The 144,179-nt window shown below is 38.0% G+C and overlaps 1 protein-coding gene across 1 annotated transcript; it reads left to right on the plus strand.

The window, feature by feature from the left end:
- Positions 1–8,467: 8,467 nt before the first annotated feature.
- Positions 8,468–108,121, plus strand: MDFIC (MyoD family inhibitor domain containing). Its single transcript, XM_060019953.1, has 5 exons — positions 8,468–8,594; positions 8,860–9,048; positions 30,967–31,089; positions 71,201–71,473; positions 107,619–108,121. The coding sequence occupies exons 2-5, from the start codon at positions 8,964–8,966 to the stop codon at positions 107,864–107,866; spliced, it is 729 nt and encodes a 242-aa protein (XP_059875936.1). The 5' UTR covers positions 8,468–8,594; positions 8,860–8,963; the 3' UTR covers positions 107,867–108,121.
- The last annotated feature ends 36,058 nt before the right edge of the window (positions 108,122–144,179 follow it).

Genomic DNA, 144,179 nt, shown 5'->3' on the forward strand with positions numbered 1-144,179 from the left:
TTTACAGGGCTGTATTTCTTCTGGAGGCTCAGGGCGAGGATCTGAGCCATGACTCTTGTAGTATCTGATAATTACCACCTTCCTTAGCTTGTGGCCGCCTAACTCCAATCCCTGCATCCATCTTCATAGTGCCTTCTCTTGTCTGTGTGTCTGTTATAAGGGCACTTGCTATATTAGGATTCTCCAGAAAAACAGAACCAATAGGAGATATATATGACTTATAGTAAAATATCAAATAGAGGCTGAGAAGTCCCGGGACCTGCCATCTGCATGCTGGAGACCCAGGAAAGCATGTGGAGTAGTTTGAAGGTTGAGAGCCAGAGAGCCACGAGCACAGATTCTAGTTTGAGACTGAAATCTTGAGAACTAAGAGTGCCAAAGGTGACAGAAGATTGATATTTGAGCTCAAACAGTCAGGCAGAGCGTGAATCCCATCTTCCTCTACCTTTTTGTCCTTTTCAGGCCTTGAAAGTTTTGGATCATGTCCATCCACATTGGGGAGGCTCATCTGCTTGAATCAGTCCACTAATTCAAATGCTTATCTCTTCCAGAAACACCCTCATAGACACACCCAGAAGTAATATTTAACCATCTATGTGGGCATGCCCTGACTTAGTCAAGTTGACACCTAAAATTAACCATCACACCTGCTGTTGACGTGAGGGCCTACCTGGATGATCCAGAATGATCTCTTCATTTCAAAATAATTATGTCTGCAAAGGTCCTTTAACCAAGTTAACCAAGTAATGTAACATTCACAGGTTCTGGGGATTAGGATGTGGGCATATCTTTTTAGGGGCCAATACCAGCAGACTACAACAGTCTATATGAGAGTGAGTAAGAAAATATGGCTTTGTATAGATGGGCTGTTGTAACCAAAGTGTTCTGGTGTTGCTGTGTTATCTTTAACACAGATAAATTAGGTAATCACCTCTGTAGTGATTTTAGAGATATATGTAAGATACGCCCTTTCAATACATATCCTATAACATCTTCATTTCTTGTCATTTTATTGCATTGCCTGGTAATAAGACTTGCTTGAATTTTTGTTTGGTAGATTATTATTACTTTATTATTTATTTATTTATTTATTATTGGCAGTAATGGGTGTCATGGTTTTGGACCTCTAGAGCAAAGAATTGAGTTTATCAGCCCCTTGGTACAGGCACATTATCATGGTCTGTCCAAGTCCCTTTTCTTGTATGTATGCTTATCTGCCTCTATATGTTCTCTCTGATTCCTATTCTTTTTTTTTTAAACATATTTATTGGAGTATAATTGCTTTACATGGTGTTATTTCCTGCTGTACAACAAAGTGAATCAGCTATACGTATACTTATATCCCCATATCCCCTGATTCCTATTCGTCGCTCTTTTCCTTCCTCCCATTACCATTCTAAGATGTGTATGTAAGTCCTTTTTCTTGTGTGTGTTCTTATAAACTGTGCTCTGTTGTTTTGTGTGTATATAATTTTAATTATTAATTGGTGCTGCGCTAAAATCACATTGTTCCTTACTCCTTTCACTAAGTACGATGTTTAAAGATCCGTTCTGTGGCTGACATGGGCGTATAATCTGTTTCTTCTAGTAGCTACACAATGCACATGCTCTGCAACCACGCCATCAACTGCTTGCTCCCCCAGGGATGGCCGCCCAGGTTGACTCCAGCTCCCTGCCACCAAAACAACGTGGCAGCAAATAACCTAGGTCCCTTTATGGGCCTGGATACATTTTAGGGGGACTATGAACATGGGAACAGGTTTGTTGCTTCTAGAATTAGGAGGAATATGAGTTACCAATATCTTTGTGTTTAAGGTCGGAAACCTGGGTCAGCAAGAGAATAGAATGGGGATCCAAGTGCCTGGGGAGGAGGGACTGTTCAAAGTAGGAGAGAGGAGAATAATGGGAGGTGGGAGAATATTCGAGAAAGCTTTGCCTTTTTCCCAGAGTAGATTATAGGTCTCAGGATTGAAAGAACAATATAATCAATCTGTAATCCTGCATTTTTTCTTTAGCACCTATCTCTTAACAGAAAATTTGGAGAAATAGAGGCCTTGGTTTAAATCTCAGAGTTGAAAGTTCCTCTCGTTACCTGAGGCTATAAACGAGTTTAGGGACCATGGTGACAAAAGAATCCTCGTCTTCTACATTATTTCAAATATCTTTGTCTGGATCATCATGCTAAAAGTATTTCCAATTGTGAGTTTAGCACATCAGTCATCATTTTCAAAGCCCTCTTGTACTTACTACTTTTCCACAATACCTTATATATCCAGGTTCACTATCTACGTACCTTCTTGTTGGCCACATATGATAGAAGCACATTTCCATTTCTACCTTCACTCCACTTGTTCTCTGACATGTGCCACTGTCTGCCTTAACCTCTCCCTCCATTCCTTCAAAACACAAGCAGGAAAGTACAGTGACAGCAAGGAAATACCTGAAGGCCAGTGCCCCAGGCCAGAGGAGTCAGACAACCGAAAGGGACACTAACTGAGAGCTTGGTAGGAAGGACAAGTCAAGCTAATTCAGCAACAGCAGATTCTATGCTGCATTCTTTGGTCACACATTTACAACAGAAAATCGTTGGAACTCCTGAATGGAAGATCAGATATGCCCTAGCTTCACCATCACTTAGAAGTGATGGACTCATTTACGTGGCTTATCCAGATAATCCATCAGAGCAAGAAGCCTGGATGTTTAGAAACTTAACTCTATAGCAAACCTACACAAGGACCTTTGCCGAGTCATTTAACTTCTCTGGGGCTTTCACACTTCTGTGCTTTGTAGGCAGTATCTCTTCAGTCTGGAATTCCCTAAGCATTTTGACGGGCAAACTTTTACTCATCAGCAGTACTCAGCTTGGTATCTTCTTCTTTCTGAAACATCCCCTGGCTCTCCCCGCCCACGTTCGAGCAGTTAGGTGCTGCTGCCTTCAAGTTCCTGCTGTACAGTCATTATTGACGTGAATGGCCCTCTCCCACTCTGCTCTCTGCCCATCTCTTCCCTCACACACTCTGAGCTGCCAGTTTTCCTCTATCTTTGAACTTCTGATGCCCAGCATATGGTTTGGCATACAGTAGATTCTAAGTGTATGTTTGTTGAACCTAATGAATGAACTTTATGTCTTTATATTTCTTTATATGTTGAATGAAGGAGTTGGGCCTTTCGGCAGTTTTCAAATGTTCAAAAAGTGGAAGAACCAGTTTTCTCAGTTAAATTTAAGGGAAGGACCTATGCATTATGGAGAAAAAGAACAAAGTGCTCTATTTGAAGTAAGGATGGAATTCCAGAAATCTGTCCACTTGACCTCTCCTCTTCACACAGGGCACCAGGAGGTGGAGAAATACAGTCACAGCAAGTTGGCCTAGAATCATGATTGCCCATTTCCCTGGCAGCTATAAAAATGTAATCCTGTGAAAGTTATTCTTTCAAGTAGCAACATTTTCTTATGTGAACTTTTTTTTTTTGGTGGCATTTTTCCTTAAATGTAAAAATACTCACCTGCCTCCTTAAAAAACAGAATGCAGCACTAACATAACTGAGTCCTTCCTTAATGACTCAGGCCCTCATTAGGAACAGTCCGTTTCACTGAGTTGAATTCACAAAGGCATTGTTATGACGTGTTTATTTCCCTGTATCTTCCCTGTCTGTCAGCTGTCATTTCTTCTGCTGTCACTTTTTTCTGACCTAATAGCTCCCTGAGCTAATCTCTTTTCCTCAAAGCCCCTGTGCCCTAAATCTTCTGTGAGGTAGAACAATAGAAAATAAAGTTTGTTGAAAAGTATATGTGCACCAAAAAAAATGAGTAGAATTTGAGAAAGTCGATGGCAGTTGTGTTGGCATTATGTGAAGGTTATGGAGGTTACCTGAGGGTACTAAGAGACTCAGTTTGTATGTTTATATGTCCTTGGGTTTGGGGATTGCTAAAGTCATGCTTCTACCTAAATGAGGTAGGTATATATGTTTTGTAGAAAAACTAACCTTGGTACAATCGGGGTGAATGTATTGACTGAATGTACCTTAAATGATATAAAGCATTTAAATCATTTTTTAACCAAGTAAGCAGTAAAATACTTTTAAGCGTGAACCCCTAATTTATATTTATTTATAAATTATACATACTTTTGTACTAATACTTTGTATAAGTTTTAAAACATACTTGAGAATTGAAATGACAAATGATGACAACAAAACAAATATAAATACTCATTCTACTGTTTCCTCCTCACATTCCAGAGAATTGTCTTGTCTACCCCCTGGGAAGTATGCACAATAGCACACCCCAGTTGTAGACCTCTGGCTTAGATAACTATGCAAAGATAGTAACTTCGACGTTTGCTAGGCAGATAGGCCTCTACCCAACTGAAAAGTAATTTAGCTGCTTTTCAAGACATTAAATCAAACTAAAAAAAAAAAATCTCAGAAACTAACACGTGGCCTAGAATATAATAGGTGAACAATAAATGTTTGAATGTTGACTGAGTGATGAAGATGTGGTAGTCCACAAGGATGCTTTATAAATCCTTTTAATTAGTTCATTTCATTTGCTTAGCTCATGTCAGATCTCTTTCACAACGTGTTTACGTATTATTACATCATCATCAGTGTGTATATCACTAGGCAGGAATGGTTGTAAGGCACATTGGGATTTCAGTGGCAGAGGGCTTTGAGCCAGGGCTAGGGTATTTAATTCTAAAGGAAGGCTGGTCCCCAGGGAAGGTTTCCATCTATCAAGATGACTAGAGTTTGGGACATGACCAAATCCGGTTTAATCAGGACCATCAGGTGATACCTGGGGCATCTGGGCTGGTGGAGGGGCACAGGCAGTAGTAGTACTAAATAATGGTGACTCTCGAAGCTAGTCAGGTAAAAGTATTATCGCATTGAGAACGGTGTGGAGAAACGGAGAGGGGCCAGTAAGCACACATTTGGGTTGAGTTTCAGGGCATAGCTGTGTTTTAGGCCTTCTGTTCTTAACACAGCATGCCCACCTTGGGTACTCATGACCTCCTTGCCAGTAAATACCATCTATGCGCTTGTATTCCAGACACCTCTCCAGCAGCCTACTGCATGGTTCCAATGAGCCATTTCACAGGTTTCTCAGACACTACATCATCCACATGACTAACTCAGCAGCTTTTCCCCAAACCTGCTTCTCCTGAATGTTTCCATCTCTGTAGGTAGTATTACCCCCATTCATCAAGATGCAGAAAACTGGAAGTCATCCTTGATTCCTCTAGCTTCCTTATCCTTTATCTCAGCCTATTTGGCTCCATTCCCACTTCTATCATCATCCCTTGCCTCCTAATTGGACTTCCGAGCTCCAATCTCAGTGCCTCCAAATCATTTTACATATTATACCAGAGTTCCTTTTATAAATAGAAATTTGGAAAATATATCCTCCTTGTTCAAAGTTGCTAAGACCTCTACTCTTCTCTCCGGCTTCCATCTCTCTCCCCCTCACATTGGGTTCTCCTCTGATACTGGACTTCTTTCAGTTCTTCATTGATGCTAGGCTGCCCTCAAACCTCTGCACTTCCACCCACACTGCCTAGACCGGTCTTTTCTCTTATCAATTTCTTCTTTTGCTTCCAGGAGAGACATAACTTTTTCCAGAAACTTTTCCCTGATTCCTAGACCAGACTGTATCTCCCTGCAAAAAAGAATTACCATGGCATTCCAGAACTTCCCCTGCCATCCCATTCAGCCACTGTTGTTAAGTGGTTGTGTGTCCATATCTCCTTCTAGACTGAGTTCCATGAAGGCAGTGGCCATGTTGATCATCTTCACTGCTGCATCCCCAGCCCCCATGACAGTGCCTCCCAATTCCATACATATTTGTTGAATAAAAGAATGAGAGGATGAGGTCACTGGAGTGCTCTTCAGGAACCAGGCTAAGTGATGAGTCAGAAAGACAAATACAGCAAAGGATGGGGTAAATGGACAGCCTGGGGAACACTTAGGAGCCCACACTTAATTGCTGGTTTATCAAATACTAAGCTTATGGACTTCTAGGTGCTCCTAGAAGGAAGACCTGAGTTTACCTAAAGACACAAGATAGGCTTTCGGTCAGACAGACTTGAGCTATAAATCCTAGCAGTGTAATCCTGGCAAGGTACTGGGAGGGCTGATGTCAGAAGTCTTTGAGATAATTTGTGTAAAGCATAGATTGCACATGTATACCAGGCATGGTTACCTGGTATTTTGATGTGGCCCTTGTGATATAGTCATTATGCCATGTTCAACACTACCCATCAAAATGCTTCTGCTGAATAATAATAATAGTTAATAGTTTTGAGTACCTTTCCTCATAGCTGATGTCCTTCTGAAAATTATCTTATTTAGTCCTTATGGGACCCTGTGAAGAGTTTCTTTTATCATTCTCACTTATGAAGCAACCAAGGCATAGAGAGATTGACTAACTTGCTCAAAGTTTTGCTGAGCAAGATATAGCATTTGACTGTCTTGGTGATTCTACCACACAGCCTCTCATTTGTTCCTAATATTTTTTTTTTAACATCTTTATTGGGGTATAATTGCTTTACAATGGGTGTTAGTTTCTGCTTTATAACAAAGTGAATCAGTTATACATATACATATGTTCCCATATCTCTTCCCTCTTGCGTCTCCCTCCCTCCCACCCTCCCTATCCCACCCCTGTTCCTAATATTTTTATTTGAATCTTATTTCTTCACTGTTAAAGAGTAAGATATTTAAATTTAATTCAAGGAGTATTTATTGAATCACCTACCATGTGTGCAACATTAAGTACTGTGTGAAATTTAATTAACAAATATTTACCGCTGACTATGACTTTCTAGAAGAGTGCTGTAATTTCTTAAATATTCGTGGAGTTTAACATCTTAGTGAGGGTACATTTTTTAAAAAGGCAAGGCAATATATAAAATAGGGATAAAATAGTATCTAGGCGTGAAGCTTCCTCAAATGTTTGCTCTCTAATGTAATGCAGATCAGAATTGATCTGTTTTCATCAAGCAGATTCCAAATAGTCCAGGCCCCCAGACAAGTTTTCAGAGAGTTAAGGCACTTTTATACATACCATTCCTGAAATCTCTAAATTAAAAAAAAAAAAAAAAGGCATTTGTTAGTCACAGGTCATTGGGCAAAATGTCATTTGTCTTTTGGGGCAGAATATGGTCTGAATGACTGTCAGCAGAAACTTCAAAGGCTGTGTTTTTCAGGTTTAATTGAAAGTAAATTTGGTTGCACCAATTCTTTAAGGGTAAGAAATAGGACTTCTCAGTCAATTGGAATCAATTCCAGTTGGTTTTTTGAAGATATGAAATTCCTGGGATATTATTGATACCCCTAGAAGGAAGATGTATCCAATGTACATTTTCTCCAATTTTGAGAACATTATTGTCATTACTCTTGTCCTAGAAAGTCAGAGAATGAGTTTGTTCTAGCTTTCTACAAATTTTGCATTTCATTCACAATGAAATAAAGAGCAAAAGTTATCAGAAATACTTTACATCTGCAAATTATTTTATACTTGTTATTCTTGGCTCATCAGATTAAATTGCAACTGGAACATCTCCTTTATAAATGGAGAGTTGATCAACTTTTTACTTCCGACCACAAGTTTATCTCACCACAGAAGTCATCTGTGGGGGAGGCATTCCTCCTGTAATAGACTGGGCCTGAGGCCCTGGGCCAGTGCATCCTCAAGGGTGTCACCCTTGCCTGCCCGGACGCCTCCAGGGTCTTCATGCAACTGCAAAAGGTTTTTCCTTATCCAGGATGGTGTTTGACCAATACAAAGAAAGAAAGAACTGAAAAACAGCATAAAGGTTACTTTAGGGTCAGAGATTAAACACTCAGCTAGGGGTCAAGGTTTCAAAACCACCCTTACTGTATTCCACCGGGAAAGTCTGATACTTTCTTCGTTTTGCATTGTTCATCCTAAAGGCTTCTACTTTCCTCAGGGCATCCCCTGAATGTCAGTGGGTCTGAGGCAGGGCTGGGAAGAGGAGTAGGGAGAGGGAATGCGGTGACTCTCTGGGTGGGGGGCACTCTGGAGCAGCCAGGGAAGAGCCTGCTCCCTCCTTTCCCCCCCCACCCCCACCGGCGTCCCCCCTGCCCCCCATCTTCCCCAGCGCCAGCCCTGTAGGGCTTTGGCCTCCTGACCCAGACAGAGCTGGGCGCTAGGGAGCCTGCGGCCGAGCCCGGGTCGCGCCGCCCCCAGCCTCGGGGCCGAGAGCCAAGAGTTCGAGGCCTCCCCGACCCGGATATGCTGAAAAGGAGCCACAGAGGGAGAAGTGTTTCTGGAGTACAGGCGCGCTGTAAGGGGGAAAGAGAGGCAGAGGGGAGAGAGCCCCGCTCGGAGGGGAGCCAGCGGGGCTGAGCTAGCTGGAAAGAGGAGGCGGAGAGCGCCGAGCAGAGGAGCGGCTGCTGCCGCCGTTGCCGCCACTGCGGTGTGCGCTGAGCGGGAGGGAGGAGGGGAGGGACACCCAGGGGTGGCCGCCGTCGGGCCAGCGCGACCCACGGCCCCTGCCGGAGCCTCGCTAACTTTCCGAGGCGGAAGAGGAGGAGGAGGAAGGGGCTTTGAGTGAGTTGGGGGGGATGCCGAGGTAGGTGGCGGTCCCCCGGGCGGGAGGAGGATGGGTTCTGATCCCAAATCCGATCTCCCAGCCTCTCCCCCTTGGGTACCCCAGCCCCCCTTCGACCCCCTAGGACTCACTGCTGTCAACTTGCTGGGTAACAGTTTTCCTCCCGGGTTTCAAGTCAAAACTTCCCCGGGGTGGGGTTTGGGGAAGGGAAGCAGAGGGGGAGGGAATGTCCTGCAGGGGTGGTGTGCTCTTCTCTCAAAACACTTTTTTTTTTAATCCCCGCCAGAAGCGGTCAGTTGCCTGCACCCAACATCTCCGAGCCCTTAGTGTGTCCGCCCCGCAGGGCGGCGAGCTAGGCGGAGGCGCGGCGAGGGTTCCGTGAAGCGGCCCATGTCCGGGGCGGGTGAAGACCCCGCTCCCGGGCCCCAGCTCGGGGCCGAGGCGGGTGGTGGCCGGCTGGGCGACGCGGCCCAGGGTGAGTGTCGCTTGCAAGTTGCAAGCTCCTTTGTCATTGTTGCATTTTAAAATGTGTTCGCACATTTACTGCTTGGGGTCTGTGTGGGGGGAATTGGTGCGAGGACCGAGCCAACCTCGTCCTTGTGAACTTTTGCATAGTTAGCATTACTCAAGCAAGTTCTCCAGCACTGCAGCGCTAGATCAACAACCGGATAAGAGGGCGGGATCCGTTGGTCCCTCCGCTCCCCCCTTCCTTTGGCTGCGGAGAAACAGGATCGCTTCTTTCTTAAGCATATGCATTTCAGGGCCTAAGACCCGTCAGTGTGGGCTCTGAAGCGCTTCCCCACTACTTCTCTTCAGTTCTGTGCGTTCATCAGATCAAGGACTGACACTGCGTTCTGAACAAGCCTGCACTCTCCCTTCATCTTCCTGTTTCTTGTGGGCTCGTCTGCAACTCTGATAATCCAGGTTTCTGTGACCAATTGCTTTGGGATGGCTCATGCATACGTTTTCAATAACTATTTTTGTTTTGAAATACACAGGCTTCAAAAGAAATGCTTTTCAAGAATGAATTAGCTCTTTGTGTTCCTCCAAAGCGTAAACACATTCAGCCTGTAAAGAAAATACTTCTGTTTCTGGGAAAATTCCACAATAAGCTTATTAACAAGTCAAACAGTATCTTTTTTCTCTTGAAGGTAACATACTTCAGGTTTTCATTGGTGACAGAGAACAAGGATCTTAATCTCCTGACGTATTTTCCTCTTAGGGTGGTTCTGATTTAAAGAGTTCTGACACTGATACAAATTAAATAATTTTCCAGGGCTCCAAAACCTATTTTACTTTTTCTCTTGATTTTAAGCCTATCTGATCCATGCCCCCCGCCCCCACCCCCTTTAGCAATAACGTAATGAGCTTTTTGGGATTCTTTTTGTTAAGGCAGTAAAAAGTGGAAAAGAAGAAGTGAGTGTCGAACCCACAATAGGTAAGAGCAGAAAACATGCATGGCTAAATTAAAATGTGGAATTCAAGGGCTGTGAAATTGAATTATGTTTATCATTGTTTTTTTTTTGCTCCTAAACAGTGAGTCATTTTTTCTAAACAGAGAAAATCAGCAAATCAGAACTAGAACGATAAACACGTTTTCCCAGAAGCAGCCCATGTTCCTCACACTGTATTGCCAAGGCAATCATTTTCTTGTCATTAGGCATGCCCTCAGTAGTCATATCAACTCCTTGATGGGATGTTTAGGTTCACACTTGAGGTGTTCATCACTATTGTTAACAAATGCTTATGTCAAAATCAACCTCAAACACACTAGAAAAACAATTGATTTAGAACTAGTGATATCTACAATGTCCAGCTTTAATAATACACATTTTTTAAGTCAGTAGAAGTTGCAGTGATAATGCAGTGTACAGATGTAATGCTGTAAGGTATCACATGATCTGACTTTAAGAAGCCAGCATCTAGAATGGTCTGAAGGAGAATGTGGACTGCATACAACACATTATCAGTGTGGAAACTCTCGGGTTATGTTTTACCTGAAAATTGACTTAACCTCAGCAACATTTTTTTTTTTTTAGTAGTTTAACTTTGACTCACCACATCCTCTAAGTAGGCATCAATTTAATTGTAAATGTAATATAAAGTTGAGTTTTTAAAAAAGAAAATCCTCAGAATCTTGTTAAAAGATTGTGTCTCAAACAAGCAGATTTCATAAGCTGAAAGAAAAAAACATTTTGGAGCAAGTGGGTAGGGAGAAAGCTTCAAGACGTAGCCGCCATGGTTAGGGTGGTTTTATTGGTAAAGACGTTAGTGAAGAACCTTTGCCCGCGAGCCACTCTTCTCTTAAGCTCCTGCTCAGAGTTCTTTCATCCTCATCCTTCTGTCCTTGGGTTATTGATCATCTTTTCAGAATAATAGTTGAATAGTACTCTGGTAAGATAAGGCTGCTTAGTTAATAGAAACCTAATTTTACAATTTTATATATTAAAATCAGTGAGAAAAATGGAATGTTCTATGAAAGTTAACAGAAAATGTCTTTTCATGAAGGGGGAGGATAAGATCAAGTCTTCGCCTGCGAACAAAGTACAATATATATGTGTATTAATATGTATGTGCATATATATACATATTATATCACATAAAGACACACGATATAATCTATACAGATATTACTGTGTTGTGATGCACTATCTGTACTACTAACCAAAGGCATAGAAAATTCAAGATGAAAGTAATTTTAGGGGGTCTCTAGTCTGAACTCCCCATCAAATCTAGAATTTCTTTCTACATTCTTGCAGATGGTTAGTTAGACACCTACAGTGTAGTGCCTTCTCCTCATCAGCATTCATAGTTGTGGAAGTTTTTCGTATTGAGAGCATAGCTCTCTCTCTTTAGAGCTTCTCCCCTTTGGCTGTGATTCTGCAAGCACAATTCTATTGCTCTGAAAGCATGAAAAATCTTATTTGTGCATTCTGAAAATTGTTACAGATCAAGGACTTAAGCTCATATGCCCCAGGCTGTCAGAGGGAACCAGAATGGGTGTGGGAAGGTAAGGAGCAGTGGGGACTGGGGACTACTGTAGAGCGCAGGCCCAGGAGACGGTACTTCTCAGGTCCAGCTCATTGTTGCCATTTGGGTTAATATCTTCCGGTATTTCAAGAGATACTGGAAATAGGGAGTTTTATGTATCATTGCGCCCTTTTTAAAAGTTGGCAACTAATGAAATTCAATTTTTATCCAGGCCAAACAAAACAACCACACCTGCAGGCTGGAAATGGCCTGTATACAGCTGATTTGTGATCTCTATTATAGAAAATAGGAAGTAAACCTGTGATTTAAAACCATTTCCCTGTTTATGACGAACTTCTGAAAGATTGACTTGATTTGCCTTCTCAAGCAAAGTACGTGTATAAGTGTCTCGATAAGTGAAGGACAGTTTGGGCCAAACTTATTTTTGTTTTAAGAGAGAACGGCTCTTGTATAGGGGGTTCACCTAATTCTCATTTTTTTTCTTTTTTGGATCAAGCATCTTAAAATTCATTGTGTTATCAATCCTGATAGGTATTTGCTTTTTTGTGCAAAAGTTATTAGAATCCATGTGGTTGAAAGAGCCTTTTGATTAAGTGCTTCCATATTTGTGACTTGTAACTAGAAGGATCTTTAGAAATAACTTAGTCTAACTGGCTCACTTTTCTAGAAGAGATGTCCAGAGACTTTAAGTGACTTGCCCAAGGTCTCATACACAGTAGAAATCAGGGTGTTTTGTGGTAAATGTGGTTGAAGTAGAGAATGAATGCAGCTTTTTTTCCTGTGGATGGATGAATTGAAGATAATCAGCTTTGGATACTGCGAATTGCTTGAGCCTGTTCCGGCCCCTGCAGCCCCGCTCCCTCCCCCATTGCATTTGCCAAGATGTAGACTGTTGGACTGTGTGCTGGAATATTCTTTAATGTGATAATGTGTGATTTAATGCACTCTTCTCTCTTGGGAGAGTCCTCTGAGACTATTAGGCGGACTTTTCATAGCAGGATGCAAAATGCCAGTAAAGTTAATTAAAAATAATTTAAAATAGAAGCTAGGGAGAAGATGTTCAAGTTGAAATTACACAAGAAGAGCTTTGACTTAGAAGCTTAGCTGATTTGTCAGGAATTTATAGTGGCTAATCAGGTTTCCTGTATGGGAAGCCTGTTTATTTCAATTATACCACGTATGCTCGTAATATCCATATTCTTCAACTTTTATCATACCGTTTTATCCTTTTGATTAAGAGTGGCATTTCTCAAAGTGTGTCATCTTTGGGCAGCTTCTATCTCTGGTCCTCAATCGGGGACGATAGTGCCTTTCAGGAGACATTTGGCAACCTCTCAAGACATGTTTGGTGGTCGTAACAGGGGTGGGGGTGACTGCTCCGGGGATGTAGTGGGTGGAGGCCAGGGATAACGCTAAACAACTGGCAATGCACAGGACAGGGCAGCGCCTCGCAACAAAGAATTATCTGGCCCAGAATGTCGATGGTGTTGACTTGCTATCCTAGTCTTTCAAGGCTACTGACATCTTTGGCTCCACTCCAGAGTTACAGAATCAGCATCTTGAGAGTAAGACTCAAGAATCTGCATTTTTAACAAGCTCCAGGTGCTCTTTATCTCTAGTTGAGAATCATTGTTTTTAGAGGCTTTTATCTGTAGAAAGACATGCCATATATATATATATATATATATATATATATATATATATATATATTTGGTAGAAAGCCTTAATAAAATCTTGAGAAAAGTCCCTTTTTCAAATTCCAGACTTTAAATCATATCACTCCACATGTACCGTCTCTTAGAGCTCGCCAGCATTTTTATCCCATATCCCAATTAATAAAACTAGGCCTGAGTATTCATCCTCAAAAAAGTTTCCTGTCAAGATCATATGTACTATAGTACAAATATATTGTGAATATTAGAAAAGAAATATATGAATAAAAATTTAAAAGGATGAGATAAAAATAAGTAAATAAATAGATCTTTTAATACTTTCTTCTGCCCACCTCAGTAGATATTTTTGTCCCACCACCCTACACTTCTCTCTGAGGATCCCAGCATTATGCAATAATAAGGAAAGAAGTCCCTAATTTGCATGTGAGCTGTATTCACCTGTAAATTGGACTTTTGGAATCTGGATTATCTTTTCTCATAGAAACAGAATGATAACTTATGTTTACCTCCATAATCTCAAAAGATTGTTGAAAATTTTGTATATTTACAATGATAAATTATAGAGAACATACTCTTATGTTTCTGGCAACCGCATACAAATAACCACGAACAAAACTGAGTGAAACATTTTGAATACAGATGCTTGAGAAAGAACAGGCTTAACTGGAAAACGATAAGGAAACTTGTCTAGATTTGGAAGAGGATTTGGGGGCATTTTCAAGCACCTTGGACTTTATATTCCCAATTCTCTGTATGCCTAAAGGAACTAACGTTCATTTTACACGTTTAGTTAGAGAAGTGCAAGCCTTATCAGCTAGGCATAGTCATTTTCCTTCTGCTAAGTAAAAGAATCAAATGCGTAAGAGGAGGATGTAACTGGGAAAAAACTAAGAGGGGAGGGGGGAAGGAAGCGGTTAAAAAAGGTACGACTAAAAAGTGTTTGGAGAGGTTGAAGTGTTTGAGTTGAGAACTGCGAATAAAGTTCTAAGGGATAGCATGGTATGAACTGAGCTGGAGGGGACCATGTTAAGAAACAAGATGATGACACAAAATCTTGAGAGAGGGAGGAGCACAGCTTACCTTGAAGTAGGCCCTAGTATATATTTGTGGAATAAATGATTGGGTAAACGGAGGGCTTGATTGCTGTCCAGAGCAAGTGTGAGTCATGGCAGCAAAAGGCGATGAACAGCATCGGTTTGGGGGTCAGGGTGGAGGATGGGACTAGGGAAAGCATTTATATGTTTGTGTTTATAATTCAGGATACTTGTACAGAGGATAAATTTTTAATACCGATTTTCATCTCTACTATAGCCTTTTTGTTTGTCTTCACATCGTTTATTTCTGCCTTACTCAGGTGCTCTGTGAATGTTCCATCATATCTATCTATAGATAGATAGATATGATGCTGTATGACAGATATAGAGAGAAATAGATTGATGAATGAAATCTGGGACTTGCAGAGTGATGGGAGAAATAAATAAGTTTACACATACCTATAATATAAGGTAGATGGAAAGGTTATAACAGAGGCACAAAGAAAATGATGGCAGAACATGGGAGGGAGAAAGCATCTCTAGCTGGGGCATTCGGAAAGACCTCAGAGAAAACTTTTGATTTGAGTTGGACTAAGAAGCATAGTCAAACTCTCCTCTGTGGACATGGATGTGGAAAGCAAGACTTGGAAGGGACTGTTACAGAGTGTGGAGGACTTCACTAAGACCATTGTGTGAGCTGCATTAAAGGAGCTGAGAAAAAGGTAAAGTTGTAAAGATAAGCTAAAGTAATTGTGAGGAGGGCCCTGATTTTCCTGCTGAGGAATTTGTATGTCCTTTCTGTAGGCAATAGAGCCATTGAAAGTTCTTGATAGGGTAAGGATAGGACCAAATTGGTGTTTTTAGGAAAACAAATCTGGTGACAGTTCAAAGGATGATTTTGGAGGGAGAGGCAAGAGTGAAGGCAGTGATTTTCCAGGAGGCTATTATAATAGCCTGGCAAAAGATAAGAGGACCTAGGGCAGTACCAGTGGGAGTAGAATTGAGAATATGGATTTAAGAATGATAGCAAAAGTAGGATAGAGCTCTATCTTGCTGTGAGAAATTGTTCAGGGCATTGATTTTTACTTATTCATTTTTGAATCTCCTACAGCCAGGCACAGTGTCTAAATTTTGTTCAATGGAATTGATGTGGTTGGGCAAAATATTTAATATGGGAGAAGGTGGAAAGGTAGAAATGTAAGGTAATCCACAGGTTTGCTTTTTAGCCTGAGTGGAAACATGGGAGGAGCCGTTGAGTCTTCTTTTGATCATGTTGGTTCCATGGAACTTATCCTTAAGCCAGGATAGCCAGTAGGCCACTGAAAAAGAGAATTTGTTACTAGGAGAGTGGTGAGGGTCAGGCGCACAGACTACGAGTTCACCACCAAGTAGCTGATGGATGGGCACAAGAGTGAGAGAGAGAGGACTGAAGACAGACTTGGGAGAATGGCTGCCCTTTTGGGAGGAGAAGGAAAAGAATACAGAGTCCGTAAGGATTGGTCACAGAAGTGTTAGGTGTTAGAGGTCATGGAAGATGAGAGAGTTCTGGTTTGTTAAGGGAGAAGCAGGGGGTATAGAAGGCTCCTTTTGGATGGGCGGATTTTGAGCATGTCCACCACACACTAATGGAAAGAAAGCCAGGGGATAGAGAGAGAAAAGATGAAAGAGCATGGGGGTGGACCGTGCTGCAGTGGGTGTTTGTAATTGAAAGAGTAAAATTGTAGGAAGGAAGGAGATGATGAGATCAGTCTTAGGAAAGTGGGGAATGTTCCCCTTTGAGATGGGGGTGGGAGAAAAGGATGAGTGATCATCTAGAGAAAATTTCATGTGAGAAAGAGATTATTGAAGGCCTAGATGTTCTCAGCAAAATAGATGTAACATTTGCTGAGAGCAAGGGGGCGTGTTAGGATGAGTCAAGAAATTTGAGATGTGTAGAAAAGATTGGGAAGAATGAAGAATTCAAGAGGGAGTCAATCCGGGGCAAACAAAAGCACTGCTCAGTAACACTGAGGGCTTAACAAAGAATGAACAGCATGAATTTTTAGTGGACACGGTCAGCATGGTTGATTGCCTTTCTCAGCAAGAAGCGTTCGGGACCTTGGGAATAGAAGCAGATAGAATGGAGTTTTTGTATTAGCACAGGGTTGGAAGTTGGCAGAATGGAAGCAGTGGAGGGGCTGGGGCAAGGGAGGAGGATTAAGCATGTGTGGGAAGAGTGTCTTTGTACCAACTGATCTCGTGTTCCAGGCTGTATGGGGAGCTGGAGAGACCAGCAGTGCAGTTAGAAGGCTATGATTTCTGGCCAGCAAGAATCATGCCTGTTGGCCTTGTTTGGTCAGTTCACATACAAGGATTTAATATACATAACTGAGTGATCTTTACAGGGCTACTGGGGGAGCTGTGGAATTTTTGGGTGTGTAAGAGCCTTTCCTGTTTCTTTGAACCTCATTTCCTGGATCTTGGTGAGGTGATTTCATGGAAAGTTCTAATAAAAGTATGCAATTATTTTACTAGCATTATATTTTTATAATAAAAGATTTTGGGGAAAAGGAAACACATAAATTGTCACAGTCTAAAGTTAGGCCATTTGCAAATGGAAAATTAGTTAGAACAACAACAAACAGAGGAGGGAAACAATTCAACCAAATTGTTTTTCTGAGTCAATGTAATTATTCTACTGTATAAAGGCATGGGATGTGATTTTTATGTTTCTATTCCGAAAAATCTTTACTCAATTTTTATTAAGGGGGGATTGATTCTGCACTGGCTAGAGTCTGGATGTTTGGATAGTTGAACTCTGGTGATTCATTGGAGCAGATAAAAGATGCTGCAGCCCTCCCTGCTATCTTAATCAGTCCTGGGTTTTAGATGATTTTCTCTCTCTGTCTTTACCTTTTATGCTCTGCGTCTCTCTTTTTCCCCCTCCTCTCCCTCTTGCCATTAACACTTTACTGAAGTTACTTAAACTTTTCATATTTTCTTTTGACATTAGCATACACATCCTGAAGGAGGTGAGCTTTTTTACTGTAAGCTTTTGAAACTGAGTTGTATTTTACAGGTTCTGGTCGCTTCGAGTTCACTAAGTAGGAACTGTGGAGAGTTATTTTAACATTAATTTCGTTTGTGGTTTCGACTTGCAGTCCACTTCTGTTTTCAGATTCACACCCACATGATCTGAAGTAAGATGATTCATATGCATGTGCTTTTATGCCCGATTTTTTTTGCGGGGGGCGGGGAGTACGCGGGCCTCTCACTGTTGTGGCCTCTCCCGTTGCGGAGCACAGGCGCCGGATGCGCAGGCTCAGTGGCCATCGTTCACGGGCCCAGCCGCTCCGCGGCATGTGGGATCTTCCCCGACCGGAGCATGAACCCGTGTCCCCTGCATCGGCAGGCAGGCTGTCAACCACTGCGCCACCAGGAAGCCCTATGCCCGATTTTTAAGTAGTTTCAGGAATAAAGTCTGAAATACATTTTCATGCTAGCACATATATTTTATCAAATATATCGACATATTTGAACAGGAAACCCTGGCAACAAATATTTCTTGTGCTCCTGCTATGTAGAAAATCCCGTGATGGTTGAAAATGTATAACACATAGTTCTGCCCAGAAGGAATTTGTAAACTAGGTGAGAGAGAGGATGATGTTTACGTGTGTGCCAAATTAAATTGTAATCCCTTGTCTAAATAGCAATTCAAGATTACGACAAGTACCATGTGACAGATGAGTTTACGGGCAGTTGCCAGCTTACTGGCACAGTTCTGGCTTCTGGAGGTTGAGAGCGAATCTCAGAATAACGAGTCAGTTCTGTCTGGGTTGGGCTGTGAGTGACCCCAGCTGAAGAAGGCACAGTTTGTAGGTCTTCTTGGTTTGGATTATGCAGTGTTGAGCACCAAAAATAAGGCACCTTGTGGTTGAGCAGGTGACAGGCCCTCTGAAGGCAGGTGGCAGAGGGCAGGGGAACAAGCTTCCTCTCCTCACTTTCTGTACTCCAAGAAATAGTTCTCCTACTCTTTTTCATAGGGGATCAGTCTTTAATCTTCTGGGTCTCTATGAATATAGACCTGTCCTGTTCTTATTTTTTCCATCACATCATCCAAGCAACATGCAGGATTTTAGGAAAATCTTCTGAGGGGTTTTACTCTTTATTTCTTACTGAGATACAAGGTGAAATTATGGAGCATGGGAAAGGTGTAGGAGTTTACAACCTTAAAATATGTACAATGTTAAAATAACAGTTTTTCACCCATATGCAAAATGAATTTAATTCTTACTGAGCCAAGGAGTAGCACGTTCAATCTTTGTGTTAGAAAAATATTTCCAGTTGGAGCAGAAAAAGGTGGGAGGCCCTGGTAGTGGGTATGGGCGAGAAAGTATAGATTTAAGAGAAATTGGGGTGCTGTAAGTAGCAGGGTCTGGTAACTGATTGTTGGGGCCGGGGAAATAAGGGGAAAATAGAGAGCTAAAAGTGATTCCGTGGATACCATCGACCAATATACAGACTACAGATGGAGAAATAGGCGGGGACTGAAGAGAAGTGGTGATGAATTTGGGGAAATATTAAGTTAATTGCTAAAGATATAGTCGTGTAGAGTTGAAACTCCAAATCTACAGGTCAGGGCAGGAATCAGGGTGAAGGTAATGGATCTACAAGTTATCCTCCTGGAGGTGACTGGAACTGCGATAGTTAATGAGATTGCAGAGGTTGTAAAGCCAAAATGGGTTGGTGGTCTTAAAGGAGAATTTAAAGTAGGCAGTGCCCCAAAGAGATGGTCCAGAAGGTCAGAGGCTGTGTTGGTGAATTAAATGAGAGGCTCCAGGTTTTGTCCTGTAGGAGAATCACCAGAGAGGAAGCATCCCCTGACTTCTACTTCATATCCGTCATTCTGAAGTCCAAGAAATCAATTTCAATATACTGCAAATTCTCTTATTATTTGTGGCTTCACCACTATTTGAAATGCTCTTCTCCATCCTCTCTCATTTATTTCAAGATCAGGCTCAAATCATAGCTTTCAAATGCCTTGACAAATTAAACAACTTCCTTTGGTTCACTTTTGACTTCCATTGGCCTTCCTTCTTGTAACAGTGCCAAATAAGGGTTTATTCCTTAACCAGAGAGATTGGGGCAGAAAGTGTTCTTGATAAAATCACTCAGTTTAACTGAGAGGTAACAGAAAAGTTTTGAAAATTGTGGCACTTAGAATAATGATGATGCTAAAAAAAACTAAAGATGGGTGTGTACCCTTGTTTTAAAAAAGGGGAAGAAGGTAATATCCTCAATTCCTTTTTATATTGTAGCAGGGTTAATTGACTGCTGAGTAGGGGAACTGCTATAGATATGGTATCTCTGGATTTCAACAGTCAGTAAGGCAAATTCTTTCATGATAGCTTTTTAGATAAGAGTAAGAAGACTATCGTGCTTATAAAATTGGATAGAATATGGAAGAGGGAAGATTAGGTTTTGATTGCAAAGAGCAAAATATGATGAATCAGTGAAAACTGTAAGTAGATTTTAGACAATTGTGGACAAGTCTTTGAATAATTAAGGCATCCTAAGTTGAAGTAGGCTGTCTCCTGAGGCTGTTTCCCTATCCCTGGAAGTATTCATGCCTACTCTCCTCGGCTTATTCCTGGCAATGCTGAATGTTGATTGTTTTTAACTGAGTTCATGTTTTCAGGTTGGGCTAAGAGAGCTTTATGAGCCCATGTCACTCCAAATTCCATGAGCCTATGAGAGTTTGGCTTTAATATGAGTATATTTGCTGGTAGAAAGAACACAATTGAACTTGTATCTGAGGAGGCAGGAGTCAGGGTTCAGTTATCCTGAAAATACATTTTTAGGATGAGGAACTTTAGATTTAGATGTAAGAGTTGCAGGAGATTAAGATGACTGAGATAATGTGTCCTGGTCCCCTGCACCACCCTGCCTTTATCTAACCTCCCCACTACTTTTTTTATAATGGAAAGTGTCTACTTCTTTCTCCCCCCATTTATTTAGAGCCCAGATTATTGAGATTATTTGCAATACTGCTGCATTTTGCACCTATTCATTTGCGTGTCTGTATTCAATTGCATATTCATGTAATTTTTTGGTAATTGTTTTCCCCTTTGCTGTGTATAAAACCTGCTGTTCTCTACCCACCCCCAACCTGTAAACTAGTTGAGTCAATGTCATTTTTCTCATTCTTTTGAATCGAAACACACCATAAGCTGCTAAATGCATAAGAAGCCCTTTGAAGGAGTGAATTTAGATTTTGCTCAGAATCTTATTATTTTTCAAAGTAATGGTAATAACGATTAGTTGATTAAATTGATTTAAGCATTTAATTCATTCAACAAACATAGTATATCTGATTATACAATAACTTATAAAATTACAAAATTTTCTGCATATGCTCATTCATCTGTTAAAAATGCTTTGGTTATCTTAAAATGTTGATTTGGACAATGAGATTTTAATCTGTGTTAGAACATTAGGCTAAGCAGGTAGGCTTTGCAGTGTTTCTTAAAGGTCATTAAGCTTTTTTTTTTTTTTTTTTTTTGAAGAAGTAGAATTCCAGAGCCTCAGGTCTTCCTGAAAGCTGCCTTATCTTTGGTTTTTAAAGGTTACATTTGGGAAACATTTGTGGATTTCCACATTGTTCTTAGCCTCTGGGAAATAGAGACCCAGATTTTTTTTTTTTTTTTTTTTTTTTACTTTTCCCAGACATTTTAGTCTCAGATTCCTTGAGATTTCATAATCTGGAATACACATAGATGATCTGAAATAATGCTGGTATTTGAATGGAAGAGTAAAAATGAAATGGTTTAACGTTTACAGATAAAGCAGGTATGAATATAGATTGCATAGCAGTAAGAATATACATATTATGTAGATTATAAATGATTTATCATAGATTAAAATCAAATATTTAATTGAAGTAGATCTAACATGCAACAGTCCCAAATTTTAAGCATGAAGAAAGCTGCTAATGCTCCTTTCTATAAGAACTAAGTGAATTATGTACTGATTAAGTTTTATGAGGTTTTATAAGGATATCTGCCAAGGACCAGCATTTATATTAGTTCTTCGCAAAGTAAGCATATAAAGTACGGATAACAAGTAGACCGAAGTACTTGATGATTGGCTCGTGCATTTACACCTACCTCTGCCTAGTTCAAAAGAACATTTGAGGTAACTTATAAGAGTACATTTTTTTTTTTTTTTTTTTGCGGTACGCGGGCCTCTCACTGCTGTGGCCTCTCCCATTGCGGGGCACAGGCTCCGGACGCGCAGGCCCAGCGGCCATGGCCCACGGGCCCACGGGCCCAGCCGCTCCGCAGCATGCGGGATCCTCCCGGACCGGGGCATGAACCCGCGTCCCCTGCATCTGTAGGCGGACTCTCAACCACTGCGCCACCAGGGAAGCCCATAAGAGTACATTTTTAAAAAAGAGATTCAAACGGAATAATAGGAAGTATGGTAGCCCAGGAGATCCAAACCTGAGGGAAAATAGAAATGTACAGGTATAACTGTAGGGTCCAACCCGGTTACTCAATTTTGTCTGCAAATTTGAGGCAAAAAGAGAACATTTGTCCCTCATATGATTTTCATTGTCCATAAGGAAAAAAAAAAATAACATATAGCTTCTCAGAGGAAGGAATAGTTTTCCTTATATTCAGTCTGGACACAGATTTCTAGCACAGTTTCTTACATAGGGATTACTGAATAGATAGATACTGTCCTCAACAGTATCCCTAAGGTTTTAAAAAGGTGCTTATTGTAAAGGTGCTTAATGTAATACTAATAGCAAGTGTGAATGAGCCCTTGTTGTATACCAGACACGCTGCTTTCCAGGCATGGTTCCGTTTATTTCCGCATCCACCTTCTGATGTAGGTACTGGTGTTATTCCCATTTTAAAGATTAAGAATCTGACAAAGGTTACATAATTTGCTCAGGATTCACATAGTTAGTGGTGGACCCAGGCACTCTGATTTCAGATCCTGTGCTCTTAACCATTTCTCCAGTAAGAAGTACAGTTTAAGGATAGTATTTCTGTCCCAGAGAACCTAACGAGAGTCTTTATTTATCAGGAAAGATTCAAATATCTGGACTTTTAGGTGACAATATTTTCTCTATTTCTTGGAAAACCATGGCATGAACAGTACTGTACATGTTTTAAAAGTTCATTCGTAACTTTGACAAGCTCATTTCATCCTCATACGACATTACTAAATTCTTCTGTTACTCTTATTTGTTAAAACCATTTAACTATTGAGATAATAAATGTGCTTGACTACTGTTGGAAAAAATCCCTCGTCAATAGTTTGAATGATTGTCTTATAGAAGTAAGTTTAAGTTTATTATTTCTACCTACAGTGAGCAGAACTAGAACTAGTTAAAGATCACCTGTCGGTGTATTTATGCTCAAAATAAAGAACAACTTACTAGTGAATCAAACTGATGAAGAATAGAATATATTCCTTTATGGGATATCATTCCTTGGAATTTTGGAGAAAGGCTGAGTATTGCAGGGGGCTTTCTATCCTGGGAGGGATATGAAATTAGCTGAGCTGCAAGATCCTTTCCAACTCGGCATTTCATCATTCTATTTCCAATTGAATATCTGTTTCTGAGACTTACTCTGTAGTCTCATCAGTAAAATTGAGCTAACGTTTTCTTTATTGTATGGTTGATGGGTTCTGAAGATCAAATAAATATTATATATTAAAGTCCTTTGAAAATTGCTAATACTGTAATTATAATAATTCATTAATTCTTTCAACAAAAGGAAGCATTTTTTCTTTTCTTTTTTTCTTATTTAATAACTACATACCAGCTGAGTGGCTGTTATATGGCACATATATTTTACATGTATTATTATCCAATTGACTTATTTTTAATACATTTAGATTTTTCTCTCTTTTTAATCACCATTCACTTATTTTATTCCCCAACTGCCTGAGATAAGTAAAACTCTCAAAGTTTTAAATTTAGATAACGCCAACTAGGTAAAATATTATACAATTTTAAATCAAATGGAAATTCTGTTTACCTGAATCTGTCTCATTATCCTTTAGCAAGAAAAATCAAGATTGGAGACAGATTGCTTCTCACCATCATGCCCTTCTTTAGAAAAATAGAAAAAAATAAAGAGTATTGATCCTGTAAGATAGACAGTCATTTCTGAGTAGGACATATTATAGTTAAATTGATCCTTTAGAACTATTACTTTTTTCCTTTGACTCTTTGGCATAATTCATGCTCATCATTTTCTTTGAAAATTAACTCAAATCCAGTGCATTACAGAGGGTTTTCTAGGTTTTTCTCCACTTCATTCTAAACACCCTACAGTGTGTATATGAAGTTTTGGCTCTGTTGTTTAGACTTGCGCAGACTCAGATTTACAGATTTTTAGAGCCAAAACAGTTCTCTGCAACCATCCAGCTCAGTGCCTTCATTTCTGGATAAAGAGAATGAGACCCAGCCCCAGTTACAAAGCTGGTCAGTTTTTGAGCCAGAATTATGACCCAGGGCAGTTTTCATTCCCTTCTGTTTTGTAGTTGCTTGATTGTTTTGTGTGTATGTTTGGTCTCCCCAGCTAGAGGATTCGTTGTCAGGGACCAAGCTTTTTTCCCCTCATCCAAAGATTCTTCTGCATTGTCCCTATTCAGTGGAGGCACAAGAGAATGCTGGGAAGCTAGCCTTTTGGTAGCAGATGCCAGTGGTATATGACTATCCTTTGCTCTAGTGCTATTTTTAAGCTGTCTGCAATTTTTGTATTAATATTGAAAACATATTTCTTATATGTTTATCTATTAGTGGGACTGTTTAATGTTATATGTAATTCAGGTTTTGTATTCTCAGAGTTGTCCTGACACAGAGACAGAACTAAATACCTCTGTATTAATTACTAATTAGATAAAATTGTACTTTCTGATAACTTGGAATACTGTGACAAAGGGGATGAGAAGCAAGGTCTGTGTCTCAGTGTTCGATGGGTTCTTCTAAGTTTTCTGTAAGTTGTATAGTACAGAAGAGCTTACCTAGCACAGTGCCCCTCAAACCTGGCCATATATGATGATGACACCCCCCTCCCCGCATACCACCTGAATTGGGACCCCTGAGGTTGGGACTCGTGTATCTTTATGTTTAAAGTGCTCTGTGGTAGAGAACCATTGGCGTGGAAGAACAGCATCATTGAGATAAGGTCCCCTGTTAAGAGAAAGTTGCTAAGTTGGGAAGGAGTGCTTGTATATATATAGTTGGGGAAGAATGGATGTGTATATAGAAACCTAGTAGAAAGATACAGGCTGATTTTTTGCATCATTGAAATTACTTGATTGCTTTTGGGATATGTCTTTTGGACCCACATAGCAGCTGAATTGCAACTACAAACCTTCATAAAGCCAGAAAGGAATTAACTAAATAAGGACTATGACTTCTGCTGCTGCAATTCAGAAGTGATAGACAGTCTACACTGATAACAGAAATCTGTTATTAGAAACTGCTATTTTGTCATCTTAATGAGTAGTGGCTAACCCAAACCTATTGAAAGTTGTAGTTAGATTGGTTCTGTGGCTGGACATCATGGGGCCCATTTTACAGTTATCTATCAATTAAATCTCACTCTCATTGCATTTATTCAATATTAGATATAACTGCACACCATTTATGAGGCTTCCATATTGGTATCCCATTAAATATTAAAGAGATGTTAATAAAATAAAAATAGATATGTTGGGAAATCACAGAACAGTCAAGTGGTCACAGAAGTGACCACTTATAAAAGTGGCGAATTAGCAAGCCAATTTAAACTTGGAGTTTTTTCTGAGCCTTGCTTTGGGCTGGGTTCTGTGGATTATAGCAAAAGCCTGAGACCAACTTTTTTTTTTTTTTAATTTTATTTATTTTTTTGTACAGCAGGTTCTTATTAGTTATCCATTTTATACATTTAGTGTATATATGTCAATCCCAGTCTCCCAATTCATCCCACCACCACTTTCCCCCCGTGATGTCCATACGTTTGTTCTCTGCATCTGTGTTGCTATTTCTGCCCTGTAAACTGGTTCATCTGTACCATTTTTCTAGGTTCCACATATATGTGTTAATATACAACATGTGTTTTTCTCTTTCTGACTTACTTCACTCTGTATGACAGTCTCTAGATCCATCCACGTCTCTACAGATGACCCAATTTCATTCCTTTTTATGGCTGAGTAATATTCCATTGTATATATGTACCACATCTTCTTTATGCATTCATCTGTCGATGGGCATTTAGGTTGCTTCCATGACCTGACTATTGTAAATAGTGCTGCAATGAACATTGGGGTGCATGTGTCTTTTTGAATTATGGTTTTCTCTGGGTATATGCCCAGTAGTGGGATTGCTGGATCATATGGTAATTCTATTTTTTAGTTTTTTTAAGGAACCTCCATATTGTTCTCCATAGTGGCTGTATCAATTTACATTCCCACCAACAGTGCAAGAGGGTTCCCTTTTCTCCACACCCTCTCCAGCATTTGTTGTTTGTAGATTTTCTGATGATGCCCATTCTAACTGGTGTGAGGTGATACCTCATTGTAGTTTTGATTTGCATTTCTCTAATAGTTAGGGATGTTGAGTAGCTTTTCATGTGACTCTTCACCATCTGTATGTCTTCTTTGGAGAAATGCCTATTTAGGTCTTCTGCCCATTTTTGGATTGGGTTGTTTCTTTCTTTAATATTGAGCTGCATGAGCTGTTTATATATTTTGGAGATTAATCCTTTGTCCGTTGATTCGTTTGCAAATATTTTCTCCCATTCTGAGGGTTGTCTTTTTGTCTTGTTTGTAGTTTCCTTTGCTTTGCAAAAGCTTTTAAGCTTTATTAGGTCCCATTTGTTTATTTTTGTTTTTATTTCCATTACTCTAATAGGTGGATCAAAAAAGATCTTGCTGTGATTTATGTCAAAGAGTGTTCTTCCTATGTTTTCCTCTAAGAGTTTTATTGTGTCCAGTCTTACATTTAGGTCTTTAATCCATTTTGAGTTTATTTTTATTTATGGTGTCAGGGAGTGTTCTAATTTCATTCTTTTTTTTTTTTTAAAGATTTATTTTATTTATTTTTGGCTGAGTTGGGTCTTTGTTGCTGCATGCGGGCTTTCTCTAGTTGCAGCGAGCGGGGGCTACTCTTCGTTGCTGAGCCAGGGCTTCTCATTGCGGTGGCTTCTCTTGCTGCGGAGCATGGGCTCTAGGCGCGTGGGCTTCAGTAGTTGTGGCTCACGGGCTCTAGAGCGCAGGCTCAGAAGTTGTGGTGCACGGGCTTAGTTGCTCCGTGGCATGTGGGATCTTCCCGGACAAGGGCTCGAACCCGTGTCCCCTGCATTGGCAGGCGGATTCTCAACCACTGCGCCACCAGGGAAGCCCTAATTTCATTCTTTTACATATAGCTGTCCAGGTTTCCCAGCACCACTTATTAAAGAGACTGTCTTTTCTCCTTTGTGTATCCTTGCCTCTGTTGTCATAGATTAGTTGACCATAGGTGCGTGGGTTTATCTCTGGGCTTTCTATCCTGTTCCATTGATCTATATTTCTGTTTTTGTGCCAGTACCATATTGTCTTGATTAGCTTTGTAGTATAGTCTGAAGTCAGGGAGTCTGATTCTTCCAGCTCCGTTTTTTCCCCCTCAAGACTGCTTTGGTTATTCAGGGTCTTTTGTGTCTCCTTACAAATTTTAAGATTTTTTTTTCTAGTTCTGTGAAAAATGCCATTGGTAACTTGATAGGGATTGCATTGAACCTGTAGATTCCTTTGGGTAGTATAGGCATTTTCACAATATTGACTCTTCCAATCCAAGAACATGGTATATCTCTCCATCTGTTGGTATCGTCTTTAATTTCTTTCATCAGTGTCTTATAGTTTTCTGCATACAGGTCTTTGTCTCCCTAGGTAGGTTTATTCCTAGGTGTTTTATTCTTTTTGTTTCAGTGGTAAATGGGAGTGTTTCCTTAGTTTCTCTTTCAGATTTTTCATCATTAGTGTATAGGAATGCAAGAGATTTCTGTGCATTAATTTTGTATCCTGCAACTTTAGCAAATTCATTGATTAGCTCTAGTAGTTTTCTGGTGGCATCTTTAGGATTCTCTATGCATAGTATCATGTCATCTGCAAGCAGTGACAATTTTACTACTTCTTTTCTGATTTGGATTCCTTTTATTTCTTTTTCTTCTCTGACTGCCATGGCTAGGACTTCCAAAACTATGTTGAATAATAGTGGTGAGAGTGGACATCCTTGTCTTTTTCCTGATCTTAAAGGAAATGGTTTCAGTTTTTCACCATTGAGAATGATGTTGCCTGTGGGTTTGTCATATTTGGCCGTTATTATGTTGAGGTAGTTTCCCTCTATGCCCACTTTCTGGAGAGTTTTTATCATCAATGGGTGTTGAATATTGTCAAAAGCCTTTTCTGCATCTATTGAGATGGTCATATGGTTTTTCTTCTTCAATTTGTTAATATGGTGTATCACATTGATTGATTTGCATATATTGAAGAATCCTTGCATCCCTGGGATAAATTCCACTTGATCATGGTGTATGATCCTTTTAATGTGTTGTTGGATTCTGTTTGCTATTATTTTGTTGAGGATTTTTGCATCTATATTCATCAGTGATATTGGTCTGTACTTTACTTTTTTTGTAGTATCTTTGTCTGGTTTTGGTATCAGGGTGATGGTGGCCTCGTAGAATGAGTTTGGGAGTGTTCCTTCCTCTGCAGTTTTTTGGAAGAGGTTGAGAAGGATGGGTGTTAGCTCTTCTCTAAACGTTTGATAGAATTCACCTGTGAAGCCATCTGGTCTTGGACTTTTGTTTGTTGGAAGATTTTTAATCACAGTTTCAATTTCTTGTGATTGGTGAGACTAACTTTTGAGCCAAGACATTTAGTTTTCAAAGGAGGCAAAGTTGGATAGACTGATGATTGTGATTTTATAGTTGTTACATATTTATAATTTCTTGAATATAATGAGACAGAGGATGATAAGTTTTCTTTTCTTTTTCAACTTGAGGACTCCTGGGGTCATCTAATTCTAGAATTTCACAGATAAGGAAACTTCAAAAAAATGTGATAACTGTCTCTTAATAAGTATTCAGAACAGGAAGAACTTTATTTTCCTCTTAGTACTGGGTCACTACTAAGATATGTGTGTACAGATCACATGGCATTTTCATTTAGTCAATGGAGAGTTGAGAGGGTCTGTGTTTTAGCACTTGAATATTGGACACGATTCAAATGTGAGTCAAGTGTGTCTAGAGGCTTTATTCATACCTATTTTCTTTTAGTCAGCAATGCTTCATAATGCCCTGGTTTCATGAATTAATTTTAATGGAATTAAACTTGAACAGCTCAAAATTATATAATTAATTTCATTCAGCTACAATTAGAGTGACTAATTGAATCAAGCCTACTAGCATGACACCTGGCGGCAGTCAGCTACATGACAGTAGCAGCAAGTATGTAGGACTGCGGTGAGAGAGTTCCTGTGTACTAGTGAGTTGGTAGAAAAATCTTTTCTGTTGATCATCTCAGAAAGGCCTTGGGTTGACTGTAGCAGTGGAAAGATTTCTAGAGTTGTTTAAAAAAGTCAAGATTTTAATTGAAAGTAACACATCTCAGGAAGATTACATTTTCTCTAGGATAATGCTGAGTAAATGTTACATAAATCTAGAACATATTGGTTTAGCATGCTTCTAATTTATATTTTACTGCTATCTGAATATGGTTTTGCTTTCTAAAAATACTTAGCATTGAAGACCCTATTTTTTTCAGAAATCTTAGCCTCTGGACTTATTCCTGAGTGTCCGTGCATTTTCATGTGTTGAAATGTGTTTTATTGCAGAACTTTTCAATTGTGAAATCCCCATGGTACATGAGAAATTTCTGCATATGCAGAAATTTTTCCTTCCACTGGAAACGTTACTACAGTTGACTAACAACTTCTGTTTGAATCTCTTTCCTTTCCTTGCTTCCATGGCTTGACATTATCTAGTTTTTCTTCCTTCTCTGACTCCTTTCTAATTGTACAGACCCCCCTTGATAGTCTTCTTTTAATATACTCACTCCTTTGGTGAGTGTATTCATTTGAATGGCTTCAGCAATCAGATTTAGGAAGATGACTGTTTCTCGCTATATGTTATTTGTGTCTTGCAGATTCAAATGTTCAACACTAAACTCATCCACTAGACTGTAAACTCCATGAAGGCCTGGGCTGTGTCACATAACTGATTGTATCCCCACTGCATAGTACGATGCCCAGACATCTACCATGTACAAATATATATTTTAAAAATTGTTCTCCCGGTCTCTAGGTTTTTCCAGTCAACTCCAGACTAAGAGAACTCAGTCAGCTCCAATCCCATCTTCTCCGATAATCTGTGAATCCTCTAGTTATTTTCTCCCAATTACCTCCTTTCCCATTTTTTATCCAGTTGTCGAAACTCTGATCAACTTCTACCTGGACTGTGCTAAGTTTCCCTTTTAGTTTCCCTTACTCTGCCCTCCCTCTTAGATGCATCCATCTAAGGATGGATGTAAGGATGTAAGTACAGTAGAATCTCAAGGATCTCTGTAGTAGTATAGTAGAATCTCAAGGATCAAGTAGAGTAGAATCAAGTATAGTAGAATCTCAAGGATCTCAAGGATGTAAGTATAGTAGAATCACCTAAGCCCCCTTCCCCCAAATTAAATTAGAATTTTAGGTCATGGGGCCCAGGAATCTTTTTTAAAAAGTCCCCTGAGTGAGTTAAAGTACAGTCAGGATAGAGAACCACTGGTGTGTACAAGTTCATTAATCTTTCTTATGTGTGGCTTTGATTAGACAATTCATAAAGATTCAGTGGCTACTATCACTTATTTATTTCACTTTGAAATAAGGTCCAGATTTTTCACCTTGGTATTCAGTTATCCATAGCATGTCCCTCTTCAAACTTTTACCATCTTATTTCCTAATATCCCTCTTTAAGTACTTCACAGTGCAGAAAGTTGGAACTTTTGCCCAGGTGTCTGCTTTTTGAGTTCACCCATGCTGTTTTTCCACCTGGAATGGCCTTTCTCCCATCTCTACTTTGAGAATTCCTGCTGATCTTAAAGACCATCCAACATGCACCATTTTCTATAGCACCTTTCTTGAGCTCTCAATACTGATGAGTTTCTTTTTCTTCCTTTGAACCTTTTTTTTAGTGCTCTAGACCTCTTATAATGTTAATTGTACCTTATGTTACAGCCTGCTTTTTGCCTGAGTTATGGTCCTAATAAGACATTACTTTTCCTTACTTCTTGGCTTCCCCCTTGAGAACCCATAAACCCACATATAAATCTCTCATCTTCTTTGATGCTTTCCCTGCCACCCCTTCCCTCTGCATGTATGGACTCACTTCCATCCTTGATGTAACCGTACCACATTTTTCTATTATGGCAGGTCATGTGCTGTTTCAACGACTTCTTTACAACAATCTTAACGTAATTTTTACAGTAAAATCTTCACTGCTAGTCATATGGTAGGTGCTCAATAAAGCTCTGCTATTGAGTCAATAACATATGCAACAGTTACTAGAGATACTGCTCCCATTTCTTTAAATTATGGCAGATTTAGAAGCATTTTAAAAAAATCTATAAAATGAAAAAATAGAGAAAAATATGTAACATTTAATGATAATTTATATATTTTTTTTTATTTAGAAAAATGTGATAAAGAAAATACTGAGAGAGATATAACTCAAGCCACTGATAGCTGCTTCACACATGGAGAGATGCAAGACCAGTCCATTTGGGGAAATTGTTCGGATGACAAACTCATCAGAAGTAAGTATTTTTGGAGAAAACTGGAGTGCTTTGGGGACTTGACTATGATAATATGCTCTCAGTTAATCGTCTGATATAATTCTGCTAGAAATCTGTAAATCACCAGAGTTCATCTGAAAGTGTTTTTCATGAGTCTTTTAAAATGCAGCGCTAAAAGTAGGGTATAAATAATACTATCTGTCAGCTTTCATCCCATCTTTAAAAAGGAAGAATTGACCTATACATTTTGGACTCCATCCTCAGAGAGACTTAAACAAAACTTAATACCTTCTTGAGCAGTGACTAAGTAGAAGTCAGACAGTTCGAGGTATAAACAGACTGTGAAACTAAAAAGATAAAGACGGAGGTAAAGGACGACGAGTAGTGCTTTGGTAATGCCGTGCGGTCCTTGTTCTTCTGGCCAAATGATTCCAACCTGTTTTTTACAGTTAACACTTTTATCACTACTTGGCTTCTCTTTATTCTCTTTCTCTTCTTAAAATTGCTCTGTAGAATATATAAGAAGCTTTGGTTTAGTTTTGTTTTACTCTGGGAATACACTGAAATGTCAGTATCTTTTGAGTGCTATTCAGAATGCCTGTCAATGTCAGGTTTTACTTGTTCTGGTCGCTAAATTCCCCCAGGTGGATTCAAGATGAATTTGCCATATAATGAACAATTTTCTGTAGTGAATGTGTAAGTAGAAAGAACACTACTATGCCACACCTGGAAGGGCATAGTAGTACTACATCTTTTGAAATTCTCATTCATGGTAACAGAATTATCATGTCACTTCTCAGTTTTCCAGAGTAGACAGAGGAGAAGTTTTATTCTGGGAATCAAGCGTTGTTTTACTTTATTTTTTTAAATTTAATTCTTCACTTCAGACAACTTCATAATACAGACCCTTTTTCGTGTTACATATTACATTTACTTTGAATCTTGGAATATTGCCTTTCCTCTCTAGAATGCCCAGTATCTGTCCTTAACTGAAACCAAACAGAAAAAAAGCAGATAGAAGGAAAAAGCCAACTTTGTAGAAAACAAAAAATAACAATAGAAACAGTACTGAAGGAGACTTCAAGTTTTCAAACAAAAGTTCTAAAAGTGAGTGTGTTTTAGTTTAATTTTAGAACCATTTTGGTTTTTTACACCTTTCTATTTGGGAAGGGAATAGAAAGGAAATGAAACTCAGAAATTTGTGAGGAGCGAGATTTATATAGCTTTCTCCAAAGAATCAAATAAACATTATTTCAAGTAAACATTTATCGCTGAAACATATATTGGTTGTCTTCTATCTAAATATTGACTCTACTGTTGTGAAACTTAAGGTTTTGTGAGATACTGGCATATTTTATCTATGATTTTCCAAACAACCAGAGAGTTAGAGCGAGAAGGGGTCTTACAGACAATTTTAACTTCACCTTTTGGGAGACAAAATTGTTTGCTCATTTTTTTTTTTCCCACAGTCACAGAATTTTAAGTGTGTGTGTTTCATTTAATTGATTTATTTCCCTAATCTCCCTTCCCAGGGCCCACACTAGGAAAACGTGAGTAAGAACTCTTAGGACAAAACCCAAAACATAAGTACTGTTGTTTAAGGATGTGGCAAGTCATATTAACATGTTAAAATTTTTTTTGTGCTATTTGATGAAGCTCATTTTAGTTGCAGAATTCATACCGTTAAAGGGAATGGATTTAAAATGAACTCCTCTATTGTCTATACTGGTTACATGGACAATGATAAAAAGAAAATATTGTAAACTGCATGAAATTCTTTATTGAGATGACGATGCAGCCTGTATCACGGGGCAGTGGAGTATTTGGGAACAACTGTCTAGTTGCCTACTAGAAGGAATGCACTGAAGGAATGCAGAGAGAGAGCTTTATGGCCCCCTCTGAGAGGGCTGCTGGGAAAACTGACAGATGAATGGATATTGAAAGATAATGGCCAAAGACAGTATTGTTCTCTGGCCCAAAACATGTTGCCAAGAATTTCCAGATATTTGTGGGTGACTTTGGACTGTGAATTCTGATGACAGAGTTCAAAAACTACATTTTTGTTATTTTCCTGGTCATACTTTTCTAGACAAAGGCTACTCTGTTGGGTCTACAGAAAAGTTTGATATCTCGATTCGCTGGGATGGAGCATTTTATGTCATCTTTAAAACCGATTTAAGTCTGGATAGCATTTGCAAGTTTGATAATCTAATAGCTTCTGCTGTTCCAACTCCCAGATACTGAACTCTACAAACCTAGCCTGACTTTCCATCTTTGGCTTTCCCCGTTGAGTCGCTGGCCATCTCTGCGTCATTTAACATCTGTCTCTCTTAACCCTGCAGTTAGGGAGATGCTTCAGCATCTAGCCCGTTTTGGGGGCCCAGTGAGTCTTTTGTAATAACAATAGGCCCTGGAAAGAAGGCGGTGGCTCAGAGCTGCATGGGGGAGGAGGGGAACATCTGTGGTGAGTCAGGACTGGGCTGGCTCCTGTGCCAGAGTCCTGTGTGGCTCCCTGAGCACCGTGGAAGAGGCGGACAGCTTGCTCTCATGGAATTGATTTTAGTTTCCCACTGTAGTGCGAGGTTGGCTGGATGGAGGCATCATCAGAAAAATGAGGCCGGCTAGGGTGCGGGAACATTTTCAAATGTGCAACCCACTCTTTTTCCAAGCTTCCGTGGGACAGTTCAGCTGCATAAGCAAGAAGTGAAGGGGAGTGACTGTTTAATGAGACTTTTTTCTTATCTATTCTTGAGAGTGGTGAGTGAGGGCTGGCCGCTAATGTCTCTGTTGTCCCAGATGCCTGCTGCCTTCTTTGTTAGATGTTTAAGGCATAATTTATAGGGGACTGTTAGCTGTCAGTGTGATGAGGCTGTTTTTACTTTTCTGAGAATAACCGGGCTCTGGAAAGTCAAGGGAGTGGCTGCTTTGGAAATTGTATTCTAATTAAAGGGTGTATTCTCAGACCTCATAAACGAGATCCAAGCTGAGAATAATTTCCAAATTATTCTGTGAACTTTAACCCTGACCTCAGTGGACCACCCACTTGTGGCTCAAAGTTGGTGCAGGCTCTACACAGGCCTTCCAGCTTCGTGTGCCTTCTCTGGTCCTTCTAGAAAACATCACAGGTGGCAGACCTGAGGTATTATGCTCTCAGGGCCTAGATTTCAAATTGGTTGCCCTTGAGTTGCTGACTTATTAGAATCCTTTCTGGAAGTTATAAATAAAGGAGAAGAAATCCATATGGAATCGAACATTTCAAATAAATAGGCCATACACAATCTGGTCAGGGAATGTGCGTTGTGATCCTCTTTCTTATGAAATTTAAATGAAAAAGATGATTCCAACCACTTAAATTTGTTTCTAAAAAAATCTAAATCAAATCAGTAAAGAATTAAAAACATAAGGAGGTTTTGTGAGGAAATTTTATAATTGGAAAGGGTTTTTTTTACTGTATAAATTTTTATCCTTTATACAGTTTAAAAGTCATTCGTATTTGGAGAAAATATTTTGGTGTATAATTTAATTTCTGGAATGGGGCTTACATTTTAGAATTTGTAAGGGTATCTTTCTATGGTTAAGACTGGCTTTTCCCCTCAGATTAGCATATATGGGACAGTATAGAATTTGGAGCTATGCCTTGTTTTACTAATCATTAGTCCTCTGACTCAGTGGAATAAATGTTGCGGTGAAGTGACTTCCTCAATTAATATTAATTTTTCTATTTAACCCATAAAATGCATAAACTGATAACAGGCAATAGGCAACATTTCATGTTTTAATTAGGCTAGAAAAGGAACAGAAGTAACATTTCATCTCAGTCTTTGGGGGGATTTCTAAGGTAGGAAGGAGCGTGTCTGTGTGTGTGTGTGTGTGTGTGTGTTACTGTGCTTATACTCATAGGCATGAGTAAATTTTCCTTTAATTTAGGTCAAATTCTACTATTCTAATTATTTCCTATGGAGAGAGAGCTTACAGTTTTCTTTGTTCTTCTTTCTAAAATGCCTCAGGTCTCTCTCTCAGTTTTTTCTAGGTCTTTCTGAAAATTCTTACTACTTAACTTTATCCTTGGACATTGTTTTTTACATAAACGCCTCCTAATTCTAAATGTCATTACTTCACCCTAGAAATTTTCCTTAGCTTCTCTTCTGAAATAAATTTCCCATTAAATGAAACTATTTTGCTCAGCCAGTTCTCTCCTTTGTGATTTTGTAGAATTCCCATGATCTGAAGCAAAGTTAGAATGCTCTACTTAAACGGTAATCCCCATTCTATTTAACCCATTTATTCATTTTGAAGAGGTTTTAGCTCTCATAATAGTAAGCACTTAATTGGTAGTAGAACGCAAGCCCTTGTTCTCTAATTCACACTCACCTCTTCTTGATGGAGCTGGTGCCTCATGCTTTTTCACTCATGCTTCTACTTGAAACCCTCTTGGCGTCCTCTGAGTTTCCTCTCAACAGGCTCTGTTGTTAGGAGCTCTATCATTTCTTTTACTCGCCTTTGCCAGCTTATTGCTGATCACCCCTTAATGAATACCATTTCATCACATTAGGGAATGCTTCCTCTATCTAAAATACTGAAAGAGAGGCAGAGACTACTCAGGTGTACTATTTATATACTTAGAGCGTTTCTCACTTTGACTATAGGGAGAGAACACTGAGAGGTCAGGATTTAAATGTTTTCAGCGGCTCTCATGTTTTAATGCTCATCTCAGTAAGTATTATCTGGTTTTCTTTAGAATTCACTTTATATAAAAGAGGCCATAAACAAGCACCCCACCCCCCCACCCCCCAGGTAAGTACCACCCAGTAGGACTGGGAGATGTGGCTTTCCTGCTAAGTTTCTTAGGTAATCTGGTAGTCTTCCCCTGATATCAATACTTCATGCTCATTCCTTTGGGAGTAAGTCATGGTGACGTCTATCTTGCTTAGTGTCTAGTCCTCTATTTGTCTCTCAGAAAAATTCTCTTTTTTAATATGCTGACCAAACGGTGATGTCGCTACAGTTCGGATGCTTTACTTGTTGCTATAGACAGGAATGAACCATCAGTCAATCCAAAACCCAACTCATGGTTTGATTTTAGGGTTGGGTGGAAAATCAGTAGCCATTTCTGATGGTCACCCATATTTAATACATTGGTCGATGATAGCCATTAGGCTGTGTTCTAGAAGGGAGCTCAAGTTCCCTGACACACTTCTTCCTCGTGGTGCGTGCGTTACCCCGTGCTCATCTGGGTTCTGCCCAAAAAGCTAGGGAGAACCATTGTCCGTGTTTTGTTTTCAGCATCTTAGATTCAGGGACCTGGAGACCAATGAAAGCTGACTGCCAGGGTTCAGACCTCGGATGCATTATTAGTACTGGTGTTGAGCAAGTTCCCTAAACTCTATGAGATCAAATTGCTCATTTTTAGAATGGAGGTACTAATTCTGTATACCTCATTGTGTTATTTTAAAGGTCATACAGGAAAACGCATTGCACGCCTAAACACTCAAGTGAATTTACCATTTTGTATTATGATTATTCTTGGGCCCAAGTATCAGTTATAAGGCTTTTTTTTTTTTTTTTTTTTCTCTCTCTGTGGTTCCAGTGGGTTACACGTCCAGACATCCTGGGTACATCCTGGGTATATTTCAGGTCTTTCTGAGACCATTGATATTTACGTCCATAACAGTAGCCAGCATAGTGGCTGCTACGTGGTTTATGATTAATAAATGCTTGGTTACTTAAGTGTATTGAATTAATGAGAGGAGGGCAGAGATTCCTGGTTCATTCATGTCAGGTTCCATATGGAACTTCCAAGTTCCATAGATACTCTAATGATGTGAAGCTATCAAGTCCTAAGTTTGACTGCTGTTCACTGATAAGGCTCTTCTGAAGTGTTTTCAGTGAACTGTGGCAGTGCTCTGGATAACGTTTACTGTCTGCCTAGGTGGGTAGGGATGACGCTTTATGTAGGGCCTTTTTTGGTCTCCTATTCCTTATTTTTCTTGCCTACCAACAAGAAAAAATTTTGAGACTACTTCAGTTCCCTTCCTTCCTTCTTTATCCTTCCTTCCCCTGCTTCTCCCTACCTCCCCACTCTCCTCCCTTCTCTCCCTCCTTTCTTCTTATATCTTTCGCTGCCTTTCTAAGTTAGTTTTTATGTTTTGTATTCTATAAAATACAATCTTTTTATTATTGTTCTTATTATTCCTATTAATATTATCATTTAATCTATTACTTTACCTTTCATCTTTATCAAATACCATGACTCATTCAATTTCCAATCTATATCCTACTACACTTTCGTTAAAGATTTTCAGATATTCCTAAAATCTTTTGCTCTTTACTGGGGGAGATGAGATGGTATTGAAGTACAAGTGGTGGATGAGGGCTCAGTGAGGGAGCCAGATTTATTCCTTTCCCATTTGGGAGTTCTTTGAGCCTCAGGGAGGAGCTGAGGCCTGGGAACTAGCTTAGAGACCACCCTGAAAATGCTAACCACTGAAGAAATAAATAACCTTTAATGATCAAGACCATAAATACTGCGGTCTAGATAATTTTAGTTCTCAAACCTCAAACTTCCTGGATCTGAACACTGTGAATTTACTCATAGATTATTATTTGTAGAACATGTTACTATAATGAACTTTCAGGATTAGGAATCAAAATATAACTTTGTTTTTTTTTTTTTTTTTTTTTTTTTTTTTTTTTTTGCTGTACGCGGGCCTCTCACTGTTGTGGCCTCCCCCGTTGTGGGGCACAGGCTCCGGACGCGCAGGCTCAGTAGCCATGGCTCATGGGCCCAGCCGCTCCACGGCATGTGGGATCTTCCTGGACTGGGGCACGAACCCGTGTCCCCTGCATTGGCAGGCAGACGCTCAACCACTGCGCCACCAGGGAAGCCCATAACTTTGAAAACTGAATAAAAAATCAGTTACATTACGATGGAGTGCTAATAGTGTGCCGACATTGTGTTGTGTTGGATACAGTGATGAATAATACAGGTGCGGTCTCCACATTCAGAATTTACAGTCTGGTGGAAGAGACATACAGTTCATCTTGAAATGATAGTGTGCGTTTTGAATGCTGTGATGGGGAAGTGCAGGCAGCTGTGTGTTCACATTTCAGAAACACAAATACTCAGGTAGGGGAGAGTCCAAGAGGGCTTTCCAGAGGAAGTGGTGTCTGTTTTGACACCTGAAGGAGTTGGGCAACTCAAGCAGAGCAGGGGAGGGAGTGGAGCCAGAGTGTTCCAGGCCCAAAGAACAGTACACCCACAGGTGTAGAGGCAAGAGAGAACGTGGCCAGCTTGAGGAGAGTTGGAGAAGCTTTGTGTAAGCTGGGATGTAAGATGTGAGATGAGGGGTGGAAAGATGGAGGGAAAGAATCTGTTAATAAGCGTTGAGGGAAGATGGAAGGTATTGAAGGGAGAAGTGACTTCAATTTATATTTTAGTTTGGCTATATTTTAGGATGATTGCTTTTGCAATAGTTAGAAAATAAATAAGAATGGGAAGGACTGAAGGCATTAGGAGATCAACTGAGCCTGTTGTGTTAATCCAACTGAGAAAAGAAGGTGGCTTGGACTGGGGTAGTGGCAGGTGGGTTTGCAAGAAGTAGATGGATTCAGCTTTTTATAGGGTACAATCAGTCAGTAAGACCTCTGGGGAAAGGCAATGTCAGGTGCTGGGAAGGAGGCCAAGGTTTTTAGTTTGGACAAATGATAGTTGTGATGAAAGGACAGTGGGGCGAAGGAGTTAAGGACATTGTCCAACTAGAGCTTGAAGTGATGGGCTGTGAATAGCAGATGGGTTGGGAAAGAAGTGAAGACAGGAAGGATCTTACAGATAAGAAAGAAAAACCAGTGATACTAATGAATCCCTAAAGATTTCTGTTTTTTTTTAAGAAACTAAACAAAAGAGGTATAGATGCAGTAGGTGAATGGGATAAGTGGAAAGAGAAGATGGATTATGAGAATGGGAAATAGGAATTTAAGACTTCTGAGGTGGAACAATCCCAGGTGAGGACGAGGACCGAAGTGTGGCCCTGAGGATGCGATGGAAATAGCTTTCCCTAAACCTAGAGTACTTGATAGGGAAGAGGTTTTGGAAGCTTCATAAAAATTGCCGTATTTGGGGGCTTCCCTGGTGGCGCAGTGGTTGAGAGTCCGCCTGCCGATGCAGGGGACACGGGTTCGTGCCCCGGTCCGGGAAGATCCCACATGCCGCGGAGCGGCTGGGCCCGTGAGCCATGGCCGTGGAGCCTGTGCTCCGCAACGGGAGAGGCCGCAACAGTGAGAGGCCCACGTACCGCAAAAAAACAAAAACAAAAATTTGCCGTATTTGGCAGGTGGGGAAACAGAAATGCGGATGTTTCCTCCAAGCCACATGGCAAAGCTGGGGCTTCATCTATGTTTTTCTTGCATCTCAATCTCTTGAATTCCTCACCAAACCTTGGTGGCTAAGAAGAAGGCAGCCAGTTTCCATGGTTCTTGAGAACTTGTCTCTGGGTCTTTGCTGCTTTGTGCTAAGGTTCACCTGCTGTAGATCAGAGAGATAGTAGTTTGATATCCTCTAAGCTGAGGACCCTGAAATGAGCAAAGAATAATACACATGGTTTGAAGCTGCTGGTTTTCTTTACTGGAAGATTCTAAAGGATCTTCTCCATCTAGTCCAGTAGACATACAAAATTGGGACTTAAAAAAAAGATTAATATCGATCAGTGTGTGCATATCAAAGTATATGTGTGTATTTATTTTTTTCTTAATGGAAGATGTCTCCTCACAATAGTTAGTTCTAGGGAGTAATGTGAAATTGAGTGAGGACATACTGGTGAAGAAGACTTCCATTTAATATTCTGTATGCTATCTTCTGCATTGTATTTTTTCCCCATGAGGTGAATTGTTTTATTGTATTAAAAGCAATAACATTTGAAAAAGAAAATTCTCCCATATAGCGAAAATTGATCAGGGTGAGGGCCTAGCTTCCCAAAGCTGCATTAGAGCCCAGTTACCTGTAGGAAATGCTCAGGTCACAGGTAAGCCAGGAGATTCCGCTTCCTTCAGGTTCTGCAGAAGACAGGACCAGCTATATCATTTTGGAGGTGGAGAGCAGTGTAAGATGAGAATGCGGGGCCCCTTGTTGAAAACTTATGAATTTCACCGTGGCAACAGCAGAGCGTTAAACCAAGTTCACTGCTCCTTTTAAACTTGGGGCTCAAGTGGTCTTGCACGGGTCACATGCCTATGAAGCTGGGCCTGGCTGGAGCCTTGAGAGAGCAGGGATTTAGTTCTGGTAAGCAAAAAAGGTATACCTTGTACACATTTTATAATTTTTTTTAGTATGTTCCTGAAATTCAAGAATGAAGGAGTTTTTCTGGGCTTGTCAAATCAGTTGCTATGCTGTTAGTCACAAGCATGAGTGACTTGGGACGATAGCTACGTGAAACAGCTGCCATGCGGCAAGCTCTCAAAGGGAGACGGTGGCTCCCAGCTCTTATCCAGCCACAGAAGGGGTGAGATCTGCTTCCAGCTTTACCTAGGCTCAGTACTGAGAGGGAGGGGCTGCATCGGATTGAGGCGCATTGGTGGAATTCCCTCTCCACTCCTTTCAGGAGTCCCATTGCCCTTCAGTTTAGCACAGCTGGGAGTCAATACTGTGACTTGTCCTGTGCTTCTTTCAAGGAGTCCTTCAGGACTTGGTGGTAAATCCGAGCTCCATCGTTCTCCACCGGAAGCTGGATTCTTCCCAAGTCCCTGGGTTCTGTAGCAAGAGACACAAAAGTCAGGGAAATCTCTTTTAAAACCCTCAGATGCTGGTTTAGAGGGTGAAATTGCATTAAGTGAACCAGAGAAGAGAGTGGGTGGAGAAATTTGTTCTGCTTTGGCATATTATATTTAATTAAATACATTTTCCATGGTTCTTGAGAACTTGGATTGGGAGATTTAAGATTCCCACAGTCTCGAATTGTCACAAATATTGATTCATGCTGGTGTGATCGTAATAAGACCGTACGTCTCATCTTTGGATGCTGCCCATACATTACTTGTCTTTATGAAAAAGATAGTCACCTGCCTTCTATGTAGAGGCCTGTCTTTGCTGGTTATCTTCTCCATCTTCCTTCAACATTACCAAGGTGCTGTCCTAATCACAAAGGTGAGTGATAACGTAGGTTTCAGCGGTGACAACAACACGCCTAGTAAACAGTGTGATTGTGTGTAATTAACATTGTCTTACTAGTCCTCTGAGTTAGGCTTTTCTCATTGCACTTCTCCCATATCCAGTACACTTTTTAAAGTTTTACTAAATAGCTAAGAATATGAAAATTTACTACTGGGAATGTAAAATTAAACCCATATTCTTACATATTTAGGACTTCAATATTTTTCACTTTAGCCAATTTAAGAGGGTCGACTTTAGGTCTGGCTTTTTTTTGCAGGAAACAGAACAAAAGCCATTCGGTATTTTTTATTTAGATATGCATGACTTGCCTTTTAATTTTTTAAACAAAATATTCCTTTTTAATTAATTAAATTTCAAAGATTATACATATAATGTATATATAAATATACAGATGGGTCTGTTTTTATAGAGGGTTGAATAATACTTTTGCCATGAAGTCCAAATCTGTTTGGACTAATTCAAGGCAGGGTGAACAATTAATTTCAGGCTACAAAATCTTCTCATCATTTCTACTTTAAATTTGAACCTAGTTGCCAATCTGGTACCTGGAAAGTTGATGTGAAGGGGTGTTGGTAGTACATTAATTTCCTGTTAACATTGCCAATGAAATGGCAGAACCATAGTCAGTCATTGTGTGAACCGGTGTTGGGTGTAATATAGCTGTGACTCCTTATTCATGCCGTCAGCTCCACCTTCTAGCATAATCAATTTTATGCTTAACTAGTATCTTGTGTGTCCTCTAAGTCAAGGCTTCCCAGTGTTTGACTGATATAGAGCTTCTTTTAATTTCTTTGAAATCACATCAATTCTTGCCTCCTTTAACTCTAAAGACTTTATGTCTCTTTCACTTTAGCTACCTTACAAATATGGACACACCTTGGACCTTGCTATCAATGAGATCTGCTCTACTCTAAGATTTTGAAATCAGAAATTAACTTTCTCATTTCTTCCTGCACTTTACCTTAATAATAATTATGCCTAATCTGCTATGTTCTTTTCCCCCATAGTATCTCATCTCCTCCTTCACTTCACCTACCATTTTTTCATGGCCATCTGGGACCTGCAAATGATCCTTCATTATCCCCTAAATTCTACAACCTTATGCTGTATCTGCCAAGCTTACACTGAAACTAAGGTAGCCGACCATACCATCAGGCTTTTCACTTCACATCCCAAGGGCTGTGGATCATAGACCAAAAATGTTGTGTAGCAGACGGAGCAGCTCTGGTATAAATATGTGGTCTCTAATCTCAATTAAGGCATCTCTGCTAGTACTAGAGGTACAGTTTCTGGTTGATTTCCACTTGTGGTCCATTCTTGCCTTTTTATTTTATGACATTTTTTAATAAGGACTCAGATTATGTTCTAATTCCTTCATCACGGAGACATGTTATGTCCTATTTAAACACCATCTCCTGGTATTCAAAGCCTGTTCTGGTCTGTATAGCTGATACCTTACCCTTTCTTGATGTATGTTATGGAAGGGTTAAATACAACTAAAATAGGCTTCTTACAGGTCACTTTTCTCAGTCCAGTGGCCTCTTCTCAGTCCTTACTTTTTCTGTAAAATTTGATAGGATGTTTCCTTCTTGAAATTCTTTCTCCTCCTGCTACTCTTGCCCCTCTTTCTGCCTCTGTAGCTATAACTGGCTCCCTTTCAGTCCCTCGGCTGCCCTGAGTCCCTTTCTGTCTCTGGGCTTTTGCATTCCAGATCTCACCCCAGGCTTAATTGTCGCTTCCAAAGGGAGGCTTTCCCAGACCTCTCAGTCTAAAATGGGTTTCCCTATTTCTCATAGCACCTTTTCCTTCCTAGCCCTTGTCACAGTTTGTAATTGATTTTTGCTATTACATGTCTGATATCTGCTGGCTTTACGTTGCATTCCTAGCGATCAGCATTACTCTAGGACCACAAGAAACTTTCAGTAAACTATATTGGATGAATGACTGTGGGAATAAAATAAATTTGACTTTGTCCTCCACTACTTCCTTTCATGAACTTTTCCCTTAGTTAAAATATGTTCCTTGCTCTTCCCTCTACCTGTATTTTCCTTCTCCCAAGCTTCACTTGTGTTACCTGTCTTTCCACATCTCCAGCCAGACATCTGTGATTTCTCCCTCATTTGGACTTGCAGAGTATTTATCTTCATCTCTCCTAAAGGACTCATTAATTTCAAAGTTGTAGTGCACGTGTGGATGGCCCTCTTCCCTGTCACGAGCTGAAGGCTCCTTAAAGGCAGTATCGGCATCTCATTCAGTTTTGCATCCCTCAGTGTCTAGCCCAGGGCCATGCATGAGAGTTTGTTCCCAATACGTACATGTTAATTGTTGAATAAATGAAAATCGGTACCTTTTGACTGCACTTAGCTTCTCTGTAGGAGTCTGACGGCTTTGAATTGGTTAAGCTGTAGTAATTTGTCTTAAAATGTGGACTGACTTTCTTTGCTTCTCTTAAGGAGCTAATTTTCCGTCTACAGTTCATGCATATCAAAGAATGCTTTTTATTAGTTATATTAACAATGTTATTACTTAGAGCTTTTTATAGCTAATGAAATTTTTCATATTGATGATCTAACTTGGCCTACCAGCAACTTTATCAGGCAGGTGGGATAAATATTATTATCCATAGATGCGACTGAGCTCAGAAAAGTCAAGCAGTGTGCCTAGGGCTGCACAGCTAATATGCCGATTACCTAGCGGTGATTCTCACGTGGGGGGTGGAGCAGAGGAAAGGGTAAGGACTTTGTGCTGTTTGTGGTCCCCTAGAGAATGCATTAAAATCACAGGCGGAGATGACAGTTTTCCCAAATTATAAGCATATTCCAAGCTGAAAGTTCTAATCCATTTCCTAGTTGGGATTTATTGCCGTTCTACCACTATGAGTGATATGACTGCATCCTGCCTTTGTCTTAGGTCAGAAAAAAAGTTGGGAAAATTACAATCATATTCCTTTGGAATGTCATCTTTGTTGTGATAAATTCAAGACAATTCCTGGGCTTAATATATACTTGATATCTTAGAAAAAAAAGGCTTCTTTACTTTTCAGAACTATTAACTCATTGCTTCCATGAGAACTTGTTCTCATTTCAGGAGATGGGCAAAGAATCTTGGCATCTGCCGTTCTTTTTGTGGTATGAAGATAGGCATTTTCCTTCTGCAACAAAAAGAGATCTTAATAATGGAAGCTGAAGATCTGTGGGATGGGGATGGGCAGGAGTTTGATTCTATAGTCATACCCCTTTGTGCAAAGCACTTGTTCTCAACTCTTCACATTAGCTTAAAAACAGGCCCCACCCCAGACCAATGACCTCAGAATCATTTAGGAGTAGGGTCTAGGCAATCTTAATTATTAAAAGCTCCCCAGTTAGTTCTGAGGTACAGTTCAGACTTAGAACTCATAACGTTTTTAATCAAATATGTTGCCCTACAACAAATAAGCTTGTATGATAAGCTGAAAACTAGTTTTTTATTTGAACATTTAAAGACTTTTTTTTTTTTTTTTAAAGTGGTTCCTTAATAGCTGTGACCGTAAGACCCAGAGGAACTGATGGATAGGGCTGCCTACTGGGGAGAGCCCAGGTGCTGGCTACCTGTCTTAGCCCTTTGGGGAAGTTGTTTTCTCAAGAGATGTTTACATTGTTCAGAATGTGCGTTTCTTTTAATTTTGCTATGTAGCACTTTAAGTTTTATTACACTGGTAAAGAACGATTATAATTTGTACCCCTAGCCTTGTTTAATGAAAAGACTTGAAAATCTAAAATTTGATGTGACTATAAGGAATTACGGTGTATCTTAGGATCTTGACATTTATGAAGTCAAAATCGAAGTTCGTTACGTAAGTCAAATGTTTCAAGTATGAAAACGCTTTTGCCTGTTCTTTTTCTGAAGAATTACAAATGCTTGCTTCTTTCATCTGCTTTAGACACTATGTTCCAAACCAGAGTAAGCTGTCTCTTTCAGTTAAAAATTTCTGGAATAAGCAGCCTTCCAAACACTGTATCTAAGTGTCTTATAGATATATTGGAAAGAATATCTCCCTAACTATTAAAGCTAGAGTTTGTTCTTAGAGTAAAGCAAAGTCTCTTATAATAGAGATACAGTTTACCTAAGCGTCATATTAATAAGTAAAAAAAAAAAAAAAAAATCAGCTTTTTGAATAATATATGAATTCATATGGTATCAGTGGTATCTAGGCACTTGGGACAAAACATAATTAGTTTCAATTCCCTTTGAGAGGGAGATGTGGATGTTAAAATAAATTGCTGATGAAGCATATACTTTGGAGAACAGTGTATTTCAAAACTTTGTGCAATATCAGCTATTTCTTTCAGTGGTATGGAAGTATAGCCTAAGACTGAGAAGATTTATTAGGGGCGGTTTTAAACCATTCTTACTATGTAGAAGTTCATAGTTTGTTACTTAGAACTGGATACCGAAAAGAAGAATAATAGCAAAAATGTATAGGCCTGCTTGGAAAGCATTAATTCTATACAACTTCTGGCACCATTGTTTGTAGCCAATAAACCAAGTACTAATCACTTGCTTGTATAAGAATAATCAGTATCACAATACGTAAATATTCAAAAGGGCTTGGTTATATAGTTATTATGAGTTACTCCTTTACAAAACACTGAATAATGGACCTACTCCAGAAAAATCAGCACTTAACAGAGTAAGAAGACTTAGATTTGTGCAATAAGTATATTCTGAGGGAGGAAAGGCGGAATAGAGTTTGGAATAAATTGACTTTATTAAGTAAAAATGAAGAAACTACCTCTATGGAAGGAACTATTTTGCTACCAGGAATAAATATTCCAAACTTGCACAGTAGACAATCTAATCATTCTAACCTTGAGGGACTTCTTTCAAATGTTTCCGTTTTACCATGGAAATTAATCAGGCTATGATATATATATAGTATGTGTAGTATAAGACCCTATGCAAGCAATTTTCCATCGACTCTTAATTTTTTGAGACATAAACAAAAGACTATACCTTCTCATTTTTTGCACAACTCTGTGAAATTTGCACTCTGGGAAATTAGCACAGGTTATCATCCTTATTTGAAACATGTTGAAGAGTCTTCCTGAGAAATGGAGCCCATTACTTAGCTAAGGATTCATCCCTCGCTCCTCATTGCCTTTTTCAGGTTTGCTTAGTTTGATAAACACTGGATTCATGATCAGCTCCTTGTCTCCATTAAGGCTACAGAAAATCAGGGGTTTGTTACAACACTCACTGGGAAGAACTCTTCCATTTGGCTTGTTTTTCTGATGACATCTACAGTGTTAAAGCAAAAATATTTAAACGAAACCGTTCACAGAGTGCATACTTAAATGTGTTAGAAGCACAAATGTGTGGGAGTATTCATTTGCTTTCTTTTTTTTCTTTTTTTTTTTTCTTTTTTACTAAAAACAAACAAACAAAAGCCCAACCACTACTTCTTGGATCTAAAAAACAAAATAGGATAACTCAGCTTACAGAGTCAGGATCTACCATTCTAGGAGCCTGAATAGCTGCGATTATAGCTTGGTCAGTAATAATGACAGATTTTAGTGTCCATTTTAGTGTATGAACCACTAAATTATGAGTTGAAAAACAGGTAGTTTATAGTCCTAGAATAGCATTTCTTGGAGGCTGTGGATGACATTACATCATTTCAGGGTGGTTTTCTTTTTTTCCCTTTTAATTGCAGGTACAGTGTTGTTTTCACTTCTTTGCATATTAATACAAATATGAAAATATTTGTTGATGGTCTATTTGGAAAAGAGGCTTATTACTATGTACATCTTCACCCTCATTGTATCCTTATGATTTTTTTTTTGGCATACAGTATTAAAACTTAGTCCTTTGGAAAATGTCATAATTCAGAGAACTTAATTTTTATAAGTCTTCATAAGGGCTGCCTCAACTTAGAGAGTTTCCAGTCAGTTGGGCCTGATGCAATCCACTCTAGTATGCCTTGCAAACTAACTGCTGAAATCTCACATACTGTTAATGATTATGTATGAAGACTCTGGAAGAACTGGCGGTGTCACTGGCGATGGATACAGACATAGCATAGTGCTTTTTTAAAGTAGGGGAAGGTATACATGTGGCAAGCCAGTTAACTTGACTCCCAAATTCTAAATAGACAAAGCATTTGGAGGAAAATGGAATAATGGCCAAAAGCTTGACTGACTTGTCTCCCAGCTCCATTTTGACAGGAGTGAGCCTTCTGGTCAGACATAGTAAAGCAGCAGCATGTAACACTGGTGCTTAGAGAAAGGCTGTGTGTATGTAGAGAAGGTAAGGGGTGGCGTCCTATGATTTGGATTCTAATCCTGCCTAAAACCCATTAGCTGTGGGGCATTGGGTAAGTCAGTTGTCATACAGCTTCAACTTCTGCATCTTTAGAATATAGATGGGAGGAGTACCTTCCCTCACTACCTCCTGAGGTTGGTGAAGGGTCAAACATGGAAATCTAAATGGAAATATTTTAAATCTAAGTTTATAGATGGATATTAGTTATATATAATGATGAGAATAACTAGTACCTGGTTTAAAGGTCGAAGTGCAGGACCACTTTGACTTATGCCTTGAAAAGAATGGAATCTCTTCCATAATTGCATTTTTAGGCTGATCCAGAGACACTAAGCAGAGAACCAGGGAAGAAAATGGGGTGTGATTCTCTGAATGCTCTCACTGGTTATCCAGCGTTGGGGGAAGAGTCAAGTACACATATCATGGCCTCTTTCATATGATCTTAAAAACAACCACCCAAAACAGATCATCAGAAAATGTGCACTGAATAGGCCCCTCTTATATTTAAAGCTGAAAATTAATTTTAAAATAAATGAAGTCTCTCAGTCAGATAAAAATATACAACAGAATATTCTTCTACAAAAAGAATACTCTTTTTGTCCTTGATTTCTGGTAATATCCCACTGTATTAGTGTTCTCAGTATAAAATGATGCTTCTACCTAAGTTACTAATCAATAGGAATTTACTTCTGTGTGGATTTATGTGCTTAATAAATGGAATTCTGACTTTTCTTAACACTAAATTAACTACTTTAAAAATGGGGAAAAAAGGAATATGCAAATACCAATATACCAACCATGCTCAGACTTAACAAGTGTCAACATTTTACCAAATTTTCTTGTTTTCTCAGTTTGTTTAAAAAAAAATAAAACATGTTTTGTTCAACACGGCAGATTGAACATACATATTCCTTTCTCTTTAGAAATCTCCCTTAAATGATAGTAAATTAATAATATTAAAAAAGACACATTTAAATAGAGAACAGACAAGGACACAACAGTGGATCAGAAATGTTAAGAGCTTTCTGAATGATGGAAAGTAGATGGAAAAATAATAACTGAGTTTGTAGCACTGAAAGCCAGAACTGAAGTGTCAGTATAATGCAATACGGTACTTAATACCCCCTAAAAGTTCAAGATTTGGAGACACCTGGGATCTTGGAATCTGGGGTGAAATTTGGACTGAGAAGAAGAGGGAAGGTGGAAAGTTTGCATACACAAGGCTTAGACCATCAGGTCCCTTCCACCCACTGAATCTGAGCAGCTGTGCTACTCCCACTCCAACCCTCACAAGACACAAAAGAGTGATGCTCTAGAGAATTTAAACCAGGGAGGCTCCAGACCTCGGACACCTGGAATGGCAGAGCATGGGAGCAAGTGACATACTGACCACAGGGTGCTTGGTGACAGTTAACTCCCTGCATGACAAGACACAGACGCAGTCCCAACCTCCTTTCCCCTTAATCATTGATGGTCATGAACCAAATATCACAAACCAGAGAAAAGTACTTACTTTTATATTTTTCTTGCTCATTAGTTTTCCAGTTTTGGAAAAAAAACAAATGGAAGAGATTTCATCTTACCTCCTGTCGGCTACCATAGTCCCTAGTAGCATTCCTGAACTCCCAACAACTGGCTGAGAGCAGAGGGGCTAATGAAGCTAGTTCAATTAGTCATTGTTGGCTGTAGGTGGACAGAAAAGAGCTCAATCGCTACTACGACTCCTTCAGGTTAGTCTGGCTCCCAATGAAGGTCCCTCTATTTAAGGTGTCACACCTTCTCCCCGCCTCATACTTCTTTCTCTAGAGAAAGAAGAAAATTTTAACAACTGTGTTAATAGATATTATCCAGGTGGCTTAGATTTTAAATGACAAGGTCCTAATGAGGTGGGTACTTAAACTGATTCTTTTTGGATTGTTTTCTAGATATCATGTCATATATACATTGTTTTTCTACATGTTGACAGTGAATCATGGAGCTATACTCTTGTAATATTAAAATTAAGGAAGGTGCCTTAGAGATCAGTGCATTCAACCTCTATTTTTTCAGTAAGCAGAAAGAAATAAACAGTTTGTCCAAAGATAATCAGGTAGTTAGTGGCAGGAGCAAGGCTATAATTTTTGAAAATGGTCTTTGATTATCAATGAGAATATCTAGTTACCCCTTGCAATTTGTAAACCACAGTGTGGGATTTGAAAGGCCATATTAATAGAAAATAATTACTAGAAATTAATAGGAATTTTAAAGTCCCCAGGTAGATACATTTATTCAATTCACTGTCCAGTTGCCCATTTTGATCTCCCTTAAGAGTTTATCTTCATGATAAAAATTGCTTTGGTCAGCATTCTACCCACCTGTGGTTCTGGTATTAGAATTCTGATTCTTTCTCCAGTGGAGTGCACGAGGCAAGAGACAAGGAGAATCCCTGGAGGGAGAGTATGTTTTTTGGAACCTCACCAAGATGTTACTAAAGCATGTGTGTTGCTCAAATAAACCCTGTGGAGTTGGAAAAAGGTTGAGACTTACTGCTAGAGAATTGTGTTTTAACTGAGTAATGGAATCTGATTTAGGAAATTGGAATAAAATATGAAGATTAGGACAAATCAGAGTGATAGTGTTATTTCTAAAATCTGTGCAGATTCATGAGAATAGTAGCAAGATTCCCTCACAACCATTCATTTTACTATTAAAGAACATCAAATAATTCATGCAATTCTCTTTAGCCTCAGAACAATTTTCACCCAATTTCAATATAAACAGATTTGTGCATTTCAGGGAAATGGATGTATGTGTTTCTTTCTTGGAAGGTAATTAAAGGATAAGATTTCTATAAATGTTTCCTAATATTCCAAATTGTATTTTACATTTATATGCAGTTGATGGCCCCTTTATGTAACTTCCTAAGAACCCTTTTATTGAGAGTGTCTTTATTCACAGTAAGTATTTAAGCCAATTTCTGGTCAGTTATACCGAGAGTGGTCTTATAAGTGAATAATTTATTATAATAACGGCTTATATAGTAAAGAAGCATAATATCTGAAAAATATTGTCAGGAATTGTTTATGGAAGCACAGTCTATCATTTTTCTACTATATTTGTTTATAAGTTGAATTAGGCAATAAATATGTGGTCCAAAGGACTGTGTAATATTCTCCAGCCAAACTGGCTTCCCATCAGTTTAGCAAATGTGCTGAGCCCTCTTCTGCTTCAGGGCTTGTCATGAGTTGTTAACCTGGCCTGAAACCCTGTTACTCCTCTTTGCAAGGCCCCTTCCCCTTCAGATCTCTGTAGAAATGCCATTCCTAGCTATCCAGACCAAAATAGTTTCCCTTGTTATTCTCTCTGGTAGCAGTACTTTTCCTTTATAGTACTTACCATCATTTTAAATTGCATATTCTATTTATTTTTTTTAATGTTTAAAGTCCTTTTTTCACCTCTATTTAGTCTCAGTACTCTGTCTGATACATAGTAGATGTTCAATAAATACTTGGCAAAAGCAGGCATAACACATAAAGAAGACATAATTTCATAGATAATAAGCACTTCCACCCACTCTTTTATCTTCAAGCGCTAAGATAACAATCTTAGTTTTTTTCTACTGGCTCCAGTTATTATTTGTGTGTTTTTGTCTACTATTGGAAAACAGAGCATCGTTCTTTTGAGTAAATAATATGAGGTCAGTGGTGATGAATAAACTTGACATTCTCATTTTTCCAATCCTTTTGAATTACAAATAATAATTGGCCGTTTAAACGTGTGGAATAGTTGTGGAGCTTTGGAGGATGAAGGTAGTTGCTACAGGTTCTAAAAATCACTAAGTAGAAGAAGTCATTATATCAGGGAGGTATGGGAGAAGGCAATTGTGCTTATGTTTCCCTTGTTTACTTTTCTAGGTATACAGTATGTACTTATTAAGATTTTATTTAAATGGCTGAAATTGGGAGCTGTAAAATGAGCATTATTTTTTTCTTGTGTCATTCCTTCATTTTTTCTAAGTGACCACTGTTCAAAGTGCTGGAGCAGATATTCTGAAGTGATGGGCACTTCAGCACTTAATAAATGCTCATTGAGTGACTATACAAGTGCATGAATGACATGTTTCTTGCTACAGAGGAGCCTGCAGTCTGGTCGAGAGGGCAGACCTTTAAACAAATTTTGCTCTAGGGGTAGAAAGGAAGGAGATTTGGGGTCAGCATGTTATGCAGTGCTAACAAATGAACCTTGAGGGATGTCTCCTGGAGGGTTTCTGGGAATGGTATTTTTATATTCTTAAAAGGGACAGCTGGAAGGAGCTCCCTCTTTTTTTCAAGGACTGTCATCATCTCTGGATATGGTGCCTGGACCGGTGTCAGGGAGTCTTGTAACTATGAAGGGAACAGTCAGATGGGAAAGTTGACATGCCAAGGATGGTGGTGAAAATATATCGAAAGAACCTGTGAAATTAATAATACTAGAGCTACCGTGTTTGGATTTCTTTTTATGCAAGATAATGGGTATCCAAAAGCTCTGTGAGGGCAAGGTCTTTGTACATTTTGTTCATTGTAAATCCCTTATGCCTAGAACAAAGGCTGGGACTAGAGTATATACTCAACAAATATTTTATAATAACCTATTTAATTTATCAATAGTATGCAGCCAAAGGTACCTTGATGGATTTTGTATGTTGTAATGGCAAAATCAGAGGAAGAAATGTTTGTATAAATGGTCTCAATCATATTCATCTTTAAATGTGGTTAATGAGTTTGTTCCTCTGTGTTTAGTCATTTCCTGGTGCTTATGTTTGGGAAACATTTTATTCTCACAGAGGCTAAAATTGTCTTGATACATTGGTGAGGACAAGAATCTAAAATTCACATTCCTCCAATCAGTCTCCAAAAATTTAAAGCAGCCCTGTAAGGAGGTGCGGGGAGAGCTTTTATCGCAGGAGGAGACAAGATAATGAGAAAATAGTGTTATTTTCACTTATTCACTTGCATATTGAAACCTTTCCAATATGTTTAAGTTTATAATATATTGTTCACATATAAGAAAGAATTTTAAATTCATATATGTGAATCTACCTCTACAGGTTTAGAAAACTGTATTGCACCATTATTCTGAATATTGTTGTTAGTTAGTTTCTGGGATAAGCAGCTTATTTGTTACTTCCTTATGGAGGAAACACACAGGATCTCCTATTAGGGTTGGACATGACAGTTAGGACCATCCCAGTCTTCCTGTCAATTCTGAAAACTTTGCTTGGAGACCTATTTTCAAATTATGTCAGAGACAGCATCATCTATAATGAGAACTGCTATTAAAAGTTAAGTACAGGGCTTCCCTGGTGGTGCAGTGGTTGAGAGTCTGCCTGCCGACGCAGGGAACACGGGTTCGTGCCCCGGTTCTGGGAAGATCCCACATGCCACGGAGCGGCTGGGCCCGTGAGCCATGGCCGCTGAGCCTGCGCGTCCGGAGCCTGTGCTCCGCAACGGGAGAGGCCACAACAGTGAGAGGCCCGCGTACCACAAAAAAAAAAAAAAAAAAAAAAAAAGTTAAGTACAAAGGTTTCCTTGTCTTGGGCCATATCTTAAAAGAATTTGTTGAAGAATGAAAAGCCGTACTAATAACAAATACCAATGAACTTTAACGGTTATGTGCTCTATTAAAGCTCTGAGGAATTCATAGTAACAGAATTTACTTTTTTTTCTGATTCACTTGTATAAGCTATTGGAAATAAATGGACTTTTTAAACGTTCAGTTAGCAATTCATAGTTTCCTCTCCCTAATTTCATATCTCCTAACTGGAACTTCATTTGCATTGCCACTCCTGTAATCTGAAGGAGATACCAGTTTTACTTGTACATTAAGTTGGATTTACTTTTATTATAGGGAGGGGGAAAAACTTTTTGCTCTATAATTTGGTACTGACTTTTCCTAGGCTGTTTTCAAAAAGGTCACTTAACTAGTATTTTTGATGCATTTCCCTACACATAGTTTGATATCTCTAACTGAATCTTTAATTCCCTTGTTATAACAGAGTTTCTTAAATCCTTGCTGTAGCTTCACCATCCTTATATTATGCTTTTACAGCAATTCCCTAGACTCGTGAAGGGGAAGGATGAAGTTTATAATGATATTGAATACCAAACTGTTGCTTGATTTATTCAGGAAGGTTGTTATATACTGGGATCAAGTGACAGCTTAAAAGCTAGTATAATTTATCATCATCAGTTAATTTTCACTGGGTGTCCACTGGGTGCTGAACATCGTACAAGGCGTTTTGTCAGCAGGTATGTGCCTGATAAGGTTGATGGAACTCTGAGAAGACGGAATCTTGCCCTTAAGGCACTTGCTGTATAATCAAAGGCAAGTCAGCAAATGCCTAGAGTTGTCAAGCTCTGTGTACAAAACCTATGTAACAGAAAATATTAGGGTTCTTGTCAGCAAATGGAGGTCCCACTCTCATTAATACCTGTACAGCCACCAGAAGAAAGGGGGCATTGGGTGGACCAAGAATAGGTGTCTACTATGGTCCAGTCCCCGTTTGACTGGCACACATTTCTGTGTGTGTCTACACAGATATAGTTTTTTTCCCTACATATCATTTCAAAATACTCCTACCTAATGAAATCCAGTTATCTTTTGAACAAACATTATGTACTCTGCCTCTGCCTAATGAGAGACAAATCAAAGTTACATCCCGATGATATATCTAGAGCTATTGTCATATGGCTGTTCCACAGATCTCTGGGTGACCTTTATTCCTCTGGAATGACCCAGAAATCTGGTCTCAATCAAATTTGGACATAGTGACTCATGATCTTGGAAATTATGGCTTAAAACGTATGTGATTGTATAAGGGTGAAGGAAGTATAGGATAGCTGCCATGTAAACTCAGCTACAGCCCTGGTCTAAGGAATATCCGTATTCCCCTGATTCAGGATAGTCCAGAAGATGCTGTGGTCAGGGACTGTCATCTAAGCATCTCTATTCAGCTTCTTCCCTAACCTTGGGTTTTGTGGCCAGTGGATGGATTCCCAAGGATTACCCGAGGATTACCTGCTAAGAAGTTTTCCCTTGTTGGGTCACCTTCATGGCCATCTCTGAGAAGGGCTTTGGGGAGAATTCCCTAGCAGGGGCCTTAGCAGTTTTTTTCTTGTTGGTAACAAGGACTTAGATTCAGGGATTGCCTTAGGGTAGAACAAGTTACAGGTCTTTATTTGCTAGGCTAGGGATTTTTTTTTTTTCTAGCAATATAAATTCTTTAACATCTTTGTTAGGTGCTTATCAATATCCTTTTTTTGGAGGTAGGGGTGGCATACTTCATTTTCTGGCACAAAAGTTGTGTGTCAAATAATGACCTTTGACTCTGGTCCCTTGCCTTGCCACTTTAGTTTCAGAGTTCAGGGATCCCTCTGTCTCCTTTAGTCTTGATCTAATGGCTTCCTGTCACTAGCTCTACTTACGTGGGTGGTGAAGCTTGACCCAGGCTGTATGCTTCCCCAGGCTCCTTCCCCAGGCTGTATCCCTTGTGAATGAGTTGCATGAACTACTTAGTAGGAAAGGCACTTGAGAGAGCCTGGAGTTTCAGGCTTCCGCAGCTCTTGCGCCTCCTTAATATCCCCTTATTCCATTTTCCAGCACTTCACATTTACCCAGTCAGCACACTGCATTCAGACTGTAACAAATAATTTGGCTGCTGAAATTCAGGTAACATATCTGAACTTTAGTGGTCCGACATTACTGGCTACCAGGGCTATTTCTTACGGGTTTATATCTGTGAGTTGCACAAAGGCAAGTGGGGGCCAAAATCTAGCCCTTGCTCTACTCACTAAGGTTTGCGCTCAGGCAAGGAAGGCTTTTTGAAATTTGTCTCTACAGAAAGCAGTACCTTTTTCGGTTTACAGAGTAGCAAATTTATTTGTGTGATACTGTCTTTGCCCATGTTGCTTGCAGGTAAAAAAAAGCTTTCTTTAATAAAACTGTCCGCATTTTCTAGTCAGCTTTTATGTTGGCCAGCTAGAATCGAGTTTGTTGTTTTATTGTAGCAGCTACTGAAAGCCATGAGAAATCCAGTATACCAATATACGGGCAGATTTCTGCAAAGTCCCGTAAAGCTCCAGCCTTCCTGTGCAGGCAATCTGTGTCCCAAGGACTGACGACTGCTATTTTAACTAGCTACTTTGCTACTGTTTCATACTGACAGCTTATTTTCCAGCTAGGATGGAGTGATCCTCATTTTCCCCAAACTTAGTTTTGGCTTTACTTAGTTTCCCATTTTAATAACCTACTCCTGATGCAGGTTTTTATATTATATCACAGACCTTCGTTTCAAGGTTTTTGACTTGTACCTTGCCGTACCAGAGAGCCTTATCATATAGAGAAGGGCTGAAGGCACCCAGAGGCAGGCTGGGTCGAGGACCTACGTCAGAAAGCAGTCTGCACCTATCCAAGCGTGTCAATGTGTATATTAAGTTAAAACCTAAGAGAGCTGCACGCTTCCTAACGGGATGTCTTCTTACATGCTTTGTGGTCCTTGAAAGCTGTAATCAGTGTGTAAAGACTCTGGGTGAATTCTGAAGTTTCAAGTGTTTGGGATTTTCAGTATTTGCTTTTTTAGTTGCCAACTACCCTCATTTTACTATAGTATATGTCGCTTAATGTTTGTAAATGGTGACTTGGTTAAGCATTTCTGATGCGTTATTTAAAAAGGTAATACTTGAATATGTTCTATCCCATTGTGATAGATCAAGTGATTACTTCTAAAAACAAATAATAATGGTTTAAAAAATCTTTTTCTATAAACCTCATGGTGAAACACTAGCAAGATCAAAGAAATGTTTAACTAATGGTCTGAAAATTGAAGTGAGGTGTAGCTACTTAATACTTCCTGACTTGCTATTGTTTTGAGAATTCTGAGGAAAACTTCTATTTGTTGAAACATAACACAGGAACAGTAGGACTTTTCAAACTTCTGCTTGCCCACTATCGATCTTAAAAACAACAATGACAACAAAGGAAATGCCTTTTTATACCTAAAAAAAGTATATGTGATATATATATATATATATTTGTCCTGAATATGCCCATTATTACCTATTAGAAAACTCAGGAGTCATTCTTCAAAAGAACATGAAGGCATTACATCCCTTTTAAAGTTACCATATTAAAAAATATTGCAGTATGTAAAATAGGTTTTTGGAAGATTGTGTCTTTGTGCTATTTTTTATTAATGTATTTTCAGTCATACAAAAAACACCATTTAAGCTATTGATTTTCTGCAAAATATAAGCACATATACATTTATTTAGATATTTATTATACAATGATAAATAATTGTGCAGAGGTCACTTTATCAGTTGACTCAAATGAGGGAAATACCTATCGAGTCAGTGAACGAAGGAGACCACAGCAACCAGAGGTCTCATCTTCACTATGGGATTAGATGGGAGGATGATATGCTCTTTTAATATATAAATGAAGCTTGTAGACAGCAATCCATAATGAAAGCTGCTAAGTTAAACTGAAAATATTCTATTTTTGAATATATGGGTGGTGAGCTTCTATTATCCAGATAAGTTAGCTAGAAACTGATATTCAATAGCTGGTGTAAAGTAAGGCCAAATTTGTCATCCATTCGAGGATAAAAACAAGCATGAGAGAAAAGCTCCACTTGGATGGGATATAATAAAATTTGTGTTATTCATTGATGTACTGTCTGGGGACTTTTCAGTAATACATGCAAATATTAAAAGAAAGTGTACCTCGCTTTCTTTAATGATCTTTATTGTTGAATTTATTCTTCTGTTTGTATATTTATTTGAAGCCTGTTTATTTACAAGAAGGTTTGGGGTTGATTTATAGGGGGGAAATAGAGCACCTGGTAACAGAATAAAAAATAAAAGGCAAGTAATAAATCAGAAAGAAATGGCGGGGGAGGGGATTAAGTAGGGAAAAGTGAAGAGGGAGAAATCAATGGGGTGGAACTGGGAAGATAAACCTCCCCAGGCCCATGAAGATCTATCATTTTGCCAGTGAAGGTCCTACTGCCCAGGGAGATGTAATACCTTTCTCAAGCTCACAGAACCAGGAAATACTGACTCCAGAATTCAAACCCTAGTGGGTCTTGTTTGTCAAAGCCTGCGCGCGTCCCACCATCTGTTGTTGGCAGTATCTTGTTGAAGAAGACACTTGTGTACCGATTGTTCCTGATATAAAGGAGACCGACTGGTCCTAGCTTGCCTGGGACTGTCCTGGTTCTAAAACCACTGTTCTACCTCTCAGCACCTCCCTCAGTCCTGAGTAAACTGTGGTGGATGGTCACCCTGCTGGCTCTCCTTCCAGCCACCGTAAAGGAAGAAATTTGACAGGGTTGTATCACTGTCCCCGAATGGCAGCTGAAGGCTGGGGTACTTTTCCTACAGAACTGCGTGATGCATGACTATCCCTCAGTGATAGTCGGATCCTGTGTTATAAAGCTGAGCTGCTGCTTTCTAAGATCCACCAGAGGCTGTGGATTTGGCAGTGGTCTTTCCACTGCTACTAATATATTTTGTTTCTTTCTTGCTAGGGAAGAGTGGTGTCTTTTGGGTCATTTGGGCTAGGGACAATTTACATACATTATATGTTGATATACTATACATAGTTGTTCATAGGCTTTGATAGAAGCTATGAATGTTTTAAAATGAGTCCCAGCATTAATTCCATGGCTAACTCAAAGTTTATTTTTTTTAACATCTTTATTGGAGTATAATTGCTTTACAGCGGTGCGTCAGTTTCTGCTTTATAACAAAGTGAATCAGCTATACATATACATATATCTTCATATGCCCTCCCTCTTGCATCTCCCTCCCGCCCTCCCTATCCCACCCCTCTAGGTGGTCACAAAGCACCAGCTGATCTCCCTGTGCTACGTGGCTGCTTCCCACTAGCTATCTATTTTACATTTGGTAGTGTATATATGTCCATGCCACTCTTCCACTTTGTCCCAGCTTACCCTTCCCCTCCCCTGTGTCCTCAAGTCCACTCTCTAGTAGTCGATGGACACTTAGGTTGCTTCCATGTCCTGGCTATTGTAAATAGAGCTGCAATGAACATTGTGGTACATGACTCTTTTTGAATTATGGTTTTCTCAGGGTATATGCCCAGTAGTGGGATTTCGGGGTCATATGGTAGTTCTATTTTTCGTTTTTTAAGGAACCTCCATACTGTTCTCCATAGTGGCTGTATCAATTTACATTCTCACCAACAGTGCAAGAGGGTTCCCTTTTCTCCACACCCTCTCCAGCATTTATTGTTTTTGGATTTTTTTGATGATGGCCATTTGACTGGTGTCAGGTGATACCTCACTGTAGTTTAGTGATTAGTGATGTTGAGCATTCTTTCATGTGTTTGTTGGCAGTCTGTATATCTTCTTTGGAGAAATGTCTATTTAGGCCTTCTGCCCATTTTTGGATGGGGCTGTTTGTTTTTTTTATATTGACCTGCATGAGCTGCTTGTAAATTTTGGAGATTAATTCTTTGTCAGTTGCTTCGTTTGCAAATATTTTCTCCCATTCTGAGGGCTGTCTTTTCGTCTTGTTTATGTTTTCCTTTGCTGTGCAACAGCTTTTAAGTTTCAGTACGTCCCATTTGTTTATTTTTGTTTTTATTTCCATTTCTCTAGGAGGTGGGTCAAAAGGATCTTGCTGTGATTTCCATTTCTCTAGGAGGTGGGCCCAAAAGGATCTTGCTGTGATTTATGTCATAGAGTGTTCTGCCTATGTTTTCCTCTAAGAGTTTTATAGTGTCTGGCCTTACATTTAGGTCTTTAATCCGTTTTGAGTTTTTTTGTGTGTATGGTTAGGGAGTGTTCTAATTTCATTCTTTTACAAGTAGCTGTCCAGTTTTCCCAACACCACTTACTGAAGAGGTTGTCTTTTCTCCACTGTATATTCTTGCCTACTTTATCAAAAATAAGGTGACCATATGTGTGTGGGTTTATCTCTGGGCTTTCTATTCTGTTCCATTGATCTATATTTCTTTTTTTTCTTTTTTTTCTTTTTTTTTTTTAACATCTTTATTGGAGTATAATTGCTTTACAATGGTGTGTTAGTTTCTGCTTTATAACAAAGTGAATCAGTTATACATATACATATGTTCTGATATCACTTCCCTCTTGCGTCTCCCTCTCTATCCGACCCCTCTAGGTGGTCAAAAAGCACGAAGCTGATCTCCTTGTGCTATGTGGCTGCTTCCCACTAGCTATCTATTTTATGTTTGGTAGTGTATATATGTCCATGCCACTCTCTCACTTTGTCACAGCTTCCCCTTCCCCTTCCCCATATCCTCAAGTCCATTCTCTAGTAGTTCTGTGTCTTTATTCCTGTCTTCCCCCTAGGTTCTTCATGACATTTTTTTTCTTAGATTCCATATATATGTGTTAGCATAGGGTATTTGTTTTTCTCTTTCTGACTTACTTCACTCTGTATGACAGACTCTAGGTCCATCCACCTCACTACAAATAACTTGATTTCGTTTCTTTTTATGGCTGAGTAATATTCCATTGTATGTATGTGCCACATCTTCTTTATCCATTCATCCAATGATGAACACTTAGGTTGCTTCCATCTCCTGGCGATTGTAAATAGAGCTGCAATGAACACTTTGGTACATGACTCTTTTTGAATTATGGTTTTCTCAGGGTATATGCCTAGTAGTGGGATTGCTGGGTCATATATCTGTTTTTGTGCCTGTACCATACTGTATTGATTACTGTAGCTTTGTAGTATAGTGTGAAGTCCAAGAGCCTGTTTCTTCCAGCTCTGTTTTTCTTTCTCAAGATTGCTTTGGCTATTCGGGGTCTTTTGTGTTTTCCATACAAATTGTGCAATTTTTTGTTCTAGTTCTGTGAAAAATGCCAGTGGTAGTTTGATAGGGATTGCATTGAATCTGTAGATTCCTTTGGGTAGTATAGTCATTTTCACAATACTGATTCTTCTAATCCAAGAACATGGTATATCTCTCCATCTGTTTGTATCCTCTTTAATTTCTTTCATCAGTGTCTTATAGTTATCTGTATACAGGTCTTTTGTCTCCTTAGGTAGGTTTAATCCTAGGTATTTTACTCTTTTTGTTGCAATGGTAAATGGGAGTGTTTCCTTAATTTCTCTTTCAGATTTTTCATCATTAGTGTATAGTAATGCAAGAGATTTCTGTGCATTAATTTTGTATCCTGCTACTTTACCAAATTCATTGATTAGCTCTAGTAGTTTTCTGGTAGCATCTTTAGGATTCTCTATGTATAGTATCATGTCATCTGCAAACAGTCACAGCTTTACTTCTTCTTTTCTGATTTGGATTCCTTTTATTTCTTTTTCTTCTCTGATTGCTGTGGCTAAAACTTCCAAAACTGTGTTGAATAATAGTGGTGAGAGTGATCTTAATAGTGGTCCTGATCTTAGAAGAAATGGTTTCAGTTTTTCCCCATTGAGAACGATGTTGGCTGTGGGCTTGTCATATATGGCCTTTATTATGTTGAAGTAAGTTCCCTCCATGCCTACTTTCTGAAGGGTTTTTATCATATATAGGTGTTGACTTTCGTCAAAAGCTTTTTCTGCATCTATTGAGATGATCATATGGTTTTTCTCCTTCAGTTTGTAATACCCTGTATCACGTTGATTGATTTGCGTATATTGAAGAATCCTTGCATTCCTGGGATAAACCCCACTTGATCATGGTGTATGATCCTTTTAATGTGCTGTTGGAATCTGTTTGCTAGTATTTTGTTGAGGATTTCTGCATCTATGTTCATCAGTGATATTGGCCTATAGTTTTCTTTCTTTGTGACATCTTTGTCTGGTTTTGGTATCAGGGTGATGGTGGTCTCTTGGAATGGGAGTGGTCCTCCCACTACTGTATTTTGGAAGAGACTGAGAAGGATAGGTGTTAGCTCTTCTCTAAATGTTTGACAGAATTCGCCTGTGAATCTGTCTGGTCCTAGGCTTTTGTTTGTTGGAAGATTTTTAATCACAGTTTCAATTTCAGTGCTTGTGATTGGTCTGTTCATATTTTCTATTTCTTCCTGGTTCAGTCTCGGAAGGTTGTGCTTTCCTAAGAATTTGTTCATTTCTTCCAGGTTGTCCACTGTATTGGCATATAGTTGCTTGTAGTCATCTCTCATGATCCTTTGTATTTCTGCAGTGTCAGTTGTTACTTCTCCTTTTTCATTTCTAATTCTGTTGATTTGAGTCTTTTCCCTTTTTTTCTTGATTAGTGTGGCTAATGGTTTATCAATTTTGTTTATCTTCTCAAAGAACCAGCTTTTACTTTTATTGATCATTGCTATCTTTTACTTCATTTCCTTTTCATTTGTTTCTGATCTGATCTTTATGATTTCATTCCTTTTGCTAACTTTGGGTTTTTTTTGTTCTTCTTTCTCTAATTGCTTTAGGTGTAAGGTTAGGTTGTTTATTTGAGATGTTTTTTGTTTCTTGAGGTAGGCTTGTATTGCTATAAACGTCCCTCTTTGAACTGCTTTTGCTGCATCCTGTAGTTTTTGGGTCATTGTGTTTTCATTGTCATTTGTTTCTAGGCGTTTTTTGATTTCCTCTTTGACTTCTTTAGTGATCTCTTGGTTATTTAGTAGTGTATTGTTTAGCCTCCATGTGTTTGTAGTGTTTTACAGATTTTTTTTCCTGTAATTGATATCTAGTCTCATAGCACTGTGGTTGGAAAAGATATTTTCTATGATTTCAATTTTCTTAAATTTACCAAGGCTTGATTTGTGATCCAAGATATGATCTATCCTGGAGAATGTTCCATGAGCACTTGATAAGAAAGTGTATTCTGTTGGTTTTGGATGGAATGGCCTATAAGTATCAATTAAGTCCGTGTGGTTTAATGTATCATTTAAAGCTTGTGTTTCCTTACTTATTTTCATTTTGGATGATCTGTCATTGGTGAAAGTGGGATGTTAAAGTTCCCTACTATGATGTTGTTACTGTCAGTTTCCCCGTTTTTGGCTGTTAGCATTTGCCTTATGTATTAAGGTGCACCTATGTTTATGTTGGGTGCATAAATATTTACAATTGTTATATCTTCTTCTTGGATTGATCCGTTGATCATTATGTAGTGTCCTTCTTTATCTCTTATAATAGTCTTTATTTTAAAGTCTGTTTTGTCTGATATGAGAATTCCTACTCCAGCTTTTTTTTGATTTCCATTTGCATGGAATATCTTTTTCTATCCCCTCACTTTCAGTCTGTATGTGTCCCTAGGTCTGAAGTGTATCTTTTGTAGACAGCATATATATGGGTCTTGTTTTTGGATCCATTCAGCCAGTCTATGTCTTTTGGTTGGAGCATTTAATCCAGTTACATTTAAGGTAGTTATCGATATGCATGTTCCTATTACCATTTTCTTAATTGTTTTGGGTTTGTTATTGTAGGTCTTTTCCTTCTCCTGTGTTTCCTGCCTAGAGAAGTTCCTTTAACATTTGTTGTAAAGCTGGTTTGGTGGTACTGAATTCTCTTAGCTTTTGCTTGTCTGTAAAGGTTTTAATTTCTCCATTGAATCTGAGTGAGATCCTTGTTGGGTAGAGTAATCTTGTTTGTAGGTTTTTCCCTTTCATCAATTTAAATATGTCCTGCCACTCCCTTCTGGCTTGCAGAGTTTCTGCTGAAAGATCAGCTGTTAACCTTATGGGGATTCCCTTGTATGTTATTTGTTGTGTTTCCCTTGCTGCTTTTAATATGTTTTCTTTGTATTTAATTTTTGATAGTTTGATTAATATGTTTCTTGGAGTGTTTCTCCTTGGATTTATCCTTTATGGGACTCTCTGTGCTTCCTGGACTTGATTAACTATTTCCTTTCCCATATCAGGGAAGTTTTCAACTATAATCTCTTCAAATATTTTCTCAGTCCCCTTCTTTTTCTCTTCTTCTTCTGGTTCCCCTATAATTGGAATGTTGGTGTGTTCAGTGTTGTCCCAGAGATCTCTGAGACTGTCCTCAATTCTTTTCATTCTCTTTCCTTTATTCTGCTCTGCTGTAGTTACTTCCACTCTTTTATCTTCTGGGCCACTTATCCATTTTTCTGCCTCAGTTATTCTGCTATTGATTCCTTGTAGAGAATTTTTAATTTCATTTATTACGTTTTTCATCATTGTTTGTTTGCTCTTTAGTTCTTCTAGGTCCTTGTTAAACATTTCTTGTATTTTCTCCATTCTTTTTCCAAGATTTTGGATCATCTTTACTGTCATTACTCTGAATTCTTTTTCAGGTAGACTGCCTATTTCCTCTTCATTTGTTTGGTCCGGTGGGTTTTTACCTTGCTCCTTCATCTGCTGTGTGTTTCTCTGTCTTCTCATTTTGCTTAACTTACTTTGTTTGGGGTCTCCTTTTGGCAGGCTGCAGGTTCGTAGTTCCTGTTGTTTTTGGTGTCTGCCCACAGTGGCTAAGGTTGGTTCAGTGGGTTGTGTTGGCTTCCTGGTGGAGGGGTCTGGTGCCTGTGTTCTGGTGGATGAGGCTGGATCATGTCTTTCTCGTGGGCAGGACCACGTCCGGAGGTATGTTTTGGTGTGTCTGTTGACTTATTATGATTTTAGGCAGCCTCTCTGCTAATGGATGGGGTTGTGTTCCTGTCTTGCTAGTTGTTTGGCATAGGATGTCCAGCACTGTAGCTTGCTCATTGTTGAGTGTAGCTGGATCTTAGCACTGAGGTGGAGATCTCTGGGAGAGCTTTCACCGTTTGATATTACCTGGAGCTGGGAGGTCTCTAGTGGGCCAATGTTCTGAACTCAGCTCTCCCACCTCAGAGGCACAGGCCTGACACCTGGCCGGAGCACCAAGACCCTGCCAGCACATGGCCCAGAATAAAAGACAGAAAAAAAGGAAGAAATAAAAATAAAATAAAATAAAGTTATTAAAATTAAAAAATTATTAAAAATTAAAAAGTAATAAAAATATTAAAAGGGAACAAGGAAAGAAGACAGCAACCAAACCAAAAAACAAATCCACCAATGATAACAAGCGCTAAAAACTATACAAAAAAGAGAACAAAGAAACAAACAAAATGGACAGACAGAACCCAAGACAAGACAAATGGTAAAAGCAAAGCTAGACAAAATCACACAAAGAAGCATACATATACATACACACTACAAAAAGAGAAAAAGGAAAAGAATCTATATATTTTGGGAAGTCTGAGGTCTTCTGCCAGCGTTCAGTAGGTGTTCTGTAGGAGTTGTTCCACATGTAGATGTATTTCTGATGTATTTGTGGGGAGGAAAGTGATCTCCACATCTCACTCCTCTGCCATCTTGAAGGTCTCGTTTTCAAATTACAGGTGTAGGAACAGGTTTTGTTGAGACAGGTGGAGAAGCAGGTTGGCATAGAGCAAGCCAGCTTGCTGCTGCCCGCAGTCCAGCCCTTGGTTGCCACGGCCGTCTGTCGGTCCCGTGAGCCTCGGAGGGAGGACAAAAGAGGTGTCCCTGTGGCCGGGACAGGCTCTCAGTATAGGTGATGGAAAGGACCCGAGTGAGGAGCTGAGGTGGCTATGGCCGCTCCCGCTGCGGATGCCGCCGATTCCCCTGGGCCGGAGGTGTCGGAGAGGCCGTGTCCTCAGGATTGTGGCGCCTGGAGCACAGCGCTCGCCTCAAGGTTTATTTCTTATGTAACAGTATGAGATGAGTATTCCAGGTCGCTGAGAGGCTCTGTTCCCTGCTGCCATGCAGATTCCTTCTGTTCGGTTTCTCCAATATCCCTTAAGATATTTCCCTCAGCTGTGGTCAAAGCTGGGTTGCCCAAGTGCAAGAAAAATAGTATAGGGAGGACACACCAAAGTCTTAAGACCCCGGCCTAGAAGTGGCAAGAATAATTTCTTCTCTCAGTCCTTCAGAGTGAACACGGACATGTGGCTGAACTGAACTGCAAGGGAGGCTGGGAAATGGGTTATCCCCATGCCCGGGACAATGGGGAGGATGGATCTGGTGAACAGCTAGCAATCACCCTCTTCCAGGCTCTACTTAAAGATGTTTAAGTACTTCCTAAATGTTCTTTATGAAATGGAGGAAAGTGCTCAATTCTCCAAACTTCTAAAAGTTGTATTGTGTTGTTTTGGGAAGAAGTACATCTAAGCCCTGACATCTGGTGATTTATTTTGCAATACTTAAAAAGGAATTACTGTTAAAAATGCTAACCATTGTGATAGCATCATAAGACAGTCCCCTCCATCCTGTGAGGCCTCAGTCATGTAATCAGAATTTAATTGGGATTCTCAAATGATCAAGGTTCCAAAAAAATTACAGTTCCAAAATATATCTCAGTATGTTAGTATACACATTAAATAAAATGAAGATGGAAAATCAGAAGGCCCTTGGAGGGGAACTAAGGACACAGAAATAGAAAATGCCAGGAGCTTCCAGAGTGTGTGTTAGGATGCTGGGTCCACCCAGGGTCTGCACACTGGGAAAGGCTTGCATCAAGCTGATACCTGGCTGTCTAATAGCACATTTATTTTAGTTGATTTTAGCCTAAATTTAGATTATAACAATAAAGTAGTATAGTTTTGTCATATTAGTGCATATTGAAGTAAGAAACTTTTAAAGCTATTATTGTGTGTAGATGCATATTTTATGTATATATAATAAAACACTATTTTGTTATAGATATGTATAAATAAAGTCTGCGTGTGTGTGTGTGTGTGTGTGTGTGTGTGTGTGTGTGTGTCTGTCTGTCTGTCTGTCTCATAGTGACCGTGGAGTAGCATAGTACTTGGTACCGAATAAAAGCTTTGTGACTAACCCTAGGAAGAGTAAATTCGGTTTTAAATCCTAAGCATTTAATTTAGATTTTTTTTGTATGTGTACAACAACCATTTAAACTGACTAAATGGCATGAGAATTCTTTTGTAATTTTATTAAATCTGACTTGTGTAAAGAGACCAGCGACTGAAGACGATTTGCACATGCTAATAGATTATACGCTATAGCAGAATGTTGCTTTATATCGCTACTCCAGCAGCTGCAGTTTCAAGTATAGTTATTACTAGCTCCAATATCACCCAGTTTTTTTAAAAAAAAAATTTATCAAAAGAAGTTCATGCTATTGACTCATTACTCCCATATTTATTATTATTGAAAATCACTAGATCTAATTCTATTGGTTTCCTTCCTGATTGAAAACATTTGAACCTAGAAAGCACAGTATTTCTTAAGACATTTGTAACTATTCATCATGGATATTAAAATTACAATCATGGTGCATTGTGTGAACAATGATTAAAAAAAAAAATTCTTTACACATATGGTAAGCGGGTGACCAATGCTATCCAGGTTTGGAGATGCTGAATGTTCATATAACTGGTATTTGAAATTTTGATGTGTATTGCATTTGTTACTGAATATCAAGAATACATTTTTTTGCTCATATAGAGTAAGTTTAAAATGGGGTCTTTTGTAGAAGCACCCATCCTGTTTAGAATGATATAACAGATGCTGAATGTTCACATATCAAACAAAATGCCAGGCTTCTGTAGAAAAGAGGTGTCAAAAAGTTTCTTTGTACCTTTAACGCATGTGATTATGTAGTACAAAATGCAGAGTTTGTAAAATTTCTTGAATATACAGGCAAAAAAATGAATAATTCAAAACAACTCATAAGTTCTACATTCTATTGTCCCTTTATAACGCAGGCAGAAGATAGCAGTGCACTCCCAATAGAGCTGAATTTGCACAAGTTACACCTCTGAAAATGCCAGATGGTCTATGGTCTACTTTTGAGAGCTGTCACATATGTAAAGATTTGAAAAAAGAAAGACAGCTGAATGAGAGCAGTGGATCATTAAAGGGAGAGTGAGGGTCCCTAGGCATCACTTGTGTTTTAAGAAGCATTGTGTCGTTTCCATATTAGTGTGCTTTTTTTTTAAGCCATACACAACTTTTACACAATAAGGAAAAGAAATCTGTTTAAAACCAAGTAGTTATGGTTTAATCAGTCAGATGTTTCTGTTCTTTATTCAAGAATAAAATCACATTCCTGATTTGGTTTTAGTTGTACTTTTACTGTAAGATTTAATTCACATCTATGAAAAATGATCAATGAAGTTAAATGTCTTAAGATAATTCATATATCTAGGGTTTATCCAGTTTTGATTTGACTTATATATTGCATGTATCTGACAAAATCATAATGTTAAGAAACTGGAACGAAGAGATAATACTTGGTTACTTGACCCATAATACAAACTACACTAAAAATAATTAGGTGGCAGTGAAACAAAAATGAATGTACTATCATTTATCTGCCAACAGAAATAGATATCATTTTGAAGATTGAAATGTAGATAAATCATTAGGATATGTTTGAATATCACTCTGGCCATACCCAGTAATTTGCAAAAAGTCAATTTTGATAGTAGGAAAAGGTCAGACCTGTCGGTTTTAGAATTTGGTGGCAAGATCTGATGTCTTTTGCCACCTTTATTTTTACTTATGGAGAATGTTTATTACATAATAATTTTAAATTGATCTTGGATTATGGAATATGACAGCGCCTTTTTGATTGATAAGTCTCCCCAGCATCGGTCAGTAACATTTCAACTTAACCCAGCTCTCAGATTGCTTGAATTATTCTTTGCAGAGAAGAAGTGGCCCAAAACATTCCATTTATTTGGTGCGATTATTGGAAGGAGCTCTGAAAAGAACACCAAATTAGGTTTAACTGTCTTCTTTGGCATCCCGTTAAATACATATGCATAACTAGCTTTATGTTCAATAGCAGTCATTAGGATGTCATTCTAGTTGATACAAGAAGCTACAGGAGCAGCAAATTAATCTCTGGATTAAGTGATTGCACACCCATGAGAAACAGATCTTCTGCACAAGCCTTGATTGTTGATTTCAGTTTTGAGAGGGGCATGTATAGCTCGTAAACAGAGAAGTAACCTTCTTTTTTCTTTTCAGCAGAAGTTAGGAGAAAAACAGAACATTTTGATAAATTTTATAGCTGCTACTTTGTGTTATTCCCAAATAATAAATGTTTAGAAAACTATTCTCCTTTATCACTAAAAAACTGAATAACTCTAAGAGGAGTTCATATATTAGTTTTATAAATTGGGTATCATTGTTAATAGCCTTGGTATGAAAGGATGCTTTCATTAAGCAGAAAAACACCAAACTTTTTTTCTTACAATATGCACATTCATGAGTAAAATATTCTGGTATGTTAAGATGTTTTTCCTTAAGAGACATAGGATATGTGAACAAGAATGGAAGTAAACAATGTGTGCTGAAGAGTCACTCAAATGAAAGCTGTCTTGTTTGTAAAAAATATATACCAAGTCTTAGGTAGTCCCCAGATGACAGATAATTTGTCCATTTTAGACTTATCAGTGCCATGTATAACTGTTACAGTTTTGCATGCAATACTTTTTCTAAGTCAAAGACCTCTTAGTATTCAGATTTAATTTACATTTCCTAACTGTTCATAATCATAAACAGAAAAGACTAAAACAGCAGCTTCAGATTTTAAAATTCCAGGAAATTATATAATAGTAAAATTTGACACCGAACGTTTTTTGTTGTTGCTGTTGTTTTGATGAAATGCTATGATTGGTCACTCTGCTTAGGAGCTACACAAGCAAGGTAAATGTTGATTTTAAGAACCTCATTACCTAACCAATGTAAACAGATAACATTTTGGGTTGAGATCAGGGCTCTTAGCTGCAAAAAGCAGAATCCATTTTAGCTAATTTATAGAAAATAAATGTATTAGTAGCAATAGATTCTCCCAAGAGTTACACAGCCAAGGATCATGCCCATCCATTCCACGGGGCTTCCCTAATGAAAACCCCACTAATGCTGCACCCTAGGCCCACTGGTCTGCTAGGAAGTGGACACCAGACACCGCACCCACTGCCAAGACCAGCAAATGCCTTCTTCGCTGTCTGTGCGAGAGGCTCCACGACCCAGGTGTGGCTGCCATCTTGCACTGGTACTTCTGCACCTTCTGCACTTCTGCATACTTCTCCTTGGTAGAATGTAAGTCACGTATGTGCCCTCTAACTCAAGAGGAATGTAGGGAAGAGATAGAGCACGTTATCAAAAGCTATGGGCGTATTCAGAAATGCTGGGCAGACAGATGATCACTAGTCACCCGCTTGTTTTGTGATTTGTTGTCCAAAGAGTCAAAGTAGTTTGCCCTTTTTAGTGTCATGCTAATAAAATGTTCTTTTATAATTTTCTTTTAAGCTCTTCATATATAGACATTTAATCCATCTGAAATTTCTTTGTATGAGATACACGTGCATTTGCATGTGCACACATATACATTTTGGGGACTTTCTCTGCTGTTCCATTGGTTTATGTCTATGCCTGGGCCACCACCATACTGTCTCAGTTACTGTAGTTTTAAAATAAGACTTTATATCTGGTAAGTCAAGTCCCACATTTGTCTTTTTCTTCCTTAAAATTTCCTTAGTGATTCTTGTACTCTTACTTATAAAATTTGGGATCAGCTCGTCAAGTTCCACAAATAAGCCTTTTGGAAATTTTATGGGAATTACATTAAATAAATTGGGGAAAATTAACATATTATCAGAATGAACATTTATACTCTCTCCATTTATTAGGGTTTCCTTTTATGTCTTTCAGTAATATTTTGTAATTTTTGCCACGAAATCTCTGCCGCCTTTTTTCTAGCTTAATTCCTAGATACTTATAGGGTTTTTTGTTTGTTGGCTTGTTTTTCTTCTTTTGTTGCTATGAAGAGTTCAATTTTTCTTGCATATTTACTAGTTGCTTACTGTTGGCTTGTGGAATTTGGTTGGTTTGAATATGGTTCATCGTGTGTAAGTCTTGCTAAATTCTTAGTTTTTCAGAATGTACAGTCTCTTAGATTTCCCCTGGAATATTCAATTATGTACCCATCTCAGAAATTTTGTTTCTTCCTTTCCAGGACTCACCCCTGTTTTTTTTCTTTTTGGTGTTTATTGTTTTTGCCAGTGTAATGTGGCATAAGAGGGTGAAGGTGGGCATTGTTTTCTTGGTCCTGCCAAACAGGAGCACTTCTCCAGTGTTGACTTTTAATTTTGCTAGATGCGTTTTGCCAGATTAAGGAAGTTCTTTTCTATTCCTATCTTTCCATAAATGGTTTATTTTAAAATCAAATTAAAGAATATGGAAAAGGTTTTCTTCTTCAGAATTTAAAGTGGAATTAAAAAGAAAAACAACTATCTCGTTCTCTCTTATCCAGCTTTGATACCTGACCTCATTGTTCCTTGCCTCTTATCTCAAAAGGTAATTGAGCAGTTTATCATTTTCAGGGATATTGCTATAATACTGTTAGTCTATGGCACCTAAAAAAGGACCTGGGACTTAGAAAACAATCCACATTAGCTGTTGAATGAGTTTTGAATTAATGTTTTTCAAATTTGCAACTTAAATTTTTTAAAGGAAAAAAATACCTTTTTTTCTCCTCTTTTTATATCCCTTGTGGAAAGTCACCCTTGATGACCCCCTTCCCATTTTCCCTTTTAGTAATTATGCTTTCTCTATGTTCATGTTTATTCACGTTTTCCTTTTATTTTTTTTTTTTCTCTTCACTTTTAGGATCATGAGTAAAATCCAAGAAAGTCTGTTACTGAGTCTATTTTGATTATTTTCAAATAGTCATTTTTTTAACTGGATAAACTTTGCCTGTTTTCTTCACTTAGCCCAACCTCAGCGCTTGCCTCAGCTTCAAACTGCAGCACAGGAAAGTGAGGAGGAAATAAGCAAGATAAAGAACGGCCACCCAAGTCTGAGCAATGGAAATGGAATCCACCACGGGGCCAAACATGTATCTGCAGAGAATCGAAGACTTTCAGCACCCGTTTCTCAAAAAATGCATAGAAAAATTCAATCCAGCTTGTCTGTAAGCAGTGACATCAGTAAGAAGAGTAAAGTAAATGCTGTCTTTTCTCAAAAGACAGGCTCTTCACCTGAAGGTAAGTGTGAAATATATGCATATTTTATTTGACCAGATGTAAAATCATATTCGCGAATAATTATTTGATCAAGCAAACGTAAATGAAGAATCTTGCTTAGCCTCCAAACAGGAATTTTGGTAAAATGCAGCTTCCCCAAAGGAAAGCACAGGCCGGGAACGGAAGCGTTGGCCGCTGACATCCTGCTTTTAGATTGTCTTCTAGAGTGAACACTCATTACTTTAAATATGACTGCTATATTTCTTTTTTTAATACCACCTTTAAAAATACAAATACAACGTTTTGGTGGCATATGAATGTATGTATGTTTTTCATCCCTGATTCAATATGTTATGCTGTGGTTCAGAGTTACCCGGTTGTATTTTTGTCTTGCAAATCAGTTTTTAAATATGCAAAACTAAAGCAAAGATTTGGTCATTTTCGTGCTTTTGCCAGGGAGTGGGCTAGGTAATCTCTGTTGCTTGAGGACCAGTATCTTCCAGCTACCAGTGCTGCCCTGGACAGCTCCCCTCCCCCAGCCCTGCCTCATTCCAAGCTCACTGTGGTCTGGCCTTTAGCGCCTTCCCTAGAGGCACTAGGCTACGTTCTCTGACCTCTCAGGAATTAGTGATTACCTTGTTAATTAAATACCATGAAGCTGGAAAAGCTTTTGTTTATTATAACACAAACCCATCTGGTGATGCTGGGTTTATAACCTACAGATTCCTTTTATAAAAATGGCGGTGGTGTTGTGTCAAAAAAAAGAATAGCTTTCCCTCAAGTTTAAGGTCCCAGATTTCTCCCAGCATATATGCATGTTCCTCTGCTCTACCTCTTCCCTCCTTTCAGCAGTTTGTGGATATCAAAAACTCGAATCTTTTTTTTTTAAATATATATATGTATTTTTTCTGGTTCAGGTATTGTGTTTGTGTGTGTATATATATACATTCATATAGATAAAATAGAAACTATTTTTCTTATTCCCCTTACCTTTCTATTTTAATTATCATGAAATCTTAAAGAAGGGAAATTCTGGGGATGCTTCTGTGAAGTTGGCCATGCTTATTCATAGAGAGAGAAATTGAGTTGTAAATAGGAAATTGTATTGAGAGTTACCAGTAATGAGTGGGAGAAAGGATATTACATTTTTGGCTACAGGTGTCTCAAACTCAACTGAGGTAAAGTGTTAGGTTGATCAAATGATATGATAATAAATGGTCTGCATAGTTCCAGGTCAGTGACACTACTTTCCAAACTAATTAGATTGAAAGGGACATGATTGACACTTTAAAATGAGTTTGACATGTAAGCTGCGTGGTCATCTCTGAAGCATAGGTAGGCTGTTAACTAAACTGGCTCTCCAAGGAGTTGGGAAGGCAATGCAATTTTTGAGAGAGAATCTTTGCTTCTAGGTGATTGGGTGAAATAATTGAATGCAATTGAAATCTTCTTGTTTTATACATTTGACTTTTCTTATTGTGCCCCTAACCTCTAATTTGCCATTTGATATTTACTGATTTTAAATAATGGTAACATTTGCATATCCAACTTGAAATAGCTTATGGAATTTTTATAAAATTTGTTATTATTCACTTATTTTTAATACCATGTCTGAATTGATTTCTAATGGAAGAATGCAGCTTTGTAAGTAACATATGAAGGAAGAGGAAAACCAGTAGTTATATAAATGAAGTAATATAAATGAAATATAATTCTACTCTCCCTTCCTCTCTCCTCTTCCTTGCTTTTTCTCTACTATCCTCCTCTTCCCCACACTACAAAGGTGTGGATAAGGGAAGTCCCTTGTAATCCTTCTCTTATTACAAAATCTGTTCCAGATTGGATCGGGGGTATGAGGAGTAGGAAATGCCAGTGGAGTTGTCTAAACATACTGTACAATGTCCTACCCATTTACTTCACTCTTACGCTATTCAATTTAGCCTGATGGTAGGTTCCTTTTATTGTGATTGATTACTTGAACTTAGATGAAAATTCCATTGTCCTACTACATAGACATCTTCCTGCTTTTTGCTGCTATTTAAGGTTGTGCCTTCAAATTTTATTGTTTCTTCTGACTTTCAGTTTTGAAGGAAAGTTTAAACAAACAAAAAGCACAGAACTGGTAGATGGCAAATTAAAAGGAAAAGGACCTCAGCTCTGCCACCAACTAGCTGGGGCACTTGGGTCTGGGGCTGCTTTTTTCTAGAAAATGCCTTGGATTAGATATCTAAAAGGTTAGGTTCGATTCCAGGATTCTGTGGTGCTTTCTTTATAGCAAAGCTGCTTGACTCTCAGAACAGGTCTCTTGCTGTATAGAATATGTGAATTCTGGGCAAGGAGAAATCTAATAACTGCTGATAGAACAGGGCAACGGGAGAAATTCTTTTTTAATTATTTCTTTTTATTGAAATATAGTTGATTTACAATGTTGTGTTAGTTTCAGGTGCACAGCAAAGAGATTTTTTATATATATATATGTGTGTGTGTATATATATATATATATATTTTTTTTTTTTTTACATTCTCTTCCATTATAGGTTATTACAAGATCTTGAGTACAGTTCTCTGCGCTATACAGTAGGTCCTTTGTGTTTATTTAATATGTAGTAGTGTTTGTTTATATTTTAATTGCAAACTCCTTATTCCCCCCCCCCCACTTTCCCCTGTGGTAACCATAAGTGTGTTCATTTTTTTAGATTCCACATATAAGCAATATCATATATTTGTCATCTATACATACGATATTTGTCTTTGGCTTATTTCACTTAGATGAACCTAGAGATTATCATACTATGTTGCTGCAAGTGGCATTATTTCATTCCTTTTTATGGCTGAGTAATATTCCATTGTGTATATATTCTACATCTTCTTTATGCATTCATCTGTCGATGGACACTTAGGTTGCTTCCATGTCTTGGCTATTGTAAATAGTTTCGATAAACAGAGATAATATCTGGATTTCAGGAGGTCTGTATGTCAGAACAGTAGGTCTTGAACAGGCTTGATTTGTGATACTATTAAAAATGGATAGAAATTATTTTTTAAAAATCAATGGGGGATTTAATTACTAGACTTTTCTCATTTTATGTTTTTCCTTTTGTTTCACATTTTTCTTAAATCTTCGTCGTCTATGCCTGTTCTTATAGCAAAGTGAGCAAATGCTAGCAAAACAATATTCGCTGAAAACAGTTAACCTTGCCCAGATTGGCAATGTGTGTTTTTTTCTGGATAAATGGTGCTTGCGGTTATGATTTACAATATTGACAACCAGAGGGACATTGTTCTGGTTCAGATGGTGGAATTAAATGTATAACTCTTTCACAGTCTTTCATTAAGGGCACTAAGGGCTGCTTTGCTGACCAAGTTTGGAAAACACTGCTATGATGTGGGTCCATTGCTTATAAAGAGGTAAGGATGGACCCAGCCACATAACTGGGTCAGTGGGCTGGTGGCATCTTTTCATATGTCTTGAACTGTGGGTTATTTAAGGCCTCAGTACAAATAGACATGTGTTTCATCAGGTTCTCTTTTTAAGCTATGTTGATTCATAGTTAGTTATGTAGGTTCATTCTGTATACCAGGTACTGTTCCACCTACTTCACTCACATGAACTCATTTAATCCTCCTAATAGCACTATAACTCTATGAACTGTATATAATTGTTTAATTATAAATGAGAGAACTGAGGCACAGAAAGGTTAAGTGAACCCGCCAAAGTCAAATTAGTACATGATAGAAATTGATAGAAATGAGACTCAACCCCAGATCATTCTGGCTCTATAGTCTATGCTCGAAACCACTATGGCATTTTGCCTTAAAGTTCTCTGAGGAAAAGGTAATTTAGTGGCCATTCTAACATCACATGGGACATTGATATCATTGCAGCTGTGGGTCAGGCAGGGATCTTCTGATTAGTAAACATTTGCCTTCTTTAAATTCTTCTAAAATTTTAAAAACAGTTCTCATACCTGTGTTCTGTGTCCATTTTCCTTCCCTACTAGATCATAAATTTCTGAAGAGACTGGATTGGGTCTGAGTCCAGTTTTTAAAAATTTACAGTGGTGTTCAGTACTATGTTTTATTCCAAACTACTTCCTTGAAACTAGCACTGGAAAGTTAAAATATGTACTCATATTCATTAAAAAAAAATGTTCTTTAAAAAAGTTCCTTTTATGAAATAGAGGGAAAAAAACCCCATGTGGGAAAATATTGTACATTTTATTTAAAGATTATTAAATTAGTAGATTTCTACTTGTTTTATATAATTAAATATTTTCATACATACTTCAATTTCCTGATTGCATCACCCAGGTAGAAAGTTTTAAGACTAAATGTTTAAGATTCTTGACCTTTGAAATAATTATAGTATAATTTAGTATCTTATAATATTCAAATTACCAAGGGTTTTCATTAGACGCTAAGATGATTTTTCTTATGGGAATAGTAAATCCTAACACATCTTAGGTGTGCCAGTTATAGCTGTATGTTTTTGTAAAAATTAAGTTTCAACGAAGATATTTTTGGAAAGAGATTTTTATACTTTTTAGGAATATTTGATTATACTTTTTAGGAATATTTGATAGTTAACATACTTCATATTAAAATATAGATTTAGTACTTATAGAGAAATTGCATATCCCATCCCAGCAGCTCATTGAACATAAATGCTGCACAAAAGTGTCAGGAGCATTGCATACATGGCAATATCTAAGAACAGTCTCGTTTTAAATCCTAGAGGCAGCATAGCCTGGTGATTAGAGCACAGACTCTAGAACCAGTCTTCTTGGGTTCAGATATTGGCTTTACCAGTGGCCCATGTTGTATCCTCGGGTAGGTTACTTAATCTCTTTGTGCCTCAGTGTCTTATCTGTAAAATGGGGATAGAATTGGTTACCTGTATCATAGGACGGTTGTGAAGAGGAGTTGATGTTGCATTCCGTTGAGTTAGCATATACTTCATCCGGGCCAGGCTCTGCTGTTATCATCATCATCATGAAGGAGCACACAGGGAAGGAAGGGTCAGGAATGTCAGCTGTCTGGACAGGGCAATGCCTGGATGGAGACCTGAAGGATAAGACAAGGTTAGGGAGTTGAAAGAGGCATTCAAGGCTGAAGGGGGCTTGTGAAATAATGTATTTTGTTCAGAGAACCACAAATAGTATTTTGCTGAGGAGTCAAAGTAGCAAAGATGAGACTGGAAAGGACCAGTCCACAGGCAGCCTGGGATGCCCTGTTCTTCCAAAACTATGTAGCCAGATACTTACAACTTCTCTGAAGGACATCATTTTATATCACGAAACATATTTCTTTTTTCTCCATGATGCAGAAATTCTATGGTTGCAATTATGTAAACCCAGAATACTGCGATGTGTTAAGCATCTGTACTCTGATTGCCTTTATAATCTTTTTGTATTTTAGTAATGAACTATTACCATAGATAAAACGATGAATTGGTTTTAGACTTGTTGAGCTGGGGATGCTAACAAGTTCTTTAGGAAAGCTTTGGACCTATAGAGAGGGACTTAAGCCCAGTCCTCCCATTTTACTCGTTCTCTCTGCTTCCCTTTCTTTAAACTAGTCTCTTGGCTTCTTACCTTTCCTCGGTCTTGTTTTTAGACTCCTGTTCCTCTGTTCCTCTTCTTTTCAGTGCATTTCCCCTTGCATTCATAGTGTAGCCGTATTTCGCAACTACCATAGGGACAGGCATCATGTCACCAGTAGAAGGAGTACAGCCATGACCGGGAGGCAGTCTGGGTGGGGCACACAGCCTTCAAAGGAGATATAGCACAACTGAGCAGGACAGTTTGAAAAGCCCACTAGGTGATTCAGATAGATCCCTCCCCCTCCTTCCTTGACCTCACCATTTCCCCTTCTCTCCTCATCATCTGCAAACCCTGACTTAACTCCTTGCACTTGAAATTGTGCCTTCTCTGCATGCTTGAAGTTCCCTGCACACATGGTTAATGACACAGCTGAATGCCTTTGCTGCTCATCTTCCCTCATCCTGGAATGTTCTTATAACTTACTTTGCCTTCTTGACCTCTACACATTTTTTTCAGAACTCGAGTATCATCTCCTGATGCCCCAGTTTTGGGCTAATTGCTCTTCTTTTGGGTCCCCATCGTATCCTCCAAATACAAAATGATACTGGAGTTTGTTTCTTTTACTCTCTGTCTTTGGCACTAAAATGTAATCTCATTGAAGGCAAAGATTCTGTTCTATTCATCTTTTAGCTTCGAGCACACAGCCTAGTGCCTGACTTATCATAAATGTTGAAACATAACATTTTCCAGGTAAGGAACATAAATTGGAGAACATAGATACTTATTCTTTAACATTTCACAGACATTATGGTTGAAACCTCAGGAACTGCTGAAAGCCTTAGGGGAGATAAAAGGGAGAGCAGATATTTGAGCTAAAAGAAAGGTAAAAAAGAAACTCAGCTGAGACAAGGCAGACTTGGAACTCAGAACTCCTGTATTCCAGCCCCATCAGGTTTTCTCATTATTCCGTATGGTTTTTCAGTCAACTATACGTGCCCAAATCCTAAAACCATAAAAAAAAAATTAGAAAGGTAAACTTGGAATTGAATGGTTCATTCTTAGTTTTAATAGTATTATAAAATCTTATTCACTTTTTCCCCCATAAAAAATTCTCTTGTAGAAGTACTAGTATTTTAGTGGAATGATAATAATAGGACTTCATGATGTGACCATAGTATTATAATCTGAGATTCCAGAAACAAGTTTCCTGCAACTTTGGCAAGATACATTGCTGCATCCCTCAAAATACTTAACTTGCTTGGATGATGTTGTGTTTTGTTTTGTTCTGTTTTCTCAGGCACAGTGCCTTCCATTCCATGTCAGAATAATTGTGTGGGAGAAAGGTTTAGAATTCTGCTTGCTGATGCAATATTTGCCAGTCCAGTGGAAAACAGGATTTTAATAAATTTCATTGCTCAGCCAGCAAGCTAACTGGAACAACAGTAACACAAAGAGAAGGGTGTTTGAATGTGTGTGTGGAGAGCAGGCATGACCAAACTTAGGATTGAATCAGCTGTCCTTAAAACAATTATCTATCAAAGTATTTATAAGTGCTAAGTGTTACTTTAGGACCAAAAGTAAGTATTTAAGTACACTTCCTTTTGAGTTTAGGAAAATAGGTTAACTTTGTAATTTATGATCTACAGTAAATTATTCTCATATCCATGCATTTGATGAAAAGCAAAGATTTTACAAGGTTCTGATATATATATATATATATATTTGACATTTGAAACATAGAAACGCCTCAAAATATGCCTCAAATCTTGGAGTGCTTCTTTTCTAATAACTGACAGCTTTGTGGGCCATGTTAAAGAAGAGATAGACACAGCTAGCCACTGGATGTGGACTCCACCTATGGTGTTTTGGTTTTGTAGGCACGCTTAGCCCACTGCTCTAACAATTTAAATTAGCTTAGCATTCACTCAGGAGATGGGTGGGGAGGAAACAAAACAATGGAGATACAGATAGATTGGCCAGGAAGCACTGGGGTGTGGGGTAGCTGAGTGAAGAGACTGTTTAGAAACCCAGCTTCAGAATAATAGGCTAAGTGGAAAGAAGAATTGCATAAATCTAATGACCCTATTAATATATCCAGGTTTTAATTTTTTCTTTATCCGGTGATGGTAAGTTTAGGTGATGTTTTATTAGGTGAAACAGTAACAGGTAGGTGCAGCAGCCAGGCTTGTCCCAGGTTACTCAGATTACAGTTTGTTTTCAACCCCAAGAGGTGTAGCAGGTGTGGGCAGTGAAGGTTTTCTTTAGGGTTTCAGGATTGAGTTTAAGGGTTCTGGCCCAGGACTAAAGCTGAATAGAACTGAAGCAGCAGTCAGATATGCGTTCTAAGCAGGACTGCCATTCATCGTCTCGTTCAACTAGTTGGGAAAACGAATAGAAATTAGGAAATCATGAAGAATAGCTGAATATAGTTTGAGGCTGACCATGAGTTGAGTTTTAGACCTGTTCAGTTTCAAATAATGCTATGCAATCCAAGAACATTTGGAAGTATACCACTGGAGCTTCAGCGAAGGAGTTAGGGGCAAGCATACTAAGTTTATATTTGTTCTCATAGAGGGGATACTTGAAACGATGCATCTGGATGAGAGTTCTCAAATAGAGATTTAAGAGCAAAGGTTGCATGGCTGAGAACTGAGTGACTCAGGGATCACTGGCAGGTAGCCAGCTTGGTGGGATGGGAGCCTGGATCCAGCTTGGGCACTTGGGAGACAGTCCCATGGAAAGTTCAAACTTTTCTCCAGCGGTGACGTCAGAGTGAGGCCGTGGCACTGATAAGATAGCCTAGGGGAGAGGTCAGAAAGAAGAGAAGAGGAAGATGATCTGGCCCAGAGGAATCAGTAAGAAAGGTGAGAGAAGAAACAAACTGGAGAGGGTGGTGTCATGGAGGCCAGAGAAGAAATGTTTTAACTCGAGGAAGAGGCCTGCACCCAATATTGCCCCAGTTATTGCTGACAGCCTCAGTGGGATGAGAACTGAAATAATTCTGTTGGATTTAACAATGTGGATGTCATTTGGTGACCTAATTAAGAGCCATTTTTATGGAGAAGCCAGAATGATGGGGGTTGTGGTTGAGACACACTGACGACAGTAGCTCTAGAAAGGCCAGAGTCCACGGAGGGTTGTTTTGTTCTAAGATGGGAAAGGTTTGTGTGTGTTTACATTTGGATGGAAAAGATCCTGGAGAGGGGGAAAGGTTGAAGATTTAAGAGGGCAATAATGATACCCTTATTGACAAGCCAGCATGTCCTTTCTTTAGAGTTTAGATCTAGAGTTCAGTATACTGAATTACGTAAGTGCACATTCATTATCCAAGCATGAGAACTGAGTAATCAGAGAAGCATTTACTGAATTGTTAACCTAGGTAACTCCACTCTTTATGGGTTGTACGGTTGATTAATCTTAGAAGCTTTTTGAGTAACTTCTATGGAATACGTTGGTATGAAGAAATGATTAAAAAGCCTATCAAGTCCCCACTCGTACCTCATTCCAGGAGCGTTAATTGCATTTGAATGGAAGACACTGACAGGGCAGACATTTATGATTCTGAGTTCCAAATTCCTGGCTTGTGTTTGGGACCATAAGTTGATGGAAGTTGATAGCTTCTTATACTTTAGATTGCTAAGGCCCTCGATTGAATTTAACCATAGCTTTGACACACAGTATAGTATAAGACAGGAAATAGAACGCAAACACGCAGTTAAAGAGTTGGAAGAAAAGTGTAGGAAACATGAGTAAGGAAACTACTGCAGAATCCAGTAGCTTAATTTTAAAATGTTTTGAAAGTATATTTGTGTTTTAATGTGGTCTACTCTTCACTGAATTACTATCACCAGCAAAGGCTTTAAAAGGTTAAGACAATCAAAATTCCAATTAATTTAATTGTGATAGTCTCTTAGAGATTCTGATTATATTTGGTTCATGGGCTTCTTTGAAAATCCAACAACAGTTATGATTCTTTCCCTCAGGTTTCTAAGGTAGTAACAAAATCCTTAAGGTAGTATCAAAATCCTGTTAGAGCTTGTGTTATTCCTGAAGGTAACAAAAGACCCTGGATACCTTCAGCTGTCTTATTCTAAAATCAAATATCTCTAAGAACTAAACAGTAAAGTGAGGAGCAGAGCGTGGGGGACCTAATGAGCCACTGTAAGGATTTTGATTTGAGCGAGGTGGGAAGCCAGTGACAGGTTTGAGCAGATGACTGACATGACCTGACTTACCATTTTTAAGTATCACCTGCCTTCTGTGCTGAGAGTAGACTCCAGGTACCCAGTGGCCAAAGAAGGGGGGCCTGCTATGTGACTCTTGCAGTAATTCAGATGGGAGATGATGGGGTTGGATCAGGGTGGCAGTGGTGGAAGTGGTGAGATATTGTTGTATACGGATGTATTTTGAAGGCAGAGTAAGATTTCTTGAAGGATGATATTTCACTGTGAGAGAAAGACAGGGGTTAAGGATGACTCCAGGTTATTTGGCCTGAGCGGTTGGAAGTATGGATTACCATTAACAGAGATGGGAAGAACAGAGTTTGGTTTGAACATGTTGGACTTGAGATGCCCATGGTCGTTCTAAGTGGTGATGTGAAATAAGTGGTTGGATAGAGGAGTTTGGAGGTGAGAGGAAAGCTCTGCATCCTGAGATGTTTTGTGAGTCATCAGGGTACAGAATGTTCAGTGGATGGGATCCCCTAGGATTTTGGTTCTCAATTCCAGCACCTGGGTACCTGGAGTAAGAATTTCTGGGCAAAGGGAGTAGGATGTGCAATATCACTCTGGGTATAGACCCCAGAGGATCTAATTCATTTGGAGTGGAGTGGGGCCAAGGCATCAGCATTCTTTAGAAGCTCCCCACGTGATTCTAATATACATGTAGGGTTGCAAACTACTGCCCAGGAAGTTGATTAGTATTCCAAGAACTGAGCTATGGACCAGTCCAATGTGTAGGCATCAGAAAATGAAGAGGAACTGAAAAAAATGGGATGAGTAGTCAGCAATGGAGAAGAAACCAATAAAGAGGGGGCCACTTGGAAACCAAATGAAGAATGTATTTCAAGATGGAGGGAGTGATCATGTGTCAAATGGCAACTGAGAAGACCAGTAAGATGAATAAGAAGTGACCATTGATATTGTCCTGTGAAGGTTATTGGTAACCGTCATACTTTTGGTGTTGTGAGGGGGACAAAAGTCTGATTGAAGTGGGTTCTAGAGAGAATGAAAAGAGAAAAATTAAAGATTGCAAGTCTAGGCTACTCTGTTCAAGGAGTTTTCCTAGAGGAGAATAGTAAAAGGGCTGTGAGCTAAAGGGGAATATTTTTAGAAATGGGATGTATTGGTCGAGTGTTACTGGTAATGAGCTAGTAGAGGAGAAGAAGTTGGTAGATTCTGCAGGACAAGGATGTCCTTGAGTAGGTGAAGTAGAAGAGATCCATTGGAAGGTGCCTATTGTAGTTATTGATTTCTGTATCTATTTCTTATCACCCCTCTCAGATTTTAGATCATTAGCAAAAAGTGGCCACATTTTTTTGTGTGTACGTGCGGTACGCGGGCCTCTCACCGCTGTGGCCTCTCCCGCCGCGGAGCACAGGCCCTGGACACGCAGGCCCAGCAGCCACGGCCCGCAGGACACCCCCCCGCCCGGACCGGGGCACGAACCCGTGTCCCCTGCATTTTGCCATTATCTTTTCCAGTGCCTTCTTTAGGAGCCTTACACATACGAGGCACTTTGTATTTATTTAACCAGTGATCTTTCAAATGACCAGTAGGAGTTGACATTGTGGATTTGCAGTTTTGCAAACCTTCTATCTAAGAAACTATTTTATCATTTGTAATTATCATTTGTAATGATGTAAAGTATGCTAGAAGTTTCCATTCATTTTAGAAGGATTTCAAAATATTATTTCCTAGTTATAATAATAGCACTAGACACTGCATAATACTACAATTCCCAAAGGAAGAAGTTTTTGGGAAGAGATGCAGGATGTTTTGAATCTTCTGACGAAAACTGACTGGTGACTCATTAGTCTCTTGTAGTTTATGAAGAAAAATAGTATCAGAGAGCATTGTTCACTTAATATAATTTGTCGTCAAATATTAGAGGTGACCACCTAGGGCAAAACTTTATCTTAGATGCTCATGACAAATCAAAACATTTTCGTTACATTTTGTGTTTCACCTTAGCCTAAATTTTTACTTTAGCTAAAGTGTTTTTCACTTTTTAAAAATTAGTTTCATTTTTAAGGATAGATGAATAAAAATATTTACCTCAGCTGATGAACTGAAGAAAATACTGATGTACCATTTGTACCTCAGTTCACGTCTAAATGCCATGTGGTCTGCCCGTTGACAATCTGGAGGAAAGAGAAAATTCAGAATTTTAAACCTAAATAGATTATTCACATACCTTTGTCTTTAACTAAAACTGTTTCAGTAATACTATATTTTTTTATTGTTATCTTTGGTGCTGTTGTAAATTTCCTTCTTTTTCCCCAGTGTTTTATTATTAGATTTTTTTTTCCCAATTCCTTCCTTGGTGTGCCTGCCACCGCTCTCTCTATACACTTACTTAAAGGATCTAGTGTTTTATTGGCTAAATAGACACTAAAATGTTTATGAATAGAGAACTGTAATATTGGAGGGAAATAAACTTTGAACAAAGAATTTTTGAAAAAGAAGATTCTTAAGGAACAGGAACACGTCTAGAAATACGTCTGCTTTGTACACTCATCAGAGAAGCTTCCATCTTTAAAGATCTGGCCTGCGAGCCCAGAATTTTGGTTATCTTATTTTGGTTGTTATTCTAAAGCATACCTTCTGTATCTTTGTCCACCTGTCTGTCAGTCTTTCAACACCCTGCCTCCTCATTTCTTTTTCTTACTTTCTGTCTTTCCTCCCTCGTGACTCATTTCAGTTAGAACTTTTGCCTGATTTCACTCAACAATTTACGCAATTTAGAGGAACTCAAATGGCAGTGATTCATGACATTTTCAATAAAAATGTTTTAATACTCTTTTCAGACAAAACTATCTGAAACTATTCTTAGTTTGTATGTTTGTATCGGTATATAGCTTAAAAGAAGCAACTCCCAAATTCTCTAAGACCCAAGACTTTAACGGTGATTCTTTTCTAGGTTGAATTAGATTCTCATGATATTTGAGTTGATTTCTTTTCTTTCAGAATACATAGTTACTTTGTTTTTTTTTAAAAAAACCGCATTCTTAAATGACCCTGCCTGAGTCCTAAAACTAATTGAGGTAACACAAAAACACTAGCTTCTCTTAGAAGTTTTCTCATTAATTTTAATACTTACATATAGTGTTAAACTATGACAGTTTTGAGGACCTTTTATAGTTAATTTATATAACTCTCAACTAGTATAGTATGAAATAGGATAGAGGGGAGCTCGTGGTATAAAGTTGCCATATTTCTGAAAAACTCCTGTAAGATGAAAAATGTTTTATATAGAAGGGTTCAGTTGAATACACAAGGAAGCTATTTGAAAGATCCACTTACAATCCTCCAGTTCAGGAGTTCTTAGCTTTGAGGGGAGCCCATGACTTTGATGGGGAAAAAAAAAAGTCCACTTAATGTCAGTAACCTCTAAACTTTGAAGGAAATGCTAAATTTTCCTTAATTATAAATGAAAGCAATAAACTTAAGTAGCGTTAGTAGTACCTGGGAGTGATATTTTTACATTACATTACAGTTATTTCAGAAATCATGAAGTATTATTTATGTTAGTCACTACTTTAAAATTATAGTAGTTATGAGATCATCTCTAGATCTTGTTTTTAATGTGTTAAAAAAAGCACATATTTATCTCAACTTTTAATACTATGATAACTATTCCAGCATAATTGGTTTCCATTGAAATCTTTTATATTTCATTTTACACATTTAAAAATATTAGTTCGTGTCATGGCACTTGGAAATAAACAAGGATCCCTGCTCTAGCTCCCTTTGCATCCTAAGCATTCTTTGTAGTATAACATTCTTCGTAGTATAAATTTCTTTTGTAACATACTTGTCTTGTAAACTTACATGTCTGTGTGCAGTTTTCATAATGCAGAGGACACATTTTCGTAAATAGCTTTTTAATTTTTGCTCATATTAAATTGAGGACGTATTCAAATTTCTACCTTAAAAATTATATTAAATAGTAAATCCCTAAGTTACTGTTGTACTTATTTTTACATTTTAATGATATTCTTTTACCAAGGCATTATCAGCAATACCAGGACACAGAGGCATGGAGAAAATTAACTTCATGGTTTTGCCTGCCACCATTTGAATAATCTTAATGTAACTCTCCATAAATAAGTATGGGAGAAAACAGAGGAAAGAATCAAAGTCAACAACCTGGTGAAAAATGTTTCAGACTAATCAGTCTTCCGAAGGGATTTTAATTGATATACAGCAGAGTGTGGCCTCAGGCCCCTTCCCAGCACAGGGCCTTTGTAAGTTGTATGGGCTTCCCTACTTCTTGTACACTTGACAGAAGGGAAAATGGAAGGTGGTAGACCTCTCTCAAGTGGATATAGGAAGCAATTAGAAGAAAAAAAAATCGAAAAATTATAAAAGTTTGCTCAGGGAAATTAATCATTTCCTATTTTGAAGGGAAAAATATTCATACAAATAAATAGTAGTTGTCTCCTAAAGACTGAGAAATCCAGGAGTTTGGGGGAAATGCGAAGATAATTGAAAGAAAAGAGCAAAATGGATTAATATCCTACTTTTCCAACCATGTATTAAACCTGCCTAAATTTCTACTCTGACTTCTCTTGGGAAATCAAACTGGAGGAACCAGCCCTCTTGGGGAATAACATCCCATAACATAACATAATTTAAAGTTGACACTAGAAGTTGAAGTTTTTTTTTTTTCCTAATAATTATGCTCAGTGAGGGATGCAGAAATTGTATTTTGGAATGACAGAAGAGTAGTTACTTTAGAAAGAACTTTTTAACGTCTGTGGTAGCTATCTCCTAGAAAATGTGTTCTGTAGAGTGGTAGGAGAAGTGAAAGTAAACCCAAAAGGAATCTTTGCCTCAGGCCCTACAAACGAATTTCTTCAAGTCAACAGGTATTTACTAAGGGTCTGCCATGTGCCCAGGCTTGTGCACTAAATTCTGTACAGGTCTGCCATGTGCCCAGGCTTGTGCACTGAATTCTGTACAGCAGTGCAATTTTATTCTTTAACCTAGTGCCTTTGATTACTGTTGTTACTTTTTAAAAAACTATAGTTTTAGTCAGAAATAAATATGAACATACTGGCTCTTGAACCCCAGTTGACCATTTTATTATATATATATATATATATATATATATACACACACACACATAATAGTATCTATATGATGGCATTTAATATATATGCAAACAATATACATTTAAATATATTCTAATATATTCTTTTTATATGTATTTGGAATATATATATATATATATATTTGGATCTCTTGACGAGTCTCGTAACTTGCTTGAGACCCTGTCATTCTGACATACTTGTCTTTCAGAACCCCAAATCTACACTGTCTTTTCACCTTCTCTCTATACCAAGGAGCTGAACAATAGTGAAGAAGGCTTGATATCCATAAAAAGCACTGTCACTACCCATGTGTGGTCTTGGGTCTCAACTGGATTCTCACAGACCCTCAGGTACCAGGATACAGCAGCAAACTGTGCAGACCTGCCCTCTCCCATTTTCCACAATGACTGCTTCATTTTGTTGCTACTCTTTCAACAAAGCTCTCTGAAACTTGCCCTCACTCTGCCTGGGGAGAGGAGGCCATCCAGCATTTCCTCAGTATCTCTCCACCTCGAGCCTCTCCCGCAAACTTACCTAAACTTACCTAAATAATCTGAACCTGTTTTTACCTCCCATCTCAAAGGAACAGATGGCTCCCTTCTGCTGCAGCACATCCTGTTACTGCAGGTCCTGCCACCCACTTAGTCCTCTGAGTACCCCTTCCCATATTGTTTTAACTCTTGCAATTACGCAAGTCTTCCCTGTCTCACAGCATATATGTTGTGAGCTTATCCAAGTGTTTGTGTATGTCTCTTTCTCAATTCTGCGTCCCTCTGTAGTGCTTCCTCAGGTTTTTCTTTCCCTTCACAGATTTCCTGAAAAGCTATCTGCATTTGTAGTCCCTACTTCTCTATTCAGTCGTCACTCCTTATCTCACTGCTATTCATTTCCATCCTTGAAAGTTCTCTGGCTAAACAGAACTGACACCAGAAGTATTTTTCTCTCTTGCTTCCAACGCACATCCCTTTCCTGGAGTTTCTGCTCCCTTGTTAAGTGCTCAGTCCTTTCCTTAAATGCTGTTGTTCCCTTGCAGCTCTTCTCTTTTCATTCGGGACATTCTCCCTGGGCTACTTGATTTTACTCACTCTTAAGAGTTTCAGGCACGCCTTACTCCCTAGCCCAGCTCTATCGCGCAATCTCCGAACTAGTGTCTCCAGCCACCTCTTGGACATCTCTATTTGAGTGTTCTCAGGCTTAACCTGTCTTACATTCAAAATATTTTTAACAAAACTATTTTTCTTCCTCTATTTCTTTCTTGGTCAATAGCTCCAGGAAGTCACACTTGACTCTTCTCTTCCCATCACTGCTTCTCCAGGGTCTTATCAACTCTTACTAATCCCACCTTCTTTAATATTCCTCAGAGTCATCCTGCCTGACCCACACTGATACCATATTATTACCACTGATGCTGTCCCTACCTCCTCATTTCTGAAATAGAAAATTTAAGGCTTTCTACCTGGGTTTCCTGCTCCAACAATACCGAGCCACTCTTATCTCTAAAACTATCATATTCTTGTCTGTGTGCCTTTGCATAGCCTCTCCACTACCTGTATCCATCTTTGCTTTCTCTTCACCTAACAAACAAACAAACACATGCTATCTGACCATCTGCTCCTGGGACTTAGCTGGCTTGGAGTCAACTCCTGTTCAGCATTAATTAACTTTCCACTGTGCTTTGACCTTTGTGTTAATCAAGCAATGGCTCTCTTCAAGGCCAAGAAAAGACCCTGAGCTTTAAAATCTACTGTTTGTTTATAGATAATAGTAGGTTGTATCATCATAGAAACGTAGTGCTTGAAAAGAACTTGGAGATCATTTTCCCCCACATTCTATGCATATGGACACTGAGTGAAATGACTTGCTCAAGGTCACTGAGCCTACTAGTGACAGAGTCAAGACTAGAAAACAGGGTTTAATTTTCCAGATCCTAATACATAGGATAATACTTGGCTGTCTGTGCCACTCATGAAGATGGCAGGGTGATCATAAATGGAAACATCTTTGGTTTCGATGAGGCTTCCAGCAACAGGGAAATAACGTTCTTGGGGGCACAAAACCAGACGTACAAACAGCAACCGCCACCACTTACAGCATTTCTTTTGGTAGTTCTGCCATTTGCTGCCTGAATTGTCATAGTAGGTAATGAGCTGTGACTCAGGGAAACCTCAGCCGGGGGTGGGGGGGGGGCGGTGGCCCTGATGAAGTGCAGAGGATTGGGAAGCAGCTAAGTAAGAGGGTTTTTATCTTCTTTTACACAATTTACAGTATTATAACTAACAAGGCTACACAATTTTTTTTTGTATGAGAAGACCAGGTTTATATGCTGTTGTCGATTCTAGAGTATTGCAAACAACAAGATCATACATTTTTCTTGGCTCTGGAGTTTTTTGTACGCTAAATTAAGGTGGAGGTATTTATATCTTATAATTTCAATGTCCTGTTCATCTAAGACTTGTAATGGTGCCTTAAAAAAAAAATCAGATGGTATTAACAGATAACATGGGTGGAGAGAGAGCGATGTGGAAAGAGGAACAATGGCATCACTGATTCACAAATTAATCCCATAAATAACAGGATTTACCTCCTGTGCACAGCTTTGAAATGTGCTTTGGTATCTCATTTCGCCCTAACGTTTTACTCGGCTTGTTTCCCTTCATCTTTCCTGCAGTGTCTGTTGACTGCTGTGCCTCTTTGGTTGGGGCCTGGCTTTTCTGTCAGGGCCAGGGAGCACATCCTGGGCCTTCTCAAGTGAGGCTCCTCCTGCCTGCGTGAGGCCTGTGCGTCCTGCTGGGGGTGCTGCCCTGCCTCCATGGGGGCCTGCAGGAACAGTCACTGCTGGGGCCGCTCAGCCCTTTGGACTCTTGCTAAGGAACGCTCAAGTGCCTGGAGCGTTGTTGTGCCTGACCCCAGCCTTGTGTGTACTGTCAGCTTCCTCTTAGTGTGTTTGTTTACTCCCACACTGCCACAAAAACTTCGTGTCACATGGCCAACCCTGGGTGCTCTGTAATAGTCACTGATATTAGCCTAAGAACATTCTACACAGGGAGAAGGTGATATAGGAAGATCCTGAACTCACCTCCTCCCAAAGACACACCAAATCTACATAGCGGACAAGTTCCTCTTTAAAAAGAACCCTAAAAACTAGCTGAGCAACTCCTACACATCAGGCAAATGAGAAAAAAAACCCACATCAAAGAAGATAAGAGAGGCTGAGACACAATCTCACCGTAAACCCCACCCCTGGTGCAGTGACGCACAATCAGGAGAGAACTCAAAACCTGGAGTTTCTCCCTGAGGGTGAGGGGTTTAAACCTCACATCAGAGACACCAACTTTTAAGACCTGCAACAGAGAGATGAGCTCCCAAAACATCTAGATTTAATTACCAGTGGGACTCGTTTCTGTGAGACCAACAAGGCTACAGTGACTGAGAAACAAGTCTTAAAGGGCTTGTTTGCTGTGACTCACCTGTCACCTGGGACCAGTGCAAAGACAGCCAATCGAGAGGTACCAAACATTATGTGAAAGAGACTTATTTGCTTAACTTAAAGTATCAACCTGAGGCGCAGGCTTCTAATTTAACACACATCTAAGGGCCTACTGAAGTTCTTTCTGGGGACAGAGGTGGGCAGGCTGCATCTCTGTGCCCCCACCCCACCTCCCTCCAGTTCACTGGGTATCTCCCAGAAAGGAACCTGTACCCTCCTCTAGCACCCTGATTCTTATGGCTGCTGCCCAGGGATATCTCTAGATCACCTAGCTCTGGTGGCCACTGGGGCTTATGCTCAAGGGTCCCAGAAGACCATCACCAAAGGACAAAGAGTTCTTAAATGGCCACACCACCCCCCCCCCCCACCTACCCACACACATCAAGAGGCAATAGTCTTAAGAAACTCTTTCTGTGAAAGAAGCCTATTAGCTTATCTTCATAGCTATGGCCTGAGGGGCAGGCTTCCAATTAAACACACCTCTAAGGGCCTGCAATGTAAACCTGAGGGCAGGCGCTGTCTGTGTGCTCTTCCTCCGCTCTGCTCTGGAGCACCCATGTATCCACCAGGGGAGCTTTTATACACATCTGGTGGCCAGTTTTTATGGTTGCCACCCAGGGGCCAGGGAACGCTCCATGATCGCCTAGCTCAGGAGGCCAGCAGGTCTTGCGTTCCTAGATCCCACGGTACGTAACCAATGGAGAGACAGTTCTTGGCTAGCTATCACTCCCAGGGCACTTCACAGACAGAAGACTAAAACACATCCCCAGTGTTTTTGTGAAAGATGCCTGTTTGCTTGAACTGAGCTTTGGCCGGAGGGGCAGGCTTCTGATTTGGCACTTATCTAGGGGGCTGCAGAGCTACACTTGGGGATGGAGGTCAGTGGGTGCCATCTTTGCGCTGCCTCTCTTCCTTGCTGCAGATCACCAGTATCTCCTGGAAAGGAACTTGTAGACTCGTCTGCCCTGATTTTGTGACTGCTACCCAGGGGATACCTCTAGATTGGTGGCCAGTGAACTTATGCTTGTGGTCCCACAGAAGTGTAATATATTTAAAAGCTGCTAACTAAGGTCTAGCTTCTAATCATCCTGGACCTAGGTGCTGACTGAAATTCTCCTCTTAGGGACACTGTTAGGTCTTGGCACACCCTCAAATACTGGGAGCTGCTAAAAATAAAATAGGCTGCTTCAACAATCACAAAGGTTTGAGAGACAACCAAAGGCTAGGGCAGGATTGAACAGTAAGGTTTATCTCCTATGTGAGGCTACTCCTTCAAGACTGGGAGAGGTGGCTGTTTTCTCTAATACATAGAAGTCAACACAGGGTGTCAAAGAAATTGAAGAAACGGAAATATGTTTCAAATGGCAAAACGAGTAAGAAAAAACTCTCAAAAAAAGCTCTTAATGAAGAAGAGATGAATGATTACCTGATAACAGTTCAAAATAATGGTCATAAAGATGCTCACCAAACTCAGGAGAAGAATGGATGAACATAGTGAGAACTTCAACAAAGAGATGGAAATATGAGACAGTACCAAATAGAACTCACAGAGCTGAAGAACACAAAACTGAACTGAAAAATACACTAGAGGGATTCAACAGCAGACTAGATGAAGTAGAAGGGTCAGTGAACTCAAAAACAGGCAGTGGAACTCTTTAATCAGAGCAGCAGAATGAAAAAAAAAAAAAGGGTGAAGATATTATAGGGGTCCCAGGAGGAGAAGAAAGAGGGAAAAGCGTGAAAAATTATTTTGAGAAATAATGGCTGAAAACTCCCCTTACCTGGAGAACAAAACAGATATCCAGATTCAGGAAGCCCCAAAATTTCCAAATAAGAGAACCCAAAGAGACCCACAAGACACATTATCATGAAAATGTCAAAATTTAAAGACAGAGAGAGAATCTTAAAAGTAGCAAGAGAAGAACAACTGTTACTCATAAGGGAACACCCATAAGACAATAAGCAGATTTTTCAGCAGAAACTTTGCAGGCCAGAAGGGAGTGGCACAATGTATTCAAAATGCAGAAAGAAAACTTCCAACCAGGACTACTTTACCCAGCAAAGTTGTCCTTCAGAACTGAAGGTGAGATAAAGAGTTTTCCAAAAAAGCTAAAGCAAAACAAGTTCATCATCATTAGACTGGCCTTATAAGAAACATGAAAGGGACTTCTTTAAGCTGAAGAGAAAGGGCACTGATTAGTAACAGGAAAACATGAAAGTATAAATCAGAGTGGTAACGGTCAATATATAGTAAAATTCAGAATAATCTAACATTGTAAATGTGGTAGATTAATCACTTATAAAGCAATTACGAGGTTAAAAGACAAAAGTAGTAAAAATAACTTTAACTACAATAAGTAGTCAACCCAACAAGAGGATATGACATTTATATATATTTATGCACCCAACATTGGAGCACCTAAATATATAAAGCAAATATTAGCAGATCTAAAGGGAGAAATAGCTGTACAATAATGGTAGGGGACTTTGATATTCCACTTTCATCAATGGATAGCTGAAACAACATGATGAACTTAACAGATATATTCAAAACATCCATCCAAGAACAGTATGGAGGCTCCTTAAAAAACTAAAAATAGATCTACCGTATGATCCTGCAATCAGCCATAAAAAAGCATGACTTAATGACATTTGCAGCAACATGGATTAGACCTAGAGATTATCATACTAAGTGAAGTAAATCAGACAGAGAAAGACAAATATCATATGATATCACTTAGATATGGAATCTAAAAAAATTGATACAAATGTACTTCTTTATAAAACAGAAACAGACTCACAGAATTAATATTGTTAAATTGGCACTACTACCCAGAGTAATCTACAGACTTAATGGGATCCCTATCAAATTACTCATGACATTTTTCACAGAACTAGAACAAATAATCCTAAAATGTATATGGAACCATAAAAGACCCAGAATTGCCAAAGCAATCCTGAGGAAAAAGAACAAAGGAGGAGGCATAACCCACCCAGACTTCAGACAATACTACAAAGCTACAATAATCAAAACAGTGTGACATTGGCACAAAAACAGACATACAGATCAATTGAATGGAATAGAGAGCCCAGAAATAAACCCATACACCTATGGTCAATTAATCTTCGACAGAGGAGGCAAGAATATAAAATGGGAAAAAGACAGACTCTTCAGCAAGTGGTGCTGGGAAAGTTGGACAGCTGCATGTAAATCAATGAAGTTAGAACACACCCTCACATCATGCACATAAATAAACTCAAAATGGCTTAAAGACTTAAACATAAAACATGACACCATAAAACTCCTGGAAGAGATCATAGGCAAAACATTCTTTGATGTAAATCATACCAGTGTTTTCTTAGGTCAGTCTCTCAAGGCAATAGAAATAAAAACAGAAATAAACAAATGAGACCTAAACAAACTTACAAGCTTTTGCACATCAAAGGATACCATAAACAAAACAGAAAGGCAGCCTACAGAATGGGAGAAAATATTTGCAAACAATGCAAGCAACAAGGGCTTAATTTCGAAAATATACAAACAGCTCATGCAACTCAACAATAACAAAAAAAAAAACCTAAACCAAAAAATGGGCAGAAGACCTAAATAGACATTTCTCCAAAGAAGACATACAGACGGCCAATAGATGCATGAAAAGATGCTCAGCATCACTAATTATTAGAGAAATGCAAATCAAAACTACCATGAGGTACCACCTCACACCAGTCAGAATGGCCATCATTAAAATGTCTACAAATAACAAATGCTGGAGAGGGTGTGGAGAAAAGGGAACCCTCCTATACTGTTGTGGGAATGTAAATTGGTGCAGCCACTATGGAAAACAGTATAGAGGTTCCTCAAAAAACTAAAAATAGAGTTGCCATATGATCCAGCAATCTCACTCCTGGGCATATACCCAGACAAAACTATAGTTTGAAAAGATACATGCACCCCTATGTTCACAGCAGCACTATTTACAATAGCCAAGACATGGAAACAACCTAAATGTCTATCAACAGATGAATGAATAAAGAAGATGTGGTACATATATACAATGGAATACTACTCAGCCATAAAAAAGGAATGAAATAATGCCATTTGCAGCAACATGGATGGACCTAGAGATTATCATACTAAGTGAAGTAAGTCAGAAAGAGGAAGACAGATACTATATGATATAACTTATGTTGATTTGTGTCATACATTTGATTCCACATATACCTATGAAACAAAAACAGACTCACAGACATAGAGAACAGACTGATGGTTGCCAAGGGGTGGGGGTGGGGGGGTTAGGAGAGGGAAGGAATGGGAGTTTGGGGTTAGCAGAGGCAAACTATTACATATAGGTTAGATACACAACAAGGTCCTGCTGTAGAGCACAGGGAACTATATTCAATATCCTGTGACAAACCATAATGAAAAGCATGAAAAAATGTCATTTGCATAACTGAGTCACTTTGCTGTACACAAGAAATTAACACAACATTGTAAATCAACTATATGTATATATAAAACTGGAATATTCACAAATGTGTAGTGATTAGACAACATGCTATCAAATACCAGTGGGTCAAAGAAGAAGTCAAAAGAGAAATAAAATACCTTGAGACAAATGAAATGGAAATACAACATATCAAAACTTATGGGACAAAGCAAAAGCAGTTCTATGTGGAAAATTTACAGTAATAAATGCCTACCTCAAGAAACAAGAAAAATCTCTAACAGCCTAACTTATACCTCAAGGAACTAGAAAAAGAAAAACAAACAAAGCCCTAAGTTAGTAGAAGGAAGGAAATAACAAAAATCAGAGTGGAAATAAGTGAAATAGATAAACAAAATTGATAGACCTTTAGCTAAACCTTTAGCTAGACTCACCAAGAAAAAGAGAGGTGACTCAAATAAAATCAGAAATGAAAGAGGGGACATTATAACTGATACCATAGAAATACAAGGGAACATAAGGGACTACTACTATGAGCAATTATACACCAACAAATTGGACAACTTAAAAGAAATGGATACATTTCTAGAAATATGCAACCTACTAAGATTGAATCAGGAAGAAATAGAAATCCAAAAAGACCCATTTTTAAGAAGGAGATTGAATCAGTAATAAAAAACAAAACAAAAAAACCCCCGGAAAAACCCAAAACCTTCTAATAAACAAAAGTCAGGACCAGACAGCTTTATTGGTGAATTCTGCCAAACCTTTAAAGAAGAATTAATACCAATCCTTCTCAAACTCTTCCAAAAACTAGAAGAGGACGGAAAACTTCCAAATTTTTGTGAGGCCAGCATTACTCTGATACCAAAAATAAACAAAGACACCACAAGAAAAGAAATTACTGGACAATATCCTTGATGAACAGAGATGCAAAAATCCTTAACAAAATATCAGCTAACTGAATTCAACAATACATTAAAAGTATCTTACACCATGATCAACTGGGGTTTATTCCAGGGATGCAAGTATGGTTCCACATCCACAAATCAGTCAGTGTGATACACCACATTAACAAAATGGAGGATAAAAATCATGATCATCTCAACAGATGTAGAAAAAGCATTTTACAAAATGCAACATCCATTTGTGATAAAAACCCTCAAAGTGGGCAGAGAGGGAGCATACCTCAACACAATAAAGGCCATATATGACATGCGCACAGCTAACATACTCAACAGTAAAAGCTGAAAGATTTTCTTCTAGGATCAGGAACAAAACAAGGATGCCTATTCTCACCACTTTTATTCAGCATAGTACTGGAAGCCCTAGACAGAGCATTTAGGCAAGAAAAAGAAGTAGACATCCAATTTAAAAAGAAGAAGTAAAACTGTCTCTGTTTGCAGATGACATGATCTTGTAGAAAACCGTGTAAAGACACTTCCAATAACTGTTAGATCTAATCAATGAAGTCAGTAAAGTTGCCATATCCAATATTAGTATAAAAAAATCTGTTCCATTTCTATACACTAATAATAAACTATCAAACTTAAGAAAATAATCCCATTTATAACTGCATGAAAATGAATAAAATACCCAGGAATAAATTTAACCAAGGAGATGAAAGACCTCTACACTGAACACTATAAGACATTGTTGAAAGAAATTGAAGAAAATAAATAAATGGGAAGATACTTGTGCTCATGGATTGGAAGAATTAATATTATTAAAACGTCCATACCCTCGAAAGCAATATACAGATTCAATGCAATCCCTATCAAAATTCCAATGGCATTTTTCACAGAAATAGAACAAACAATCCTAAAATTTGTATGGAACTACAAAAGACCCAGAATAGTCGAAGCAATCTTGAGAAAGGAACAAAACTTCAGAAATTATGTGCTCTGATTTTGACTATATCAAAACTGTAGTAATCAAAGCAGTATGGTATTGGCATAACAAACAGACACATTGACCAATGGAACAGAATAGAGGGCTCAGAAATGAGCCCACGGATATTGGTCGATTAATTTATGCAAAGGAGCCAAGAATATACAATGGGGAAAGGACAGACATTTTATAAATGATGCTGGGAAAACTGGATAGTTTTCTCATTCAAAAGAATGAGACTGGACCACTATCTTACACCATACACAAAAATTAATATAGACTGAAGACTTGAATGTAAGACCTGAAACTATAAAACTCCTAGCAGAAAACATAGGTAGTAAGATCCTTGATATAGGTCTTGGTGATGATTTTTTAGATTTGATCCAAAAATCGAAGGCATTGCCTTTAAAGCAAAAATAAACAAGTGAGACTACTTCAGACTAAAAAGCTTATTCGAAGCAAAGGAAACCATCGACAAAATGAAAAGGCAGCCTACTAAATGGGAGAAAGTATATGCAAATTGGGATTAATATCCAAAATATATAAAGAATTCATATAGCTCAATAGCAAAGAAACAAACGATATGATTAAAAAAACCACAATGAGATATCACCTCGCACCTGTTAGAATGGCTGTTGTCAAAAAGACAAGAAATAAGAAGTGTTGGGACTTCCCTGGTGGCTCAGTGGTTGGAAGTCCACCTGCCAATGCAGGGGACATGGGTTTGATCCCTGGTCCAGGAGGATCCCACATGCCACAGAGCAACTAAGCCTGCAAGCCACAACTACTGAAGCCCATGCGCGTAGAGCCTGTGCTCGGCAGCAAGAGAAGCCACCGCAATGAGAAGCCCGTGCACCGCAGTGAAGAGTAGCCCCCGCTCTCTGCAACTAGAGAAAAGCCCACGTGCAGCAATGAAGACCCAACACAGCCAAAAAAAAGAAAAAAAGAAATAAGAAGTGTTGGTGAGATCGTGGAGAAAAGGGAAAACTTGTGCACTGTTGATGGGAATGTAAATTGGTAGTCACTATGGAAAACACTATGGAGGTTTCTTAAAAAATTAAAATAGAACCACCATGTGTGGGCTTCCCTGGTGGCACAGTGGTTAAGAATCCACCTGCCAATGCAGGGGACACGGGTTCGAGCCCTGGTCTGGGAAGATCCCACATGCCGTGGAGCATCTAAGCCCGTGTGCCACAACTACTGAGCCCACGTGCCACAACTATTGAAGCCCATGCACCTAGAGCCCATGCTCCACAACAAGAGAAGCCACCGCAATGGGAAGCCCTGAGAAGCCCACGCACGGCAACAAAGAGTAGCACCCGCTCATCGCAACTAGAGAAAGCCCGTGCACAGCAATGAAGACCCAAGGCAGCCAAAAATAAATTAAAAAAAAAAAAAAGATAAGTAATATTAAAAAAAAAAAAAGAACTACCATGTGATCCAGCAATTCCACTTCTGGGTATTATCTGAAGGAAATAAAAACACTAAGTCGAAAAGGCATATGCAACCCAGTGTTCATTGCAGCATTATTTACAATAGCCAAGATGTGGAAACAATCTAAGTGTCCATGAATCAATGAATGATTAAAGAAAATGTGGAAATTTATGCCATGGAATATTATTCAGCCATTAAAAAGAAGGAAACCTTGCCATTTGCGACAACATGGATGGACCTTCAGAGCATTATGCTAAGTGAAATAAATCAAAGACAAATATCATTATGATCTTATATGTGGCCTCTTACAAACAACAGCAGCTAGGAGCTATAGACACAAGGACCAGGTTGCTGGTGGCTGGAGGCTAGGGGTGGGGGTGGGCAAAATGGTTGCAGGGGGTCAAAAGCTACAAATTTCCAGTTATAAAATAAATAAGTCATATGGATTGACTATAGTTAGTAATACTGCATTACATATTTGAAATTTTTCTGATAGACATTAGATCTTTAAAGTTTTCATCACAAGAAAAAAAAGTTGTAACTATGTGCAGTGATGGATGTTACTGAGACATATTGTGATCATTTTGCATTATATACATATATGGAATCATTACATTGTACACCTGAAACCAATGTTGTATGTCAACTATACCTCAATAAAAATGAATAAATAGCATCCCGTATGGCAAAGGTATTATTTTACTATCATCACCTTTTACATGATCACCCAACTGCAGTACTACATGGCTTTTAAAAAAAAAAAAAGGCTGATTTTTCTCATAATATACCTCGCACAATATTTAAACAAGCACAAATCAGAAATGAAATTGAAAGGTGAATTGTTAAATAAACACAGTTACAAAAGTGAAAACAGGAAAATATTAAGTTAAGCTTTTGGGAGAGATTTCTTACATCATTTTTATACAAATATATATTTTCCTTAAACCTAGAGGATTTACTTATTTTTTGTCCTAACCATAGATGATATTGTGACCAACTTTAGCAGACTGTTTATACAGTGACTCTTTCTAGGAAAATGCTTTTAAGATCTAAAGTAGATTTTGTTATCCAAAAGTTATATTCAACCTTCCTATTAATTAAACTTTTTGGATTAGAGATATTTCAGCTGGCCAACTTAATAAAATTACCATTGAGTAGGTTCAAGTATGGTTTTCCTCTGTTTTTGCTTTCTAGCTTCCTGAGAAAATAAATGGATAATAGTTTAAATATGGAAAATGATTATTATTTTTAAATCTCCTGTCATAGCCAAACATAAGATTGACTAAATCTTTCTGGGCAGATTTCTGCTCCACTCTTCTGCAGATTCTGTCTCTTAGAACTACCTTCTTGATTCTCTCTTTTAAAGTATTTGAACTATGAACAGCCTTTTATAAACCTCCTTAGGTTAAAATTGAATGGCCCTATTCTGTTGTGGTAATCAGAGCGAATGAAACATCGAAAGGTAGAGAGTTGTACCCTCTCTAGAATAAATATTTTGCCATTATCTTTGTTGCTATCACAGTAACATTAATAAGTATGTACATGAATTCTTTACTGAGTACTTTATATACATTGTCTCTTTTAATACTTACCATAACCCTATGAGGACAGTACTGTTATTACCAGCTATCAAATGTGTGATCTTAAAGTGCTGTAGAGGTTCAGTAAACTCATATGCATAATACTTGCACCATTGCTCTTTTTTCACTCTTCTTTCCCTGCCTCTCTGTCCACATACTAACTGTGCATTTTAAGTGTTTTAAATAAACACCTCTACTAACTGAGTGTTTACTCCCTGGCAGATTTCTGTGTTAAGCTCCTGGGAAACAAAAGGTGACCTGATATATATGTTATCTTCCTAGACTTTATAAAGTGTGACTCTTTAGAAAGGAATACTTGAATCAGTGCTATAGTTAAGTCATGACCAACAATTACTGGATCAAATCTCTCTTGAGAGTTTGGAATATTTAATGAATCAGCAACAGAGGAGGCAGCAGGGCAAACAAATAAGAGAATCAAAAAAAAAAAATCTGTGCTATCCACTTACTGTAATTTAAAATACGAATGCACTTCCCACAGGAGGAGGATGGATTCTAGGATTTGGACACGTGTTAGGTATATGATTGAGGAGTCCTTTTGTGGGGTGTGGGAGAATGGTACTGTTTTTTTCTATAGTTCTTTTGAGTTTATTGAGAGGAAAGATAATAGTAAAGGTTATTGTTCAGTTTCTGTAAGTGTGGGGTCCTCTTTGTGCTGCAGTGGAAAATGCAGCTCCTCTCTTTCTTTTACCTCCTGACCTATCTCGCTTTCTTCCCTACTAGGAAAATGTTGACTGTGTTTTGGCTAAGATGCATGGCCTCGAGGGGACAGCAGTGTGCCAGAGGGCTCTGTGTGGGAGGCATACTTCAGGCCAATTTATGCAAGCAGCAGGTCATTCTAGGGCTGTAGGCCAGAATGCTGTGCGTCCTCTGGCTTGGAGACATGCAGCTACTTGGAGCTAAGCTATCGTGCCGTCTTAGTAAATATTTCCTGCCCCCGTGACCACTTGAGGAGCAGAACTCCCTGGAGATGTCTGTGTCTCGTCCCTCACAGCTGGCTTTTCACAGAGGCCAGATACTGACTTAGCCATCCTGGCTGCAATTCAGGATGACCAAAACCCACTTTCAGCCTGCTTTTTGATTTTGTATTGAGAAACAGTTGCAGCAAAGCAATATCTGGGAAGAGGAATGCCTCTTGCTCTGCATGGTGAGTCCCCCTGTGCCCTCCCAGGGCGGATGTGAGCCTTAGCAGCTAAAGACATGGGGACACCTGTGGGTTCTCTGTGGCTTTGATTATAAAGCTAGAGTCAGGTTTGATCGCAATACAATCTCCCAAATTACTGATTACACATAACTGACTGTTCATGCTTTAACCTGCATTTGCTCTTTGGCATACTGTTGACCTGTTGAAAAAAATAATGAACCCCTGTTTCTTAGTATATAGTCTACATGATGGGGACCTGATTAAGAAAGTATTTTCAAGCATTTTCAGTCATAGGAAATGTTATTAGAGATCAGTCAAGATAAGACACATACAAATCTACCTTCGCTTAAAAATGGGTTATGGGTTATTCTCAGAATTCACTGTTCTTTGCCCTTCCCTGTACTCTGCTGTACAGTGTCTTTGTTTCAAGAGACTCAAAGCACCTGTCATACCACATCTTAAAAGAAGGAAACTAAAAAAAATAGACTTATTTAGACTACAGCTGAGTTTCCTGTGCAAAGAGTTTTCTGATGGTTCTTAGGGTTCCTTTCACTATAACTGCTCTCCTCACATTTGCCTAGTATTTTGAGCCATCTATGATTGGGTAAAGCAATTTGGGATTTTATTATTAAATTCGTGTATTCTTATAAAAATAAGTCTTCCATCTCATTTCAAGAGAACAAAGGCCCTCAGATCAGTCACAGATATTTTCACCAGTCATCAAAGATGCTGTTTAAGTAAGTTTCAGTTGTTACCTTCAGGGTGTTGGGAAGCTAGACACTTGCCAGATATGCCAGCTGCATGGATTTAACATTGATGACCTTTCAGAGGACCCAGAGATTTTGTTTGGGTTTGTGTCTGCAAGTAATTCGTAACAGTTTTTTTAAGAGTCAAATGTTATGCTAAAGATTTCCTTTTATGCTTTCTTTTTAGTTCCTTGGCTGCTGGTGTGTTTCTCTGTTTTCCTAAATTTACAGTAGCTGTCAGTCTTGTGCTGAGTTCTCCTCTCAGTAATACACTGAATTGTGCAATTCTTTTGGGCCTAGTTTGGAACAGGCATTCTTCCCAGAACCTAGTTGGCTTCTCAAAGGTTAAACACTTTTGGCAAACAACTGCAAATATGACCGAATAAAACCATGAAAATGAAAAACCACAAGAACAGCAGGAAAAACAATTATTTCTGACAGTGAACTACATGGATGCAGAGGACTCGTCTCTTTTAAAGTTTGTTTCTCCGTTTAGGTCTTCTTAGTTTGTTAATTCTTACGATCCTCTCTTTGCTTCAAATAAAACCAACAACATAATGCCTTTTATGATTCTCCATCCCCCTGGGGGTGGGAGGGGTGGCAGTGACAGAAACTGTAACAGCTGTTTCTTCTTGGTTTATTTTAACCTTTTCGTTACCCCAATCACAATCAAACTACTCTTTCTAGAACACAACTGAAAAGAAAAATGCTTTTGGAAAGGAATACAAACCAGATTATTAAATTGATTTGATAGGATTTAGGGATTCAGTTTTTGGTTTCTTTTTTTGTTGTCATGTCTTAAGTATTTCTCTACTTATAAACTACAGAAAATGAATGTGTTTCTGGTAGATGTTTCTGTAAATGCACCTTGCTTAATATCACTTTAATAACTAAAATGAATTTTGGTTTGTGGCTTCTTTCCGTGCCCTAATCATAGATTTGATTTTTCAGAGCAGCCCAAAGTGCTTGTCTAGTAAATTATGTAGGACCTACGTTTTAAGAGGATGACTATTTTTGTAAGTTTTAGTATTTACATAAAGGGCTTATTCTTTTGAGAACTCTGTCATAACCGTATATTTTACCAGTAGAGTTCCTATATAATCTCTACAATGGTTCTGTTCATATAAATATGAACCTTAATTTTTAAGTTTTAAATTTAGATTTCTTTTGATTGACACATCACCTCTCTCTTGGCTGCCTACGTCTTATGTCTGTTTCAACAATGTAACTGGAAGTTTATGAGTTCTCCAACTCAGCAGCTTTGCTCTTAACATGTTGAAGGATAACACTTACTATCAAGTCTTCATTAAAACTAAAATTCAGAATCATCTTTAGAAAGGAAATGTGAATCGAGGCTGAAAACAGATCAGCAAGACAAATCAGCAGAAATCAGTTGGATTTATAACTGGTCTTCTTCCCGCCAGGAAGATGAACTGTTAGAAGTGACCCATCCCTGTACTGGCAGCATAGCATGCTGGATTAGACCATGGATTACACAGGCAGGTTGTGTGGGTTCTGACCCTGCCTACTACTTCCTGACTCTGTGACTTTGAGAAGATTTCCTAAGTTTTCTGTAATCTGTCTGTGGTAAAATGGGGATAATACCATTACTGCTTCTTAGGGATGTTATTTGAATCAAATGAATTAGTATTTGTAAAGAGCTTAAACCAGAATTTAACAGAATTGCCAAGTTTCTTAAATAGTTAAAAAAATTGAAAGAGTGATGAAAATATCTCTTCTCCTAAGATTACACATTCTTAATTAATAAATGCTTTTTTCTTCATTAATGCCAGGCTTCTTATTCTATGTAAAACCATTGCTTGTATCTATTGTACAAATTACACTATATGACCCAGCAATCCCACTACTGGGCATATACCCAGAGAAAACCATAATTCAAAAAGACACATGTACCCCAATGTTCATTGCAGCACTATTTACAATAGCCAGGTCATGGAAGCAACCTAAATGCCCATTGGCAGGCGAGTGGATAAAGAAGATGTGGTACATATATACAATGGAATATCACTCAGCCATAAAAAGGAATGAAGTTGGGTCATTTGTAGAGATGTGGATGGACCTAGAGACTGTCATACAGAGTGAAGTAAGTGAGAAAGAGAAAAACAATATCGTATATTAACGCATACATGTGGAATCTAGAAAAATGGTACAGATGAACCGGTTTGCAAGGCAGAGACAGAGACACAGATGTAGAGAACAAACCTATCGACACCAAGGGGGGAAAGCTGGGGGATGGGGGTGGGGTGGAGAGTGGGATGAATTGGGAGATTGGGATTGACATATATACACTAATATGTATAAAATAGATAATAAGAACTTGCTGTATAAAAAATAAATAAAATAAAATACAAAAAAAGAGAAATTACACTATGTTGTTGAAGACAGTCTAGAAAACGAGTGTTCGATCTATTTGCGCTAAGAATTTATTTTTTCATGTTCCTTGTTTACTAAAAATGCAAAGTTTAACAGACTTCAATTACTTTGTAGATCTTGTTGGCTAAAAGCAGGAGTTTGGAGAGATTCTATTCTTGGCTTAGGGCTTCTGATTTTTGTATAACAACCATCATTATTGTCTAAGATCTGGAAGGGACTTTGATTGTCAAATTAATATGTTCTATGAGCACCAATGAGTTGTTTAGTTGGGGATGTCACTCCCATTCCTCCTCATCCTGAGGGCAGCTGATTTCACATGTTACGTTCAGTCCCTCCCTCCTGATTACTTACTGTTTTCCCCTCCCTTTCTGTATATCGGAATGGCTGGACTCCCTTGTTTTGAATCAAACGCTAAAACTTTTTATTTCTTTCTGCTACTGGATCTTGTTAATGCCTCCTCTCCTTTTCACTGACTCATTTGCCAAACTTGGCTATCTGCCACTTTACTTCCTCAGCCTTATTATCACGTATCTTCAGCTCAAAACAAGATTTGAATTTCTCTTCATCAGTTCAAACTCTCAAGGTCTAAATGATAACTCATCTGTATCTTATCTCTTTTAACTACAAAAAGCCACATACTGAGAGAGGACAATCATACTTGACAAGAGACTGATGTCTTGACTATATCAAGAACTTCTACAAATCAATAAGAGAAAAAGGCAGTTCAATAGAAAAGTGAGGGGAATACATGAACACCTGTTTCAAAGGTGAAACATGAGTGGCCAAAAACATGATAAGATGTTCAAACTTATTAGTAAACAAGTAAATGCAAAATAAAACCACCATGAGATGCCATTTCACACTCAATGAATTGGCATATATGAAAATATGCCAGTTTCATAGATTGGTGAAGATGTGGAACAATGAGCATTCTCATACTTGGTTGGTGGGAATACATTTTGGAGCAATCACTTTGAAAGCAAATGTGGTATTACCTAACTTGATTAAACGTATGCATATCCTGTGGCCCAACAATTCTACTGCTAGTTATTTGGCATGTGTACTCTAGGAGACCTGCACAAAACTGTTTCAAACATTAATGTTTGGAATAGCAAAACACTGGAAATGACCAAAATATTCCTAAGTAGGATGAATGAATAAATTACAGTGTGTTAAATCAATGGAATACTGTACATCTAGAAAACAAGTGAACTTTAGCTACATGAATCAAGAAGGGTAAGTCTGAAACACATAATATTGAGGAAAAATGCTACTTATGGGAATTTATGTGGTATCGTTTCCTTTCTGATAGATTATGTAGGGACATTTACACATTCACTGTTGTATAAAGTACAATGAAAAGCAAGGGAAGAGGAAGATGATTTAGGAAGGGACCAAAGGAGGCTTCAAAGGTATCATTACCCTCTATTTCTAAGGCTGGGTGGGAAGGCCATTCTTTCCCCTTTAAGACTGATAGATTCACTACATACAGTTCAATGTATATTTTATGATTAATACATAAAGAATCTAATGCTCAATAACTATACTTAATGTTTTCAGTATCAAGTGAGTTTTTGTGGATTCCTCCTCTTAGTCTTGAAATATAAGCATTCCACAGTAGAATACAAAGTTAAGGTTAGAAGTGCCCTTAGAATTAGTTAATATGGATATTTGTTTGAAGACATATTGAATAGAACTGGGTTGCTTTCCAGTTAAACACTAGTTTCTTAATAGGAGTAATAATAATAAAGCTAGCTCTTTATAACATTTCAGATATTTTACAAATCACGATAACATAATCCTGGAAAAACTCTACTGAACAGATACATATAAGATATTAGGATAAAAATTTATAGAAAGAATGTAGAAAGAGGGAAACTATAGACTCTCTAGAAACAAAGAACTTTCCAAGGCTGTGGACTTGGATCCATGAAGTTGATCTTACTGTTCTCCTAATATGATTGGATATAGTAAACCCCACTTATTTGTGGTTTTGCTTTCCATGGTTTCATTTTCCCACAGTCAATTGCAACACCAAAGTATTAAATGGAATACTTTAGAAATAAACAATTCATAAGTTTTAAATTGCATGTTGCCCTGAGTAGCATGATGAAATCTCATGCCTTCCCACTCCATCCCACGCGAAACATGAATTATCCCTTTGTCCAGCATGTTTCACCTGACCATCACTTAGAAGCCCTCTTGGTTATCAGACCGACTGTCGCAATATTGCGGTGCTTGTGTTCAAGTAATTTTTATTTTACATAATAATGGCTCCAAAGCACAAGAGTAGTGATGCTGGCAACTCAGATATGCCAAAGAGATGCTGTAAAGTAATTCTTTAAGTGAAAAGGTGAAAGTTCTCAGTAAGGAAAGAAAAAAAATTATATGCTGAGGTTGCTAAAGTCTATGGTAAGAATGACTCTTCTATCCATGAAATTGTGAAGAAGGAGAAAGAAATTTGTGATAATTTTGCTGTCATACCTCAAACTGTAAAAACTTATGGCCACAGTACCTAATAAGTTTGTAGTTAAGATAGAAAAAGCATTAAATTTGTACAAGATATTTCAAGAGAGACTACATTCACATAAATTTTATTACCGAATATTGTTATAATTGTTCTCTTTTACTAGCAGTTATTATTGTTAATCTCTTTGCCTAATTTATAAGTTAAACTTCATCATTGGTGTGTATACATGGGAAATAAATGGTATATATAGAGCTCAGTATTATCCGTGATTTCATGCATCCACTGGGGGTCTTGGAATGTATCCCCCAGTAATAAAGGAGGACTGCTGTACTACTAAACACATTAGGGGAAGATTACAGTTCTGTGATCTTTTTCCAATTGCTCCATAGACAATTTTACATGAGAGTGGGCTTGGCACTGAGAAGATTGGGAGGAAACATTGGTGTGTTTTTTAGCTTTTTTTTTTTTTTTTTTCCACACCGCATGTCTTACGGGATCTCAGTTCCCTGACCAGGGATTGAACCCGGACCACGGCAGTGAAAGCCGGGAATCCTAACCACTAGGCCACCAGAGAACTCCTAGACTTTATTTCTGCAGCCAACTCTGGAGTTTTCCTTTTTGAGTTTTTTCTGACTCTCTCCCCTTTTTGCCATCTGGCATGTAGAGTATGCATTTCCCACATTTCCCCCTTTTACAAAGTTACAGACTCTCTACAAAGTTGGGGACTACAGAGGAACGGCAGTGTTCAAGGAGTTGGGGAGTTTATGATGGAATACACAATTTGATGAAACTCCATCAAAGGCACTCAGTCGTAAAGCCAAATACAGAAATACACAAGTCATGTGACAGTGGGATGCGGGTAGGGATTGTTCCGTACCCTTGTTGTTGTTGGAAGCAGAATCCCCTCATTAAAGCTTGCATTGTATGAAATTTAAAAAAGAAAAGAAAAAGAAGGAAAGGAATACAAATACAAACCCAGAAATAATCCTGCTAAAAATTCACAAATATTTCTGAAAATAGACAAATGTCTTATAACATTGGTCTTAAATTATTTTTATTGAATGTGTTAAAGTCCTCCAGAAATAGAAATTTTCTTCAGTTGTTCCTTATACTTACTTGCCCCAAAATTCTACAGGAAAGAAGTTTAGAACATTGGTGTACTAAATTTATTAGATTGTAATCCATTTGATTTCTCACTTTTTTATATCAGTTCATGAAATTTATTGTTTAGAGAGGCATCACTAGAGATGTCTCGGGAAATAATAGAAATGTAAAGTACTTTGCCACACAGGAAGTGGAAAAGCAATTTCTATTTTCTGAAGGACTATAATGTCATGGAGTCATTTAGCAGAGAGCAGTAGATAGCGAAGACGGATGAGAGGCATAGAAAAGTGCAGGACCGGTGCACAGTGTGTGAGTAATACTCTAACCCACATGCACACACACATATACACAAGTACAATCCTTTTTTTTTTTTTTTTCCAGATCCAGTATCTACTTCTAAAGATTGCTCATCTAGAATTTAACTTGTTTCTTTTTATGCTTCCAGCCCACAAAAGACTACCAAGACTGCATGTCATTAGGTTCTGGATTACTTAATTATTTTCATCCATTCTTATTATTCAGTATATTGATGATTTATATATTTTGTGTTCCTCCTTTTTCTGACTATGTGGCCTCCTCCCAACTGAAAATGAAGATTGCTGTGTCCACTGTATCCTGGCCTGTCTGTTCTGTGAATTCCTGACCCTCTGCAATATTGTCCTGGGACAAGCTTCGTGTGGCATCTGCACCTCTGAAGCCTGCTGCTGTTGCTGCGGAGATGAAATGGGAGATGACTGTAACTGCCCTTGTGACATGGATTGTGGCATCATGGATGCCTGTTGCGAATCATCAGACTGTTTGGAAATCTGTATGGAATGCTGTGGAATTTGTTTTCCTTCGTAAATATTTATCTTCTGTTTGCATTAAAACTGGAGAGTGTTTTAAAATTTTTCTTTTAAGGGGGAAAGAAAAGCACGTGGTAAGATTCTCATCAAACAATCCAGTATTTGCACTGTTAACTCATTATTTTAGGAAATCTCTGAGAGCCTTTTTTCTCCTCTAACCAAATCTACATGGTTTAATATGTGAAATTTTAACTACTTTTAGACTTCTTAATAGGTTACAATGACTGAGGGACATTTTGACAAAACAGAAAGAAAGGAAGGGAGGGAGGGAGGGAGGAAGGCAGGGAGAGAGGGAGGGAGGAAGGAAGGGAGAGAGGGAGGGAGGAAGGAAGGGAGAGAGAGAGGGAGAAAGAAAAAGACAAAATGTCTCCTCCTTTATTTACTTATTTCTATTTCTTTTAACCATTCTTAGGAGCCCCTTGCTCCAAATGTATTATTTCTCAGTGGTTATTTAAATCAGACAATTTACTTGTGATGTTTATTAATGGTTAAAAGTAAGTATTCTTTACACTTTGGGAAACAAACCCACACAGTTGTCGGGGACCCAGTGTTCATCTCCATGCTGTGTTCGCCACTCGCTCAGCAAACGCTGAGTGCCTACTGTGTGTAATCTCCTGCTGCAACACAGAGATGGATGTCATTCAGCTCCAATCCAGAGGAGCATAGGAAAGTTTAGAAGAGGAAAGAGACTGTAAAGAATAAACCAGCCCCCAGGGCATATTGAAGTGAGGATTATGAGAGAGAGAAACTCAGAAGGCTATAGGAATACACAGAAAGGAAAGCTAATGTCTACTGGAATATTCAGAAGGCTTCAAGGAGAATGTGGCATTTGAAGGAGGCCTCTTAGGATGAGTGATTCATCTGCTGCTTGAATGAATTAGATTTAGGACCAAGTTTTAGGTGACTAGCCTGAGCTGTGTGTGCCCTTGAGCTGTTAGAAGAAAAACGCCTTAAGTATGTATTTTCTTTTTTTAAACTATAAAATTAACTAATAATATGCATTTTTTACACAATTTAGATGTTATGATAAAGTTTTGATAAAAACAATGCTTTATTAAAATAGCTATGTTTTTTAAAGAATGTGGAATACTTTTGAAAAGTTACACTTAAATTAGGAGATTTTTTAATATTAAAATCTCAGCATTCTCATTTTGATTTATTCAAAAGCTTTTCTTTTTGAGAGCTTTAAGTCTTTTGCTGGGGGGGTTGTTAAGAAACAAACCCAAAACCCCCCAATATTTATAAACACAGTTAATCTTAAATGCAAACCATTCCTTCCAATTCAGTAGGAATCTTGACATCCACTACTATGACCGAATTTCAGTACTGCAACTTTATACTAAATGAAACCATTATGGCAGGTTATAAATATCCTTAAGTATAAAGAAATTAGTCAGTTACAAGACTTACTAAGTGTTAGCAACTTAGTAAGTTACAAAGTTACTAATACATAGAGACTTTGTGTGATGCAGATGAAAGGGAGGATAAATTTTCCTACTACCTGCTCTCCTACTAAGTTTGATGTCCCCAAATTGTAGTTTGGTTTGATTTAATGTAATTCCTTGTAGAAATTTTGAAAGTATACCTTTGGATGAATAGTTATTTTTGATTCTTCCAGTTGAATATCAAATTGATAGTAAAAACAAATGCATACTTTTAGGAAGCCTTTTAGTAAATTTAGTCTTTTAAGAAAGATTTTAAACCTAAAGCATGGGTATGAGACCCACGGTTTTTCCTTTGAGATGAAACTTAGTTTCTACTTACATCATTACTTAAAAGGCTTAAAAAAGAAAAAAAAGTTAGCAGACTCTTGAATCCCCCTTTCAGTACTGTTTACACACGCGCACACACACACACACACACACACACACACAGTTAAATTGTCCGTTTTAAATAGAGTTCTAGTAAACAGCTGTCTTTCTGTTCCTTGTCTAAAGAGCATCTTTGATGTAACAAATGAAATATAAGAACATCTTTCTACTATTTCATAGTAACCAGAGTCTGAGTATTTACATATACCCAGAGTTAACTTATGCATATATATTAGGATGTGAGAGTATCAACTTTATATTGACATATAAAACCTCCTAATGACCTGAAATCATTAAAATATTACACTTTTTGTCCTGCAAAAATTTTCAGCCAAATGGTTTGACTAATATTTAAGTGTATTCTGCTACTATTTGCGACGATGATATTAGCACTTTTAAAATAATGTTTCTCTGTAACAGAGAGCATTAGTTGATAGCAGAATTTTATTCTCATATTTATATTCACAGTACTTTTGCTCTATTGTCTATCCTGCAGTCATTCCATAAAGTACCATGTATGATTTTTAAAAAATAAATGAAAAAAACAAAAGTAGGCAAATGTGAAAATAGTTTCAATATGTATTTTAGAATTTCTGTATGTAAAATGTTTTGTTGAATTATATGGTCATCATGACTAAGTGCTCCAGTTTACAGTTATAGATTTGGTCTCTTTTTAAACGTGGAAATTTAATCTTAAATATTTTTCAACTGGATCTGTATTATCCCAAATATATTATTATGAAATTTAAAAAATGACTTCTCTCTTGTTCTTTAGCCTATTTTCAATCTAATTGATATATTGATATTTAAACGAATTCAACTATAATCTAAAACCTTAAGCTTTTCTTTTCTCCTTACATCCCTCTCTAAAGATTTCCTAGTCTTATTATGTAAATCACATGACTCATGCCCATAAATGAACTATGAAAGATTCAGATCAGTTTATACTGCAAATCATAGTTGACAAATGATTTCAAAACATAGTTTTCTTTTAAAAATTCACAATAGAGCAAAACGCATGTTTTGTACATTTTTTTAGTAAATTGCTTTTACTCATTTGCTTTGGAATTATCTCCCAACTTATAAAAACTGTGGTAGGTTTTTTAAATATGTGTACTGAAATTAAACACAAAATAGCTGTGCAATTGGGTATTAAATTTAATGAATTTCACCCAAGAGTAAATCGTCAGAAGTACTTTCAACTAGGATCTTTAGTGTCACAATTTTTAAGTAACAGGAAATGTTTTACTGTTAGTATTTAACCCCCAAAATCACTTTATTTAGGAGAAGCCTTTTTACTTAGGAATATAATAATTTTATTTTTGTGTTTTTATAGTATATCGACTATATCCATTTTCCTCACCTGAAGCAGTCAGTGCTTCTCTGAACAGTTCAAGGAGTAACCAAGGCAACCTTATGTAATAACTTTTCATTCTTTATCCATACAAACTCTATCAGTGCCCTAGATTCTAATGTTATAAACGTCAAACTCACTGCCTAACATAAATAAGACTTGAGTCCAGAGTCTCTGTGGCTTGCCTTCTTGAATTCCAGTTTAAATGCCTAGATTTACCCAACCACCTAATGAATAAGTTTATTTATTAATAAGATTATTTTTCAAATTATTCAAGACCTTTATGCCCTTTCCAATTACTTGTGATTTGTAGGCCTGTAGGTTTATTACATCTAATCTGACAAGCAAGATAAAATTTAATCAGATACTATAATATCCATTTTTCTCTTATTTTAATACTAATATAGGAAACCATACCATTTTTGTTTTAAACAGCAGTTAATACAGGGATAGGGTTTATTCTACACTATTTATATTTTATAATCGAGGATTAGGTACTACAAGGCAGTCTTTTTAACCCTTCATCTCCATGTCCCCTATAACTAATAAATTTATAGTGACTATTTTCTCTAAGCCCCTCAAGGGAGTCAAAAAACCCTCAGGATGTTTCATCCTAGGGAAGAAGTTTGGCGCTTCCCATGAGAAAACTGTTAGTTCCAACAGTGAGGCTACTGATATATACTTGCTCATTTCAGATTACTTTTAGAGATTCTGGTTAAAATGGAAGGGGTTGTAGAGAGGGAACACCGTTATGATGCAGCCCTAATGTAGAGAGTGGTTTTTGCAAAAACTGTCATTGGTGACTAAATCCACCATGTGTTTTCACACTGCAAAATTCCCAGTGAACAATGGCTGCTTCCTGTACTTTAAAGGACTATGAATCAGTATCATCCGAATGATCAAATTTTAATAAAGTCAACTGGCAATCTGTACGTGAAAAGGATTCTAAGCAAAGCCACATCTGAGCCTCACCTGGAAAGCAGGATCTCTATCTAGGCAAGCAGAAATCTGCACCACCTCATTCTTTATCAGACTGGGACAACAGTGTGACGTCTCCCACTAGGGTAACAACTATAGCCCCAAGCTGCCAAATGTCAACCTGAGTAGTTCCCTCCCTTCCGACTGAACCGCGGCCACTAGTTCCAGTTCTGTTGTTTGTCCATTATGTATGCCCTTGATGCCTCGCCTCAGCCCTTGCTAAAAGAGACTCTTGAATTTATTTGTGAGGGGACCATGAAGAAATCACTTTAGATACCCATGCCTGGACATATTACCAACATCGAGTATAGCTATATGTGTTAAAGACAAAGTATAGCTCTGCAATTAAGTGTTCATTTTCAGGCAGGTCTTTGAGGTTCAGTGGAGAATGTAATTATCAGGAAAATAGTGAAAAGCAAATTCAAACAAATTCTAAGTTTAGCTTGAAAAACTGAAAAGGTTCTTAAGTTCTGTCTGATGCATAAAGGGGTAGAAGCAAAGGAATTACATTCCAAAGCCAAGAAAGAGGGTGTACAAAAGCAGCTGATCCACTTGACATAGTTCATAGCCTTTTGCAAAGGAATAAAAGCCCGTTGAGCAGGGAACCAAAAGATCTCATTATAGGATGAAGCCAAGCCATATTAAAGCTTGTGCACTAGTAACTATGTCTAAAAACAGCCTGCTGTTTTATATTGAACCAATACATTTCTTAACTTGGTAGGTTGCAGTGTAAAGATGTACAGAGCCTGTCTGCTGGATGCTATGCCAATTACAGATGTGGCGGAGTGGTGTCAAACACCTACAAATAGTTAGGATCTCAAGCACTCTTAGAGTGAAACAAAAGAAGTTTTAAAATGTCATTTCAAAACCTAGATAGCACAGTTCATCATATGTGTCTGACTCTCAGAGTCTCGAGATCACCTTTATTATATAATTTACTGTGGACGTCATATGATCCCTCAATCAGAATGCACAATTCTTTCAAGGACATGAATAGTGCCTGAGAGATAAGGAGAATATCTTTTAAAAGTAACACCTTCAGATGACAAGGCACCTGTGATCAGCTCTGCAGGAACTGCGTTTTATTGGTGTTGAGGTGAAGGAGGAGGGAAATGCCCATGAATACATATTATATTAGATTTTGTTAGATCATCAGAAAGAATAATTGGGCATATTTACACAATTACGTTTTAGTAAACTATTATGCCAGCTTAACGATGATACATATTCTGGTAAAAGTACATTAAATGGCAATCCTAAAGCAATTTGGCTGCTGAGGACATGATTTTTTTTTTATCTAATTATTCACAAATTAATGAATAAAATTAAATTCAAATCACTGAAGAAAATGAAGCAATGGTGAGAATCAGAACTACAGATTAGTTAAAGCAAAGATATGCAATGCATAACAGAATTAAAGCATTTCTTTTATTCAAACTCAGTGCTTAAAAAAGAACAAATCCATCATCTTGAAATTTGACTTGTAGCTTGACATTAAAAATAATATGAGTAGAATTTTCAGTGGGGTAAGCACAAAACTAGTTCAAGTTGTGTCACTCTCAATTACTGTACTCAGGTGGTGTGCCCATTAAAATTCCCACTTGTGGGTTCCGCTCACTATGCAAATGGGGTCATTACCTGGAGAATTTAATTGGTTATGACACTGGGAGTAGGACTTCTCCTTTCAAAATAAACCTACTTACACACATTTTCACTAGAAATTTGATTGTTATATATACTTGGGATTGTTTTGCCCTATAAATATTTACTAAAATTAAACTGCCTTTGCTTACTTATTTCTTACAATAATTCAAAGTGGATCCGAATTACTTTTTGCATGTGGTTTTATTTGTTTCTCCATAAGGCTAGTTAGAATGATCTTTTGTAAATCATATTGCTAACAAAATAGTGTTTAAAAAAATCTTTGTATTTTTCACACTACCCATCACATGTGGGTACATTTCCAGTGAAGGTTTTCATCATTGAATAGTATCTGTTTTCTCTTTCATCATAGTTCTAAATATTCACTTTGAGGGGCTTCTTCCATTTTTCTCCTTTTTTGTCACTTACCAAAAAAATGTACAGTTAAAGAGTTGACCTGCCCTCTTGGGTGTATAATATACATAGCATGGCTGAGAAGCCATGCCTGTAACACTTGCAAGGCCCTTATATTCACTGATAAGACCAGGTGAAGATATTAAGTTGTTTGTAAGAATTAGTTCTAGAGACAGTTCTACCAAGAACCACGAGACATTTAAAAATTTAAAAAGAACAGACAATAAATCATTATGAAAAGTACAGTTCTCCATATACCTACCATCTGTTTCCACTAACTGTGGCAATTTCAACTGGAAAAAAACCCGAGTTTACAACTAGATAACAAGAACATTGATAATGGCCTGAACTTACAACAAGCACTGAAATTACAGTATGGTTTAGTGAAATGTAATATTAAACTGGACACCCAGGAATTTAGTTCCTAGACACTGTCACAACCAGCAGTTCCCAGAGTGAACTTGAAGTGGGAACAGGTTTGCTGTAAGTATTAATGATATACTCTCAGGGAAGTGCTAATAGTTCCTTGGAAGAGAGAGGGGTTTGCAGTCTAAATTTGTATTACAATACCAAGTTGTACAACAAGCCCAGATTTTATCACTAGCTTATCTGGACCTAAAGAGAATATTTTTCCTTTAATGTAAAAAAGAATATTCTAAAATCAGAGAAAAAAATAATTCTAGGGATGACAGAAGAAGAAATACTACAAATTTATAACTGGACCATTGGGCAGGATTTTTAACATCTGTAACTATGGGAAATTTCCCATAAAATATCAAACATGGATCCAAGTCTCTACATTCATTTTTCTATGATATTTCTAATTGTGCCCGGAGGATAGGAATGAGTTGGCGCATCCAATAAATATAATCATTTACATGCACAGAGCTCCCTTTGAAGTTAATAGGACCTATGGAAAGGGGAGTTATGCACCACGAAAACGGAGTTCAACCTGAGTCTAGTTCTTTCTTTTTAACATGCAGTGGTATTGCCAATACATTTGGATTTTCTTACTGCTTATCTTTCCTTTGTATGTGATGTTTCAGTTGGAGTTGAGTGAAGTGCTCCATGTGTAGAGGAAAGATAGCCCAAAAGAGAGGATGTGATGATTGGCAAGCTTATACTCAGGGACCAGCTTTATAAGATAGTATCCAAAAGTGATAGGGCCTGACGTTAGTAGAGCTTGTTTAACTTTTCAAAAGGAAACCATAGACATTTTCTCATTTGATCTTCACAATGCCATGATTTATCCAAGATATACATTTTTACCTCCATTTTACAGATGTGACAGACTGCTTAAGTTCACTTCCTAAGGCCACACAGTTCCTGATAGAATGTAGGAAACCTGATTTCTATTCCCAGGTCTTTCCATTAGAGAGGTATTTTTTTTAAGCAATCTTATATACAACTTAATATAATAAAGAGATTCAGCTGCAACGCCTCTGATTGAAACTGGAGTGAGGAAGTTGGGATCTGAATTCTTATCTGCCTTGTTCCTTGTTTCCCATCTTTCCTACCTTCAGTGGATGTCCTGGCATGGGCTCCGAGGGAGACTGAAAATCATAGCTACTTATCTGAAGATACTTATATGTGCTACTTATTTCTTATTATACACATTGACCCCAAAGTCAATCAACTCACAATATTTCACTGTCCTGTTCCTACTTATCAATGAGTCTTTTTGTTTTTTCCTAGATGGATGAGGAGTCAAGAGTTAGATGTTCTTTTTTTTTTTTTTTTTTTGCGGTACGCGGGCCTCTCACTGTTGTGGCCTCGCCCGTTGCGGAGCACTGGCTCCGGACGCGCAGGCTCAGCGGCCATGGCTCATGCGTCCAGCCACTCTGCGGCATGTGGGATCTTCCCAAACCGGGGCACGAACCCGTGTCCCCCGCATCGGCAGGCAGACTCTCAACCACTGCGCCACCAGGGAAGCCCCAAGAGTTAGATGTTCTTCATAAGACTATTTGCTGGTCATTCTCCATAGGTCCCTGCAGATCTGTTCTCTGTCTCTGCCTGCATTGTGCCAGGATCCCTTGCTTTCTGATTTCTAATTGGCTCTGGCTGATGGCAAGCACTAATGGGAAATCAGAAGGTGGGAGGAGAGAGAGGTCAAGGTACTAATTCCCACTGTGCTCCTAGGCCCCCTTCCTGCCAGGCATTGATTTTTAACAACTCCATTCCTCCATATAAGGTGATCTTGTGCAGTGACCCCTGTCCCATAGCTACAACTCCGTGATCTTGCCCCCTCCAGCATGGGGAAGTAATATTTCCCACCTCTGCTGGTCCCTGGAACTTCAAAAATCCCTGTTTTGTTACCTTTCAACTGATTGTTCCTCTGTAAACAGTCCCTTTTTATTAAATGCTCTTCAATTAAGCCCTTTGAGTGAGCCATCTGTTTCCTGCCAGTACTCTGACTAATGAGTAAAAGTGAGTTTGTGTGTGTGCAAATGCACATGTTGTCTGAATCCAATACTGTTATCATATGTTTCTAAGATTTATCAAAGTAACGTAAATCCTGGTGGTCTCTTAGATGTCTGTCTCTAACATGGACAGTCTAATTTAATATCGCAAGAACTACACTAGACACTCCAGAAATGTACTTGACAACTTCAGGTTCAATGGTCACACCTCTCCATGCTAATATTTGAGACTATAACAAGCTGAGGGTAGGAGATGGAAAGAAAGAGGGTATCATTACCATGAATGGTCCAAAGTTTATTGAGTTTATAAAGCTTTAGGATCCCTAGAGATAATGAGGTTTTCCTGTTTCCCTACAAGCTAAAATGATTCAACATTATTGACATAAGCAGACCCACCATAGAAACCTTAGCCTGGAAATGAATCCCTCCAGAAATGTCCTATCTGGGGACTCTACGTGAATGTAACCAGTGGTAATAAAACAATTGAATATGACATCTGTATGCCTTCAGAGTCAAACAGTTCTAAGCTAAAGTAGGTCCAGTATCAACCTTGGTCCTCCAGTTCAACCCCCAAGTTGGTAAACTGACAACATTTTAACTGATGCCTCAATATTCACCCAGTTAGTCAAGGAGACTTTACTGATAACCTGTTTGTTCCAGACCCTGTGCTGGGAATAGGGATAGCAAGATGTCCATTTACGAAGTCTCAGTTTAGAGAGAGAATGCAGATTAATTTGATAGAATTAAAGAGTTTTAATAGAGACAGTATAATTGCTAAGAGAGGGGAGAAATGGAGGCTGACTAATGCTCCCCAGGAGAGCCAGGAAGTTTTCCTAGAAGAGGTAATATTTGAACTGGGATTTGGAGAAAGTAAATAGTTATTGGTGTATTCTGAAGTTGCAGTAATGTTGGAAAGGATAGAGTTGGTGATTATGTGAAGAAGTAGAACTGAGTCCAACAAGGCAGCACTTTAACTGCTTTGCTGAAGTCTTCTGAACTCTGACCTGTAGGCAAAGTGAAGCCTTCTGAGGATTTAAATCAAGGAAATGGCAAGATCAAATTTATATTTTGATATAATTTTATTGGGGCAGCAGAGGAATGATGGATTAGAGGGGACTGAGGATGAACGTGGGTCGGGAGTTAAAAGATTGTGGGTTCATCTGCACAAAAGATGGTGAGGGCCTGACCTAAGGCATTGACTGTAGAAACGGATTGGGGGGTGGGGGCGCCATGGGGAGGGACAGAATTAAACACATTTCTGAAAGAGAATTGAAAGACTATTCCAGGTGAAATAACGTGTTAAATGTGCCCTGTGTTTGCATACAAAACTGTATGAATGTTAAATCAAAGTCAAATTCATAGAAATTTTAAAGTATATACATGTTTCAGGCCACCAGTGTCATGTCTTCACTAGTGAGTTAATGGATCTGAAAGTACCTGTAAACAGTTTCACCAATATTAGGAAACTTTGTCAGAATTCCATTTAGGGTTTATATGATGGGAATGGTAGTATACATAGTGTTCAGGTGGGTGAACCAGTGAGAAAAATGTTAGAGTAAAATTTTCCACTTCCCTAGTATGCTAGGGATGTATGCTAATGGATGTAAGCCAGGGGTTAACAGGGAGAAGTGAGAGAAAAACAGAAGCAAAGGGACATGGACAAAGGATCTCCAGAGTGTCTGGCATATAAGAGGTGTTCATTTATATATTTACTGAATTAATATGTGAACAAATGAGTAAATAAATGAGCATATATGTATATCATGAATAACAATGTGGAGAATTGGATTTGTATTACTACAACACACTGGATGAAAATTACGAGCATAATAACTGAAAGAGAGGGGAAATTGTCACTGGGCTACGCACACAATGGATGGGTCATTTTTAACTAAATCGAAAGATCCCTAACCAGTTACTGATTACTGGCTGGTTAAATGAATCATTCTTTAATCGGCTTAGTGAGTAAGTCCAGTTCCCATCATGTCTGAGGTCATACGTTACCTAATACATTGTTTCCTTAGTTCTACCTAATAAAGTGACCCAAACCTGCTTTAACTATTTTATTCTTCGCAAAAAATTTGCAAAAGGATCATAGAATTAAATTCTGTTTTTTTACAAAATAATTACGTTAAAATGTAAATACTTAAATTCACGTTGCAAATACTAATGGATTTTCAAGGAGGTCTTTAAAATATAGGTGTGTCCTGAGGATCATAAGGGAGAAGGAGAGTCACCAGGGCAAAAGGAAGTCACTTGTCCCTGGTGGTGGAGGCTGGTACTTGAAGGGAATCACAATACAGCTGCCCAGGTGGAAGTTTGACTTGCATCTGGCAACTAGATCATAAAATATGAACTGAGTTCATGAAAATATTTATTAATTATTGAAAGTATGGAAGACAAGGCAATGGAAATCCAAACCAAAGCTTAACTTGGCTAGATTCTTAAAATGTTTATTTTGACTCCTTGGGTGTTTTTGTTTTCAGAGATCACATCATAGAATAAAGGGAGTCATATGCTAAGGCTTTTCATATATTATGAAGTCAAATGGTTGCCATTTATTTAGGTTACATTTTCCTTTAAACAAAACGTTTTGTTGTTTAGGTTCTTTGACCTTAAATATGATAAACTGTACTGAAGTATATAGGTGGTACTAGTAATTAGTCAGAGGCTATCTCAAAACATATCTATTTTTAAAATATTTCAGTGCATACTATTGGCATTTTAATCATTTCTTCCTTAAAGAAGAGTATCTGCCTATGACTATTTCCATGGGGAGTAAAATTCATATTTAATGAGAGAAAACATGTTACTTTTATGCTTTCTTAATTTTCAACAAGTATCTGATTTTGAAAAGTATCAAATGCCTGCATATATTTGTGACAAAAAAGTTGTATTCTTTCTATATTCACTCAAAATTTCCCGTCATTTGGAAGATGGCAGATTGTCTTCAAAAAGTTTTTCTAAATGAAAAATATGGTGGGCTAATACACTGCATAATTACATGCCACGTTTGCATTAATAAAGAATTATACTTGTAAGTTTTACAACTAGAAGTAGCACTGTGGTTGTCATATATTACAGCACACACAATTTGATTGTTACAGAGTAGACATCTGCCAGAAACATTTCAGTTTAGCATGATGAATTTACCTTAGCCCTGTCAAGAATCGCATTACAATACCAAAGTATTGCTTTGAATATAGGTTGAAAAACAGAAATAAATTTGTTGAGGTAGAGTTTCAAATCCCCTCAGAATCATGTCATTACTGGTATTGTGGCTAGGCACACATGAGCTCACGTTACTCCGGGGGGGATTTGCGAATAGTGAATGTCTCTCATTTAATCAGGACAGCTAAAGAAAAGATATTGTTGACTGTGGATGATAGAGGAGTTTATCAGCATCACAGCAAGGATGCTAGCATACTCAATTTACATAAAGGTATAAGAATATTTAAAACATAATCCCTTTCTAAGCCATTTAAACACATTTGCATGGGAAGTGGTTTATCTGCAGCCCCCTTTTCAGCTTAATGGTAAATTTCTCTGAAAGATTTAACTAAACTCTAATAGAGACCATATTTATCTCAAAACACTTAATTGTAGGCATTGTTGGTTCAAATGGTGGAATTTACACTTTCCTTGTGTGTGAGATATAAGATTATAAGGTAGACAGCAGGAGATGCAAACAATTGGTAGATTATTCCCAATCCACTCAAGAACTATTAATAAGTCTATGTCTATGGTCTTTGGGAACCTAGGTAGACCGCAGTCTCCTCTATAGCCAGCTTCGGAAACGCCAGGCAAAATTTTGCTCTAATTTCTTGAAAGGCCTATGAATTCTATCAAAAATTTGCTGCATACTTTGGAAAGATTTTACAGTGTAGACATGACCACATGATAGGTTTCTTATATCCACAGCAAATTTTAACATCTAAGATACAAAATAAAGACTACTGCCTTAATAATACCGAAGGGCCACATCCACACAGGCAAGATTGTGTGCAAGGTTCACGGTTTAACTACCATAAAATTTAGCTGCTGCTTTCATTTGAGAAATGTGGCAGATAAGAGCAGTTTCAATATTGCACCACTGCATTAATGTAGATGGAGCACAGATATATTAAATTTTTTCCTCTCAACACCATGCTCTAAGAAAGTAGTAAAAGTATTATGTTTGCATGATACTGATTTGACATGTAGTCTGAGAAATATATGAAATGTTGTATTTTTAAAGGACCGGGCTTATGAAAAGTCTTATTTGAGGGAGTGTGGGATCAATTCGCAGGGATAGTTTATGGTCTAGAAACTCCTACAAGGTAATGGGAGAAACTGGTATATATGTATTAAAAAAAATCTGACAGAACAAATATTAATAACCTATATTGAACTTCATCAAGGAAAAATAAAAATCATACAATATCTAAGTTTATATGTGCAACATATCAATAGTATTCAGTTAGTCTAGAAACAGTTTATATCATTTTTCAGTTTGCCTTCTGTATCTCCTGATTGCTTCCAATTCAGCTACAAATACAAATTTCTATCACAGTCACATAAGCTAAGTATAAAAATATGATTTAAGTATAAAGTAATCCCAGAAGTAAGGTTTTTATGTTATATTGATAAAAATATGTGCGTGTGTGTGTTTGTGTTTGTGTGTGTGTGTGTGTGTGTGTGTGTGTGTGTATCTCCTTGTTTGACGTAATCACCTATATATCCTGGAAGAATAACCAGAATAACTGTTTTGAAGAAGGGTTGCTGACTCTTTTCTAGCAAAATCTGACTATATTACAGGCATTAGAATCCTAGTTGTCTCCTTCTAAAAGGAAAAACTCATGGTAAAATAGCCCAGCTAAACAGAAGACGTGGATAGGAAGAGAACAGAAAAATACAATCATACTGTATTAAGAAAATAGTAACAGAGACCATTGACAGTGTATCAAAAAAAAAAAAAAAGGATTCACGGAACGTCGTATCGTGGCACAAAGAATATCATGTCACTGCAAGACAGCAACAAAGAACACTGCACTCATAGGGGAAGTTCTTTTTATTAGAACTATGAGAAATCCTTTTTCATATGAATTCAGAAATCTCGGACAGTCTAATAGGTCTGGTATCTCTCCAACATATCTTCTATATTAAAATCCAAAAAAGTTTCAAATATTTTCTACTTGCTCGATATAGTCTAGCAAGGGGAATTAACACTATAAATCAAATCAAGTTCTGCTGAACTTACTTGTATGATGAAAGCATGTCGAGTTTTTCATTTGTGAAAATTTCAGAGTCTTTTTGGCAGCCCGATACCACTACCCATTGGGCTCCACCTCTGGCTTTTACATCAGGAAAAATATGAGATACTCAGAGTGATGCTCAACATTCTGATATAGAAGTCTGGACCATTGAGATTCTCAAAAGGGAAATTCCAGAATGTAAAATATTTTCAAAATAGAAATGATCACTTAAATCATTTAACATTATTTTGTACATGTTGTCTTCACAGAGAAAACTTTTAAAGAGTAAATTGAAATCTGAAATTAAATTAACCCTGAGAGTACCACAGTTTGTATAAACAATAATAGTACTTAGGAAATTTAGTGCTAATAACCTGTAGGATATTTTTTTTAACTACAGCAACAGCCCTGAACAGCTGTCTGTATCATCTGTATCTCTCCTCTCTTTGCATTCTATCTGCAGATGTTTTTCTTCTTCTGACTTTCCTTGTATATTCAAGTTCCATTTTCATTCATCATTCTTCACTGCTTCCTCCAAATTGCCTGTTTATAATATCCTCTCCTAAGTCCATCATCCTCTTACCCCTGTGCTTCTCTTCAATGTCTAATTCTCTCTCAACATTCTTATTACCATTCGGCTAAGTTCAGCACACCCTTTTTTAAATTAATTAGTTAATTAATTAATTTACAGCTGCGTTGGGTCTTCGTTGCGGTGCACGAGCTTCTCATTGCAGTGGTTTCTCTTGTTGCAGAGAATGGGCTCTAGGCACACAGGTTTCAGTAGTTGTGGCACGCGGGCTTAGTTGCTCCGCAGCATGTGGGATCTTCCCCCACCAGGGCTTGAAGCCGTGTCCCCTGCATTGGCAGGCGGATTCTTAACCACTGCGCCACCTGGGAAGTCCCTCGGCACACACTTTTAACTGGCCACTTTCTACTATGCACTGGGAAGACAAGCTAAATCAGAGTTGGCTCCTGCATTTCCAGAGCACACGGTAGACTGAGGGAAACAAAGACGTGAAGAAATTATGAAAATGCATTGTGAGATTTAGAGAAATGTGAAAACTGTTGGGGACTGCAGAAGACCAAGGCTTGGGAGGAATGAGAATTAGGTTGGAAATATCATTTGAGCCAGTTCTTGAAAGATGATTTCATATTTCCCAGGCAGACAAGGAGAGGAGGGAGGACAGTTCAAGCAGAAGGGACAGCATCTACAAATAAAGGAAGCTACGAAGAGCATGCATGTCCTAGTAAGACCAGAGAATGTTTAAGTGGCTAAAAAACAACTTACGTGAGAGGGACAGGGTGGAAGATGAGACTGAGAATATAAGCTGTGGTTAAATTGTTTTTTATGCTATGCCAAATAATTCAGATCTTATTCTACTTGCCATAATTTTAAGCAGGAAAAGGCAGTTTCAGATTTGTGTTTTAGAGAGGTCATTTAGGCAAATAGATGGGAAGGTACTGGAAATGAGGGAGAGAGAAGGAAGAAAGTGAGACCAGATATGTTGGTCTATTGTTATAGAGAGGTCAACGATGGTCCAATACTTAAGGCTCCTAGGTCTATGGTAGAGGGGTTAAAGGATGGGGGATGAGACATTCAGGAGATAAACTGATGATTGAATATATGGGACTTAGTAACAGGATATGAGAATGAGGAAAGAGTCAAGGATGACACCAAGGTTTTATCTTGAACCGCCTTATGATCGTGTCAGTAACCAATATAAAGGAAGTTTGGTGAATGCAATGTGCTAAGAATAAGGGTCGCATACGCATGGAATAACCAGGCAGCCTGACATGGGGAACGGGAGCTCTAAAAAGAAGTCAGGACAAGAAAAGTAAATTTGAGAGTTATTTTAATTTGGATAGCATTGCTCTGAAAGCAGTCCGAAGCAAGAACTTGTATTTACTTTATTTGGGAGGTGATCCAGAGAGCAGCATTGAGGGATCAGGGAGAGAGACACAGGCGAAGAGGAAAAACCAATTTAAAGGTGTTACTGAGGTCGTCACTGTGGGCAGTGGGCCTCAATTCTGCTAGTACCAGCTAAGAACGGCACAGAATGTTTCCCAGAAACTTGTATCTGAGGACAAGAGGCCAGGGCATTAATCTATAACATTCTATTCCATTGGCCGACATTCCCCGAGGGTATTGACACCCACACTTCCAAGCTGTGCTTGCTCTGGCCCGCCTAACTCTCACAGGTCTGAACTAGAAACTCTAGTGCAGAAAGCCAGGAAGGGGTTACTTGATGCCAGATTTGGTCAGCATGAGATAGGTAGAGCCCCGCGTAACTATCAGCTCCATTCAGAGCTAAAAACAGAGATGTCACTTAGCAAATGTGAGTCAGGGCACCAGATGTATTTGCTATAAAAGATAACCACAAATCGGGGCTTCCCTGGTGGCGCAGTAGTTGAGGGTCTGCCTGCCGATGCAGGGGACACGGGTTCGTGCCCCAGTCCGGGAAAATCCCACATGTCGCGGAGTGGCTGGGCCCGTGAGCCATGGCCGCTGAGCCTGCGTGTCCGGAGCCTGTGCTCCGCAACGGGAGAGGCCACAACAGTGAGAGGCCCGCGTACCGCAAAAAAAACCCACAAAAAAACAAAAAAAAACACAAATAGGTGCTAGTTGAAGCTCCTCAACTTAATGAGATCACTAGAGTAGACACACAGACCAGCAGCTCTTGACATGGTCAGATTTCACAAGTAAACCTATAAAAAGTATGAAATATATTTGTATTTATTTTTAGATAAACTTTTCTGAGAAATAAGCCCAAAGCTTTCATCAAACTCTCAAAGTATTCCTTGACCCAGAAAAGTTTAAGAAACACAAATTTGGAGCAAGAGTGGAAGTACAAGAAAAGAAGTTTTGGAAAATAACATTTAAGGGTTAGAGAGGAGAAGATGGGGAAAGAAGTGTTAGTGCCCAGCCTTTGGGATCATAAAGGCTTGGGTTTAATCTACGCTCTATTTGAATTTGAGCAGATGAGTGTATTCTTTGATTCTCATGAGCTCCTTTGTAAAATAGAGATAACATTTAGATCACAGGGGTGTTATGAGTATTATAAATATATGCAAAGTACCTAGGATAACGTAAATGCTCATTAAATGATGAGTTACTAGCAAAGTAGAAAAGTGCCAGGAAGAAACCATGTAATAGAATTCAAGAAACAGTCACTGAAAAAGAAGCAAATGATAATTTTCATTAGGCAAATATATAAGAGGACTTTGAAAAGAGTTCATTGAATTTTTGATGATTTTTGTCAAGAACAATCAAAATACCTTGGGTAGAGAAGGTCAGGAGAATAGTGGGTTGAGGAGTAAAGTACTGGATTATTAAAGCAGACTCATACAAATCTGATCTCTCACCCAGTATCAAGCTTTATAAATAATTTTAAGGATGTCCTCGAAAAGAAGCACAGATGAAACAGAGAGGTCTGGAACTTCCACATAGCTTTCCCAGTCATTCCTCCTGCAACAGACATCCTATCTCCGGCCCCAAATAATATAAGGCCTCCAAAAAAGGTTTTAAGGTGTTACCTGACACAATCAGGAACATGTAAGTTATGAAACATCTCCATTTTACACCCAAGAGAATTCTATAATTTATGGGACGTTCTCCAAGAGTCACGCCTTATAAATCCATACATAGATCCTGGATTTATTTACTATAGTAATCCTTTAGTCAGGGGCAGCTTGCTGAGAGAATTCTGTGAATAAGGTCACTTTCTTCCAGCAAATATTATTAGTCTATTTACATGTAAGTCCAGCTGATAAGGAGATTAGATCAATTCACTTTTCCTCATTTTCTTTCACCCAGGGGTGCTCCGCACTCCAAAGGAGACTGAATGGATCAGAAGCCAACTGCTTGAACTTTTCTCATAGCCCCCTATTCATTGCCCCACCCACCTTTAACTCAAATGCCTATCATACTTCTCTTCCAGTAGATAAGTAAGCTTTTTAAAATTATTTGCTGTATATTCTTCCAGAATTCTCTTTAAATATTTACATTCTATTTGTGTATGTTGTGCTCAAATATGGGCTTATACTCTACGTGGTATGTGTGTACTCGTATATACATTCTTGTTCTGTTTTGTCCTTCACAGTACGTCTCAGAGATCTTTCCACATCATTCTATAGAGACTTGGTTCAACTTTTTAACGATGTCCGCAGCTGTGAAGGGTCTGAGACTTTAGTCTATTTGCAAGTTAAATCTAGCTTGCCACAATTTCATGGATGCTGGCAGACAACAGACACCTTTGTTAGAAACAAAGGACTTTTTTACTAACAGCGAGAGCAACATCCAGAGTATCAGCATTTATACGAATTTCCTGAACTCCAACTCCCACAGGGTAACACAAAAAAGAACAGGCAATGCCTGCATATGCAGAAGATTGAGTGACCCAAGCTTAGCGAACCCAAATCTTTATTAATCAGCTGTGAGCAAACCAGCTATACTTTTTCCCTGGAGGAAGATATTATGTTTATTATACTGGAGAGTAAACAAACATGGCCTGAGCTCCAGAGGGAGACACGATCTCTATCTTCCAAGGCTATTCATTACACAAACATTCTTGCGGGACATGCTGAAATGTGAGCGCTGTGGAGGACTGTCTCCCAACAAACAAGTTTAAATAATTTCATAGACATTCGATATTTTCCTATTAATGGTCATTAACAGGAAAGGTAGAACAAGTTTTTATTTCTTGAATAATTATTTTCCCGGGGTTACTTATTGAATGAACCAAACTTTTTAAGTTATTGTCAAGTTGTTCAATTATATTTATTTGATGTGAATTCATTTTCTGAATTTTTATTTTGTTTGTTGTCTTTCTTAGTGGCAGTTTCTCATGTGTTCTGAATGTTCATTCTGAATCTTCTTCTTGAACGCACTTTAATTTTTTTCTCTCTCTAAATTCCAGGTCTTCCTCTCTACTGTCTAAGAATTTTTGAGTTGCTCTATCTGGTCCCCTAGGGCCACCTTGTCAGAATCAGGTCTTAGGCTGATGACTAGCTGCTCCCAACTGGGGATATTTCAAATTGATTAATTGAGCCAATATCTGGTTTGGGTTCAGACCTGGCTTCAAATCTGAGTTCCCTCCCTCCAGTCTCTCAAAGTATGTGTCATCCTTTAAATCACAGTCCTTAGTGATCCAAAGCAGCTATTTTCATTGTCCCCTCAAAGCACAGTGGGAGCAGGGGGCAAGGATAGGAAACAATATCCCAAACCTTTGTTTTAAGAACTGAGGCTGATGTAATATTCATTACATCACAGTAAGTGAACCTCCTGCTGTCTTGACCTGATCTGGGTGTGGAGCCCAGCACGCCCACAGCCTCAGCTTTACTTATACTATATGTACCTGTTCCAGTAGTCTATTCCACAGAGCCATTCAGCTTGCTATGAGCTCAGATACACAAAGGAAGCTATATATGTGTCTGTATGTGTGTATATATATATACATATATATATAGTTTCTTTTTCTAAAAATTATATTTTGTTTTCCACATTGCTATGTATTTTGAGCATGGGGGACCTCAAAGGATGAACTTACAGTGCTACCTTGACCGCTTGACTGGAAGCAACTATAACATAATAAAATCTAATTTATACAACTGAAAAGCAAAAAACCAACCAACCAAAGAAAAAAAAACCTCAAAATGCAAAAAAGCCCCAAGAAATTGATTAAAACATGGGCAGAGGATCTGAATAAACATTTTCCTGAAGAAGACAAGCAGATGGCCAATGGGTACATGAAAAGATGCTCAATATCACTAATCATTAGGGAAATCAAAACTTCAATAACATATGACCTCACACCTGTTAGAATGGCTATAATCAAAAAGATAAATAACAAGTGCTGGAGAGGATGTGGAGAAAAGGCAACGCTGTACACTCTTGGTGTGAATGTAAATTGCTTCAGCCACTATGGAAAACAGTATGGAGGTTCCCCCCAAAAATTAATAATAGAACTAGCATATGATCCAGCAATTCCAATTCTTAGTATTTATCTGAAGGAAACAAAAATACTAACTTGAAAAGATATCCGCACCTTCATGCTCATTGTAGCATTGTTTACAATAGGTAAGACATGGAAAAAACCTGTGTTCATCAATGAAAAAGTGGATGAAGAAAATGTGCTATATATATATATATATATATCACATATATATTTATATGTATATTTTTTTCAAATATATATCACACACACACGCACACAGAAACGGAATATTATTTAGCCATAAAACAACATGGGTGGAACTTGAGGGCATTACGCTAAGTGAAATAAGCCAGAAAGAGAAAGACATACTGTATGATCTCACCAATTTGTGGAATCTGACAAAACGAAACAAACAAACAAAAAAAAGCAAACTTGAATTCATAGATACAGAACAGATTGGTGGTAGCCTGAGGCAGGGGGTGGAGAGTGGACAAAATGGGCAAAGGTGATCAGAAGGTACAAACTTCCAGTTTAAAAAAAAAAGTAATTTATACAGAATTGTGGAAATGCATATAAGCCTTTCACAAGGTTATAAACTGACACCTAAAGTTTAGGATTATTATTGAGCTGGGTTTAAATCAATAGAATTTTTCTATTAGAAGAGCAACTATTCAATGTACTTCCAACCTCAGAACTTTCTTCCATGCCCTAATAACCTGATGACCTTAAAATACGTACATACTTGCCATATATAAAATATTATTATCAGGTCTACCAAGTCTACCAATTACCCAGAATTTAGACCGAGTTTTCTGGGAGGTGGGGACCATGGAGGCAGGAGAGATGGGGAATCAGCATGCTTAAGTTTTAAATGTATCAGTTCTATAAATATTTAAAAATGAACATTTTTTCAGGCCAACCATAACCATCTGTGGATTCCAAATAAAACAATTAAAAAATAAGAAGTTACCTGTGAATAAAGCTCTGAATCCAGTGAAAGCGTTTTACCATTCAGAAATCTGAAAAATATGTAAAAAAATAATTTGTCTTTTAAGAAATATGGTAACTCAAGATAGAATAACATAGCCTTTAATTTCCTATTGTTATTTATAAATGGTGTAAAGCATGATTTTTTAAAAAAACTTTCAAACTTTCAATAAATTGTTAGGCACAATTAATGAAGGACAATGCAATCAGATTTTGAAGGACTTTTTTCTCTAATATTGTGTACTTTTTACTTAGATTGTCACTTACCTAGTGACAATGTGAATTAAAATAAGGAACGTACATATTTAAAAATAGCAGAGCTACATATTCATATGGTAAATAATTAGATAAACCTAAAAAATTACATCCTTTATCTAAATTTTTATCTTAGCAAAAAACCTAAAATCTATCCCCAGCCAATTTCCCTGTTCTACAAATAGATGAAAACAATGCCCTTTGAGAAGGTAAGGTTTATTGAGAGGTGTTTTCTACCTAATTCTTGAGAGAAGTGACCAGAATTATAAGACATAAAACTTGTGTTGCTATTTCACACATGTAATATTTAAATTAATGATGGTGTTTATTGAAATGCAGTCCCATACCGATATTTGGTACATGTTTTATCTGAATTTCTCTAGAACTTTGTAGTATATAGAAGTTTAAAATCAGACTTTTCGATTTCTTAGATCAGTAAAATTTCCAGAAATGGTTGCGAGAACAGACATAAGATTTTCAACTATTTTATTTTGCTAAGAAAAAACATTACTAAAAGAACCCCTGTTAATATCATCAAAGATTTTAACAAACAAAATTAATCAGAGATATAATATCAAAATAAATTACAAGTTTTCTCAAGAAGTAGTGGTTGGCAGAAACAAATATATATTACTTGCATTTCTTGTTTTGAAGTGAACCCATGAACACTTCACTGTTGACTTATTATTCAAAAAATATTTACTGAGAGTGGTGTGCTAGGTTCTGTTCTAAATGCTAAGGAACAGCAGGGAACAAAGTCCCTACTTTCCAAAAGATTAACTTCCAGGGAGAAGAATTAAACAAATGTACAAGTATAAATTTTCTCCATCTGATGTTAGAGCAGATGGAGAAAAATAAAGCAGAGTAAATGGAATAAGCCTTGCCAGAGTGGGACAGGTGGCTACTATTTGATATAAAATGGTCAAAGAAGATCTCTTTAATAGGGTGAAATTTGTGCACAGGCCTGAAGAAGTCAGGGAATAAATAATGCTGCTATCTGGAAGAAGTAAGTTCTTGGCAGAGAAAAAAGCAGTGCAAAGGCCCTGAGGGGAACACAGGCTTAATGTGTTAGGAACAATGGCAGAGAGCTCTGCATGGCTGAAGCAAAGTGAGCCAGGGAAAGACTATAAGGAAAAGATAATAGGAAGTTCATGGGTAGCCAGATTATATACGGATTGTTAAATACTTCAGCTTTGAGTGAGATGAGTAGCAAATGGAGAATTTTGAGCAGAGGTGTAAAATGATGCGCCTTTTTAAAAATATTCTCTCCCAATAAACTTTTCACTTTGAAATAATTTTAAATTTACTCAAGATTTGCAGAGATAGCAGTGGGAGTTCCCATACATGTACATCTCACTCGTTTCCCCATTGTTAACGTCTTACATGGTTTCTTTGTCAAGGTAAATAACCAACATTTGTGCATTACTATTATCCACATTCCAGACTTATTTGGATTTCATCAGTTCCTCCATTAATGTCCTCTGTCTGTTCCATGATCCAGGCCATGCTTTGAATGGCTTTAGGTTGGCAGGTCCCCATGGTCTTTTCTGGTCCATTATAGTCTCTCCATCCTTATTTTTAATGACCTTGACAGTCTTGAGGAGTAGTGACCAAATTATTCTGTATAATATCCCCCATTCTGGGTTTGTCTGATGTTTAGCTCATGATTAGAATGAAGTCACCCATTTTTGGAAAGAATTCCCAGAGGTGAAGTGCTCATCCTGTCATGTCATATCAAAGGGTTTATGATATCTGCATGACCTCATTGATGATACTGACCTTCATCATTTGGTTATGGTAGTATTTGCCACATTTCTCTACTTACAGTTACTATTTTTTCCTTTCTATATGTCATGCTTTGGAAGCATGATTTATGTTTTAAAAGGATAATTTTGATTACTATTTTGAGAATAGAGTAGATGCAAGGAGACAGTTGGGAGGCTGATGCTGTAAACAATGAGAGAGAGTGATGCTGCCTGCAGTGTGCTCAACTGGAATGAACCGCCACATAAATTAAAAGAAGGTGACTTTTCACTCGAGAATATCTTTGAAGAAGCAGTAATAATTATTAGCAGTATTAAATCTCAGCCCTTAGGCACAAGACTTTTAAAATATACCGCTTGACAAAATTAGAAGAACACTTCTGCCTGCTGCAGTAAAATGACTGTCTTGAGGAAAAACATTTGTATGATTGAATTGTGAGATGAACAAGCCACTTTTTTCATGGTACACCATTTTTTACACAAAAGAATTACTAGTAGGCAAACTATTGTTATCCAGACTTGAGTATCTGGCAGACAGTGTCTTAAAAATTGATGAACTAAATCTGTCACGTCAAGAAACACAACTGGTGGTATTTGTTGCCAATAACAACGTTTGAGCTTTCAAGTGAAAATTAGAGTTTTGAAAACTTGTATCCAATATGCAAAATCTTTTTTTAAAAGGATTTAAAATTAAATCAGCCAAGATAGCAATGAATGTGATTTTTAAAATATTTTATAATGAAATGTGTCAACATTTGGAAGATCTTATAAACTCAGGGAGCTAAGTTTTCCAAAGACCAATGAACGATGTTTAAAAATCATGTATGGGTCAAAGACCATTCAAAGTGTAAGACAGGTCAATGGATTTTAATGCGACAGTACAAAAAGTTTATTGATATGGCTTTAGATTTCTCTTTGCAACTAATCTTTAAGAAATTACTACTACTTGTCATTTTCTTTTTTTTTTTTTTGGTGAGGCATAAAAAAAGAATACCCATGATTATATGAAAAGGCATAAGATAAAATACAAGAGTATAAAAGAGATAAAAGAGTATAAGATACTCTTTCTTTTTTCCATTGACATATTCATGTGAGGTTGGATTTTCTTCCTATATTTCAACCAAAGACCATATTGCAACAGACTGAATACAAAAGCAGGTATCAGACTCTTGCTTTCTTCTATTAAGTCAGGCATGAAAGAGATTTGCTAACGTGTAAATCAATGAAATTTTTCTTCCTGAATAATTTTCTCTTGAAAAATACTTCACAAAAACATGCTATATGTGTTAATGTATGAAGGCTTACTATTGCTATTTTTGGATGAATTAATAAATAGAGGTTTTTTAAATTTCTTGATTTTAATTTCTAACTTAGAAACTATTGACAGATATAATCAACATAAATACACATTCTTTGGAAGTAAATGTTAGAGAATTGTTGCTCCAAAAGACAGCTCTGAACAGGTCATACCTTTTACGTAAATCTTTAGTGACTTAGACTTAAAAGCTATGGAGAAATCATTAAGAAAAAGAGCAACTGATGTGAATGCACAAAACAATGAAATGACTATGACTCAAAAACACATATACAATTATTAGGCAAAATGTGTAAGTGGGAAGATTATTACAACAAATATTTACAGGCAAAGTATCACTATCTTTATATAGGAATACACTGCTTTTTTTCATTTTTAATAGTCAATCCTCAATTTCATAAAATATTCTCTCTCTTGCTCCCTACTCCCATCTTGCTCACACTTTTCCTCTGTCAGGAGAATATACTTAAGAGTGGTTGTCTCTAATTGGTGAGATTAGGATACTTTTAATGATTTTTCTTCTTCTTTTTGTAATCTGTACTTCCCAAATCTCTAGTTTTTAATGCCGGGAAAAGAAATGCTAACAATGTTTAGAAGCCAGATATTTTAAAAATCCTTTTTAATCTGATGATTCATTTATCTGGTATTCTTTATGCAAACCCGAACATCACTTACCCTGAATCATTAAAATTATTTGAATAAAACAGTAAGATTGCCTAAATTCATTGGTACATGATTTCCTTATGGACACTAATAATTATAGATGTTTTTGATGCTTCCTTCAAGCACTTAGCACTTTGTCAACAGTGAAATATATATAACTTTCGAAAACAGTCCCAGTTGTTAGAAAATTTATAAATGTCATTGATTATTTGCAGTTCTGATATAAAAAAAATAAATATACTTGATAAAAGAAACATGGAAAACATTGGTTTAAATAGGTTTGGGTAATGAATATTGATATCATTTTTTTCTTATCTTATCAGCCCCCTATTACTAAGACAAGTCAAGAATTGTTACTATCTGGTTGCATATGATTTGAAAGATTGGTCCAATAATCTGAATTGTAGAAGAATTGGAGTAGTTTGTTGTGTTCATTACATTCACTTTCATTTCACTACAAGAAAGAATATTTTGAATTCTTAAAATTTTATCTTCTTATTTACATGTTTAACATTTTAATATTTCCTTAATTTTTAACAATTAAAAATTTAAAAGTTAAAATGAAAAAAATAAAACATTCTATTTTATGTCTTCTCTGTAGTGGAGTGAGATTATAACATTTTTGTTCCACAAACCATCAAACCCATCAGCAGAACTTCTGTGTAGTAGCTTAAAAATGTTGGTTAACGTACAGTTTTAAGTTTTTTATTTCTCCTGAAACACACTAACTAACTAAATTTAACCAAACTTATCCAAAGCCAACCTCTCTCTTCCCCAAATGGTTCATGTTTTTAAAAATGTGCTTTCAGAGGACTTGAAATGAAAGGCTTGGCACTATTCTCTGACATCTTCAAGTACTCTAGTATTCTTTGAGAAATTAAATAGTGAGTTTGCTAATAGTATCCTCCATTTTGAATTTCTTTTACCTGCTCCAAAGTCTGAAAAACAGTTGAGCTTCTAGTGATCATGCCCATGAAATTGCCTTTGTGAGAGTTGTCTTTAGAAAGTCTTAAGCTACACTCAACACCCAACAGAATATTCTCTTAGGTGATTAAATTTACAATAATTATACTTGCTTCTTGTTGTGTTATCCAATAACTAGTGCTTCCATATTTCCATTTTTACTAGGCAGTAAGGTAGCCGTTTCTATTGTAGCTTCCTGTAGCTATGAGCCAGAAGAAATATCTACCATTTGAGTTTCTTCTCTTAATGCTGAAATACAGCCTCCGTTTCTTCCCTTTGTTTCCCACTGTTCTTCCATTTCTCACTTGCTTTTGGTCTCTTTTATTTGTTTGCATCATTATTCATCTCTTCTTTTGAGGAGACTTCCTCAAAACAGATTGCCATTAGGTCAGAAGTCACAGCTTCCTTTAACTTGAGTTCACTTTTCAGCTTCCTTAACCAAGCCCATGAGCAGATGGTCATATTTGTTGTTGAACACGTTAAACAACAGTACAGAAAAGAACTACTTAGGGGCAGTTCAACCCTTGATGATAATTCTCCTAAAAATAAAAATCTTGAGGCAGTTGAAGGGAAGTTGTTATTTCTCCTTTTATCTTACTGTTTGGTTTGATCAATTTGCCTACTTCTGCAGAGGTATTGAAGAGGTCTCATTTTTGTGTTTATTTCTCCCAAATGGAATAAAACTTTTGGTATGCCTTTATTCAACTTTGTTCCTACATACATTTTTATTTTAATCAAAAGCTTTCTTGGAGTGAGTGAAGGCCAGCTACGGAGCTAGTTTATGTCTTTTAAAGCTTTGTTTATCACGGAGAGTGATAGTGTATCATAGAGGATTCATTTTGGTTCAAGGACATATTATTGTCTTGATTGGGCTTATACATCAAAGGGAAGAATTAAAGCGTTCTGATGAAAACTTTCCACCTGACACACAGGTGGCTGAAAGTATGTGCTATCCTTTCTTGGGTCCTTTTGTCACCTTTCTTAGCTTTCTTGTTTTGAAACATGATAATAGTAGTATTTGAGTTTTCTGGGGATTTTTGTTCTATATTGCATGCTGTGAAAGGATTTTTCTAGGTTCTGCTTCCGGGCTCCCTCTGATCTTGTGATGTTAAACACACTGCTGTCTTCCCTCGGCATTACTCTCATCATTTTCTTCTCCACTTGTTCCACTTCTGTCCTGTGTATGTGGGAGGGGGCTGTATAGAAGATGTGAGAGGAAATTTAGTAGAATGACAGAGTAGGGGGATGTCAGGGAATCACACTGCTGAAAAAAAGGCCTCCACAACTTCTAAAAGAAAAAAGGAAAGGCTGTACTGGTCTTTGCATTTTTTTTCCCGATATAACCACAAAAGTTAAACTTTTTCCAATAAAGCCTTTAGAAAAGAAATACTGTCACTTATCTTTGAAGTTTGATACCATCTTGTTCCTAGAGTTGTGTCCCAAATTCATGAAAATTCATGGTTTGTTTTCTAAACAGTAGAGAATGATTTATGCAACGCAAATCCCATATTTTCTAGTAAGACCAGTGTCATTTTGACCTTGAAGAAATGTGCGAATTGTTATGAAAATAAATATTTCAATAAAGCATGACATCATATCTTGATTCATTTTGCATTGTGTGTGTTTAAGGAAATATTAGAACTTCCTTCTGATAGTTTTAATACCTTGGGCAATATGTTGACTTTTGCTTTCTGTCTTGACCCAGGTCATGTTTTGAAATTCCACTTGGTATTAGAACCAGATTTAGTCAGTCAACAACAACAAAGGAAAATATTGGGTTTTTTGGACTAAGCATTACTTTTAAAATATTTTTCTTCTGCCAGTCATTTTGGTGAGAAACGTATACACAGATGAACGCAAAGGGAAGCAAAACGTTGACAAACATCTTGAAGAATAATTTAATAGGAATCAAATTTCTTGCACATAGGATCTTCCTAGTATCACTTTCTGCTATTCAGGGCTTCAGTTTAATCTTTCTTTGATATCATTTTCTGGAATGACTGGCTGGAATTATAAAATTAAAACAATCTGCATATCCTACCATAAATTTGATGGTTCTAGATGTTAGGACTAAATTTAGTACTAACCATGATAAGCTTTGATGGTTAAAGAAAAAAATAAAATCAGTTTTGGGGAGTACTTCATACTTCATCATCATCAGAAGTATTTTACATTCATTAAAGAGATCAGCATAGCTTTGGGCACATAGTAGGAGACAGAAATAGATATAGACATAATTTTGATGAATGAATACATGAAGATATACATCAAGTGAATTAAATAGCTAACAACTCTTCAGAAATTTTCATTCTAAGAGAATCAATGCTTAAAAATAAACATGTGGTGGACAACTAAGACAACTGGAAAATAAAATGAGCAAATGGTAAACGGACAAAATTAACTCTTCTCAGTTCCCTAGCAAAACATAAGTGCATTTGTGAGTAATAACAGGAATGTTGCTGAAATCTCAACTTTGGCTCCTACCTCATTCATTCAGTAATGCACACAGTGTGATGGATTTACATTTTAAAACTTCTGAGGGCAATTACAGTTGCTCTTATTAACATATTCAGCATAATGAAAACAATTTGCTGTAATTAACACATTGTTTTATTCTCTCTCTCTCTGTGTCAGTCTCTCTCTCTCTCCTGTTCTTTCTCCTCTCTCTCCAGGTCCAGACATATTATAATTAGCTCAAACAAGAGGCTTCTTTAGATTCATTTATTGTTCAGTCACTCATTCATTCATCCATTCATTTTCATTCATTCATTCATTCAATTTCTTTTATCCACAGCCCCCACTCCCCTCTGCCTCAATCATCTTAATATATAAATATAAATAAGTATACATATATGTAGTATGTGTGCACATATTTTAAGTGTGTCTTGAGTGGTTTTTTTCACATATAGCTTTTAATTATAAGTGCTTATTTACTATCCAATTATTGCACATTGGATTATTTATATTTTCCACTCAGATCAAGTTTTTAGGATCCAATCATGCTGCTTATACACATCTCATCCATTGCTCCTGCTCTCATACTATCAGTTATATAATAATGGATAAATGACTTAAACTAAGCCTCATTCTCTTCATCTGTAAAATGGGAGATGATATGACTACCTCGCAACTTAATTAGAATTAAATACAATTAAAAATTCATTTCCTCTGTTGCACTAGCCACATTTTACCTGACCAGTCATGTGTGTCTGGTTGCTACTATATTGGACGGTCCAGATATAGGACTTTCCCATCATTGCAGAATGTACCATTGAGACCAGTGTTTTAGGAAGCTCATTCTAGTGGCAGGCATGGAAGATGCATTGGAAGGGAACAAGACTAGAGTCTAGAAGAACATCTTGGGAGTCCAGACAAAGACCTTTATGAAACAGAAGCAGTAAAGATAGAGAAGATGGGATAGATATGAAAGACATTCTTTGTAACTAATTCTTTGAAAAATATATTTATAAACATATTTTTTCCTGAAATTCTCCTTAAAAAATTAATAGAACTTTAATTGTACTGCCAGTGGGACTTTTAAAAAGCTCTCAGTAGGTATTACCATATTGCTTTATAGGAAGGTTGGACCCATTTGGCCCCCCCTCCCCACCAATACCCATTAACAATGAATGTTATCACTGAAAACAACTTTTGATTATGGAAACATGGAATCTCATTTTTAAAAACTTTTACTTTTCCTGGTTTCTGTCTTTCAAAGGTTTTTTGATATGCCATAATATTAATTTTCATACAACCAAAACTATTGACTTTTTCTTTTGCTCTAACAATATTTGTACATTTAATGATTCTTCTTCTTTAGATGACACGTGTATACATTGTCGACCGTTGAAGTGTTCTGCGTGTCAATGAAAATAGTGTTTATGACAGTCTTCGGTAGGATCAAGTAGGATGGAAGGGGTAACACTTGGGAAACCATTACAATAATACAGGGATGAGGTGTATTTTGTTTTAGGTGATGGATGTAGGAAAGAGAAGCAAGAGATACTCTGAAGGAATCATTAACACCTTTCAAAGATTGCCTAGGTGTATGGGATCAAAAGATAGGAATCAGAGTGTCTTCCGATTTTAACCCAGAATAACTGACACATTTGTGGACTCATGATTAAGACAGTTATGTTGTGTAGCGACAAGGTAAGTTTAGAAACACTGATTTGGGGAAATAGGCACATGACCAGGTGGAAACTAGCAGGGTTGGAGGCAAGGAATAATAGCTCAGTTTAGAGGTAAGAATCAGCAAAATGGCATTGGATTCAGAGGAGGAAGAAAGCACTTGAATTAAGAAATGGATGAACTTTCTGAAGCAGATGTTTAAAGAGACAGCAGTAAAGTCTCCTGGTTTGGTCAATTCCTTTCCTCCCTGCCAAAATCCCCACTGTTCTTTATGCACTTAGAAGGAGAGTCTTCGGTAGGATCAAGCAGGTATCGGTAACATACCACACAACTCTCTCCCTTCCCAGGTGAGCAGCTCAGAGCACATCTTTATGAAAGTGATGCTGCTCTTTTCTTTCTATACTGCCATAGCCTCCGAGCAGGTTACCTTGCCCCACTCCCAGTCTGTTCTCAGCATGGAAGTTCTAAAGCCTCTGAGCCGATCACGGCACTCCTCTGCCTAAACAGAGTGAAAGCCAAAGTGTTTTCCGAGATGTCCTCTAGGCTCAACTTGATTACACAGTGTATGCACACCTACTTGCTCTCTGACCTCATTGGTTACTTACAGTCTCCACCCATTTTTGCTTTGCCAGCCATTAGGCTCCTTTCTGTTCCACAATGTGCCATGCACACTCACGTTTTACGACTTTGGCTCTATCCACTCCTTCTGCCTGGAACACATTTCTCCCCTTACCACTTGGCTAATGCTCTAAGATTTTAAGTATTTGCTTACTGTTTGAATGAATCTTACCCTGACTCTTCTCTCTGTATCCTCTTTGAGTAAAACTGAAACTTTAGAACCATACTTTATTTCCTCTTTGTATTATTGCATATCCCCTTTTCATGTACAAGTCTAATTTACTATGTTAATTTTCTGTTTTTCTTTCTCCAAAATGTAAGCCCCACCAAGGCATCTGAAGGATCTGAGCACAGTCTGGCCCATAGTAGAGGTTCAATAAATATTTGTTGAATTGTTTCTTTCATCTACACTGAATAACTTCTGTTCTTTCTACTTTTCCTGTTAAGTAACTTGGCCATTTTTACCAGAACTCAGAACCATGTTCTTAAGAATTCTATTTTTAACCTTGTTTTTCTCAAAGTAACCTTACTGAGGCAGTCATCCCGATGTTAAATTTTTTAGCATTTGCATTTTATATAATCCTCTGGCCTGCTTGTCTAAATGACATGTGTCAGGAAAATGGTGCTTACCAGCCACTCCCACCTGTCTTGTTAATGTTTGATGACTTGGCTTATTTTGTCTGGTTCACTTCATAATTTCTTGAAAAATCTGGCAGAGCCTTTCCCAATGGTGTGAAAGCATTTTCTAAGGGTTTGCTGATGCTGTGACTATTTCCCTCTGGTGTTTAAGCTTTTGAGTGGCTTAAAATAAAAGACTGAATTATTCCTCTACCTGGCAGTATTTATTGCTGCACTTCATCAACCCAATCCTACTAAATCATGAATTTATTTTACTGACATGCCTACATAGGCATGGTGAAAAGGAATCTGCATAAATGCCACAAAATAAAGTGCCTTCTTTATTTCATCCCTGGCATTTGTATAGAGCAGAAGACTTCTCCTGCAAATTCTCTTCAATTTTTCTATAAAACAAAAGGCTGCCTCCCTAAATTTGAAAATGGCAACAAAATAAAAATGAAATTTTTTTTTTAATATTTTAGAAAGGCTTTGAATTGGTATCATGTTTTCAGGCACTTTCACATCAGTGGATGAAGAAAGGCTCAAGAACAATTCTGACTCATCTTTTCTTCTTGGATCCAGGCCACCGTCTCCTCATCTTTCTAGAAATTCAATCTGCTACTTTACCTTGATATCTTGTTACACCCATCCTCCTGAAAGTGTCAACTCCATATTGAATTTTGAACTTTAGAATGCAAAAGAAAACTAAAAAATTATTTGTCTAATTCTTGCCTCATTTGAAATAGACTGAATTTCAAAACATTGAATTCCTCATCCAGTGCTTTTTCCATACTATTTCACTTTCCATTCATATATTTTTTACCTTGCAGACCTAAAGTAAGGGGGAAAAGTCTGGCTCAAATTGTTGCTATCAGATAGACAAAATATTATTTTCTTCAGTTTACAGATAAGGCAACTGAAATCTAGATACTTTATGAAACTCTCCCAGTGTTACAGTTAAATTGTTGCTGGAATTCATGCTGCTCAGTTCTTCAAGCCCTCCAATTTATAATGACATAAACAAAACTACTTAACATTAAGCATAATTGCAAGTCATCTCAATTAATTTTCTACTCGAATGAATTGTTATTTTGTTTATAAATATTTATAGAATTTTCGGCACTGGTGATAGCCTGAGGTTTGTATTCCATATTTTGGAGGAATACCTATTCTTCAAAATATAGGCACTGTAATTTTTGGTTGCTCATGAAAAATTTATTAATGCTAATGCCAATAAAAATAATGCCATGGTGATTATGCTCTTCAGTCATTAATGTCCTGAAAGAAGTAATTTGCAAATTGGTATACTGTCACTCAAAGTATTAATTTACCACATGTGGGTAACAAATTACTTCTGGAATCAGGCTAGGCACAATTGTCAAGGCTCTCTGAATGTGAATGCTACAGGGGAGAGAAATTTCAATCAATTGCCAAATCTCATAGATCTGTCTCCACAATGTGTCTCACGTACATTCCCTATTTCCTCTATTGTATTTCAACTGTTAACACCTCAGTTCAGGTGGTTCTTACTGCATTAGCAATAGGTTGCTTTGCTGTCATTTGACATCTACCCCAAGCTATCCTATGCAGCTGCTAGATCAGCCTTCTCAAAAGAGGTACAAAGTATTAGGTATAAAATAAGCTGTAAGAATATATTGTACAACACCGGGAATATAGCAAATGTTTTATAACTATAAATGGAGTATAACCTTTAACAATTGTGAATCACTATATTGTAATACCTGTAACTTATATAATATTATACCCAACTATGCTTCAAATAAAATTAAAAAAAAAAACAAAACACAACGTGGCTTCACTTCTTGATTGGTTCCTGAATGAAATCTAAACTCTGGCTCGGCCCTTTTGCACCTGCAGGTACGCACACACACACACAGGTTCTCAATCTTAATGCACTTTGGAATCTTCCAGAGAACTTCAAACATACTGACTCTGAGTAATTGAGGAGTGTGGTCTGAGCCTTCGGGTTTTATAAAACTCCCCTGGTGACTCTAATGTGTACTCAGGGCTGAGAACCCTGAGAACATTAAAAACAACATATTAAGAGAGATAACTTGTTGTAGAAGGTAAAATAATACCTCCTAAGAGCCAGGAGACTAGTGCTCAATTCTGGATTTTGCCATTGAACAAAAGATATCTAATATATCAAATAATTCCACTAAATCTCACTTCCTCCTCTATAAATGCAACATGAAGGAATTGGACCAGGTTAATTTAATGTTAACATAGCACTTATGTACTCAGCTCTGTATTTGAAGCTGAAAATTTAACATTGAACAAGAAAACAAGTCTCTGCTTTAATCAACTTTACAAAGCATGAGATACAATGAATATGTTAAAAAAGTAATTACAAGTTACCATAAAAACTGTGAAGGAAATAATTTATGATATGAGAAAAACTTAGGGTGGGGATGAGCATTATAGTAAAAATAGAAGTCATGATTCTCACATTTTAGATGATCCTGGTCTCAATTTTGTAAAACTTAACAAGGTAGACCACATCAGTAGAGGAAAACAATAGATTCCTGAAGGTCTTCATATTTAATGAGTAGCATCTCATAGACTGAAAATTCTTACGTGGCAGCATTAAGAGATTCTGCTTCATTGTTTCCCCCACTTTATACACCCATGTTTTGATAAAATAGTTATAATCTACCCTTTCAGACTCTTTAAACGTAACAAAAAATTAGATTAGGATGATTGAACTCAAAATAAACAATTGTCCATACTGTACAATAAGGCTCTAATGCAAATATCCAATTCTTGACTGGGGATTGAGGAAAACTGAGTCCCTTGTTCCTGAAGCACAGTCTCTGAGCAAAAATGGCTTTCTCAACCTTATAAATTGTCCAGATATTGGTAATCCTTGGGTGTTTGTCCACACTGACAGTGCTGAGATGTCACTTTCCCTTCCTGGGGCCATCTTTGTCAGATCTCTTAGGCTGGGAATTCTAAGGACCCACTTAGGGCTGAGAGAGGCAATACTGAGGGCAGTTTCTAGTGTTAGGAAGTCTTGTGCTTTATAAGCTATTCATGAAGTAGACAATCTGGATCCTTGTTACCAAGTCCAAATGGAATAAGACAAGAAGTGTCAGCCAAGATTCCAAGCTAAATGAGTCTGGAAGCATGAGTTGGCTGCCATCTGGAAGAATTCCACAAGTCAAGGAGCAAGCAGATTATGGAGGATGAAGATGCAGATGCATCTGAAAGTCTAAGGAAAGGCTGAAACAGTGATACTGTTTATCCAAGAAAATTTATGTAATTTTGCTCTAGTAGTCCCATCCCCTTTAAGTACAAACTTTTTTAATGCTATTCTTAAGGAGATTTGATTTCTCTAATGCCCTTGAAAAATTCTCTGGTTATTTTTTTATGTCCTTGTAAATGGCTACTCTGTCTCTTTAGTCATCATCGTCATCATCATTATCATCAAATTACAACTAGCATTTATAGAAGACTTGTCACCTGTCTGGCACTGGGCTAAGATCTTAACCCTTTGGCTTCTGCTCTGCTTCTAACCTGAAAGCTAAGCCTGAACTAGGATTTTAAAAAGGCTTTTTTACAGCCAATTGCTTTTGGCAGAGAGAGCAGGTGTGTTCTCTGATGCGTTCTCTCTGTTTTTTTGGAAGACTAACAGCCTCCCTGCTCTCAGGGTTTTGCCTGAAGAATTTCATGTCTGTGATTATGCTACATGCCTTATGAGGGCTACACAGTGGAAACACTGCCAAACATTATGGGCAAGAAAACAGTAAGCTTAGGCTGATTGGTTCTGCTACCCTGAAGCCAGATAGCAGGGTCAGGGACGGGTGCTGAGAGAATAACGCAGCAGGGTTCTGGGGTCTGAGGTCTGAGAAATCAGGAGAGGACCGAACTTCACAGTAATTGTTCTGAGAGTCCCACAGAGCAAGTGTAGCCTTCTGACTTGGAGCAGGAAGTGCCTCAGGAGTTACTGTATTCTCATTACTCTTGCCTGTTGTTTTCTGTGGGTCACTTTCTCTGGCCAGAAAAGATCTGAACTACTTGGGGAATCAGGCACCAAATTCCTGATGCTCTCACCTCTGCCACCTTCCTCCACAGACAGAGGAGCAGCCCAAGTCACAGAAATCCTAACACCTATTTGCTTTGTGATTCAGCGTGTGAACGCCCTTTCAAGTCCACAGGCTCCACTGCTTTAAATATATTTAAACATTATATATAATATCCAGACATTATATATAATAACTGTATAGGGGCCCCAAACATTAGACAAAGGTAGAGGATATGCGTGGGCAGCCTCACTAAAAAAAGAAATGCAAAAGAGCAGTACTGTCTCTAGGGCAGACACTGTTACACAGACTGTAGATATATTAACTCATCCAATATTAAGAAGCTTATGGAGTAAGTTCTATTATTATTCCCATTTTACAGATGTGGAAACTGAGACAGAGAGAGATAAAGCAACCACCCAAGGTCACAGAGCTACTTAGGGCAGAAGCAGGACTTGAACATAGGAAAGAAATTTGGCTCTACCAGCTGTGTTCATGACCATTACACTCCGCAGAAAGTTTTATCTGAATGTAATTTATACATTTCACCCTGTGTTTGTTTTATGTAGAGTGTTTCATAAGGTGGGTGAGGTAAGGTCTTCCACAGCCTGCCACTTAGACACAAGATTAATGTGTTGAAGCAACACCAGGGTCAACTATCATGCTGCTTTGTAAATTAACCTTGGTTGTGCTTTAGTCAGGCTGCATTGGGAAATGAAAGGTTTTTCATCTTGGGTCTTCCTCATTTACTCACAGGCAATGCCAGCTGTGCCCCAAGTGGCTTACTTCTTGACTGTAATATCTAATGGAACATTGCTATAAGATTACAATGATTTTATTCAGAAGATTGAAATGTGATTATATAGGCTTGGGGGGGTACAAAAATACAGCAAGATCTGGTGATGTTTGGGAGCATAACTTAAAGAAAATGCTCAAAAATATTCAGTGAGAAGGATGTCAGGGTTCTTTAGAAAGCATATGCCTGTAAGACCTTTTGTGCTGTTATTCCCATGAAAAAATAGGTTGTCTTGGACACAAAGGGCATCGTTGTTGTTAAATTAAATGCCTCAGTAAAAGAATTATGAACAGCTCCACTCCACTGTGCCTCACTCTAGCCAAGGGTGGCTACTCTTAATATTGAACAATTTATTATTTTCTAAGGAGTAGCAA

This window comes from Delphinus delphis, chromosome 9 (genome assembly GCF_949987515.2).
Source record: "Delphinus delphis chromosome 9, mDelDel1.2, whole genome shotgun sequence".
Classification (NCBI taxonomy): Eukaryota; Metazoa; Chordata; class Mammalia; order Artiodactyla; family Delphinidae; genus Delphinus; species Delphinus delphis.

Excerpts from the sequence above, each read along its gene's own strand:
- MDFIC (XM_060019953.1), top strand. The coding sequence starts at position 8,964 with ATGTCCGGGGCGGGTGAAGACCCCGCTCCCGGGCCCCAGCTCGGGGCC. Across the intron at positions 31,090-71,200 it reads GGATGACAAACTCATCAGAA|CCCAACCTCAGCGCTTGCCT; the intron begins GTAAGTATTTTT and ends TTCTTCACTTAG. Across the intron at positions 71,474-107,618 it reads GACAGGCTCTTCACCTGAAG|ATTGCTGTGTCCACTGTATC; the intron begins GTAAGTGTGAAA and ends CTGAAAATGAAG.